This window comes from Hyperolius riggenbachi, chromosome 4 (assembly GCF_040937935.1).
Source record: "Hyperolius riggenbachi isolate aHypRig1 chromosome 4, aHypRig1.pri, whole genome shotgun sequence".
Taxonomy (NCBI): domain Eukaryota; kingdom Metazoa; phylum Chordata; class Amphibia; order Anura; family Hyperoliidae; genus Hyperolius; species Hyperolius riggenbachi.
In genome coordinates, this window is record NC_090649.1 from 124,041,722 (window position 1) to 124,185,900 (window position 144,179).

The 144,179-nt window shown below is 44.5% G+C and overlaps 3 protein-coding genes across 4 annotated transcripts; 2 read left to right on the forward strand and 1 right to left on the reverse strand.

Annotated features, from left to right (window-relative positions):
* The first annotated feature begins 6,783 nt into the window (after window positions 1–6,783).
* On the forward strand, window positions 6,784–16,563 carry LOC137570499 (retinol-binding protein 2-like). Its single transcript, XM_068279171.1, has 4 exons — window positions 6,784–6,939; window positions 14,671–14,849; window positions 14,931–15,032; window positions 16,476–16,563. Exons 1-4 carry the CDS (start codon window positions 6,867–6,869, stop codon window positions 16,527–16,529), a joined length of 408 nt encoding a protein of 135 aa, XP_068135272.1. The 5' UTR covers window positions 6,784–6,866; the 3' UTR covers window positions 16,530–16,563.
* A 17,516-nt stretch (window positions 16,564–34,079) lies between these two features.
* Window positions 34,080–66,593, forward strand: COPB2 (COPI coat complex subunit beta 2). The gene is made up of 22 exons (XM_068280536.1): window positions 34,080–34,232; window positions 43,420–43,557; window positions 45,861–45,947; window positions 49,503–49,629; window positions 49,739–49,887; window positions 49,969–50,115; window positions 51,566–51,665; window positions 52,096–52,238; window positions 53,012–53,211; window positions 53,315–53,425; window positions 54,225–54,313; window positions 54,695–54,801; window positions 54,978–55,121; window positions 56,113–56,243; window positions 57,025–57,232; window positions 57,376–57,486; window positions 58,251–58,465; window positions 58,617–58,709; window positions 61,217–61,397; window positions 61,578–61,643; window positions 62,853–63,014; window positions 66,256–66,593. Exons 1-22 carry the CDS (start codon window positions 34,230–34,232, stop codon window positions 66,349–66,351), a joined length of 2,808 nt encoding a protein of 935 aa, XP_068136637.1. The 5' UTR covers window positions 34,080–34,229; the 3' UTR covers window positions 66,352–66,593.
* Window positions 66,594–78,017: 11,424 nt separating this feature from the next.
* MRPS22 (mitochondrial ribosomal protein S22) lies at window positions 78,018–103,817 on the reverse strand. Of its 2 annotated transcripts, none has more exons than XM_068279174.1 (8): window positions 103,704–103,817; window positions 100,526–100,686; window positions 96,734–96,898; window positions 91,983–92,126; window positions 91,480–91,563; window positions 89,646–89,791; window positions 84,946–85,048; window positions 78,018–78,261 (listed from the first exon to the last, which is right to left on the reverse strand). In XM_068279174.1, exons 1-8 carry the CDS (start codon window positions 103,780–103,782, stop codon window positions 78,169–78,171), a joined length of 975 nt encoding a protein of 324 aa, XP_068135275.1. In that variant the 5' UTR covers window positions 103,783–103,817; the 3' UTR covers window positions 78,018–78,168. The 2 variants fall into 2 exon arrangements, with proteins under 2 accessions (XP_068135275.1, XP_068135273.1); XM_068279172.1 differs by having other exon boundaries at window positions 100,526–100,689.
* Window positions 103,818–144,179: the final 40,362 nt, after the last annotated feature.

The window sequence follows — 144,179 nt, forward strand, 5'->3', positions numbered from 1 at the left end:
TATATGGCCACCAAATGAGAAAGCCCCCCCCCCCCTCCTCAGGTCATGTTTGCACTCACCACACCTCCATATACTTTGGCAGTGGCTTGTTTCCTGTGTACAAGGGGGACACACCTGACCTCACATACAGGGTTCTCCTTAAAGCCCTCAAATTATTTGTGATCCATAATGTGTATGGGGGCACATTCTACCACAAGCTCAGGGGCAGCAATATGGGCACATCGTGTGCGCCGTCCTATGCCAACCTGTTCTTGGGCTGCTGGGAGGACACCCTGGGGTTCAACAAGAATTTAGCCTTCTACACATCTCACAGGATGTTTTGTGGCATTTTTCTGGATGATTTTTTGATCTTGTGGGATGGCCCAAAAAAACTGTTTAACCATTTACCGCCATCCTAACGTATTAAAACGTCATGCTTACCGCTATTAACAGCAACATGACGTTTTAATACGTCGCGCATTCCCGCCGCTGCTACCGCCGTGTGTCCGCCGCTACCGCCGCCATTACCGTCGGGATCCCGTGCTGGGCGATTGGGGAAGAGGACTGAACAGTCCTCTACCCAATCGCAGTGCCTGGAGTGAATGGACGTGACCGCGAACAGCGGCTACGTCCATTCACATAAACAGGAAATGTAACAGTTTAATAAAGTGTGTAAAAAAAAAAAAAAAAAGTGAACACGTCCTATGAGTGTTCACCAGCGCCATCTTGTGGCCAAAAAGTATATTACACTTACAAAATACATACATTTTCAAGTATATACACATCATTAATAAAATTACACTTCCAACCCTCCCCCCCAAAAAAAACACTTGTAAAAAAAAAAATCAGCTTAAAAAAAATAAATAAATAGTTACCTTAGGGACTCAGCTTTTTTTATTCTATATTTTATGGGGGAAAATTAATTTTAATTTATTACATAGGGGCTTGTAATTATGGCCAGAACAAACAGAAAAATAACCACTTATATTTCAAAATAATATACTGTCGCCATACATTGTGGTAGGGACATAATCTAAACGGTTTAATTATCGGGACCACTGGGCAAATAAAACGTGTTTGTTTTATCCACAGGAGAATGTTTAATTTTAAAACTATAAAGGCTGAACACTGAGAAATAATGATTTTTTTTCTTTTTTTTTCTGTTTTTCTCATTAAAATGCATTTAGAATAAAAAAATTCTTAGCAAAATGTACTATCCACAGAAAGCCTAATTGGTGGCGAAAAAAACGAGGTATAGATCATTTTCTTGTGATAAGTAGTAATAAAGTTATTAGGGAATAAAAGGGAGGAGCGCTGACAACTGAAAATTGCTCTGGTCCGTTAGGATAAAAACCCTTGGGGGTGAACTGGTTAAAGACTTTGTTACTCTGCTCAATAGAAAAGAGGCGGGCATGCATTTCACATATGAGTTGCAGACTCCATTACCTTTCTGGACATGACAATTAGAAAAGGTAAAGATGTGGCCCTAGAAACAGAGATCTTTTGCAAACCTAAAGTACCCATCCAACATCTTTGAGAGCTGGCATTCCAACGGGCCAGTTCCTCAGGGCACAAAGGAACTGCTCTATTGAGCAAGCCTTCAAAGAAGAAAGTATACACCTCATGCAAAGAAGAAGAAAGTACAGTATATTCCCATGCAAAGATGTCCCTGATTCAGTCCTTGAGAAAGCACACAGAAGGGCCAAACTCACGACACGAGCGGAAACCTTGTGTAATAAACCCAGGGCCATCTTTCCACAAAAGAGACCTCCCAGACTCAAAGGGACATACTCTAATCAATCTCACAACATTTTTTGGATAAGTGAACAACATTGGCCCATTTTACACCAAGACAAGGAATTGACTAAACATCTTCCCTTGAGACCAGCAGTCACACACAGAACTTGCAAGATATTAGAGATCTAGTGAACGGTTCGCCGGCGAACGGTTCCAGGCGAACTTTGGGGGTTCGCGTTCGCCTGGACCAAGCGAACTTTTGCGGAAGTTCGATTCGCCCCATAATGCACTATGAGGGTCAACTTTGACCCTCTGCATCACAGTCAGCAGGCACATTGTAGCCATTCAGGCTACACTAAGCCCTGGAGCCCCCCCCCCCCCTTATATAAGGCAGGTTTGCAGGCCATTACACCCACTCGTGTGCCTGCTAGAGACAGACTAGGGAGAGCTGCTGCAGACTTGTTCTCCTAGGGAAAGATTAATTAGGCTCTTGGCTTGCTCCTGGCTGATTGTTATTGCTAAAATAGCACCCCTCAATAGCTCTTTTGAGAGCTCTAATGTTTTCCTGATGTGTTTTTTTTGTGTGTGTTGCTCACTGAATTATACAGACCTATCTGTTGCAGCTGGACCTTGGTAATTGTTATTACTGTGCCAGCCAGGCCCTGCCTAACTATCTATACTGGGACACCTACCTATGCCTACCTAACTACTGGGGCACCTACTTACCTATACGGGGACACCTACCTACCTATACTAGGGGACCTACCTATGCCTACCTACCTATACTGGGTCTCCTACCTATGCCTAGCTAACTACTGGGTCTCCTACCTATGTCTAGCTAACTACTGAGGCACCTACCTACCTATACTGGGACTTCTACCTATGCCTACCTACCTATACTGGGACTTCTACCTATGCCTACCTACCTATACTGGGACTCCTACCTATGCCTAGCTAACTACTGGGTCTCCTACCTATGGCTAGCTTACTACTGAGGCACCTACCTATGCCTACCTACCTATACTGGGACTTCTACCTATGCCTACCTACCTATACTGGGACTCCTACCTATGCCTAGCTAACTACTAGGACACCTACCTATGCCTAGCTAACTACTGGGACACCTACCTATGCCTACCTACCTATACTGGGTCTCCTACCTATGCCTAGCTAACTACTGGGACACCTACCTATGCCTACCTACCTATACTGGGTCTCCTACCTATGCCTAGCTAATTACTGGGACACCTACCGATGCCTACCTACCTATACTGGGTCTCCTACCTATGCCTAGCTAACTACTGGGACACCTACCTATGCATACCTACCTATACTGAGTCTCCTATCTATGCCTAGCTAATTATTGGGACACCTACCTATGCCTACCTACCTATACTGGGTCTCCTACCTATGCCTAGCTAACTACTGGGACACCTACCTATGCCTACCTACCTATACTGGGACTCCTACCTATGCCTACCTACCTACACTGGGACTCCTACCTATGCCTAGCTAACTACTGGGACACCTACCTACATACAAGAAGATAATAAGGTTGTTGCTTCATTGTGGACAGACCAAATTTGATCAGCTGGACAGTCACTGTTGTTCTATCATTGAGCTATCACAGCCCGGCCACCATATGGGCTTGAAAACCGCCACTGCCTACACTCTCGCCACAGTGCGCACCAGTCCAGCATGGCCGTCACAATGCAAACAGCTATTTGCGGTGCGTTACACAGTGAGTTTGGTGTGTCAGTGTAAAGCAGAACTCTAATTACACTTCCTGATTGATGTATACACATGCAAGATGTTTGAAAGCACTTTAGGCCTGCAATTTAGCATTCAATGTGATTTCTGCCCTTAAAACGCTGCTTTGCGTCAAATCCAGATTTTTCCCCGGGACTTTGGGCGTGTATCCCACTCCGCTATGCCCCCCTCCAGGTGTTAGACCCCTTGAAACATCTTTTCCATCACTTTTGTGGCCAGCATAATTTTTTCTATTTTTCAAAGTTCGCATCCCCATTGAAGTCTATTGCGGTTCGCAAACTTTTCGGCGAACCGAACCTTCCGCGAAAGTTTGCACACCGAAAATCGGAGGTTCGCGACATCTCTACAAGATATACTGGTACACGGTACTTTCACCAAACAGGTACCACCCCAGTTGACCTGCTTGCCCCAAAAATCAACTGGCTCCTACAAATGTGGCCACTGTAAAGCATGCCTCTTCATGCAATGGATGTAATTTTGTCATCAGGTCCTTTTTAAACTGCAATACCCCAGGGGTGGTCTATGGTTGAAGATGTAAGTGCAACCTCATTTTGTCAGGAACTTACCTTTTAGATCTCGTGTCGCTGCAGGTCCCTCCGGGACTCGGCTGGGACCAGTGTCTGCCAGATCTCCCTACCCCGCTCTCTCTTCAAGGTTTGAGCCCAGCATGTCCAGCATCCCTGTGGCCAGAGATGCACGCACAAGACGCAGGGGCGGGTGTGCACAGCCAGGCGCCCATTCTATGTACTTAGGAGAAGACACTAGCTGGTTGCTGCAGCCAATCAAGGCTCAGCTGACCAGCACTATGGGAAAAGTTGTTGCTGGTTGCTGTAGCCAGGGCTCAGCTGATCAGCCACCTGGAAGCCACACCTCTCCCCAAGCAGTATTTAAGCCTTGCTCCTGCAGTATTTCCTTGCCCGTTATAGCATTAAGCTGCCTTGACTCTGCCATTTACGACTCTTGCCTGTGTTTTAAATTACATTTTGATCGCCACTTTGCCTGATAACTGGATTGCGTATTGCCTAGCCCTTTGGTACTGCGAACTCTGACTGTTTTGACCTTGCTTATTCTCTAGTGTGGTTTGGTGGTTTTTCTGCCTACATTCCCGTCAGCTCCAATACTTTGTGCACTTAAAGGATACCCGAAGTGACATGTGACTTGATGAGATAGACATGGGTATGTACAGTGCCCAGCACACTAATAACTATGTTGTGCTCCTTTTTTTCTTTCTCTGCCTGAAAGAGTTAAATATTAGGTATGTAAGTGGCTGACTCAGTCCTGACTCAGGCAGGAAGTGACTACAGTGTAACCCTCACTGATAACAAATTCCAACTATAAAACACTTTCCTAGCAGAAAATGGCTTCTGAGAGAAAGAAAGAGATAAAAATGGTCAATAGTTCATTGGAGCTGAACCATAGGTGGGAACTCTGCCAGGCCTCACACATTTATGCTGGGAAGACCATTTAAACAGAGGGTTTTGGAACATATTTGGGACATTGCGACCAAAATGAGATTCAAACTGTGCACCGTATTCATGTGTCGGTTGCCCGACACATGAATACATTGCACAGTTTGAATCCATTTGACATCATGCTTTGGGGCATACAACAGTGGCGACACCCCACTAAGGTCTAGGTGGGGGAATCAGCAAAGACCCCCACTTGTTATATAGAAGCTGACAGTCATTGTACACCTATACATCTATTGGGTGCTATTAGGTTTTGATGGATACTTATGTTTTTAATATTTACGAATACGTTATGACTTTTACTGACATGTGGTAGATATGAACCCCAACATTGTACAATTAGGTCCAGTTCTTATGGACCAAGTGTGACATCACTATACAGCAAAGCTGCTGGCAAATTAAATCTTTGTGGCCAGCACTGCAGCTACACTTCAGTCTCATAATTATAAGAGTCTGCTGAGCTGTAGTTCTGTATACAAAGACTACATTTGTCAGTAGCAGAGGAAGGAGCTAGATACCATACCTGCCTACCAGTTGGGCATGCCCACTCTGCTGCCAGGTCTGTGCTTGCTCGAGGGATATCTGAGTCAAGTGACTGACTTTTCCAAAGACAAATTCTAATTCAACATTGCTAACAATGAAAAATCGGGGGAGGGTGAACTAAAGCTTTATTGCATACTTGAGAGGCAGCTGGAAAGCTTTAATGGATCATTTGGTAACAATGAATAAGATAATTTCTGCGTAAGTATTAAGGGGCCCATACACCTAACGATTTTCCCGCCGATATACAGCCGAAACGGATCGAAATGATCACAGTGAAACGGCTGTGAAATCGCAGCGCATGCCGCTGACAGAACGATCAATTTCCGCCCGAAATCGATCGTTCCCGTCGATTCTCGTCGACCCATCCGTGCGGAAGATTTTTCTCGGTCGCCGGCGGGTCGGGAGTGCGTCGATAGCGGCGTTCGAATGCCCGACGACCGACGTAATACAGTGGGTATACATTACCTGTTCCGGCCGGCGCGAGTCCCCGCTGTCACTGCTGTCTTCTCCGCTCTGGTCTGGTCTCCGGCATGCTTCACTTCTTCCTGCCCGGCAGGAAGTTTAAATAGTAGAGGGCGCTCTACTGTTTAAACTTCCTGCTGGGCAGGAAGAAGTGAAGCATGCCGGAGACCAGACCAGAGCGGAGAAGACAGCAGAGACCTGGGCAGTCGCACCGGCGGAGCAGGTAATGTATGTGTGGGGAGCGGCGGCAGCAGCACCACCACCACCGCAGATTGTGAACGGTTTCGGGCTGAAATCGGTTCACAATCTGCTTGCAGTAAAGGTGGCCATACGATCCCTCTCTGATCAGATTCGATCAGAGAGGGATCTATCTGTTGGTCGAATCTGATGGCAAATCGACCAGTGTATGGCCACCTTTAGAGAGCACATAACTAGGTGCTAAATTATGCTTAATCTCATGGGCATGTCTATTAATTGTGTTTAGGGATATTACATAAAACAGGCATTAAATACACCAAAGAAGTTTTCAGAATGAACCCTTTTATATCCATTATTGAGCACAGGGAACAACTGGAAGGTCTCTTGCGAGTAACCATGCCTGTTCTGAAGGTCTCCCCCCATTATAATCACAGGTATTACAATTCTCTAATTGAGCAGAAGGACTATAAAAAGGTTAATATCTGGCTGGGCTTATCCATTTACAAGTTCAAAGTAAAGTTCCACACTTGCCCTATGGACCTATAACTATAAAGTCACTTGTCAGACAATCTGTGACTTTGGAACCCTTTTATCAGAATCCCGGGTATCCGTCTACCAGGGACCATATAAACTGCAGACAGAAATCATTTTCCTTGTAGTCCATCCACAGAGCTCCCAGGCAACACTCCATATCTGTCCTCTGTCACCATGCCTGCAGACTACAATGGCACCTGGGTCATGGAGAAGAATGACAACTTTGATGGATACATGAAGGCATTAGGTATGTTCATTTGAAACCTTATGGATTGTTGCAGTCTTCCAGTGAAACTACAATATTGGGATTCCTGACATAGTGTTTTAGTGGTTATTGCAGGTTAGAAACAGGGGCGGTTAATGTGAACGTTTTGGGACTATTATGGCCATGTTAGGCTCAGGTTATTTATTAGGCTAAAGGGTTGTTTAGCTGTCACATCCCTCCCAGTGCTGCCAAACAGCTGCTCCACTGCCTGGTAACTGGTAAGAAGCTTGTGTGTAAAGCCTGCTACACACTTTCAATTATGATTGGCCACTCAATAACCAATTTTACCACCTCTGTGTAGTATGACGGTCAACAGATACTGAATACTATGAGCAGATTGAGTAGGTAAGCTCTCATACTACATGGAGGTCGTAACATTGGTCAGTGATTGGCCAATCAAAAATGAAAGTGTGTACCAAGCTTAAAGTGTACCTGAGATGGATGATGAACCACTTAAAGAGGAACTCCAGTGAAAATAATGTAATAAAAAAAGTGCTTCATTTTTACCATAATTATGTATAAATGATTTCGTCAGTGTTTGCTCATTGTAAAATCTTTCCTCTCCCCGATTTAAATTGTGACATTTATCACATGGTGACATTTTTACTGTGGGCAGGTTATGTAGCTGCTGCTAGCTGTTTTGGCAGTTGGAGACAGCTGTAAACAGCTATTTCGTACAATGTAACAAGGTTCACAGACAGGAAACTGCCAACCGTACCTCGGTCCTCAGAGCTTCTTGTGGGAGGGCTTTCACCACAATATCAGCCATACAGCGCCCCCTGATGGTCTGTTTGTGAAAAGCAATAGATTTCTCATGTAAAAGGGGGTATCAGCTACTGATTGGGGTAAAGTTCAATTCTTGGTTGGAGTTTCTCTTTAAGGACCAGCCTATTTTCCTATGATCTGTGCTGCGTGGGCTCTCCAGCCCACAGCACATATCAGATTTCAGCCAGGGTGACCAGACTTCCCCCCTTTTTTCCCCACTAGGGGGATGTCCTGCTGGGGGGTCTAATCGCCGCTGGCTATTTTGGCCTAGCGGGGGGGCTCCTCAAAGCCCCCCTCCGCAGGGATTTCCGCCCTCCCTCTCCTTCCCTCCCTCTCCCTCTTGTTGTGGGCGGCACAGGACAGTGATCCGTCCTGCGCCACCTAGGATAGGCTTCAGCCTATCAGATGCCGGTGGTCCCCGGCCAATCGGAGGCCAGGGATCGCCGATCTGCTTTACGGCGCTGCTGCGCAGCAGCGCCGTATGATGTAAACAGCGGGGATTTCTTCCCCACGTGTTTACATTTCACCTGCGTGCCGCGATCGGAGGCTCGCAGGCTGTTCACGGAGACACTCTCCGTGAACTGACATGGAAAGGAGCGGCCGTTTCCATGGTAACACCACTTCGACCTGCCGACGCCTATCACCGTTAGGCGGTCGTTAAGTGGTTAAAAAGAAATATACATACTTGGGTCTTTCTCCAGCACCTCAAGGCTTATCACTCCCACGCCGTCCTCCTCCGCCTCCTCGTTGGTCCGCAACTGGCCCTGGTAAGTCGTCCAGTTGGTGCAGGCACAGTCCGGCCACACGCACTCCTCCGTCTCGCTCCCGTTGCCAAGAACATTCTGCAACTGCACAGTAGTACTGCGCAGGCGCAGAAAGCTCCTGGCGATGGAAGGGCAGAAGAATCGCGCATAGCCACGCATGCGCAGTTGGCCCCGCACCGGAGGACTTTCCGGGGCCAATTGCAAAATAACTTGTAGGCGGAGGAGGATGGCGTGGGAGCATTAAGTCTGGAGGGGGCTAGAGGAAGCCCCAGGTATGTATATTTTCTTTTTAATCCCCATCTCAGGTTCTGAACCACTTCAGGATCACAGGTTTTTTTCCCTTAAAGGGACACTTAAAGTGGACCCAAATTAAAAATACAAGATTTCAGAAATAAAATCTATTTTCTAAATTATAATAAATAGCAGCCTTTTTTCAACTGCATGATGACAAACATAAAATATTTTACATTTATTGGAGGAACCCCTCCCTTCCTTTCATATTGCCGGGACAAAATCCGGCAAAGTGGTGGAGTAGGTGGTGTCTAGCAAAGGAGGAATTGCTAATGGCTGCCACCTGTATAACCCTAGTTATTAAAAGAGAAGGGTGGAAAGCATGCACTGAAATGCTCATAGGCTTGAAGGAGTGTTTATTTATCTTTGTATGTGTCAGAGCAGTGCATCTAAATATTTTAAAATAAAAAAATGTTTGGTTTGAGTTCGCTTTAAGTCTGTGGAAAAAAAATGAGTTTTACTCACCTGGGGCTTCCAGCAGCCCCCTGCAGCTGTATTGTTCCCACGCCGACTTCATCAGATGCTCCTGGCCCCGCCGGCAGCCACTTCCGGTTTCGGTGACAGGAGCCGACAGGTGGTTGGGCGCTATTGTGATTGGGAACACGAAGAATCACTTGCGTTCCCTGCCTGTCGGCTCCTGTCGCCGAAACCGGAAGTGGCTGCCAGCGGGGCCAGGAGCATCTGATGGAGTCGGCGTGGGCACAATACAGCTGCAGGGGGCTGCTGGAAGCCCCAGGTGAGTAAAACTCATTTTTTTCCACAGACTTAAGTGTCCCTTTAAAAACCAAAACAACTTTCACATTTCAGCGATTCTCCCATTCATTCAGCGATAACTTTATTGTTACTTATCACACTGAAATGATCCATATATTGTTTTTTTTCGCCACAAATTAGGCTTTATTTGGGTGGTAGTTTTTGCTATGAATTATTTTATATGCATTGTAAATGGAATAAAAAGGAAAAAAAAGAAAAAAAATGATTATTTCTCAGTTTTAAGCATTTATAGTTTTAAAATAAAATGTGCTTCGATACATAAAACCCACACGTTTTATTTGCCCATTTGTCCCAGTTATTACAACGTTTAAATCGTGTCCCTAGTACAATGTATGGTGATAATATTTTGTCTGGAAATAAAGGAGCATTTTTCCATTTAGGGATTTTTTTATACTATTTCACTTATTACAAGGCTTTTTTTCTGCAAAATTAACAGTGATATACTCTCATGACATCCATATTAGAAAAGTCCCAAAGGTAACTATTTATGTAAAAAAATTAAATGATGTAATTTTTTTTAACAAGTGTTTTATTTCTGTAACTGTGGGGCAGGGTTGGATGGGGTTAAAACTAATAAAATAAAAAAAAATAATAATAAACTTTCTATGTAAAATAGTATACTGGTATAATTAGGTGTATTTTACTTTTTGACCACAAGATCGTGCTACTGAGACTATGTGTTTCTATTAATAGAACACGGAAGAACACAGAAGTGTCCTTCTGAGAGTTTGCATGACGTTTTCCAGCTCTCCGAAGACATGGGAACTAGATATGGGAAGTCCGGATCTTTTCAAAGATTCGGAGGATTCAAATTGGATCATTGAAAAGATGCGGATCTTTGAACCACAATCTTTGAATCATTTTACTAGGGAAGCAGACTGGGGGTGAAATGACTATCAGGACAGGACTTTCCTTGCACTGTACATTCTGTTCAAGCCTGGCTGCTAGTATAGCAAGCTATGTGTCAACTTCACTGATATATTTTAGTTTTAGTTCTGTTTTAAGACATGATATGTGGACTTGTGCAGGATGTGGACTCGTGCGGTGCACAGTGAGGGGTGCAGCAGAGTGAGGAGTGCTGGGTGCACAGTCAGGGGTGCAGCAGAGTGAGGGGTGTTGGGGTGCACAGTGAGGGGTGCAGCAGAGTAAGGTGCACAGTCAGGGGTGCATCAGAGTGAGAGGTGTTGGGGTGCACAGTTAGGGGTGCAGCAGAGTAAGAGGTTTTGGGGTGCACAGTGAGGGGTGCAGCAGAGTGAGGTGCACAGTCAGGGGTGCAGCAGAGTGAAGGGTGTTGGGGTGCACAGTGAGAGGTGCATCAGAGTGAGGAGTGCTGGGTGCACAGTCAGGGGTGCAGCAGAGTGAGGGGTGTTGGGGTGCACAGTGAGGGGTGCAGCAGAGTGAGGTGCACAGTCAGGGGTGCAGCAGAGTGAGGGGTGTTGGGGTGCACAGTGAGGGGTGCATCAGAGTGAGAGGCGTTGCGGTGCACAGTGAGGGGTGAATCAGAGTGAGAGGTGTTGCGGTGCACAGTGAGGGGTGCACAGTCAGGGGTGCAGCAGAGTGAGAGGTGTTGGGGTGCACAGTGAGGGGTGAATCAGAGTGAGAGGTGTTGGGGTGCATAGTGAGGGGTGCAGCAGAGTGAGAGGTGTTGGGGTGCATAGTGAGGGGTGCAGCAGAGTGAGAGGTGTTGGGGTGCACAGTGAGGGGTGAATCAGAGTGAGAGGTGTTGGGGTGCATAGTGAGGGGTGCAGCAGAGTGAGAGGTGTTGGGGTGCACATTGAGGGTGCTAATGGGGAAGGGAGAGATGCAGCAGGAAGATTGTGCTTGTGCACATACTGAGGATCTGGACAAAGGGTAGAAAGACAGCTTGCGCTGACAGTGAGGAGACAAGACAAATAACATTTATATTGCGCTTTTCTCCTGGCGGACTCAAAGCGCCGGAGCTGCAGCCACTAGGACGTGCTCTATAGGCAGTAGCAGTGTTAGGGAGACTTACATAAGGTCTCCTACCGAATAGGTGCTAGCTTACTGAACAGGCAGAGCCGAGATTGTGCTTGTGCACATATTGAGGACCTGCGGGAAGGGCAGGGAGACAGCGTGGACTGACAGTGAGAACAACGCAGTATATGATGCATTCTACCTCTGATTTCGCCCCCCACAGTTCCTGCCCTGGTGCAGAGAGGATGGTCACCTTTAGCTTTCTGTAGAAGCTTTCCAGAGGCGCCAATAGAATAAAAGTCACTTAAACGAGCTTAAAACCGATGGGGCAGTGGTGGGCCTATCCCATCCATGCGGACAAAGCAAACAAAGGAAGGACTGTGGCATCAACAGTCAAACAACAATTTATTTATACTCCACAGTAAAAATAGGCAACGCGTTTCACGGGCTCAATCCCGCTTCATCAGGCCAATGAAAAAGGAGCATACAGCTTAACAGCATCAAAACCACACTGAGCGCCTCTGAGGCGCTCAGTGTGGTTTTGATGCTGTTAAGCTGTATGCTCCTTTTTCATTGGCCTGATGAAGCGGGATTGAGCCCGTGAAACGCGTTGCCTATTTTTACTGTGGAGTATAAATAAATTGTTGTTTGACTGTTGATGCCACAGTCCTTCCTTTGTTTGCTTTGTCCGCATGGATGGGATAGGCCCACCACTGCCCCATCGGTTTTAAGCTCGTTTAAGTGACTTTTATTCTATTGGCGCCTCTGGAAAGCTTCTACATATTGCTAAGTCCACCCTTGGTGGAGGGTTGTACCCATCTTCTTCCCATCTACAGAGAGCGACTTTTAATCCTGAGTGGGGTCAGGTTAATCTCCCCACCTGCCTTCACAGTGGTTGCCTAATGGTAACCCTGGTTTGTGAGTATTAAATTGTTATATTACTCATTATTAATTATCATCTATACAATATCACACTATTGGGCTCTTGGTGTCCCCCCTCCCTTTACCTTTAGCTTTCTGCATTCACACACTCCCGCCTCACAAGTCTCGCTCTAGAGATAGTACATTTCCAGACAGTCTCTGTATTGTCTCCCCCTTGCCTCCCACTGTGCTGACAAACACTGTACAGGAGGCAGGGGAGGGGTTCACTCGCACACTGAACACAGGCACTCAGGCAGAAGCTGCAGTTCCTGTTTCTTCCAGACATCCACTGTGAACCAAATCGTTCATTGTGATGATCCGGATGATTCGACTCACAAAAAAGATCCGGATCAAAGATCCGAATCGTTCATGATCCGGACAACACTAATGGGAATGATGATCGTGATTGAGAATCAAAAGATTCTCACATCCTGATCACAGATGGAGGGGGCTGCGATGGTGGATCGACGTAAAACAGCGCGGGGATCGTGAAGACGACGATAACATAGCAGTACGCATATCTACCCCCCTGATCCACATGTGAAGTTTAAAGGGGCATAGATATGTGTACCAGAAATCCTAAAGTGGTTAAAGAGAGTCTGAAGCCTAAAATAAAATACAGATATGTACCTAACGAGGGAGAAGGCTCTGGGTCCTAATGAGCCTTCCTGTTCTCCTCCCGATGTCTGTGTTCCCCTGCAGGCTCCCCCATTAGCAGTCCAGGGCTAATTTGGTTGTGGCTGCTATCTTCCAGGTTGGCGAGACTTCTGGAGCCTTTGGAAGCACTGGGGCTTCCGAAGACGGACCGCTCCGTACTGCGCATACGCCCTCTCTCCTGCGCGCACAGTACAGAGCCACCGGTCTTCAGAAGCCTGAGTGCTTCCCAAGATTGCCGAAGTCTCCCCTGGTGGGAGATACAAACGGAAGAGCCTGCTGGAAACCAAGGACATCAGGAGGAAGGGGAAGGCTCATTAGGACTCAGAGCCTCCCCTCTCCTTAGGTAAGTGTCTGTTATTTATTTTATGTTAGGCTTCAGATTCCTTTTAGTAGTGGCTGGATGGTGTAATGGTTAAGGACTCTGCCTCTGACACAGGAGACCAGGTTTCGAATCTCGGCTCTGCCTGTTCAGTAAGCAAACACCTATTCAGTAGGAGACCTTAGGCAAGTCTCCCTAACACTGCAACTGCCTATAGAGCGCGTCCTAGTGGCTGCAGCTCTGGCGCTTTAAGTCCGTCAGGAGAAAAGCGCGATATAAATGTTATTTGCCTTGTCTTTTAGGTAGGAATTTAGCTCAACATGACAGATTCTCTTTAATGAATGGATGGACCAATTGTGTTTTGTAGGGGACCTGGCTGGATCAACACTGCTGGGGGGCCCGAGACCGCTAAGTACAACTCTGGTTGGGAACTAGATCTTTATAAAGGATCTATAGTCAAAATTATATATTAACAAAAAAGCTTCTTAATAAAAAAATATATATATTGTTTTATAAATGTATTTAGTTAGTGTTTGGCCATTGTAAAATCTTTCCTCCCACTGATTTAATACTGGCAGGTGATTCCTGCGGAATGTTCAGTTACTGAGAGTACTAAAGCCAGTAGAAAAGAACGTCTCCCAGAATGCTCGGGGATACTCACTTCCGGTGGCCAATGCAATCTCATGCGTGGAAATGTATTGTAAAAAAATGTCCTCACGTGCGCGGCTTGTAAAACCTGCGGCGGGTTTTCACACTGACACGCCTCGCCATTGACTTACATAACTTCCGGTCCGCTGCATGTTGACGCAGAACCGCACAGTAACGGAGATCTGTCCGAGCACCAGGGATGTGGCAAAAACGTCACTTCAGTTGCATCGCAAGGTACCGCGTCAGTATGCAAATCCCCATAGACTATAAAATGCACTAAAGAGTTATTCTATACTACCGTTATCAGTCAGAATTTGCTCCTCAGCTGTACTGCACTCAAAGATGATAATCACAAAATGCTGCAAATGTCTGTGTTCAGCAGGGAACTGTTGCACATTATGAGGTTGAGTCACTAAAAGTCGATTCACTTGGGGTGTGCAAATTACATTGTTGAATACAATGTTCATATCATATATTTTTCAGATACAGTACTGAGCTATACATGGCCATACTGAAAAGTGTATCTATCTGATATGTGACAAACATAGGAAAACGTTTTATGGCAAATGCTGTATATGCAAAGATAAAGTGGGCAACACTGAAAGTTGTATTTGTAACCCGAGTTTTCTTCTTCCATAGACATTGACTTTGCTACCCGTAAGATTGCTGCCTATTTGACGCAAACCAAAGAATTGGAACAGAATGGAGATAACTTCAAGACTAAGACCCTGAGCACATTCCGGAACTACTTTGTTGACTTCACTGTTGGAGTGGAATTTGAGGAACAAACCAAGGGCTTGGACAACAGAACTGTGAAGGTTTGTGGGCTCTTCTGCAAATACTACTTCTGGCTCTAGCAACATGTCCTGTGTATAATGCCTGTTTTATATATTCCACAGACCTTAGTGTCCTGGGATGGTGACAAGCTTGTTTGCGTTCAAAAAGGGGAAAAACAAAATCGTGGCTGGAAGCACTGGATTGAGGGTGACCTATTGTACCTGGTAAAAAGATTTTTTTTGTAACTTCAACAATGCCGATTAATTGCTACACTACCATAGTTTTGATAAAGCAGAACTATAAGGGCCCGTTTCCACTACTGAGGAAATCGGGCCAAATCTGCAGAGTTTCCCCGAAGGCAAATCGAGTGGGGAAACTCTGTCATAGGGGATAATGCTGCCACCGTCCGACTCGCTTGTCACAGCGATTCGGCCGACATTGCAGCATTTTTCAGTGAGAGTGGCAGCGAATCCTATAGCCATGCATGGCCTCCAGAATTCGGCTGCATACTCACTCAACAGGGAAGTGCGAGACGCGCGGCGGCTACTGGAAATGGGCCCTAAGCTAATATATTATGGATGTGGGTGTTGATTTGCTAAGGGTTAAAACACAAGTAATTAAAGAGGATCAGTAATGAAAAAAATGCCCCTGGGGGTACTTACCTCGGGAGGGGGAAGCCTATGGATCCTAATTAGGCTTCCCCTGCCCTCCTCACCCTTCGGGATGCAGCTCTGGCAGCCACAAAACATGGGCAATGTAAATATTTACCTACCGCGATCCAACGCCGGCACAGTAGGGTCTTTCCAATCGGGTTCAGGCAGAAATAGCTGAGCCAGGTCTGCTCTACTGCACGGGCGACTCGCGCCATCCTCCGCCACCAGGCCGCTTCAGCAATGAGACCAGCAAGGCTCACAGGCATAGCCACATTGCACCTGCACAGTAGCAAAGACCCACTCCGGCTACGGCTGAAAAAGCCAAGCTCGATCTGGTAGCTGTTACTGTGAATGCGTGAGTCATTGACAAACCCTTGTCAATGGTCTTTCGGGGGACACAGCACCAGAATGGCCTGATGCAGGACTGGGGGAAAGCCTCTGGGTTATGCAGAGGCTTCCCTCTATTAAGGTGAGCACCCCTTTGGGGCATTTTCTTTCTTACAGGTGCACTTGCTGGAGAAAATAAAGTCCAATGTCGTTTTATATCTTTTTTAACTGCTGATAGAAAGAAAAGTCCAGCATTAAAGACTGTGCAACTACTTACCAGACATGCTTGTGTCTAGGTCTATTAAAAAGCAATAGGTGCATTTTGAATGGCTTTTGTAGGCTCCACCTACTTTTCTGAATATTAATCCCAGTCACCCAGTGACCAATTGTACAAAGTTTGAGAACCCTGCCATTAATAGTGTAAGAATGGATGCAGTTTACATTTCAGTGAAATTTGTATTTGTCTATGCCCACTTTTTGGTTATGGGGATAAAAAGTATCCTATATGTTATTCCAGGTAATGTACTATATGTGTGCCATTGTTGCGTGATTGAGCAACAAACATCCCAACTATCGCATTTATAATATTTGTGAGATTATAGTACTGAGATTATAGTATATTTTTCTGTGGTGGTGGTGAGAGCTCAAATAATCCCATCTGATGTGTATATTACTATGTTATTTCAGGAATTAACTTGTGAAGATCAAGTCTGCCTCCAGACTTACAAGAAGAAGAAATGAAGACTTCTACATTTTTGATAGTTTTGAAAAAGTGGACACATCAATGATACATTTCTATGCATATTTCTCTCCATTAAAAAAACCTTTTTATGAAGTTACAACGTATTCACAAGTCATCATTTTCCAGGGTGGTCAGATAGGAGGAGGGATAAGCGGTTATTGGCAGTCTTGGGCATAAAATGTAATTGGCTAAAACAAAACTTCACGCAGCAAATAAAAGCTGATAATGATCATTAGCAAGTAATGCATTTTAGACTACATGTGTTTTAAGTTCTTTCTGCAATATTTACCTGAAAAAAAGAGATTCAGCGAACCTGGACGGGATAATTTAAAGAGAAACTCCGACCAAGAATTGAACTTTATTCCAATCAGTAGCTGATACCCCCTTTTACATGAGAAATCTATTCCTTTTCACAAACAGACCATCAGGGAGCGCTGTATGACTGATATTGTGGTGAAGCCCCTCCCACAAAGAAATTCTGAGTACTACTCTTGGCAGTTTCCTGTCTGTGAACCCTGTGCATTGTGGGAAATAGCTGTTTACAGCTGTTTCCAACTGCCAAAACGGCAAGCAGCAGCTACATCACTTGGCAGCAGTAAAAATGTCACCATGTGATAAATGTCAGAATATAAATCAGGGATTTAAAACATATCACAATTGGCAAACACTGACTAAATCATTTATACATAATTATTGTAAAAATGAAGCCCTTTTTTTAATTACATTATTTTCACTGGAGTTCCTCTTTAACAACTGCCAACTGAAAAGAAATATTAATGCATGCATAGGTGCCCAAATTCGGCTAGAAGAATCTCAGTAAAATGTATTGATATTCTGCGTTTTTAACCACTTGAGGACCACAGTGCTAAACAGTGCTAAAGACCTTTAGTAAAAGTTTGGCTTTAGGGCCAAGCTGCAGGGCCGCACAACACAGCACACTATTGATCCCCCTTTTTCTCCCCACCAACAGAGCTCTCTGTGTTTATTTATTTTTTAATAAATATTTATATCTTTATTTTTTTTGACCATTTCTTTATTTATTTATTTTTCCAAAACCCCTCCCTCCCCCCAGCCGGCCAATCCTGGTGATCGGCTGTCATAGGCTTCTGCCTATGAGCGAGCTGATCGTTCTCAAGTGCCCCAGGGGGACAACCGTGTCACAAGGCTGTCCCCAGTACAGCACTGCTGCAGAACGCAGCGCTGTACATGTAAATATACGGCTGTTACGCTATCTAACAGTCTCCCGGGCTGCGATCGCCGCTCGGAGACTGAAACTTTGCCCCCCAAGCAGGAGATGCGCACGCAGCCTGCGCACGATCTCCTGAAAAGTGCAGGACCAGTACTTGACACCAATTGGCGTTAGGCGGTCCTGGGGCTGCCGCCGCGGCCACGCCCATGAGCGTGGAGCAGTCGTAAGTGTAAATTACTGTAGTAAAGTATCTGTAAATACAGTAATAGCAATATTTTACTACAACTTAACCTAACACTATTCTCACACAGAACCCTCCCTTACTGATCCCTAAAAAACAAGTTTAGACCAAAGTCAATGTTCAAGTTATTCCACTAGGTTTAGACCAAAGTCAGTGTTCAAGTTATTCCACTAGGTTTGCAAAAGTACCTCTGAATGTAATTGCCGTATTTTTCGGACCATAAAACACACCTAGATTTAGGGGATAAAACCAGGGAAAAATTTACTAAATCTGGTGCGTCCATGCTGCAGGGGTGTCTTGTGAAGCTTCTCCACCCAATCTGCCGAGGTCAGTGATGTGACGCATGATGAGGCCATCTTATAAGACACTCCCACTGATGTCACAGCTGGAGGCGTGATTACCATTTACCGGCGTCCAATCAATACACTATAAACACTGTCGCTCTTTAGGCCAATCAGAGTGAAGCCCTCAGTATAAACTATACAAAAATATAGGTCGGCACAATAGGTTTCTTTTGCAGTGGGATGTTTAATTGCATGACACTGTGTGCTTAATGTAAAAATATACTGGTAAACATAACACACTGCAAATCATCAGAAACCATAATATTGCATCATTACCTTTGCTGTCACAGCCCAAGGATCTCTCGTATATTGGTGCCAATGCCTGTGTGCCAAACAGTTGTGTCAGATATGAGAGATCTACCAGAGAAGATACAGAGGTGTGCAAAGAGAAACCCCCTATGCATATGCACCATCCCTCTCTGTTCAAAAACCGTGCCAAATGCCATTAACTGCTGGGTCATGTGTCCATCATCCCTATCACACACATCAATAATGTGCTAGGGGAAAACTCATCCGTTGTGGCAGCCAATCAGCTGGCGGGGGTGCTGAGCCAAACCATCCTGGCCAAAGACACTATGAGTGGCTCCTATACTTCAGTGGGTGGGACATAGATGGTCTGCCTCAGCTAATCCCCAGTCATCAAGGCGTCGTCAGCCAATCAGGCAGGAAACGTTGCCGCTAGATCCACCAATCACGTCTGTTTGCTGCTCCATGTTGTAACTGGTGCTGAGGGTCCTACGTTGTTTAACGAACAATGCCCACTGACATCCGATAGGTCCCTGCTACTGAGCGAGTGCAGTGATTTACCTAAATGATGGTTCCACGGTCCAGCCTGTAAGACCATCAGCACCAGTCATGACACGGAGCAGCAGACAGATGTGATTGGTGGATCTGGAGAAAACATTTCCCCGATTGGCTGACAATGCTTTGATGACAGGGGATTGGCTGAGGCGGACCATCTATGGCCCACCCGTGGAGGCATTCTTAGTGTTTTTTCAGCCGAGAAAGTTTGGCTCAGCATTCCCAACACCGTGGTGATATGGGAAGCTGCGCGCTGATTGGCTGCCATAATGAATGGGTCTTTCCCTAGCAGACTAACGAGGTGGAAAGGAGCAGCAGGCGGATGTTATTGGTGGATTTGGCGGCACCAAACCTCTGCTATATGTGCTTGCGGCGGGATACCTGGTGCTGGTCCGAATTGTTTTATTCAGACCATAAGACACACTGACTTTTCCCTCCCACTTTTGGGGAGAAAAAGTGGTTCTTATGGTCCAAAAATAAGGTAAAACACACGTAGCCATTGCCTATATCAGCAGATATATACCATGGTGTACTTGCAAAGCTGGGGTGAAAATTTCCTCATTACTTACTTAAAAGTGTACCCAAGGCAATGCTTAATGGGCAGATGAGACACAGAGGCATGTTCCCTGCTGCATCACATGCCTCTGTGTACCCTATGCGCTGCTTTCTGCCCCTCCAGCACTGGCCTATCTGTATGTTTTTTAGTACCAGAGGTTCACCTTGTGTACAATTTAAGAGTTGCAGCCACTAAACGCATACACAGCATGCTACCCTGGAGCATTAGGGAGCCTTGCCCAAGGACCCCTTAGTGAACAGTCACTGGCTCTAGCACAGGACTTAAACTCTGGTCTTGGATGTCAAAGGCGGTGCCCTTAACTGGTAAACTATACAGCCATCTTTTGCAGCTCACCTCCTGATGAGGGCAGAAAGCCAAAACCTGGTCAGAATGTAACTAGAGAGTGGGCATCTCAACGTTTTACTTATCTTTGATGTTTTAGCACAATTGGTGCATTAAGGCTTTTTAGCTTTAATTGGGTCCCTGTTGTACTAGACTCACAATGTGAGTGCTTTGTCTGAGAAGTTTGTGAATGAACTGCTGTTCATGTATACCTCTGGATGCTAATTAGTGCTTTAATTGCATTTGGTGATGGTCTCCTTGTTCTACAAGCACTGGGTGTCTGCAGGAGGATGCTTAGCGGCCTGACATAATCTTCACTACAGAGGAGAGATTCTCCATTGCTAGCGCTGAAGGTTTATGGAATGTTGTCATATCTATGTATGGAATAATAGAGTACCTTGCCTGCTGCATTATCTCCTATTTGAAATTTGGGAAGCGCTCGTATTGATATACTTACAGATCAGAGTGGTAGCCTCTGTCATTTTCTCTAAAGTAATTACTGTATGTCTCCACTATGGGGAACATTTACTAACGTTCAGTGAGATTTGTGGGAATCATGTAAACTATAGTTTGTGTAATTGCTTTATACAGAAATAGTGTAACATGTGTTACACAAGCAACGCACACTTTTTGTATAAAGTGATTTACACACACACTACATTAAACTTTGATAGCTGTGTAGTAAAGAGTTGTGAATTGAAGCTGTGTTCAGACATCCAGTTTTTAAATCCATTGTTTTAAGCGAACATAGAGCTATATTCACTATCACAGCTACAATTACCGTATGCACATAGCATTCAACAGTGTTCAGTATTTATGCAACAGATGCTATGCACATTGCCCACATAGTGCAACATTCAGTACAGAGAAATGAAGAGGTGAAGACAGCGAAGTAACGGAGGATGGCAGATGGAGTAAAGGAAAAAAAGATTTGAGATAAAGGAAGTAGAATAAGGTGAGGATAAAAGGTGGAAGTATGAAAAATGAAAAAAGGGAGGGAAAAGAAGGAAAGCCTTGTGGGACTCTAGAAAACAGACTGAACATATCTTTATTTTTAACCGTTTGAGAGCTAAAAGATGGAATGCTGAGCTCAAGCAGTGTCGGACTGGGAGCTAGAAAAGCCGAGGAAATCCACCTGCTGGCCAGGAAGCAGTAATCAGGTGTTGCTGCTCGCAGTGAAGACTTGCTGCAAACTTCTATTGGGGGTGCGAACACAGGGTTTCTGCTGCTTGGCCAGCAGGTGGATTTCTCCAGCTTTTTCACCTCCCAGTCCGACTGCTGAGCTGCATATCAACTGTTCTATGAGTGATTTGGGTTTTGAACACAATATTCCTGTTTGCCCACTAGATGGTAGCAAAGCATTGCATAAATACAAAATGCATACATAGATTACGGATTCATCTCAGACTTTTGAGGTCGGAGCACCTGTTCCATAAATTATACAAAAGTAACCTCTCCCTAAAGGAGATTTGTAAAGAGAATGGTGCATAGGAGGGGTGACAGCAGGCATTACATACCTTTAGGGAGGCTGCTCCCTAGTCTCCTGACTGTATCCACTCCTCCATCTTGTCCATGCAGTCCCACAGCCACAGCAGTTTGAAGCGGCACCGTGATATTGGCCCACCTACAATCAGCACAAATAAAAATTATATCATGTGTGGTTAGTGCTGCAAAAATACAGGTTTGTGCTGCTTTTGTGTTAAAGAAAATTGCAATCATTTTTCTCCAGATAATGAAGTCACCCAGCCCGGTAGTGCTGTGTTTGTGCCCATTCACAAATTCATCTGGAGCACCGCCAGCGTGTACCGTCACTTTCTGGGAACAGTGTGAAGAACCCGCTTCTCAAGGTGAGGCGGCTGTTTCCGCGTCCAGCATGGTGACACAACGCGGAGAAACCGCCGCATGCCGCATAGGCAGAGCGGCGGAATCCGCATTGGAGGCAGCAGACTTGTCGCATGGTAGTGTCCCTGGCAATGGGGGTGAGCGTGGGGAAGCCGCCGCTGGTGTAGAGAGCGGTGCGGCGGCCCCCACGCTCGGTTCGCTGGATACATTGCAAAGTATGACTGGGGTGGCTGGGACTCATAGTCCACACTGGTTCAGAGTAACGCGCGCGCGCGCTGAGAGGCAAGGCTTATATGACAGCCAGAAGTTAGTCAGCTGACCAGGCCGGTCAGCTGACAATTGCAGCACCATTCATTGGTCCAGCACTTAGGGAGGTGCTGGGCAGCTTTTCTGTATATATAGTGCTGACTGTTCAGTTGCTGGTTGTCTGGCGTTGCGATCACAATGTGGTAGCACTCAGACCTGAGTCAGATCCTAAAGTGTGCCGGGACCAGCTGAAGCTGTAATCCTACACCTAGCTAGATTCTGTTGATAGCTTAAAGTACTAGTTTGTTTGTGATTATCTGTTATGACCTTGTGCCTGTCTGACTATTCTCCTGAACTCTGATCCTGTACCTTGCTATTCTGATACTCTGTTGCCGAACCCCGGCTCGTCCTAAGACTCTGCTTCAGCCTCCTGATTCTGTACCTCGATATTTCTGATACCCTGTTGCCGAACCCTGCTTGTTTATCTGACCCCGCATCTGCCTTCTGTATCTGTCCTGTATCTGTCTGTGTGGCCTTGACCTGGCTTGTCCGACCTCGAGAACCGACCTTACTGTTAGAGGCGGTTTCCAGTCCTGGTAGTGACACTTCCTCCTGAGTGTCACTCTCAGATCGCCCTTCCTACTTTCAGTCTGACTCCTCCCCCCCGGGAGAGTCCAGGCTTTTGGAAGGAATTTGTGCAGCACTCCTTACTGCCCTGAGGCCTCGTCCTCTAAGTGTTACAGTTGCTCCAAACACTCCTACGCTACTCAGGTGTCCAGAGGTTAGCTGGTATATCGGATTATCGGTGATACTGCAGATCATCTATAATCTGGTATATATTTGTATTCCCAGTGATACTGCAGATCACCGGTAATCAGACGCTCTCTGTGTTACGCCGATCGTTACAAACAGTAGGTGTAGTCAAGTTGAGGTAAAATACCAGCGTCAGAATTTTATAGTTAATTTTCTGTATTCTAGTTGAGATGGAGGTCTTATGCATTATTTCATCTTTGATCTTCCATAAAAGTTCTACTTAGGTTGGATCCACAAGCAGGGCCGGCGCTGCCAATGAGGCAATGGAGCAATTGCCTCAAGGCCCCGAACTCTCTAGGGGCCCACTGCATCACTGGACCCCCAGGCTGCCTCCCCAACTGCTCCCTGTGGCAGTCCGTAGTTCAGCTGCCTTAAAACATCTCACCTGTCCCGGCGGCAGCTAAGTCCCAATCTCTGTCTTCAGCCACGCTGCCTGCCTTTTGTCTATGCCTGGCGCATGTTACAGTGGGTTGCAAAAGTATTCAGCCCCCTTGAAATTTTCCACATTTTGTCACATTACTGCCACAAACATGCATCAATTTTATTGGAATTCCACGTGAAAGACCAATACAAAGTGGTGTACATGTGAGAAGTGGATCGAAAATCATACATCATTCCAAACATTTTTTACAAATGAATAACTGCAAAGTGGGGTGTGCGTAATTATTCGGCCCCCCTGAGTCAATACTTTGTAGAACCACCTTTTGCTGCAATTACAGCTGCCAGTCTTTTAGGGTATGTCTTTACCAGCTTTGCACATCCAGAGACTGAAATCCTTGCCCATTCTTCTTTGCAAAACAGCTCCAGCTCAGTCAGATTAGATGGACAGCATTTGTGAACAGCAGTTTTCAGATCTTGCCACAGATTCTCGATTGGATTTAGATCTGGACTTTGACTGGGCCATTCTAACACATAAATATGTTTTGTTTTAAACCATTCCATTGTTGCCCTGGCTTTATGTTTAGGGCCATTGTCCTGCTGGAAGGTGAACCTCCGCCCCAGTCTCAAGACTTTTGCAGTCTCCAAGAGGTTTTCTTCCAAGTTTGCCCTGTATTTTGGCTCCACCCATCTTCCCATCAACTCTGACCAGCTTCCCTGTCCCTGCTGAAGAGATGCTTGAAAAGAAGCATGATGCTGCCACCACCATATTTGACAGTAGGGATGGTGTGTTCAGAGTGATGTGCAGTGCTAGTTTTCTGCCACACATAGTGCATTTTGGCCACAAAGTTCCATTTTGGTCTCATCTGACCAGAGCACCTTCTTCCACATGCTTGCTGTGTCCCCCACATGGCTTGTGGCAAACTACAAACAGGACTTCATATGCTTTCTGTTAACAATGCCTTTCTTCTTGCCACTCTTCCATAAAGGCCAAATTTGTACAGTGCATGACTAATAGTTGTCCTATGGACAGAGTCTCCCACCTGAGCTGTAGATCTCTGCAGCTCGTCCAGAGTCACCATGGGCCTCTTGACTGCATTTCTGATCAGCGCTCTCCTTGTTCGGCCTGTGAGTTTAGGTGGACGGCCTTGTCTTGGTAGGTTTACAGTTGTGCCATACTCCTTCCATTTCTGAATGATCGCTTTAACAGTGCCCCGTGGGATGTTCAAGGCTTTGGAAATCTTTTTGTAGCCTAAGACTGCTTTACATTTCTCAATAACTTGATCCCTGACCTGTCTTGTACCTGTTTTGTACCTGTCTTGTGTGTTTGTTAGAGTTCACAGTGTTGTTGCTCCCAATATTCTCTTAGACAACCTCTGAGGCCCTCACAGAGCAGCTGTATTTGTACTGACATTAGATTACACACTGGTGCACTCTGTTTAGTCATTAGCACTCATCAGGCAATGTCTATAGGCAACTGACTGCACTCAGATCAAAGGGGGTTGAATAATTATGCACACACCACTTTGCAGTTATTTATTTGTAAAAAATGTTTGAAATCACGTATGATTTTCGTTCCACTTCTCATGTGTACACCACTTTGTGTTGGTCTTTCATGTGGAATTCCAATAAAATTGATTCATGTTTGTGGCAGTAAGGCCCGGTTCACACTTGCGGTTGTTTGCCAAACGGACCGGATGACCTGACCGGATCCGGACCGGATCCGGATCGGAACCGTACGGTTCTGATCCGGATCCGATCCGGATCCGGTCAGGTTGCATCAGGTGTTCATCAGGATGCGATCCGGATCCGTTTGGCAAAAGTAACGTAAAAAACAAAAAAATGTTGGGGTCTGGGAGGTCAGCAGAAGGGGGACCTGTGGAATCAGGCCCTCTGCTGTTTAGCACTCACCTCCACCTGCGACATGCTGCCAACATCTCCGGATCCGGATCCAGCTGTGCTGCTCCACTCCAAAATGCTTGCCCATGTGTCCCCATCCAATATCGCCGCAACAATCCGCATAGGAAGTGGGGTAGAACATCCGGATTTCTCAGCCAGTGTGTTGTGCGCTCTCCGGTTCCCATTGGTTTGTATTGGCCGGATGGTGCAGTCCGGCTCCGCCCCGGATACGGCTGCCGGAGGAGCCGGATCAAAAAATAGCGCATGTTGGAACGGAGGCCGGATCCGGCCCGGATCCGGTCCGGCTCCGGTCCGGCAGAACGGACGCATGTGAACGGACGCATAGGCTTTCATTGCTATGCCGTGCGTCCGTTCCGTCCGTTCTGCAAGCGGTGCGGCTCCGGCACGGCGATTCCGGACGGCCACCGCTAATGTGAACCGGGCCTAATATGACAAAATGTGGAAAACTTCAAGGGGGCTGAATACTTTTGCAACCCACTGTATTTACACGTAACATACACTAGATGGAGAAGACACAGGCAACTGGGCTAAAGGGCGACATCTATGTCATTTCCCATCAAAAAATTACTTGCTGGTTGAATAAAAGTAACTTTAAAGAGTAACTGTCAGGCTGCAGAAGCTAATTTAAACCTCTATTCTCCTGTGTTAAACAGTTTAGAAGGAAGCCAAAAAGGCATTACTGAAGATAAAAATCTCTCTTACCTTTGATGTGCTGTTAGACCCAAGCAGGACGCAAGCCGCATACTATACTGCAAAGCATTCTGGGGCCCTCCCCTCGGCTGCTAATGAGACGTTACAACAGCTTGTAATCAGTCCAGCGCGTAGCACAGATAAATCTCCGGGCAGAGTACACTGCAGGAGTCAGCTATTGTTCCTAGCCACATGGCTAATTAATATTCACTGCACACTGTGTTATTCAGTAGGAGCTTTTCTGTGATCAGGAAGCAGGCAGGACATGACGACACATTTGGCTTCATAGGAGACAGAAAAACATGGAACCTGCCATGAGCTGTCAGGAGCATCAATCTCTGCATATACTATATAAAAATTCTGTGAAGTACAAACGTGGACAGTGAAATGCATATGTAATGTAAGTACAGCCAATCTTTAGCTACTGATATATGTGTTTATTTTCTCTGAGACCTTATACCTAACAGCTCCTCTTTAAGTCAAAATTTGCCAGAGGTATGAATAATTATGGGCAGCACTGTACAGAAACAAAAAGATAAACAAAAAACAAAATAAAAAACCAAAACAAAATGACAAAAACTACCTCATCCAGTGGAAGAGTGTATGTGAAAACAGGGATACGCCAATCGTGTACCAAAGCAAAAGAGCTGCACCGTTAGCATATAGGTGAAACACTGAAGCTATTCCATGCATATCAACTGTAAAGACAGATAATACCACTAAAAGAGTATGTCACTGTATCAGTGTGCAACTGCCACTATGGGGAGAAGAATGTACCTGAAAAACAACCACATGTGGACCAGTACATGCTAACCAAAATGTGCCACTTGCTGTATAACGGTGTACAAAAATCTGAGGTAGCATTTGTAGTTTTGTTTTGTTGTTTATCTTTTTTTTTTTTTTTTGGTAGATGGTTGCCTATAAGCAAATTCTGCCTTGATAAAGGGGCCCTATGTGGCTCCGAAATGTTGTCCCTTCCTTTTATACGAAATTAATAAAGAACGATTTTGGATGTGCCAGCTCTTTGCCTACTATGTCTAATGACGCCTGGCTGGGCCCTTTGTGAGAAGCGTGAAGTGATGGCTCCAGAAGCGTTGTGAGGGAGGGGGAAAGTATTTGTACCGGAACATACACAGGCCCCATGAATCCAGCCACGGTCGCAACTGCTGGCCCTACACCACTGGTAAGGATTAATACATAACTAAGCAGAAGGATGGTTCTGGATACCACAGAGCCTTCATGGTCCTCAGTCTGTCCCATTCCTGCACCGTGCCTCTCCGAAGCTATTCAGCCTGCTAGGTCTCCAGTACTCCTCTGGCAGCCTTCAGAACTTCTCGCATTCCTGAGATGCTCTGACGCATCAAGTTCGGACACTAACGCTAATGTGTGCAGTACAGATACGTTTGTTTTTGGTAGTACTTCGGGACGCGACAAGTACCAAAGACTTCCAAAGAAGTTCAATCTGGGATGGTGCAGGAAAGACAGGATGGACTTAGGACTGGGAAGGGTCTCTGGTATCCAGAACCTTGCCTCCACTTAGGTATGTATCAAACTTGAAGTGAGTTTCCTCACTTCAGGTTCTCTTTCAGATCAGTAGTGAGGGCCTTCAACATTTATGTGTTGTGCCTGAACTTTTTCTGCTGGGCCTGAACTTCCGCCCTCTTGTCCGCATATCCTCAACTATTCGGCTGTGCTGTGCTCTGGGCTCTGCTGTGAACACTGTCCGTATCCACTGTTGCACTCAGTGCTACAGCCACTGTCTGGCATTGAATCTGTCTACCTTCGGTGCCGAACTGTATTGTGCAGAGCCCCTACTCTCCCACTCTCCCTATCTGACCTGCTAAGGGATCAGGGATCGATTCCCAATTGCTGTTCTGAACAGTCCTGTGGCTGGCGTCCCCGCGAAATGCCGTGCTCCTCCACTCCCCGCTGGAGCCCCACTCCGGCCAGCAGCCATGCCGCAACACGCATCACATACTCCAGAGAGCAACTTCTTTGGTGGGAACAACGTGGCCCATCACTCCCGGAGGCCAAGCTCCTGCCAAACTTGGTCCAGAACTACCTACAGCAAGTCCTGGATTCTGCTCCTTGGCCCAGAGCAGCCTGGCGGCGAAGGGGCTGTCGAGCTGAGACTCAAGAGGAAGGGCCTGAAGTCAGCCATCCCCTCGGTACTCTTGGCAAATGTCGGCTCCCTCCCTAACAAACTGGACGAACTACGCCTCCTCTGCGGCAGGTGGGAGCTCGGGAGGAACACCCCAGTACTCTGCTTCACGGAGACTTGGCTACACGAGAACGTCCCAGAGAACGCTCTACACCTTCCAGGCTTCGGCCTCATACGGGGGGATCGGGACCCGTCCCTCTCTGGGAAGAAAAGAGGTGGCGGCATCTGCTTTTATGTCAGCTCTGCATGGTGCCCCACCCCACCAATACTCGACAAGAGATGCTCCCCAGACCTAGAGCTTCTACTCGTGAATTGCAGGCCGGCATACTCACCAAGGGAATTCTCCTCCTATGTCCTGGTCAGAGTGTATATCCCCCCCAGACGCTGACGTCAGATCTGCCCTGAGCACCCTCAGCGACACCATCTCGCAGTGGGAAACGTCCCTCCCAGACTCACTGTTCATCGTCATGGGTGATTTCAACAGGGCAAACCTCCGACAAGAGCTGCCACGCTACCATCAGCATGTCGCTTGCCCTACTAGAGGCCTGAACACTCTCGATCATTGCTACACGCCACTGAAGGATGCCTACAAGGCTATCTCCGGGGCGGCGCTCGGTTCCTCCGACCACTGCCTTGTTCATCTCATCCCCACCTACAAGAGGCTCCTGGATTCAGCAAAACCAGTCATGAAGTCCTCCAAGGTATGGTCTAGTGAGGCCAAGCTCCACCTTCAAGCCTGTTTTGACTGTACGGACTGGAAGTCCCTGGAGGCCCCAGACCTGGACGAGTGGGTGGACAACGTCACCTCATACATCAGCTTCTGCGAGACCTCCTGCGTCCCAACCAAAACCTTCAAGGTCTACCCTAATAACAAACCGTGGTTCTCCAACAAGCTACGGCTATTGCGGAAACGCAAGGAGGTGGCGCACAAGGTGGGCAACCAGGAAGACTTTAGGAAGGCGAGGAATGCTCTAAAACGTGAGCTGAGAGCTGCAAAAAAGGAGTTCGCTGAGAGGATGAGGCAGAACCTGCGCTCGAACGACTCACGAGCCGTATGGCAAGGGCTTAAGGCTGCCACTAACTACAAGTCTCCCCCGCAACATGCATCACCCAGCCCTGAGTTAGCCGAAGAACTGAGCAAATTCTACTGCAGGTTTGAGAGACAGGCTGAGCCTGGGGGGCACCTTCCATCTCCAACTCCCCCCCCCAGCCTGTGAGACTAGTGACTCAAGTGATGACTCACTCTCCCTGGAGGTGAGTGAGGCAGACGTTCGGCGCCTCCTGTCCACGCTAAATGCCAGGAAAGCCCCAGGCCCCGACGGCGTGTCCCCAGCCTGCCTCAAAACCTGCTTGTGGCAACTCGCTCCCATCCTCTCTGCCATCTTCAGTAAGTCACTGACAGAGGGCAGAGTACCTGCATGCTTCAAGAGGTCCACCATCATACCTGTTCCCAAGAAGCAAGGCATCTCCGACCTCAACAACTTCAGGCCGGTGGCCCTGACGTCTGTCATCATGAAGTCCCTAGAGAGAGTGGTCCTATCCATCCTCAAGCGCTACACCCTGCCACTACTGGACCCACTCCAGTTCGCCTACAGGGCGAACAGGTCTACCGACGATGCCCTAAACATTTGCCTCGAATCCATCTACAACCATCTCGACAGACCAGATGCGTATGCCAGAGTACTGCTACTAGACTTCAGCTCAGCATTTAACACTATATGCCCACGCATCCTCCAGAATGTTCTAGCCACACTTGGGGTCCACCCCACTCTGTGTTTATGGATCACGGACTTCCTCTCTAACAGATCTCAAGTTGTCAAGCTGGGGGACATCTACTCACGAGAGATGACAACCAACGCAGGGGCACCCCAGGGCTGCGTCCTGTCCCCGCTGCTGTTCTCCCTCTATACAAACAACTGCAGATCCACAGCGGTCTCTGTCAAAGTCATAAAATTCGCTGATGACACCACCATTGTCGGCCTCGTCACCAAGAATAACATCCAGGAGTATCAGCAGCAGGTGGAGAGAATATGCCACTGGTGCAAGGAAAACAGTCTGGTGCTCAACACGGCCAAAACCGTTGAGCTAATATTTGATTTTAGGAAGTCTTCCCCCAACCCCCCTCCCATCTACATCAACGGCACCGAGGTGGCCAGAGTGCCCTGCGCTCGCCTTCTGGGCACTACCATCTCCAGCGATCTCAGCTGGAAGGCCAACATCACGGCAACCCAGCGGAAAGCCCAGCAGAGGATCTTCTTCCTCCGCCAACTAAGGAAGTTCGGCATGGAGCAGGAGATTCTAACTCGTTTCTACTCAGCCACCATCGAATCCATCCTCTGCTCCTCCATCTTGGTCTGGTATGCGGGAGCCACCACCAGCGACAGGCATAAACTACAGAGGATCATCAGGTCAGCGGAGAGGATCATTGGGAGACCTCTCCCCCCGCTTGACCTCCTGTATAACACAAGACTGCGTGCCAGGGCCCTGAAGATCGCAAGTGACCCCTCACATCCAGGCCACTGCTTCTTCACCCTTCTACCGCTGGGCCGGAGACTTCGGGTCATCCCCACCAAGACCACCAGACATAAGAACTCTTTCTTCCCTGCAGCCGTTGGCCTCCTGAACTCCCTAAACGTTATTCCACCCTCTATCAGTGCCCTACCGACTGCAAAGTAGCGGTCTGCAAAAGGAACACGTTTCTTGCTCAAACAATCCAGGCACCGGCCACCACATTTTAACTGACTGACTTTTCACCTGCACATTTTGGTAGACTTCAGCAGGGCGCCTGTAAAGTTGCACACTGTCGCTGAATGTATATTTGTGTACTCACATATTTGTGCATTTTTGTATTACTGTCATGTTCTTATTGTATTGCCTTTTGTCTATGTACCACTCGGTAGCTATGTATGTGCTGTGCCAAACCCAATTCCGGGCATGACCCAGTTATGCTTGGCGAAATAAACGAATCTGATTCTGATTCATTTGTGGAAAATGAAGTGTACCTCTTAATATACCATATATACTCAAGTAAAAGTCTAGAAATTTAGGTCTGACTCACTTAATAAAAGTATAGGGGTCGACTTATACACGAGTCACGAGCAACACTGAGCACACTATGTAACGTGTGTACTATTAACATTACAATTTGCAGCTATTTACCTGTAGTGGTAAGTGACACTTACTTGATAAAGGAATAGTCAAGAAAACAGGTATAAAAGTCCCGGTCACAATTAACAAGGAAAGGAGCAGGGGGGAAAATACTGGGCTGCAGAAAGTGGTGGGGGTGAATAATTGCAGCACTTGGGGGCCTTGAGGCGGTATTGGCTGCACTTAAAGGGACACTTAAGTCATACAAAAAAAATGAGTTTTACTCACCTAGGGCTTCCAATAGCCCCCCTGCAGCTGTCTGGTGCCCTCGCCGTCTCCCTCCGATCCTCCAGCAGCCACTTCCTGTTTTGGTGACAGGAGCTGACAGGCTGGGGACGCGAGTGATTCTTTGCGTTCCCAGACACATTAGCACCCTCTATGCTGCTATATGGTATATGATATATGCTATAGCAGCATAGATGGCGTTATTGTGGCCAGGAACGCGAAGAATCACTCACGTCCCCAGTCTGTCAGCTCCTGTCACCGAAACAGGAAGTGGCTGCTGGCGGGGCCAGGAGGATCAGAGGGAGACGGCGAGGGCACCGGACAGCTGCAGCGGGCTATTGGAAGCCCCAGGTGAGTAAAACTCATTTTTTTTTTACTTAAGTGTCCCTTTAAGGGACAGGATGGATTCATGGTTGCAATACTGTATGCAGTGCAGTCATTAACCTCTCCTGGGCCGCAAGTGCAGCCATTAACTTTACTGGGTAAACTTATACTTGAGTCAATAAAAAATTCCAGCTTAAGAGGGTCAAATATTGGAGTCGACCTATACACGGAGTCGACTTGTATTCAAGTATATATAGGTAGTCTGAATACCACTTAAAGGGATACTTAGAGGGAAGGTTCAGGGAGGGTGGGTAAAAAATAAAAATCAATTTCCACTTACCTGGGGCTTCCTCCAGCCCGTGGCAGGCAGGAGGTGCCCTCGCCGCCGCTCCGCAGGCTCCCGGTGGTCTCCGGTGGCCGACCCGACCTGGCCAGGCCGGCTGCCAGGTCGGGCTCTTCTGCACTCCAAGGCCTGGAACTTCTGCGTCCCACGCCGGCGCGCTGACGTCATCGGACGTCCTCCGGGCTCTACTGCGCAGGCGCAGAACTACTTTCCCAGCCACAATAGCACCCCCTATGTGACTATTGCGGCAAGAAGGCCGCAATAGTCGCATAGGGGGTGCTATTGTGGCTGGGAACGCGAACAATCACTCGCGTTCCCATGCCTGTCGGCCGGTGACGGCGAAACCGGAAGTTGTCGCCGGCGGGTCAAGGAGCATCGGAGCGGAGCTGCGAGAGCACCGATCAGCTGCAGGGGGCTGAGGGACGCCCCAGGTGAGTTAAACTCATTTTTTTGGCCAGACTTAAGTATCCCTTTAAACGGAAAGCATTGTTCAGCCTGTCTGAGTTCTCAACACAAGGCCTACTGCAAGCGCTTCACATTTTTCATAATTGTATGATTATCCTCCAAACCCATTAAACTCGGTTATAAAGTTTAGTCACTGCTGCGCTGTCTCATTCCAGATCACTAAGGCTACTTTCACACATGGGGCTTGATTCACTAAAACGTGATAACTCATAGCATGGGCTCGCTAGTGTTTTCACACGCAATCGTGTTTTTACGAACAAAAATTCACTACTGCATGCGTAAAGTCACGATTGCACGTGAAAATTTTCGAATATGCGCAAAAACGCTAGTGCGGCCGTGCTATGCGTTATCACGGTTTAGTGAATCAAGCCCATGGTGCGGTGCAATTTGCTTGCGGCAGAAGAGCCTACCACCATCATTGCATGCATAATTGTACCTACGGCAGATAGTGTTGACAGGGAAATCTGCATGCCCCCATCCCCCCGAACGCAAGTGACATCAGACGTCACATGAGCCTGTCACCTCAGTCACATGCAAACTTCCAGATTTCACCGCTATGCACATGTGTGCCGCTACCACACAACAATCTGTAAAGATTGTTGTGGTGCCATTGACTCCAGTCATCATGCGCCGAATCATGCAATGCACTGCAGATGCTGCATTGCCTCTGCGTTGATTGAAGCACTTTTGTTGCATTGCGCCGTACCATGGGTACTGTGACCAGTCTCAGAGACTAATGACCACTGCAAGGAACTGCAGCAGGGAAAAGTAGATGCGACACTCCACACCATGACCTATATGCAATTCACTTTTTCTCCTAGATGACATTCTCACATCTTGTAATAAAATGCCTTTAAAACCACCAGAAAGCAAGAAAATACTCAAAATAATTTTGATAGCACTTTTTCACTAACGTTTAGTTACTTTGTCAATGGTAAAATGCTTAAAAGCTATTTTAAAGAGAATATGAAGATTATCTCCTAAGAGATAACTCAGGAGAAAACATGAATTGCATATGGGCCATTGTGTGAAAGGAGCCTAAATGCTGTAACAGGAAGCAATTCTCTCTGGTCCCATGTGTTGCTGCCCAATGCCAGGCCACATGCATTAATATCAGTGCAATAGATTCCGACTGGCTGCAGGTGGTTTTATTCATTTTTAACAGTCATTTTATTACCTATTGTTTTAAACAACCGTCTCCATGAAATGTGCCCGTTTAATGCATGGAAGCATCTCGTTCTTTCTTTGCTAGTGGCTCCAACATCTTCCGAAACGTTATAGAAATATTCTAGTTTTCATGCTGACACTGTGACATTTTCTCTACTACCATTATTATGTCCCTGCTTCCTGTCACTGTTCTGCCACCTGGCTGGCGGCTGCACTCCGTCCACTGCAGAACAGCCAGGTAACGTGTGCACTGTGCAGCTGCGCACTCTCTCCTCCACGCCTCCCTTATCACACTGCCACACACGACATGGCGCTTCTTTTCTGCCTGGAACAGCCACGTCACGGGTTTCTGACATATGCCAACCACAAGATGGCAGACGCCTGTCACACTTCTGAGTCCTGACCCCCAGACGGAAGAAGGTAGGCTGGTGTCTCGCGAGATCTGCCCGCCTTCCCGGAAGCTCCACGTCAGTCAGAGGGAGAGAGAGCCGGAGGGACCGGAGACATGGTGAGTGTGCAGTGCTGGCAGCTCGGGAGGCTGGGATAATACGGGACGTGTGTTGTGCTGCTGCTGCGTTATGGAATTGGGCCTGTACATAGGGGGGCACGGAGGGATCTCTGCACACAGCAGTCACCAGCCATGGGAGCTGCCAGCTGAGGTGGCACTACAAATTCCAGCACAGGAAGGTGCCATCATACGCTGGGATCAGTCAGCATTAGTGCATGGGGCTCTTTTCCTTGATTCTAGAGCTTATAGCTTTGTGTCCTGCTGGTACTCTGATAACTGGAGCAAAAGTAGTAGTGATAGTAGTCTAGGGCAGCCATTCAGACTTGCTTTATTTTTGTTATAGCACAACTTTATGATTATTTATTCTTTATATATCTATTATCTATAATACAGTTTTCATTTGTTCCTACCATTGGGTTCTTTATTGAGCTTGAGGACTTTAATATAAAATACAACATCCCTGGGACAGGAAATGTAAAACATCAGTAAAAAAAACAAAAACTACAGTGGCTTGCAAAAGTATTCGGCCCCCTTGAGGTTTTCCATATTTTGTTATATTACTGCCACAAACATGAATCACGTGAAAGACCAATTCAAAGTGCTGTACATGTGAGAAGTGGAACGAAAATCATACATGATTCCAAACATTTTTTACAAATAACTGCAAAGTGGGGTGTGCGTAATTATTCAGCCCCCTTTGGTCTGAGTGCAGTCAGTTGGCCATAGACATTGCCTGATGAGTGCTAATGACTAAATAGAGTGCACCTGGGTGTAATCTAATGTCAGTACAAATACAATTGCTCTGTGACGCCCTCAGAGGATGTCTAAGAGAATATTGGGAGCAACACCACCATGAAGTCCAAAGAACACACCAGACAGGTCAGTGTTGAAGTTATTGAGAAATTTAAAGCAGGCTTAGGCTACAAAAAGATTTCCAAAGCCTTGAACATCCCACGGAGCACTGTTCAAGCGATCATTCAGAAATGGAAGGAGTATGGCACAGCTGTAAACCTACCAAGTCAAGGCCGTCCACCTAAACTCACAGGCCGAACAAGGAGAAAGCTGATCAGAAATGCAGTCAAGAGGCCCATGGTGACTCTGGACGAGCTGCAGAGATCTACAGCTCAGGTGGGGGAATCTGTCCATAGGACAACTATTAGTTGTGCACTGCACAAAGTTGGCCTTTATGGAAGAGTGGCTAGAAGAAAGACATTGTTAACGGAAAAGCATAAGAATTCACATTTGCAGTTTGCCACAAGCCATGTGGGGGACACAGCAAACATGTGGAAGAAGGTGCTCTGGTCAGATGAGACCAAAATGGAACTTTTTGGCCAAAATGCAAAACGCTGTGTGTGGCGGAAAACTAACACTGCACATCACCTTGAACACACCATCCCCACTGTCAAATATGGTGATGGCAGCATCAGGCTCTTGGGGTGCTTCTCTTCAGCAGGAACAGGGAAGCTGGTCAGAGTTGATGGGAAGATGGATGAAGCCAAATACAGGGCAATCTTGGAAGAAAACCTCTTGGAGTCTGCAAAAGACTTGAGACTGGGGAGGAGGTTCATCTTCCAGCAGGACAACAACCCTAAACATAAAGCCAGGGCAACAGTGGAATGGTTTAAAACGAAACCTATCCATTTGTTAGAATGGCCCAGTCAAAGTGCAGATCTAAATCCAATCGAGAATCTGTGGCAAGATCTGAAAACTGCTGTTCACAAACGCTGTCCATCTAATCTGACTGAGCTGGAGCTGTTTTGCAAAGAAGAATGGGGAAGGATTTCAGTCTCTAGATGTGCAAAGCTGGTAGAGACATACCCTAAAAGACTGTCAGCTGTAATTGCAACAAAAGGTGGTTCTACAAAGTATTGACTCAGGGGGCTGAATAATTACGCACACCCCACTTTGCAGTTATTTGTTTTTTTAAATGTTTGGAATCATGTATATTTTTTGTTCCACTTCTCACGTGTACACCACTTTGTATTGGTCTTTCACGTGGAATTCCAATAAAATTGATTGTTTGTGGCAGTAATATGACAAAATGTGTAAAACTTCAAGGGGGCCCGAATACTTTTGCAAACCACTGTATATAGTGTAGTTTGTCATCACCCAGTCACCTGGGTCTAAATGTACAAAGTCTGGCAACACTGCTTTAAAGTGTGAGAATTGAAGCAGTTTATATTTGCCCATTGAAATTGAGGGAATAAATCTGATTGGCTGTTGATAGTGTTGCTTACTTTTTGAAGCTTAACCTTCTGCCGCCCGCGTCACGCCAATAGGCGTGGCCGCGGCGGCAGCCCCAGGACCGCCTAACGCCAATTGGTGTAAAGTCCTGGGGCTGTAATTTGCATGAGATCGCGCACATCTCATGCTCGGAGGGCGGCGCTCCGCCCCGCCTTCAGTCTCCGAGCGGCTATTGCCGCTCGGGAGACTGTTAGACGGCGATCACGCCGTCTATTTACTAGGTGCAGCCCTGCGATGAACAGCAGCGCTGCACTGGGGACAAGTGACACGGCTGCACCCATGGGGGACAAGAGAGCGATCGGCTCTCATAGGCAGAAGCCTATGACAGCCGATCGCCATAATTGGCTGGCTGTGGGGAGGGAGGGAAGAAATAAATTTAAAGAAACAGGTTTTTTTAAAAAAAAACAAAAAAACCAAACAATAATATTTAAAAAAAAAAAAAATAAACATGGGGGGAGCGATCAGACTATACCAACAGAGAGCTCTGTTGGTGGGGAGAAAAGGGGGGGGGGGCATCACTTGTGTGCTGAGTTGTGCGGCCCTGCAGCTTGGCCTTAAAGCTGCTGTGGCCAATTTTGCTAAAAATGGCCTGGTCACTAGGGGGCTTTAGCCCTGCAGTCCTCAAGTGGTTAAAAGGCAGGTTACCCAGTGACTACCTACCTGTGCAAAGTTTAGGTAGCCTGGGGCATTTATAGTGTGAGTGAGGGCTGGTGCACACCAAGAGCACTTCTGAGCGCTTTTTAAAAATGCTTGCACTTTAAAAAGTGCTTGGCTAATGTATTTGCATGGGAGGGAGCACACCAGAGCGATGTGATTTATTTATTTTATTTATTTATTTTTTCTTGCTGATTTCTGAGGCGAGTCAGCCTCAATGTTAAGTATAGGAAAGGGGAAAATCGCTCTGAAAAGCACTAGATCAGATCGGTTTTCCAAGCGTTTTTGTTACAGAAGCTGTTCAGTTACAGCTCTATTGTAACAAAAATAAAAATCACTGCACCAAAATGTGCCAAAAATTGCTAGGCATGATTCGAAAATTGCTCTAAACATGCCTAGAATCGCCTAGGAAAATCACTTCAAAAAGTACTGAGCGTTTGCGATTACGCTAGCACTTTTTGGTGAGCATGGGCCCTGACACCAGTTTAGATTTCCTCCTACAAAGTCAGTGGGTTAAATGTAACTGTCTGTTGGTGGTTATGTCCACTTTTTCAAACCTTTAACCCCATTTACCTAGTGGCCAACCGTGCAACATTTAGAGACCCTGGCATAAAACAACACAGTGTAACTCCAAGTCAATAACACTTCTGTGACCTCAAACTATCCACTTAGGTAGCAACACTGATTGACAGTCAGTCTCACATTCTGTTGTGCAAATGGAATAGACAACATGTGGAAAATATAGGCAATTAGCTAGACATCCCCAATAAAGGAATGGTTTTGGCTGATGTTTTGGTCATTTTTGAATGCTGGTGGTGCTTTCACTCTAGTGGTAGTATGAGATAGAGTCTACAACCCACACAATTGGCTCAGGTAGTGTAGGTCATCCAAGATGGCACATCAATGCAAACTGTGGCAAGAAGGTTTGCTGTGTCTGTCAGCATGGTGTCCGGAGCATGGAGGCAGTAACAGGAGACAGGCCAGTACATCAGGAGACGTGGAGGAGGCTGTAGGTGGGCAACAACACAGCAGCAGGATCCCTGCCTCCACCTTAGTGCAATGAGGAACAGGAGGAGCACTGGCACACCCTTGCAAAATAACTTCCAGCGGGCCACAAATGTGCATGTGTCTGCTCAAACGGTCAGGAACAGACTCCATGAGGGTGGCATGAGGGCAAAATGCCCATAGGTGGGGGTTGTGCTTACAGCCCAACACCATGCAGGACGTTTGGCATCTGCTATAGAACATCAAGATTGGCAAATTTGCCACTGGCGCCCTGTGCTCTTCACAGATGAAAGCAGATTCACAGAGAGCACATGTGACAGTCTGTCGACACCGTGGAGAACTTTCTGCTGCCTGCAACATGGCATTGCTTTGGGGTAGCACAGCCTTCCATGTGCTCACCAGAGGTAACCTGACTGCCATTAGGTACCAAGTTGAGATCCTCAGACCCCTTGTGAGACCATATGCTCAGGGCTGTGGGTCGGAGCAATTATGGGTACCTGGAGTCTGTTGGTGGTTTCAGTAAACTGAGGAGTCGGATGATTTTTGTACTAAATCCGTAGCATTTGTAAAAATTAGATTAAGGAGTCGGAGAGTCAGAGCAATTTTGGATACCTGAAGTCGGTGGTTTCATAAACTGAGGAGGCGGATGATTTTTGTACCGACTCCACTGCCCTGCCTAATGCAAGACAGTGCTAGACCTCGTGGTTGGAGTGTGTCAGCAGTTCCTGCAAGACAAAGGCATGGACACCATGGACTGGCCCGCCCATTCCCCAGGTCTTTATCCAATTGAGCTCATCAGGGACATCATGTCTTGCTACATCCAACAACGTTGCACCACGGACTGTTGAGGAGTTGATGAATGCTTTAGACCAGGTCTGGGAGAGATCCCTCAGGAGACGATCCGCAACCTCATCAGGAGCATACCCAGGCATTGTAGGTAGGCCATACAGGCACGTGGAAGCCACACACTACTGAGCCTCATTTTGATTTGTGTTAAAGAGACTCTTAAACCATTAAAAAAAAATTATTTTTACCTGGTAGTTCGCTTCAGGAGTCTCAGTAGATGTAAATCGCTGCATCCCTGTGGCAAAACAAGGGGTTTATACCCCCCAAATCCCGGGGCAAACATCCACAACTTTCTTGGTCATGGAGTTTGCTGCCCGAGGAGGCAGAGCTTTTGAGCTGTACCTCTGCCTCTACTGACATCAATCGCCATGCGGATCACCGCCTCTCCCCGCCCCTCTCTGTGAAGGAAGATTCAGAGGGGTGGGGAGAGGCGGGGAACCACGGCGATTGACTTCAGTAGAGGCTTAGCTACAGCAGAAATTCTGCCTCTTTCAGGAAGGGCTCCCCAGATTTTCCGCTGGGGATTTGGGGGTGGTCTAAAGCCCTCGTTTTGCCACGGGGATGTAGCGGTTTACCTCTACTAAGACTACTGAAGTGAACTACGAGGTAAGAATAAAAAATTTTAGTCGCTTCAGACTCTCTTTAACCACCCTGGCGTTCTGATTAAATCGCCAGGGTGGCTGCGGGAGGGTTTTTTTTAAATAAAAAAAAAACTATTTCATGCAGCCAACTGAAAGTTGGCTGCATGAAAGCCCACTAGAGGGCGCTCCGGAGGCGATCTTCCGATCGCCTCCGGCGCCCAGAATAAACAAGGAAGGCCGCAATGAGCGGCCTTCCTTGTTTTGCTTACATCGTCGCCATAGCGACGAGCGGAGTGACGTCATCGACGTCAGCCGACGTCCTGACGTCAGCCGCCTCCGATCCAGCCCTTAGCGCTGGCCGGAACTTTTTGTTCCGGCTACGCTGGGCTCAGGCGGCTGGGGGGACCCTCTTTCGCCGCTGCTCGCGGCGGCGATCAGGCAGCACACGCGGCTGGCAAAGTGCCGGCTGCGTGTGCTGCTTTTTATTTCATTAAAATCGGCCCAGCAGGGCCTGAGCGGCAGCCGCTGGCGGTGTTGGACGAGCTGAGCTCGTCCATACCGCCAGGCTGGTTAAGGACATTACATCAAAGTTGGATAAGCCTGTGTTTTTTTTCACGTTAATTTTGAATGCGACTCCAAATCCAAACTTCCATGGATTGATACATTTGCTTTCCATTAATAATTTGTGTGATTTTTTTTTTTTTTTTTTTTTTTTTTTTGTCAGCACCAAACTATGTAAAGAACAAAGTGTTTAATATTTCATTCATTCGGATCTAGGATGTCTTATTTTTGTGTTCCCTTTATTTTTTGCAGCAGTTTACTTTGAGTAGATACTTTAGATAGCTCCTAATATTACATTCCTATTCCTAATATTACATAAAAGATTTTAGAATAGCCCACAAATCATAGAATCTTACCAAATATATATAGTAGAATGGTGAACTGAGTGAATATACTTTGAATGGATACTTTATATAGTCCGTAATGTTACAAAGAAGTGGTAAGATTGTGTACCTTTTAGAATGGCAGCAGTTTTAAGCCCCATCTACACGATACGATTCTTTGTGCGATTCGATTACGATTCAATTTACTATCCGATTAAATTCGACATGTCTGATCGGGATTCGATTTGATTTAATTTGATTTGCCATTGCAAAACAATGGCAAATCGAATCTCGATCGGACATGTCGGATTTAATCGGATCATAAATAGAATCGTAATCGAATCTCACAAAGAATCGTATCGTGTAGATGGGGCTTTATGCTAGGTACACACCATACAATTTTCTGTTAGTCTTCTGTTAGCTTTTTTCCATGTTGTAGGTAAATCTGGCTGGCAGGTAAATTTAAGAGAAAATCTAATAGAAAATTGTATGGTGTGTACCTAGCATTAGGGAGTTCACAAATGATACAATATTGCCAAATACATGTAGTAGAAGAGTAAATTGGATAAATACACTAACAGATACTTTACATAGTACCTTATATTGCATGAAGTTGGTAAGATTGTACAATAAAGATTGTATCCTTGATGGGCACCTACTTTCTCCATTGAAAGCCAATAGATGAAATAGAATCAATTGTTTGTGGCTCACCCCACTTTTTAACATCTCCCAAATTAGATTAAACTCATAATCATATAATTTACTGTAGATCACCGTAAATAAACTGACTTTTTTTGCACCCAAATTTTGGGTGTAAAGTGTGTGTATGTGTGGAAGTCGGCTTTTTTGCGGCTATACCAAGATTAGGACTTCCCTATGCGGAGTGCGCAGATGGAAGCATGTCTACATGTCCTTACGCCAGGTTGCACCCTCATATCTCTGCAGCAGCTTCTTAACTTGCCGCTAGAGGTCCAGGCCCACTGGAGTCACATGATTAAGCTCTAGTGGTCAGTTGAGAAGCTGCCGGGAAGATGAGACAAGACAAATAACATTTATATTGCGCTTTTCTCCTCAAAGCGCCAGAGCTGCAGCTAGTAGGACGCGCTCTATAGGCAGTAGCAGTGTTAGGGAGACTTGCCTAAGGTCTCCTACTGAATAGGTGCTGGCTTACTGAACAGGCAGAGCCGAGATTCAAACCCTGGTCTCCTGTGTCAGAGGCAGAGCCCTTAACCGTTACACCATCCAGCCACACTGGGGGGACCAGATCTGGAGCAAGGAGATATGCTTCTACCAGCATGCTTCAATTCGCACTCTGCATGGATTGCCACATTGGCGGGTTGGTTTATTGGTGGGTCAAGGATTTTCTCTTTTTTTTCTTTAGGACGAAAGTGGGATGGGGGTGGGCCTATATGCGGGGTATACAGGAAGTTTAGTCTAAGATGGACAGTGCTGGTAAGACAGATGGTGGGATTGCCTAAAGTGTACGGCGGGAAGGGGGGCTGGCAGCTTCATCGGGCTCCATACTGCTTCCAGCCTCTCCACTGTCTTGCCGCAGTATGCCCTGTTCCTAGCCTTGGCTGGGACCAGTTGGACGCTGGCGCGTTGCTTTGCACAGCAGACATAGCCAAGAGCATCCTGGGCATGCACAGTTTGGAAAAAAATCAGAACTGTGCATGCCCAGGTTGCTCCTGGTGACGGCTGCTACACACTGCTGTGTAGAAATTTCAGAGAAGGCCAGAGGATGCGCACCATCCAAAGCAGAGTTCCAAACGGGGGTTTAATCGGCAAGGCGGAGGGGAAGCTGGATGCAGTGAGGCGTGAAGGAAAATGATCAAAACTATCATCAGGAAGACATGGGTCAATTGCTGTAATCAGATTGAATCTGCTGGGGAACATTTGGCAAGTGTAGTTGGATGATTCCTGGGTTTCTATGGTTCTGCGTCTGTTCTGTGATCGAACTTTGTGATATCGGTTTCCCCGCACATGATTTTCCACGTTCATTCATGATATTTTTGAATGCAGCGGAATACATTATGAATGTGCGCACCATATGGAAAAAGCTGAAATCTGTCCAATTTTAAGATTGCGGAGCTGGACTCCTTGTGATTCCCCAGAGGGCCACTGGCTACAATGTCCTGTGTGTGGCAAAACGTGCTCAAATCCGATAAGTGTGCTCCCTGCCCTACACTTCTATTTGATGAAAAAATGTGCAAAGTTAACTTATTTTGCGCTAAAAACTATAAACGGAGAAACGTAGTGAAATAATAAGCTAAAATTGGAGGAGAAAATGTTGGCTTTTGCAATCTAGCATAACTAGACTGGGATAGGGATGGTCACTGAGCTGTAATGAGGATTGATGCAAATTATGTCCACTCAGTTAACCAGGCTGGTGTAAGGAGGAAAAGCATAGACTGCTCAGAGATATAGCGATGTAATAATTCAAACAGAAGACCCTTGTAGATAGTTGTGGGAAGGGCCTCCTTTGTGTTAGGTCGAGCTAAATTGGGAAAACTGGACATGGGCTTTAATTTTTTAACAACTTCAACTGCCCCGTAAGAAATTTTTAGTTGGAATATCTTCTCATTTGTTGTTCAGTATCAGAATACCAGACCTATTTTTTTTTTTTTTTTTTTTTTAATGTAGCCATTTTTATAACACAGGTACATAAGGTATACTGCAGAAGATGTTCTCATCAATGAATCACATTCTTTATAGATACAATCCTCAACAAATTCCAGAGAACATGTAGCCAATGCACCTAAACCATGACATCGGCTTTCTGTTTTTCTTCCCTTCCAGTTGCAACTGGATGTACAGGTCATTGGCTCTGTTACTTTCTATATGGCTACAGTTGGTTAATTCATTCTACCCGCAATGGAAATGTGTAGGGCACATATTTTGGAAAACCACTAATCTATGCATGATGAGATGATGATGATTTCTGATGATAAAGATTGTTTTCTTTGCATACAGCCTCTGCGACTTGACATCAAGAGGAAGCTGACCGCTCGGTCTGACCGAGTGAAGAGTGTCGACCTACACCCAACGGAGCCATGGATGTTGGCTAGCCTGTACAATGGCAGTGTCTGTGTATGGAACCATGAGACTCAGGTAATGTGTCATCTGCTGGTGCCTTCATGTTGTGAAACATGTTAATTTACATATGACAGTGAATATAATGGGGAAGGGGTATGCAGAGGCATTTAGCCTTTTGGAGAGCTCAGGTAAGCACCAGGACAACTGCACATACATTTGTAAGTATGGTTCTGCAGCCAATGAAATTGAGGTGCTTATGCTCATTTTCTATCATCTCTAGAAATCAGGACTCAATCCCTTGGGAGACTCTTTCAGTGTTGTACAGACATGTTGCTAGCCTGAAAACTAGTGATGCATTTTGTTGCAACCTTGCATGCCCAGGATGCTCCTGCTTGATGCTCCTGCGACCACAGGGATGCACATGAGTGGACATACCATGTGCCCTTCAGGCAAGAAAGGGAAAAGCACCAAGACAGAGGGGAGGCCAACAAACTGTAGGGCCACGGAGAATATTGGGCACTGAGGAAGCTCCAAGTATGACTAATTTGTATATTTTTCAGTTCAGGTCTGCTTTAACCACTTGTGTACCAGTAGTCTCTGGCCACTTAAAAGACAACTGTAGTGAAAGTGATATAGAGGCTGCCATATTTACTTCCTTTTAAGCAATACCAGTTGCATGGCTATCATGCTGATCCTGTCCTGTGCCTATAATACTTTTAGCCATAGATCTTGAACAAGCATGCAGCATATCAGGTGTTTCTGACATTGTCAGATCTCACAAGATTAACTGCATGGTTGTTTCTGGTCTGATTCAGATCCTCCTGCAGCCAAATAGACCAGTAGGGCTGCCAGGCAATTGGTATTGTTTAAAAGGAAATGGATAATGCAGCCTCCATATGCGAGACGAAACATTAAAAAAAAAAATCACACATACCAGGGGCTTCCTCCAGCCTGATCGCTCCCTCGGTGCTGTCCACCGCCTCCTGGATCTTCGGTAACGGGTCCTGGTATCTTCCGCCAGTCAGGCTAGTGCGGCTGTGCCAGGAGAGTTCTGTACCTGCACAGTAGTACTGCACAGTCGTAGAAAGCTCCCGGTGATGGGAGTGGGGCGAGCCAGGCTGTGCATGCGCAGAAAGCCCCGACTGGCCAAGATACTAGGACCCGTTACCTAAGATCCAGGAGGGGGAGAACGGCAACGAGGGAGCAATCATGCTGGAGGAAGCCCCGGATATGTATTATTTTTTATTTTTTTTATTTTTATGATTCATCTCTTTACTTTAAGGACCAGAGACCGCTGCCATAAAAAATCGGGGCCTACCGACATCATGCCGCATGGATCCACTGATTGTGCCGCTCTCTTGTCACTTAAGCTCACTCGCTCTGCCATCGCTATGACAGCAGAGCTCCGTTAGCCTGGTCAGGAACCAATTTCATTGGCTTCTGACCCTGTGATCAATGTGAGCTAATAAGATTCGCTAATTGAAATCTACGCCCTGACAGGGATAATGGGGTGTAGATTTGAATTAGTGTGGTCCAGAAGAGGTTAAAGAAGGGAATAAAGCTAAAGTTTTGAGAGTGGCTTCCAGCAGTGATAACTGTGCAATGACGCAGTGTTAATGCATTGTGGCAGATTGACTTGCATTGGTATCATAACATGCAGGATTGCAATATCAGTTTAGTCCAATTCAAGCAGTAACTTCGGTTTTCACTACAAAAGGCAATGTGCGCTGGAAACCGGCAAACCTTTTTCCTGTGCGCTTGCTATGCGATTTATGGTGCACTTGCAAAGTCACATTTGGTTGTACTGAATAGAGCAGAAACACAATTGCATCTGGAAACGGCTGCACATCACTGATAAATACTCACCTCCATAACCATTTTAAAGTGGATCTGAACAGGACAGAAGGAAAACACAGAGAAATGCACCCTGCATGTATTTAGAGAGTTTAGCATGTTTAATTTCCCCTCATTTTTGTCTAATCACAAGTTATTTGATCTCTCCCCTGTGTCCGCTGACTGCCACGGCAGATAAGCTCATTTGAAAGCACAGGTTGTTAACAATATGTCTGCTTCCATGAAAGCAGGAAGTAGACACAATGCAGATTTATTTTAGGATTTGTATCAGCTGTAACAAATGTTTTTCTTAAAAGGTTATTGTGCTGTTGCTTATCTTCTAGAGCAGCGAGGACGTTCTATGTTCAGGTCCGCTTTAAAGAGAGGGGATGTGATTAGTTTACATTTGGGAGCACATTGATTTGAATACATCCAGAACTTCATCATGTGTTTGCTTTAAGTATCCATTTGTAATGCTGTGGGAAAAAAAGAATTCATAAAACTAAAAATGAAATGTGTATTAAATACTTTTCTTTCTCTTCCAGACACTTGTAAAAACGTTTGAAGTTTGTGATCTGCCAGTCAGAGCAGCAAAATTCGTAGCCCGGAAGAACTGGGTTGTCACAGGAGCAGTAAGCTTTACAAATATTTTCTACACCTAATGCCAGATTTCTGCTGTCTGTGTTTTCATGCATGTAAGCTGCCATATTGCCAATGATGTTAGCACTATGCACGGAACAAGGAGAATTCTTAACGTTTTTAGGCTCAAGTACACAATTATCAAATTTGGTGTACTGTATATGGGAAATGGCTATAAATCCTAATATGCAAATAATATCTTCACACTTTGCCTAATTTCCATTGAGGCTTCTGTATTTTCAGTGTTTTAAACTCATTTCAGCAGTTTTTTTTTCTTCTGGAGCAAGGTCTGGGATCCAAGATTAACTTTTACTCGTTGCATAATTGTGTTCCTTTCCTATTGTTTATAGGGCATTCCTCAAGCCAAATACTTTTTTTGTTTTAATACTTGAATTCCTTATTAACTAAACAAGCCTCACCCACAGCTTTTCAGAGAGCCTTGGCATTTTCAGACAGTAGCAAGGGCTCATGGGAGCTCAGTCTGGGCAGGAGAAGGGGGAAGTATTACTAGCCAGAGATTGCAAAGGGGAGGAGGAGGATGAGAGGGGATTAGTTTTTTTCACAGGCGGAGTGCTGAAGATGCAGATAAGCTTGCCTCTGTGTAATGTTTACAAACATGGCTGCTGTCATTGTATCACAAGAAGAAATAATCATATTCTATTGAAGCTGTTTGCAGCTATATTTGCTGTGTAAACTGTCTAAACTTTAGATAAGATATATAGGCAAGTTACTTGTTCTAGTTCGTTTTTCATCTCGGATCCGCTTTAAAGCGGGTATGTCACCATAAAAATCAAATTTCAACAGCAACTGGTCTGTGTGTATTAAGTGATAAAGATGCTAATCCTGCCTTCAAAACTTTTTCTGCCGTTATGGTGTGGCGTTATCACATACCTTAGGAGCACTGGCCCTTTAATTCCCATTGCCATCGGCTGGCAAAACAGTTGCATGCTGGGGGGGGGGGGTCTTTTTTATCTATAATATATTCCTCCTCTTCCCTTCATTTCCCCCCTCCTTCTAATGACATAATACAGTGCACTTCCTAGTATAGACCTCAGTGGGAGTGTCTGAAGACTCTGGGAGGAGGGCGGGTAAAGAATACACAATTATCAAGAGGAGAAAAAAGTGAGGGAGGAAATGTCAGGACTAGCTTCATTCAAAGGTAACCAATATTGAAACTGTCTAGAACAGGATTCTCTGCTTTTCTTTTATAAAATTCAAAGGAATCATAACGTGGACAGTGCAATACATCTGTTATGCAAGTAAAACTAGTATTTATCTTATATGTGTGTTTTTTATTTCTAGGTTAGCATGGGTGTCACTTGTTCTTTAACCCAGGCCAGGTGTAACGATTGGTGTCAGCACACAGAGAGAATCTGATTATTGGTGATCTGCAGTATCACCAAAAATACAGATATATACCTGATTATGTGGTGATCTGCAGAATCACCAATAATACAAGTATAACTAACCTCTGGACACCTGATGAAGTGTAAGTGTTTGGTGCAACAGTATATGAGTCTGGATCACCTGAGGAGCAGGTGACCCTAGACTGTATAACGGGTATTTCCTAAGGGTTGGAGATAACCAGAGAGCCAGTGATTCCCTGAACTGCTGGGAGTCAGACTCTACCGCAGTCAAAGGACTCCTATGGGATAGAGTCCCTAACTGGATTGCAGAGAGTCCCTGCAATTACTGGACACCCCACCGGGGGGGGGGGGGGGGAGCCACAGGTAGAAGGGTCGGCCAGGCCGGGTCGGCAACACACGAGCAGATAAGGTACAGAGACAGAAGGCTTATTCGGTAACCAGGGACAGGCAGGGTTGGCAACAGGTAATCAGATATGCGAAAGTACCGAATCAGAGAGCAGGAGAAGGGTCAACAGAGCAATAGGTCATAACAGATATTTAGCAGAGGCCTAGTCTAGAGTGTGAGGTCCGTGGTCTCAACACTCAGGAACTGATCTATAGAATAACAGAGCAATGACACAGTATCCCTAATCTTGGGTGTGAGGTCCGTGGTCTCTACACCCTGGAACTGGTCTAAAGAATAACACAGCAATAACACAGTAATCTGGCTAAGTGTGAATTCCCAGGTCCACCTGGTTCTAACACACTGTGGGATCTGACTATGGTCTGAGTGCTAACACATAAGCATTCGCAACGGCAGACAACCAGCAACTGACAAGCAAGAAGTATATATAGTAGAGCGCTCCCCAGCGCCGCCCAGTCCCATTCAGCCAATCAGCTCCTGCGCTCTGATCCCTCTCCTATTGGCATAAAGGGCCTGCCTGTTAGCGCGCGCGTAGCTCTCCATCTGTGTGCACTACTAGGCTCAGACAAACCAGACGCATGCTACTGCAGAGAAACCGCCGGTCTGAACGCGGAAACAGCCGCCTCGCTGTCAGATCGCGCGGCGGTGTTTCCGCAATCCATTACACCAGGTTTGCAGAATCACTTACTATAGTTTACAATTTTCTCCTGCCCTGGAGAACCTTGGTAGATTGAGTTTTAACCCATTAGCAGTGTGTACTGTCCACTTCGATTTCATTTCAGTGATTTTTATATAGTAAATAGTTTGTTTTTTGTTTTCTTTTTTTATATATAGTAAATAAAGAGAGAACTGTAAACACGTGACGTGAGCACAACATAGATCATATTTTAGCAGCTTCTCCCTTCTCAGCCTCGTGTCACACTGAACTTCCCTCAGCCAATCAGTGGGATGCGGGAGGGGTGATGACGAGCTTCTTTCTTGTGGCTGACTGAGATAAGATTTATTACAGCAGAAACATTTCTGATAAGATTGGAGTGCTTGCAATGCAGAGTCAGGTTCCAGGCTGCAAAATAAACAGCGCAGTGGGTAAACGGAATTTGATTTTGTGCCTGACAATCCCGCTTTAATCTGGACTTGATTTGATTTGTATGTGGCTAGCCTGTTAATAAAGTGCTTCTAAAGTAATTTTTCATTTTGCACATCAGCCAGGTCATTCTATTCCACCTATCATTCCTCCTCTTTAGACTGAAAATAGAAGTTGGAGGAGCACTCATCCATAGGACGGAACTAATGTGTGCCCAAGCCTTGGGTTCCTGTATCCTCAGAATCCTCAAAAATTGTGAGCAAAAAAAGGCTGGCGCCACCCAAAGCAGAAAAGTAAAAATTAGCTCTTTATTAATCAGTCATTAAAATGACAGCATGGTCAAAAATAGGCTATAGCGGCGACAGCCCGCTGTTTCGAGCTGCTATAGCTCTTTTTCAAGCTGAACGGCTTGAAAAAGAGCTATAGCAGCTCGAAACAGTGGGCTGTCGCCGCTAGAGCCTATTTTTGACCATGCTGTCATTTTAATGACTGATTAATAAAGAGCTAATTTTTACTTTTCTACTTTGGGTGGTGTCAGCCTTTTTTACTCCTCTTTAGACTGAAAATAAGTGGTCATCTTATTCCTACAGACAAATGTCTTCAGTACTCATGAGCAAGTTATTTGTATAACAGTACATAGATTGTGTGTGAATGTGAGGACCTCAGTTCACTGCTGTGCCTTCTCTCTCTCCAGGATGACATGCAGATTAGAGTGTTCAACTACAACACACTGGAGCGTGTTCACTTGTTTGAGGCCCACTCTGACTACATCCGCTGCATTGCTGTACATCCCACACAGCCTTACATCCTGACCAGCAGTGGTAAGATAGGAGTAATGAAGTGAAATGACCTTTGTCTCTCCCAGTCTAGTATTGTTCATGTGACAGGATTGCAATATACAAGTGTGGTAATAGTTTGTGTCTCCTGCAGATGATATGATGATTAAACTTTGGGATTGGGATAAGAAATGGACCTGCTCCCAGGTGTTTGAAGGCCACACACACTACGTTATGCAGATTGTCATCAACCCTAAAGACAACAACCAGTTTGCAAGTGCCTCCCTTGACCGAACAATTAAGGTATGGCAAGTATCTGTGTGTTCTCATATAACTAACTTATATGTGCTGCTCATGCATCATTTTACAAATTCTTCTGTGTAGGTTTGGCAGCTTGGATCCTCCTCCCCCAACTTTACCTTGGAGGGGCATGAGAAAGGTGTGAATTGCATTGATTATTATAGTGGTGGTGACAAGCCTTACCTCATCTCTGGAGCTGACGACAGGCTTGTGAAGATTTGGGACTATCAGGTTAGTGAGAGTAATTATAGCTTGCTGTAAACTGCTAGTATGTTTATAATCCAGGTGCAGAGTATGGTTTCCAGTGCTCTCTGGTATTCTGGCGGCTATAGTATGACATCAAAAATAAAGCTACTGGATTGTGCTGAAAATAACCTGGTAGTGAACCATGCATATGAATGCATTATTTCCACAAACAAAAGTGTTTTATAACCGAGCAGATGCTGTTTCTTCTTACTTATTTTATCTAGCCATATTCAAGTTCAGATTACCAGTTAAGGAGTCACAGCTGAACCTGCTTACACACATGGGCTTCTGCTCTCCACCTATACTGCATGAGTCATCAGGAGGGAGGAGAGAGAGCTAGCAGACTTGCAAGACCTATGAGATTGTTTTCATATAGCTTTTTAGGCTAGAACAAAAGTGTTTTAGGTTAAGAAATTACATCTGTACTTTAATTACCTCTGTTTTAGGCTAAAATAGTGGATTTATATGTGTGGATCCACTAAAATCACTTAAAGGGTATCTGAAGCGATTTTTAGCCTTGCAGCTTTAGCCCTGCCAATGCCCTTGTCCCGCCATACATTGCTGCCCCCAGTGTCTGCTGTGCACCATTATTTACAGCTTGTGGATGCATTCCATCAGGAAGGGGAAGCTTCGGCTGCAGTGGGAACACCTAGTGCACGGGCAGTGCGCTCCCATTGCAGCTAAAGACACACACCCTTCCCCGCTTCCTGCAGCTAATGATGCATCTCCTGCAGCCCGAACACTGTTAATCCAGCGCCGGAGACTTGGGCGCAGCAGGCGCCACCATAGGCCGTAATAGGAATTACGGCTATAGCAGCGCACAGGGAGTAACTTCGGCGCCATCAGAAGACGGAACTGAAGTTCATTTTAAAACACAATAATTCGGCTTCCATCAATTGCTGGAAGCCAAATTATTTCATTCCCCACCATCCATGGCGGCCTGGAGGGGGGAATAGTATTTAATACGGCCAGGACTAGTTCAACAGCAGGATCAGCCATACCGGCTGTATCCTGCGCCCAAGTCTCCCACGCCGTTATCTCTCGTACGCCTGCAGCCAGGCTACACTCTGAAAAACTAAACAAAAAAAAAAACCTACTAGCTGAAACCAGATGTCTTCGGGACCCCCTCTGTCCCATGTTTGCCTCTCCCCACGTCTTCATTTAATTGAAAATCCATTTATAAAATTTGATTATATCTGGGAAGATGCCACGCCCATCTTGCCAGATAAAAACCAATTCTAGATTTTTAGATATTAAAAGTGGCAAAAATGGGGCAGAGGCGATCCTGAAGATATATGGATTTAGGCAAGTAATTTTTTTTTTTTCCTTTTTTAGCTTTTCAAAACTTACAGGCTTGCTTTATTGTTGCCGAATCATTCTTTGAAATCTTTCACCAGGTTGTTAATAATCTTTCATTTATTTTCTTTTTGTATAGAATAAAACGTGTGTGCAGACTCTGGAGGGACACGCACAGAATGTGTCCTGCGTTAGTTTCCATCCTGAGCTGCCCATTATCATCACAGGTTCTGAAGATGGTACGTACAGCCCACTATAGATTTCATAATTATTATACACCTTGGTAAGAAATGTTGTTTTGTAAGTTTTATGTGTAGAAGTAAACAGTAACCGGACAGCCAATCAGGCTACATAGCTGAATCCCCAGAGCCAGATCACTTACCCCCCTCCCCTCCCCCCCCCGCCAAAGCTGCCTTTTTCTCCGCTACAAAGCTTCAGGCTATCTCCCAGGCCCAAATTGTTTACTGGGCGACGCTCTAGCTGGATTTAACATTTAGGTCCCAATCACTGCTTTTGGCCAATTATGGTGATCAAAGGGATAGTTTTTTTGTTTGTTTTTTACTTTAGGAAACTTCCCTGTCTATTTTCGATGGTGGGAAAGGGTTAAAGCAGTGTGATGTTAGAGAATATCCCCATTCTTTAAATTTTTACTTTTTTTTTTCTCCTCAGGCACTGTTAGGATTTGGCATTCCAGCACTTACCGACTTGAGAGTACCTTGAACTATGGCATGGAGCGGGTCTGGTGTGTATGTGGACTCCGGGGATCCAACAATGTTGCCCTTGGTTATGATGAGGGCAGCATTATTGTTAAGGTAAGTTACTATTGCTATTCCACTAAAGCATACATGCACAGGCTCATTTGTGCACATCAGTCCATGGCGTGAAGTGGTTAAAGGAGACCTAAATTGTACATTCCAATTTAGAAATGATCCAGAATTATTTTTGCTCTGACTGATCCCTATTCTGTCTCACCCAAGCAGCTACAGTTGATTTGGGTATTTATCTATAGGTAAGCGCTGTGGCAGCTTTGGAAGGCCTTACTTCTATGAATAAAACTGTGAAAAGTGTGGTTGGCACCTCCATCCACCCTACTTCCGTTTCTGCACAGCACCTTACCTCTCAAGCCTTAACTAATAGGCTTCTTTAACAGACTACTCCCATCTACACATCCATTAAAGGGTACCCGAGGAGAGAACCTCATGGAGGCGGACATATTTATTTCCTTTTAAAGAATGCCAGTTTCCTGGCAGCCCTTTTGATCTTCTGGCATAAGTAGTGTCTGGCTCAGGTTTTACTGGATTAGCCAAATGCTCGTTCTAGGGTTTTGCCTGATATGCTGCATGCTTGTTCAGGGTCTATGGCTAAAAGTATTAGAAACACAAGATTAGGAGGACTGCTAGACAACTGGTTTTGTGTAAAAGGAAATAAATATGGCAGCCTCCATAACCCTCTCACCTTAGGTTCATCCTAGCAACCCTAGTAAGGCTGGAAACTTCCACGACACTTTTGCAAGAGGGGGAGATAACCAATTAACAAAACCTCTGTAGTGCTGGTGTAGAAACATGTGACTTTTCTCCTTTTCTAGCTGGGCCGTGAAGAGCCAGCAATGTCTATGGATGCAAATGGAAAGATCATTTGGGCCAAGCATTCTGAGGTGCAGCAGGCAAATCTGAAAGCCATGGGAGAAACAGAGATCAAGGACGGAGAAAGGCTTCCGCTGGCGGTGAAGGATATGGGCAGCTGTGAGATCTATCCCCAGACCATCCAACACAATCCCAATGGCAGGTGAGTCACATGATCTGTACACTGCAGTATACATGACTGACACGACACTGCATGTATTGCTGATAATTCTAGTGTGTTCTTAGCAGCTGCTGTTTTGTTTCAGGTTCGTGGTAGTGTGTGGAGATGGAGAATACATTATATATACAGCTATGGCACTGAGGAACAAGAGCTTCGGAACTGCACAGGAATTTGCATGGGCTCACGACTCTTCTGAGTAAGTCGCATGTTGTGTCCTCACTAAATCCTTGCCATGATGTTATGGTTGGCTGAATCAAGCTTTTATGTATTTTAAAACAACCGAAATAGAAGTAAGTAATTCATAGGCAAATATTAACACAGATTTGCAGAGCAGTAAAAAAAGAAATTGCAAAATTGTTAGTTTTCCCATTGAAGGTGACAGAGACCATGATATATATATTATGTGCACATACCTACCTACCTACCAATTCGGCAAAACTGGCTCAAGTCTCAGCGGGGCTCTGTCATTCCGTGTGTGCGTGTGTGCATGTCTCTGTAAGCTCTTATTGCAGCCTGTGTCGCTGGTATTTGGTATTGTAACACAGGCTGAAATGGCTACTTTGCATTTTGGCCAGCCAGGCCCTAAAGTGGCCAGAATTCGAGTTGTGGTAATAACATACACAAGCCAGTGTTCTCCCCAGGCTGTTTTAGCTGGGTGCTCCACCCGGCTACTTTTTCATGCCACCCAGCTGGAAGAAATTTCTGGGAAGAACACTGCAAGGGAATTTTGTTTGGCACTCTTCACACTTCTGTTTGAAGTAGCAAGTTCATATTGTTCTTAGGTTGTTCTAATAGTTTGCATTTCCTGGAGGCAATTTTTACCTCCTAAAGCTCTCAATAAATTATGTTGTACGTGTAAATTTTATATTATGTAATGGTATATTATTTGTTGACTGTATGTATGTCTACCTTTTCATACCACTAAAAGAAAACCAAACAAAAAAAAGGTTTGCATTGCTGGTCTGCTTTACAAGAGGCCTCTTGTCTCCTTGCAGATACGCAACACGTGAAAACCTTAGTATTGTGAAGATTTTCAAAAATTTCAAAGAGAAGAAATATTTCAAGCCAGACTTTGGAGCAGAAGGTTGGTGCTGTCAATATAAACATATTTCATTTACTAACTGCCAGTAAAATTTACACAGCCTGTATATTTTACCAGTATTTACACAATAAGTTACGAATGTTATACAAAAGTATCATGAGTGTTACAAAACTTCATCCATTAAGTACTTTCAGTAAAATTTACATGCACTCTCTGCGCAGATAAATTTTACTGGCAGTTGATAAATATGCCTCATTGTAAAAAGTGGTTGTAATGGTGGCATCTTATCTCCTGTGTAGAGCAGCATTTAGCAAGCGCTGGGCTCCCAGGAATGTATTTAGCTTTGGACTGACATGCAGATTTGCTTCAGTGATCTGTACTATACACAAGATCACTTTTTTCCCCTTCTTTCTCTCTCCTCAGGTATCTATGGCGGTTTTCTTCTGGGAGTTCGATCTGCAAACGGTTTGGCCTTCTATGACTGGGAGAATACAGAGCTTATACGTAGGATAGAAATCCAACCCAAACATGTAAGTTTACAGAATGAGAACAGAAGTACTAAACAGCTGTTAAGATGTGAAGCAGCAGTTCATAGTCCAGCAACTCCTGTAGTGAATTTGTCAGTAGAGGTCTGACAAACCTCAGCCTGTGTAGAATAGCCAGTAATAGTAAGTGTGTAATACTCTATGCTGTTCTTGTTTTGTAGATTTTCTGGTCAGATTCTGGAGAACTAGTCTGTATTGCCACAGAGGAATCATTCTTCATTCTTAAATACATGTCTGAAAAAGTAGCTGCAGCACAGGAGACCCATGAAGGAGTTTCTGAGGATGGCATAGAGGATGCATTTGAGGTATGAAGTGCCTGTAAACTGTATTTGTCATCATATGTATTAATAAAATAACATTTTTACCTTACAGCTTTGTTTTAAAGGCCTTCCCCCGGAACACTTCTATAGAGATGAATAGCTTCATGGTCAAAATGCAGAAATGTAATTTCATATGAAAGGGAACACTTCAGAAAATCTCTTAATTTTGATCAAATGTTCTGCAGCTGCAGGGCTGAGTCTTTGCTCTGTAACTGGAGCTGCTGCTTGGATTGCATCAGCTTTCCGGGGGAAGGCACAGAGCTGATCTTTCAGAGAAAACTGCAAGCTGTAGCACAGACAGATTATGCTCCAGGAAGTGGCCAGTGTCTTGGCTTTTTACTAGCTTCTACATAACCAAACATGTAATCTACAGCTGAGTGCTGAACCTTTCCAGAAGCATATTGGTCCTTTGAGTGGGGCTTTACATTGAACCTATGATAAGAAAATGTGGATCTTGCCATCCCTCATTTATGGCTGTGGAGATAATGTTTTTCTTGTTTTCTGATGGTAATGTCGATCCTCTGGCTGAAATAGTTTACCCCAGATTTGCTAAGGCATCGGCAGTGATGCCCAGTCAGGATAGCATAAAAGGTCCAGAAAACCTGGGCTAGATTCATTTAAGAATTTGCCTACTAGGAGGTTGGGATTTGCCACATGGGGGTCACATTAGATCATGATTTGGTTGATAAGAAGTCATCCATCCTTCAAGTTGCACCAGAAAAAATAGGTCACTGTCGGGCATTCACACATATCCCAGTTGTTCTAAAGGAAGGTGAAAAACACTTATCTAGGATTGGGACAATTAATTCTTAAAAGGGGAAAAATTCCTTTTTGACTCCACATGGCAGTCAGATAAACCCCTGGATTTATGCTAGGAATTAAATAGTGATTATAGCCGTGGATGTTCTTCAATGCAAGGAAATGTCTCATGTACAAAGCGGGGCACTGAATGTCTGATTCCTCCACTTTGTTACAGGTTCTTGGTGAAATTCAGGAAATAGTGAAGACCGGCCTGTGGGTTGGAGACTGTTTCATCTACACCAGCACAGTGAACAGACTCAACTACTATGTAGGAGGAGAGATTGTCACCATTGCACACTTGGACAGGTAAGAAGCTTTATTCTCCACATTTGCATGCAGTCCACTGCACTGCTGGAATGACATGGTCGGGATGGTGGCGTTGAGGATAGCACTCTCGCTTTGCAGCGCTGGGTCCCCACTTCGAATCTCATCCAGGCACTATCTGTATGTAGTTTGTGTGTTCTACTCGTCTGTGTGGGTTTCCTCCAGGCACTCCTGCTTCCTCCCACATCCCCAAAACATACAGATAAGTTGTTTAGCTACCCCCTATATTGGCACCAGACTATGATTGACATGTAGGGATTAGACTGTAAGCCCCTCTGAGGGACAGCTAATGACAAACCTGTACACTTTAGTGCGCTGCAGAGATATCAGTGCTTTATAAAACGCTAAATAATTATACAGAAGAGTTCTGAAGAGCCACAACACTGCTTTTAGCTATATCAGCTAGCAAAGCTTTGGGTAATTGCGTTGTTCAATGTTGTTTAGGTTCGATGTGTAAATACAAGCCAGTTTTATTTTTATTTTATAATTTTCTAAGTTTTAAATAGAACTGGGAGAGTTTAGGTGAAAGATTAGACTTTACTTCCAGTCCAAGCTAGAGAAAGGACTGGTTCACATGGGTGGTAAATGCAACGTTTTTCACCAGCCAACAAAAGTGTAATTTTAAAGGGATCCACCGTCATTCTATTCAAATGAGTGGAAGTGTTTTTAAACGACGTTGACAGCAGTGATCCTCGTTCGTGTAAACATTGTGGTTGATCCCGTTGTTTCATAACTCGTGAGTTCTCCATTTTTCCTTCCCCAGGACCATGTATTTGCTGGGTTACATTCCCAAAGATAATCGCTTGTACCTGGGAGACAAGGAGCTGAACATTGTCAGCTATTCTCTGCTGGTGTCCGTTTTGGAGTACCAGACGGCGGTGATGAGAAGAGACTTCAGCATGGCTGACAAAGTCATTCCAACCATACCCAAAGAACAGAGGACGCGTGTGGCCCACTTCCTGGAAAAGCAGGTAAACCAGTTTCCTCTGGTGGCTTATTTTATGTTTGGATTGCTGTCTCTGAGCAAGAAATCTGGTGCTTGTAATAAACTGACATCCATTTAAGATGTGAATTTCTGTCCCACTAGCCTTGATTCACTTTATATCCCTTCCAGGGCTTCAAGCAGCAAGCTCTGGCAGTGTCCACAGACCCCGAGCATCGCTTTGAGCTGGCACTGCAGCTGGGGGAGCTGAAGATTGCGTATCAGCTGGCAGTAGAGGCAGAGGTAACTTTTCTCTAAGTCCTTCACCTCAGTTTATCTGCAAAATATTGACTTTTTCCCAGGCCATTGTACAGATGTCTAATTCCCTCTAGTGTGTAAACCAGGCTTTAGTCTGCCATGGCAATGTGGACAGCAGGAGAAGAACCACATTGGAGTAATGCAGTGTGATTGACACTGCAATACTTGACAAAGACTTGACAAAGACATACTGGTGTGTTGAAACGCATCGTCCTAATCAAGCGACGCTTTGTGCTCGTCTGTACTTCAGACCCCCCACGCATTCTTGTCGATGTCCCCTGCTGGCCACAGTAGACGTAAGTAGAATATTGGGCATGTGAGATATATGCTTGTACATCATTACTATCTTGTACCTGCACTTCTTTTGCATATTGTAAATTAATTTAAAGGTATTGCACCGTAGAAGCCAGGGCTGTTGATTTAGGTACAAAATCATCCAACTCCGACTCCTCGGTTTATGAAACCTTCCACTCCAGGTACATAAAATTCCTCTAACTCCACAGCCCTTATAGAAGTCCACCAGACAAATCCCATTTCTGAAAGAGCTGCTGTGGACGATATTTCCCTTCCATCTATTGTCAGAAATTTGGCACTGGAGAGCTCTTTGAATTTGGATATTATATCCTTTATCATGGTTGTTACACAAAGCATGCATACATTTGTTGATGATGTTCCTCCCGTTAACCTAAGTAGGAATCCACTGTTTTCTGCTTCATACTTAAGATTTTATATTGTCTTCTCTTTTACAGTCTGAACAGAAGTGGAAACAGCTGGCCGAGTTGGCCATCAGCAAATGCCAGTTTGGGCTGGCTCAGGAGTGTCTACACAATGCACAGGACTATGGTGGTCTCCTACTTTTAGCCACATCTTCAGGAAACTCCACCATGGTGAAGAAGTTGGCAGAAGGTGCTGAAAGAGACGGAAAGAATAATGTGGCCTTCTTGAGCTACTTTATGTTGGGAAAGTAAGTACAAGCAGTTATTTATTTTTCACGTTCTCTAGAAAGGATTCCCTTTTTATTTGCAGATGGCATAGCATTTATGGCAACAGTGATTGCCCCAAATTACTTGAGCTGTGTCTGAGCATTAATGATGTGTTTGTAAACTTGATTTCAGACTGGACACTTGTCTGGAGCTTCTGATTTCCACCGGCCGCCTGCCTGAGGCTGCATTCCTGGCACGTACCTACCTTCCAAGCGAAGTATCCCGGTAAGCTGCATCACTTAGTTTGACAGAACTCAGAACACTTTACCTGCATATCGGATAGGGATATCATTTGTTAAATTAGATTTTGTTAGGTGAAACTTTAATTATTATCATTGCTACATTATATGCAATCATCGCTCAAAAATAAAGAACTTACATTTTTTTTTCTATAAGACAGGAATATATACCTGGGAAGAGGGCACTATTATATTATAGCGGAGACACAGAAATGAAGGGATAGTTTTTCCCTTGGAGTAGGTTGTGACACAGCACAACACCAAATGCACGTTATGTAACCTCATACATTACTAGAGACCATAATGTAAGTACATAGATTAAAGCGGACCTGAACTCAGAACTTCCTCTCTGCTCTAAAAGATATGCAACAGCAATGACCTTTAAAGAAAAACATTTTTTGTTACAACTGATTCAAATCCTGCAATAAATCTGCAGTGTCTACTACGTGATTTCATGGAAGCAGACATATTATTAACATCCTGTATTTACAAATGAGATCTCTGCTGTGGCAGTCAGCTGACACAGCTGGGGGATCAAATTACAATTTGTGCTTAGTCACAGATAAGGGGGAAATAGACAGGCTAAACTCTCTAAATACATACAGGGTGCATTTCTCTTTGTTTTTCTTCTGTCTTGTGCAAGAGTTGAGGTCCACTTTAAGCAGACCTACTTAACACATTATGAAAGCTGCTATTGCTGACTCCATTCTGAAAATGCTTACGACCTGGCCTAGCAGTTCAAGTCATGCTCCTGCGCCAATACTTTCCATAGTTTAGGCCCCCGAGGCACCATCCTGGAGCGGAGCTGGGGCCACATGGCCTTCCAGAGGCTAGAGGAAGCCGCAGGTAAGTAGATCTCATGTTCCTTAAAGGAAGCCAAAGAAGAACTTGATTAAAAGATTTATACATACCTATAGCTTCCTCTAGCCCCATCCGCATGGATCGATCCCAGGCCACTGTCCTCAGTCTTCTCCCTCTTCTGCAACGGGTCCCGTTAGTTCAGCAGTCGCGACACAAGTGCAGTGTGCTCTCCGGAGAATATTACTGTGCAGGCGCAGTACTATTTACCGCCAGAGGTAGACGGAGAGGAGCGCACTACTCTCGCTCAGACTGGCCACAACAGTGCAGAAGAGGAAGACTGAGGATGACAGCGTGGGAGCGATCTGTGCGGATGGGGCTGGAGGAAGCTCCAGGTATGTATAATTAAGTTCGTCTCTGGTACACTTTAAATTGCCTGATGTTTTCTGTAAAGGAGTCATCAGGGGGTTTAACCACCCTGGCGTTCTGATTAAATCGCCAGGGTGGCTGCGGGAGGGTTTTTTTTAAATAAAAAAAAAACTATTTCATGCAGCCAACTGAAAGTTGGCTGCATGAAAGCCCACTAGAGGGCGCTCCGGAGGCGATCTTCCGATCGCCTCCGGCGCCCAGAATAAACAAGGAAGGCCGCAATGAGCGGCCTTCCTTGTTTTGCTTATATCGTCGCCATAGCGACGAGCGGAGTGACGTCATCGACGTCAGCCGACGTCCTGACGTCAGCCGCCTCCGATCCAGCCCTTAGCGCTGGCCGGAACTTTTTGTTCCGGCTACGCTGGGCTCAGGCGGCTGGGGGGACCCTCTTTCGCCGCTACTCGCGGCGAATCGCCACAGAGCGGCGGCGATCAGGCAGCACACGCGGCTGGCAAAGTGCCGGCTGCGTGTGCTGCTTTTTATTTCATTCAAATCGGCCCAGCAGGGCCTGAGCGGCAGCCGCTGGCGGTGTTGGACGAGCTGAGCTCGTCCAGACCGCTCAGCTGGTTAAAGAACAATAAGTGCTACTTACCCGGGGCGTCGTCCAGCCCCAAGCTCCCAGCATGTCCCTTGCTGCAGCTCTGCAGTGAGCCGTTCGCCTGTGAAGCTTCCCGGTCCCCAGCGATGTCACGTCGACCTGGAGGTCGGCCTGCGCGAGCGGTGCTTTCAATCACCGCCACGTGGACCGGAGTGTACTGCGCAGTAGTTCTGCACCTGTGCAGTATGCTCCGGTCCACGTGGCGGTGATTGACTGCTGCTCTCGCAGGCGCAGTACAGGCCGACCTCCAGGTTGGCCTGACGTCGCCGGGGACCAAGAAGCTTCATAGGTGAACGGCTGCGGGCAGAGCTGCGGCGAGACATGCTGGGAGCTTGGGGCTGGACGAAGCCCCGGGTAAGTAGCACTTATTATTCTTTAAACCCCCTGATGACTCCTTTAAGGAAATACGTAGTGCAATTATCTTGATTGCTCCAATTAACCACATGCAAGGGATTTCAAAATACAACAAAACACAGGAACATGTCAGACTCTCTTCCCTCCCCTGATTCTCCGCTAGCTGAAGCTTTGATACTTGGGTGTGACTGACCCTGCATAACACTCATGCCTGGTGATTGGTTGCTAGGTTATCACATATCAGGCTTATGGGAGAAAGTGTTTGCACACTGTATTTTGTCTACTATATTCATTTCTTCAATATCTCTTGCCAGTGTGGTGAAATTATGGAAGGAAAGCCTATCCAAAATCAACCAGAAGGCGGCAGACTCCCTGGCTGACCCCACGGAGTATGAGAATCTCTTCCCTGGTTTACGAGAAGCCTTTGTGGGAGAACAGTTTTTACAGCATCAAAGCAGCGCTCTGCGCCCAGCAAGCGAATATCGTCATGTCACTGTGAGTATTTGTGTTTATAGATACTTCCTGTACATGGTCTCACATGAAGTCGCTGGTCCAATTAGAAGTTTGTAATACCAGTGTAACCTTGTTTGAATGGCATTAGCATGAATTTAGTGACAGGACAGTGTGGAAATGTTTTTAGTTTCATTGATGCTGACATATCTCGTGTAATTGCAGCCAAATGAAGAAAGAAACATCTTGGCCGAAGCTCAGGGGTTTGTGCCTTCTGACGCACCAGTGGAGGTGAGTTTTGTGATTGGGCCTGCAGGAGGGTCATGTGCTGAAATAGGGACATACTGCACTGAGTATGAAGGGGGCACTAAAACATTTATAGAACCAACTAAGAAGGGAATGACCTAGAGCCATTCTGCATATGCATCTCAAAGACGCATGGCACATCAGGCCCGATGCAATACAGAGTATAGTTACCATGTGCAGGGAGCATGCATTTTTCCATTATCGCTGGTGCTGCACCGGTGGTGATAAAATTGTGTGCGCTCCCTGCACACGGCAACTTTGCGCAGTTTGTTGCATCTGGGCTCTTTCTCATATTTGTGTTCGGGCTCATTTCAATTACATTCAGCTTTTCAAGATACAAAAACCCCTTACATCTGACAGCCCACATCAAATACATATATTTTGTTTTAAGTACAGATACATTTTTGTTTTTTGCTTGCTTTAGTGCAGAGATGTACAGATAGAGAATGAAACGCAGAGCACTATAGTGCCTATTAGTCATCAGTCACCAGATCTGGGGCCATTGCTTTGCTTTTTAATGCTAAACTGTGCAGAAACGTTACATACTCCTTTTCATATTATTTGAAACAATCACGCCCGATCTTCTCGGGTAACAATCGTACAAGAAAAAATGCGTACAGGTGCCCACTGATGTCACTGGCTTTCCTTCAGTAACTGAACAAATTGGATCTTGCTTGTCCACCATTGTTTTATCTTATAAGCCTCCCCATGGCATGCCACTAACTTGTCTGCTGCCCTCTACTCGCACTGTGTGTCACTCCTGTATGTGACATGAGAAGGGATTTTACCTTCTGTATAGCACAACCCTTTTATTTTTCTACCTTTCAGTAACTAGATGAACCTTAGTTTAGCAAGTTGGTAAACTTGTGCAGGGCCAAAAGAAGAGAGCTATTATATTATGAAGCATTTTATTTTATTTTCCTAATATTCAAACCTCCACTGACCCAAAAAAGGAAAAGAAAAAAAAATAGCCAATCAAGTCCAATAGCTGTTAAGTTGCTATCTACTGGCTTTGATTGTTTACATTTTTGTTTTATTGTAATTTAGTGGAGTACATATCAGGGGAAGTTCTGCTCATCACTACACAGGATATGTGCATATAAGTACATGTATGTTACTAGGTGGTTGATAGTTTTTTAGGTATTGTTCAAATTATCCACTGTTATTCAATTCTGGATCAACTTTATTAACCAGTTGCAGGAAGAGGAAAAAGAGAGGGAAGTAACTCCTCCAATTGTGGCACCTGCTCTCCCAGCTGCCTCTTCTGCCGCCTCCTCTGCCCCCTCAGCTGCCTCTTCTGCTCCAGCTCCAGTACCGGTTCTAGAGCAACCAGCTTCCAAGAGCACAGAGGACAAGGTGAGTGACAGCTACAGGCATGCTTGTTATCATTCAGAGAGATAACCATTCACCAGACTGGTTTATTCCTAAATACCCTCAGCCTTTCATGATTTCCCTCCTGATACCTTGCCATGTTTTATAACCTAGTTTAAAGAGAATCTAACAACATTTTCGGCCATTTTCTTCTATCCTATACGTTCCTATACCTTCTTTAAAAAATTCTTATGCGCTTAGGATCAAAAACAGGATTGCAAATGTGGTTCCCATTCCAATATTGCTGTGTTAAACAATAAAAAGTCAGTGATAGAAAAGTCTGCGCTCAAAAACAGACTAATAGTACAGAAAGTTCTCACGTCCCTTATTCAGGTCTTACACAGACAATCCAAAGCAAGGGTTAAACTGTATCAGTTGCTCCAATCCATACAAGCCAAGTTTCATGTTACATGCAAAAGAAAACACATATATAATGTATAACTGCGAGACTCAAGTTTTGGGGGGGGGGGGGTCGGGGTCCCAGCACTGATGGTGTAACGTGAGGTGACGGTCCAGGCACTGTGGAGAGGTGTTGGGATGTTTTGAGTCTCGCAGTTATACACTATATATGTATATGTGGGGGTTTTGTTGCATGTAACGTGAAACTTGGCTTGTACGGATTGGAGCAACTGATACAGTTTAACCCTTGCTTTGGATTGTCTGTGGAAGACCTGAATATGAATAAGGGACGTGAGAACTTTCTGTACTATTAGTCTGTTTTTGAGCATGTTCCTATACTTGTTCTAATGTGGTCTGGCTTACTGCAGCCTTTTCTAGTTGCACTGTCTCTGTATTATATCTACTCTTCTTTCCTTTGTCAGCCCAGAGAGGAATGTGCAGTGATGAGGAGAAGTTATGCACACCTCCCCCACGCCCCCTGCAGGCTCTGTGTGTGTGTGTGCTTTGTTTATTAGTCACAGCCAGTGTCTCTCCACTCACAGCTGTTCACAAGGTCACAGACAGGCTGGCTGGCTGTGAGCAGAAGGATCAGTTCAAAGCCCAGACAAGCAGCCAAGGCAACAAGTGGGAGAAATATTACAGCAGTGAAGTCACGTTTGAGAGGAGCCTCTGCAAACAGGCACCTGCTCTGATGATCTATTTCCTGTTTGGCTGCCATCTTCATGGTTTACAAAAACAATGAATAAAACAGTGCTGCTGCTGAGAGCTTTAAGCCCTATCTACACAATACGATTCTTTGTATGATTCGATTACGATTCTATTTACAATTCAATTAAATCCAGCATGTCCGATCGGGATTCGATTCAATTCGATTTGCCATTGTTTTGCAATGGCAAATTGAATTGAACTCTGATCTGACATGTCGTATTTAATCGAATCGTACAAAGAATCGTATCGTGTAGCTTGGGCTTAACCCTTTGTTGCTAGCACTGAAGCTACAACTCTGTTATTTTCCGGGTTCCTTCTTGCTCAGTGTGTAATAAAGCATTTAACCTGATAGACTAACTACACGCAGATTGGATGCAGAAAAACTGACTCCAATGAAGGTCTATGGACCTGTTTTCACAAAACGTGATTTTCCTGATGCAGATTTTCCCATAGCCATTCATTGAAGTCAGTTTTTTTGCATCCATTCTGCATCCAGTCTGCGTGTAGTGGAAACAGGCCCTAACTCCCCAGTGTCTCAATAAAAGGGTAAATCTAATACCAGTGAGTAGTGGTTTCATATTCTAGACAGAGTAGGGTGATGAGTTTCACATGGTGAGAATGTCTGAAGGGGTAGATGGTTTATTACATGCTAAGCAGGGAGAAACTGTACAAGTTGAGAGGACTTGCTGAGCCATAGCTTCAGTGAAGGCCACAGAGAGAAACAGAGGGTGCAGATAGAGGTCAGATAATGCTTAAAGAGGAACCGTCAGGAAAATCTTACATTTTAAAACGCATACAAACAAAAGTACCGTATATGCTCGAGTATAAGCAGAACCCCCTTCCCCCACTTTTCCCTTAAAAAAACTGGATAAAATGTTTGAGCCAAGCAATGGCGCAATCACCAACCAGCCGCCAAGTAACATTATAAGCATGTATGCAGTTTCAGTCTTCAGACACTAAAATAACCTCGGGAGGACAAGTATTCCACTCTTATGCAGGCTGGATCATCTCCCATTATAAGTACGCTGCCAAACATCTCTTATACTGTAATGCATAAAATCCATTTCAGCCATTTCATGTGACCCTAATGCCAGAAAAATCTCACTGCACGCAAACACAAATTCACATTAGTGTATAGTAAGTACTTACCGTATATGTCTCCGTATACTGGTATGTCCCATATATGCTCACCAGCATTAGCAGTACGACACCGCTTCTTTATGAATTAATGTTATCTGCGGTGCAGGTGATCTCCGAGTGCTCCCTGTTCCACATGCGGGTGCAGAATTGTGCAGAATGCTTGGTGTAATTGTGCGGTCACCTCTGAGTCTTTCTCCCCGCCACCTGACCTCTCACCAGAGGGGAGCGATGTATGCAGTTTTCGGCTTCCCTCGGGCCTTTCTACTTGCCACCGCTCACCGGAGGATGCAATCTATCTTGCTTTTGGCTTCTCCCCGCTTGTAATAACATAGTCCTAGATTTACCTTTACTAACAATGAAAAAATCAGAAGGGTGACCAATGTCTAAAGCTGGCCACACAACTAGTGATATTGCGGGCCAATCGAGCGTCCATTTTGATAACTGTATCAAATCTTGGTCCGACATGGTTGTTCAGGTGTCTAGCGTAAACGACTTGCGATAAGCGCCGCCAGGTGCATGTGTGACATCTCACATGTAATACGCGCCACCATGTGGCGGCTTCATGTTGCAACAGTGCAGAGGAGAGCAGGAGCTTCTGGACAGTCATCACAGTTAGAGCAGGTCAGATTACAATGCACTGGCACTGGAGGCAGCCAGGCAGGCACAAGGCCTATTCCTGAGAGATGTCATGCTGAAATTGATTGAGAATTGGCCTGCAGTGTATGGGCAGCCAACAGATCTCTATCCGATCAGAGATCGGTCTCTTAGTTGATTTGCCCATATATCACTAGATCTATGGGCACCTTAATGGAATATGCCCAAAACGGTTTATTGATGATCAGTAGATACTAAAGAAGATGTAGGTCTTTGATTTAACACCCCCCTTCCCTTGTTACAGATACTACACTGTTCCTATGCATACCTAATCACAGTATTAACTCTGTCACTATGTTTCTGCATTTCTGTTGCTTGTTCCTAGGCATTCCTGGACCTAGAGGATGACTTGGACAACATGGAGCTGGAGGATATTGATACAACAGACATAAACTTAGACGATGAGCTCTCCGATGACTAACGTGGCCTAGTCAGAATTTAATTTAAGTGACCAAACCAGCTTCCCTTTTTTTATTTGTCAGCCATACTGCACACAGAGCTTTGTCACCCAGCTGAAGAGATGTCCGGCCCCTCCGGTGCAGTGTGGGGGTGAAGCCTTTTGTATATTTCCTCTGTAGCTCTCCTCTCAATTACTTCTGTTTCTGTTTTAAGTGAAACATTTGATTTGTGTGCATTAACTGAATAAAGGTTATTGCTACCATTTATTTGTGTGCTTTATTTTACACTGCTATCAGATCTTCATAGCTTAGAAAAGATTGTTTGAAGTTTATATACTTTTTCTGACTGGTCTGAAAATGTACACCTTTTACATCTTTCATGATTCAGTATTAAACCATTGATGACCAAAGAGAATGGAAGCAACCTAGTTACTTGGTGACACTGAGGTTGATTTACTAAATCCCAGTACAATTGCTTAACCACTTCGCATCCAGACCTTGTTTTTCCCTAATGGACCAGAGCAGTTTTGACGCTTTAGCGGTGTCCCTTTTTTTAATCAGCAATAACTTCATCTGTACTCGTGCCACTTAACCACTTGAGGACCCACCCTTTACCCCCCCTTAAGGACCAGCGTTATTTTTTGTGATCTGTGCTGGGTGGGCTCTGCAGCCCCCAGCACAGATCAGGTTTCATGCAGAGCGATCAGATCGCCCCCCTTTTTTCCCCCCTATGGGGATGGTGTGCAGGGGGGGTCTGATCGCTCTGGTGGGCAGGCTTGTTGCGGGGGGGGCACCTCAAAGCCCCCCTCCGCGGCGAAATTCCCCCCTCCATCTCCTACCTGCTCATCCCCGGTGATCGGGGCTGCACAGGACGCTATCCGTCCTGTGCAGCCAGTGACAGGCTGTCACATGGCAGCGATCCCCGGCCGCTGATTGGCCGGGGATCGCCGATCTGCCTTTATTATTTCCGCTTGTGCCATCGGCGGCCCGCAGGCTATTCACGGAGCCCCCCGCCGTGAATTGACAGGAAGCAGCCGCTCGCGCGAGCGGCTGCTTCCTGATTAATCAGCCTGCAGCTGGCGACGCAGTACTGCGTCGCTGGTCCTGCAGCTGCCACTTTGCCGACGCACGGTATAAGCGTGCGGTCGGCAAGTGGTTAAATGATCTATATGTCATTTTTTTCAAGACCAACTAAGCTTTCATTGGGGGGTATTTGGTCCCAAATAAAATGTTCCTCTCTATGGATTTTAAAGGAAAAAAGTGGGAAAAATTAAAAAAAAAAAATTCATTATTTCTCAATTTGACCAATTTCTGTTTAAAAATAAAAAGGGCTATTGACATAAAAACTGTGCAACCAGTTAAAGTTGCCCCAGTAGATATCATCCCCCCCCCCCCCCCCAGCATAGCCAGATGTGTCCCCTGTGTTTGCCACCTCCAGAATAGATTGACAGATGCACCCCCAGGAATAGTGCCCCTCTTTATAGCCATATGTGTACCCGGGATCAGGATTACCCCCATTATAGCCAGATGTACCCCCAGGATTAGCTCTGCCCCCATTATAGCCAAACATGCGCCTAGTATTTAGTTATGCCCCCCCCCCAGGTGCCCAGATGTGCCAAATTATTAAATCCCCCCTCCCCTTATTTAACCAGATGCCCCCCAGTAAATATGTACCCCCCTTTACATACCCTACCCTCCATTATTGAATGCCAGATGTCCTCCCCCCCCCCCAACCCATCAGGCAGCCCCCTCCTTGCACAAATCGTTAAAAAAAAATCCAGCAAGCAGCCTCACTCACCTTACCTCGTTCCCCCGAGCCGGGACTCGGGTTACCAGCAATATGCGGCTGACTGCAGAATGGGAATCGGAGGCTTGGGCTTCAGGATAGTCGCAGGAACGCATTTTTTTAATGATTTCTGCACGGAGGGGGACAGATGAAGGATCGCTGCAGTTGACTACTGCAGCGATCGTTCATGGGAGGGGGGGGTGGACTAATTGGCTACAAGGGAACATGTTCCCTTTCACCAATTAGTAATGCAGCTGAAAGTGCTGGGGGGTGCTCTCTGAAGCGCACCCGATCGCGCACAGCAGGGCTGCAAACGTAGTCAGTATATCTACGTGGCTGTGGCTTGGAGGATGCCACAGATGACGTAGATATACTGTAGCAGTGGACAAAGTGGTTAAAATTGCTGTGCACAGACTGCACATGGCAAATTTACTGATAGTTATAAAAGTTACATTATGTGGATCACATTCTGTACACAATGTACACTTTTTCTCCTAAGTTTTCTCCTAGGAGATCATTTTCTATTAAAAATAATTGAAACGGTATCAAAGTACTGCCAAAATTACTGAGTATTTTCAGAATCATTTTATTGATAAGATATGAAATATCACATAGGAGAAAACTTAAAGCGGATCCGTGATAAAAAACTAACTATAACAAGTAACTTGTCTATATATCTTATTTAAAGTTTAGATAGTTTACACAGAAAATCTAGCTGCAAACAGCTTCAACAGTTTATGATTATTTATTCCTGTGATACAATGACAGCGGCTATGTTCTGTTTGTCACACTACACACAGGCAAGCTGATCTGTATCTCCAGCCCTCAGCCTGTGAAAACTTCACTCCCTTCTCCCTCTGAAATCTATGGCTAATAACACCTCCTTCTGCCCAGACTGAGCTCCCATAAGCCCTTGCTACTAAGGCTCAGAGTGGAGAAGCTGTGGGTGAGGCTTGTATAGTTTATAGGGAATTAGAGTATTAAAACAAAAGTATTTGGCTTGAGGAATGCCCTATAAACACTATATGAATGGAACACAATTCTGCAATGAGTAAAAGTTTCTCGGATCCACTTTGAAAGAAAAGTGAATTGTATTGGGCCCATTAAAGTGTGCATTACTAGTACAATGGTGCCCATAGATGGTACAATAAAAACATTAGATTTTCCTGTTTATTCGACCAAAATGATGGAATCGAATGAAAGTTGAAAAGAATGTTTTTTTTCAATCAAGAAAAATTAACGATTATCCAGTTGTTTTTTTTTCTATAAAAATCCGATCGGACATGTTGGAAAAATCTTTATATTGGATCTAACAGAATGATTGAATAAAATGATCTAATTAAAAAAACAATTAAATTATACCATATATGGGCATCTTTACGCACACTGCACTAATAGGTTTTAGAAGTAACGCACACATTGTATGCATAGCAGGAGTTGCGATATGTGCGCAACAAGTACTACATTACTACAAAGCAGCAGACAGTGCATGGCCATTCTCCTGTACATGAGTTATTCAGGACTAGCTATGGTCAATGAGATGCAAATTTATGCAGCTTGAACATGAGCCAATCAGATCCTGCTGAGGTATAATTTGATTGGTCCATTTTCAAACTGGATAAATATGCATACAAAATTTGCAAAATCCTGCATCAACTCGAAATTCTTTGCATGCGATTGACCATCCCTAATCGGGACCACAACCACTTAAAGGACCACTATCATGAAAATGGAAAGTTTAAAATGCAAGTGCACACATACATACAGTATACTGTAAAAGGTGCATTTGTGCCAGAGTAAAATGACTATTTTCCTGTGCAGCTGTCACTGAACAGCAAGAAGACTGTACAGCGTTTTGGGCACTAAATATCAATTTCATGCAAGAGACCGTCACCCATTCTATGAGAATAAAACTTAGCTTTGATTGAACACCCGAGGTGAAAAATAAACTAATGAAATAAACTATTGTATCTATCTTCTTTCTCCTAAAAATAACGTAAGATATTCCACAATTTTATTTGATGTTTAAATCAACATTTTAAGTTTTAACTGTTTTAGGCCCAGTGCACACCAAAAACCTCTAGCAGATCTGCAAAACGCTAAAGATGTTTGAAGCAGATTTCAGAGCGATTCTAGGCATGTTTAGAGACGTTTCTAAACATGCCTAGCGTTTTTGTGTAGCAGATTTCATATATTGTTACAGTAAAGCTGTTACTGAACAGCTTCTGTAATAAAAACGCCTGGAAAACCGCTCTGATCTAGCGTTTTTCAGAACAGTTTTCCACTTTCCTATACTTTAACATTAAGGCAGAAATGCCTCAAATCTAAAAAATGCTGCAGCCCACCGAGTTTGCGTTTGTGGAAAAAATGAACCTCTCTGGTGTGCACCAGCCCATTCCCTTTCATTAGCCAAGCGGTTTAAAAAAAAAACCGCTTCAGAACCGCTCTGGTGTGCGCCACCCCTTATTGTTTTGCTTAATGACACATTCATTGAAGTATGCCAGAGCTAAAATCTATGAACTATTGACCCTTTTTTTTTTTTTTACCTCTTTCCTGCTCTCAGAAGCCATTTTCTGCTAGGAGAGTGTTTTATAGTCAGATTTTCTTAACAGTGAGGGTCACACTGTAGTCACTTCCTGTCTAAATCAGCCACTTACATACCTGATTTGTAACTCTTTCAGGCAGAGAAAGAAAAAAGGAACAGCATAGTTATTTGTGTGCTCGGCACTGTACATACCCATGTCACCTCAGGCAGGGTCGGACTGGGCCACAGTAGTACAGTTTTTCCCCCTCGGTGGGCCCCCCCTCCAGGTCTCTGGTGGGTCTCCCACTCCTTACATAGTTACATAGTTATTTTGGCTGAAAAAAGACATACGTCCATCGAGTTCAACCAGTACAAACTTGTCTGACAGAGCTCCAACTGCTGCCTGCAGCACAAAAATTCTCTTCTCAGTGCTGTTATCAGTCATGCTGAGAGCAGTGGCGTAGCTAAGGAGCTGTAGGCCTCTGCAAATTTTACAATGGGGCCTCCCAAGCACTCTATACATAACAATTGATACGATGCACCAAAACCTGCCAATGGCAACTACAGTGTCAGAGGTGCAAGAAAGGGATGGGAAATAGCTTGTTTATGATTAGCACTGTTCAAAGTATCTATAGAAGTGATTATGAGCACAGGACCAATAGAGAGGTAATACTGTAGTTGAGGGAGGGCCCCTTTGGCCCAAGGGCCCCGATGCGCTTGCGAGCGTTGCGACCTCTGCAAAGTAAGACATTACTTTATATTGAAGGAGGGGACTCTATGCAAAGTTTTGCTGGGCAGCAGTGTATCTGAATTACAATGCTGCTAAGATCATGTACATTTGGCCCTGTCCATAATACATCATGACCACGCCCACCATCCGGTGCATGGTCACGCCCTTTTTTCACCGCAATCATGGGATGTGTGGGCCCCAGGTTGAAATTTCTTTGGTGGGCCCCTAGTGTCCCAGTCCGACCCTGACCTCAGGTATCCTTTAACCACTTCACCCCAAAGTGGTTTTTACGTTAACGGACGAGCGATTTTCACTTTTCAGTGCTCATGCCTTTCTTTTGCCTATAGCTTAATCACTACTAATCACAATGAAATGATCTATATCTTTTTTTTTTTTTTTTCACCACCAATTGGGCTTTTTGGGGTTGATATTTGTTTTCAGTAATTACTTTATTTTCTATGCATTTTAAAGGGAAAAACAAGGAAAATACTTTCTCCAATTTCATCCCCTATAGTTTTAATATAAACACTGCTACTGTGCATAAAACCTACACATTTTATCTGCCTATTTGTTCTGATTATCACAAGCCTTTAATTATGTCCCTAGTACAAAGTATGGTGACAATTTAGTTTTTGGAAATGAAGGTTTATTTTTTTTCTTTGGTGTTTTTTCTCCCCCACTATTTTCACATGCACCCGCTGGAGCAGCACTGTCTGACATAAAAACGTCCTGGAGCTATTAAGAGGCTCTAGCACAGTGATAGGGAACCTATGGCTCGGGAGCCAGATGTGGCTCTGATGGCTGCATCTGGCTCACAGACAAATCAGTAGGGGTTGATTCACTAAGCTACACTGCTCAAGCAGCGCAGCTTAATGTGGCATCGCAAGTAAAATTTTCGGACTTCCGGTTCCGGCGCCCGCATGGTGACAGCGCGAGGCTAGAGCTCCGGCAAGCCGTTCCACAGTCTGGCCCAATACACTGTCTGTAGCCCGTCACTAACCCTCGCAACACCAGCAGGACATCGGGGAGACTCTCCGCAGCAGTCTGGGATAGCGCATGGAGCGCTACCTCACACGCCTGGAGCAGAGACAGCGGAAGGAGACAGGCGGTTAAACTCCCAAGATGGCAGGCGGGAAGTCAGCGCGCAAGGCTAACAAACAGGCCACAGAGGAAGACACGCAGAGACACCAATCCAGCTGAGGGGGACTCGGACAAAGACTCACTTTGTGAAGGTTCGCAGAAATCACATCTACGCATTAACTATAAGAGACTGGCAGAGGAGGTGGGGAAAGCCTTGGCGCCAGACTTACAGACAATGATCCGAGAGACCATAAAAAAGTCCTTACAAGGGATTAAGCAAGATATACAAGGCCAGGCTAAGAGGCTAAAGGAGACTGAGACCGGAATTAGCACCTGCGAGGACGACTTGCGTAATGCCAATATAAAGATTGAGTCCCTGACTAAAGATAATGCAACTGCTCATGCCAGGATAGAAGACCTGGAAAATCGTTCCAGACGGAATAATGTCAGGGTGGTCGGCCTCCCGGAAGAGATTTCCGCTGAGGAACTTTTTGATATATGCACTAAAGAAATACCAGCGGCCTTGGGCCTTGACTCCCCTTTGAAGGTGGAACGAGCACACAGGGTAGGTCCGGTGCGTAGCAAACGTCTACGTGATACCCCCCGCATGGTACTAGTTAGGTACCTAGTATTCGCAGACAAAACACGCCTAATGGCGACGTACCGTGGCCAGCTACACCAACTTGAACTCTGCAACACCTCTAATACAGCTTTTTAATGATTATTCAGCTGAGGTCTCCAAGAAACGACAAGCCTTTGTACCAACGTGCAACACTCTGGCAAGTAGAGGCATCAAGTTCATGTTACTTTATCCAGCAATCTTGCGCCTCACGGATCATGACGGTAAACAGCAAACCTTCACCTCACCAGAGAGGAAGTCAAGCAATTTCTGTGGAAATTTCAAGATTCTTCAGGATCACCTAGATCCTCGCATTCTCCACGTACCTCTCCAAACAGAAGCCTGTCCCTTAACGGAGAGGACCCCGCGTGATTAACTGTCATGATGGCCATTTTCTCTGTTGTCTTTCCTCTTGTCTATTACCGAGGTTATGTACCAGACAAAGGCCTCAATTCACTAAACTTATCTCCTGTCTTTAATAACTCTTCTAGAGTTGTTACCATGGTGATAAGGCATGTAGTATTCAGGAAACATTTTACCTCAGGCAAGCCTAAATTTAACTCTTCTGTCTTTAAATTAACTCTTCAATCCTTAAAATAACTCTAGAGTTAAAGACAGGCTGTTAATTAGCTGCATGTGAAAATAACTACAGAGGAGGTAAATTAACTACAGAGGAGGTAAATTAACTATAGGAGAGGTAACTTAAAGAGGATCTGTAACCTCAAAAAATCCCCTGGGGGGTACTCACCTCGGGTGGGGGAAGCCTCCGGAGCCTAATGAGGCTTCCCACGCCGTCCTCTGTCCCACGGGGGTCTCGCTGCAGCCCTCCGTGCAGCCGTGACGTAATATTTACCTTCCTGGCTCCTGCGCAGGTGCTCTGACGGCTGTCGGCTCCGAACTACACGGAAATACCCGATCGCCGTCGGGTCTGCTCTACTGCGCAGGCGCAAGTTTCCGGCGCCTGCGCAGTAGAGCGGACCCGACTGAGATCGGGTATTTCCGTGTAGTTCGGAGAGGAAAGCAGCCACAGCGCCCCCGCTGGAGCCAGCAAAGGTAAATATTGAACTGACAGTCGGCACAGTCGCCGGCTGTTCGGAGGGCTGCAGCGAGACCCCCGTGGGACAGAGGACGGCGTGGGAAGCCTCATTAGGATCCGGAGGCTTCCCCCACCCGAGGTGAGTACCCCCCAGGGGATGTTTTTCATGTTACAGAGTCTCTTTAAGGAATGAAGAGGTAAGATAACTCTCTCACGTGTGGAGGTAAGTTTTCTCTTGCCTTATTATCTCTAGCATGATCTTAGTGAATTGAGGCCAAAGGCTGAACTGCAGAACATGCTGATGCGGAGCGGCTTGGGAGAGCACCATCGGGGAAGAAGAGAAGCGCCTTTACGGGAAAGTTTTTTTTTATTCTCCCCTAGATACATGTTAACATTTATGTTTTTGGTTTTCCTTGAGTTTGAGGAATATGTTTCGGGATGGGGGGGGGGGAATTAGGGGTGGGTTCACACTGTGCCATTTAACTCAGGTATACTATCTTGTGCTTATACAAAAATTGAATCCTGTTTCCCACTGCCATTTAGGTCACCTTCTATTATGCGTATAGTCTCCTGGAATGTCAAGGGCCTGCAATCTGCAGGCAAAAGATCATGAATGATAAACCATCTAAAGAAATTGTCCCCCGATATATGTCTCCTTCAGGAGACACATCTAGAATCACATCAATTTAATTATATGAAAAATAAATGGATTGGGTAAGTATATGGGGCTCCCGCAGTCCACAAAAAGGCGGGCGTTTTAATTCTTATTAACAAAAACGCGCAAGTTACAGTTCTCTCACATGAGGCAGACCCGAATGGCAGATGGGTGAATATAGCTGTGAAACTAGCCACAGAAACCTTCATCATTTGGAATGTGTATGGCCCTAATGAAAATAACCAATCCTTTTTTGACTCACTGCTTTCCAGGCTCTCCAAAATAGCAACACCTAACCTAATAGTGGGGGGAGATATGAACTCGGTAGCTTTCCCACAGGAAGATAGGTCTAAGGTAGATACTCAAATAAGATCTCAGGATAGGAGACTTGTTGCACTTATGGAAGCCACCAATCTGATAGACTCTTGGCGGTTCCTAAATCCTCTTCAAGGGAATATACCCATTATTCACATAGGCATAAATCACATTCTCGTATAGACGTGCTCCTCCTCAAGAATACACTTATGGGGAGACTCCTACAATTCACGACATGGTCATTTCCGATCATGCCCTAATCTCACTCGATATACTGTATTCTATCCCCAGAGGGGATAAATTCATATGGCGTTCTCCGTCGCAGCTATATGGGGACGAGAACTTTGCTGGTAAACTACAATATTGGTGGCTTGAATATTCATGCGACAACTCTTCTCATGCTGAGAATCCTATTCTATTTTGGAAAGCATCAAAAGCTGTTCTAAGGTGGAAAATCATGGGATATCTAAAAAAGAAAAAAGCAGATGCAAATAAAGAATATGAATCAGCAGTATAAGTAGTCAAGGAAGCATATAACCGATACCAAACTAATCCAACGGATACTACCAGAAGAGAGTGGATTAAAAGCAAGTAAAATTTTCAAAGTAGGCAAGCTACTGCTGTAGCATGCACAACTAACTTACTCGCACTACCCCCAAAACGAACAGCTGCTTCAATTGTTTCACTCTGGACCCTGAAAAGATATCACACTACCGAATAAATTGTACAGGTAACTAAGCAATAAAACACTTTGCCTTCAGAGGCCTGACCGTTTATGTACACAAACACAGGGGATAAAATTAGCCCTTTCCCCCTGTATTACTCCATATACAAGCTATCTGCTTGCTCTGTTAACAGGAGGGGTTTACTTCACAATACATGTAGACAAATGCAACAGTCATTTGGTTTGGATAAATATGCATATTTATGCAAACCAAATGACTGTTGCATTTGTCTACATGTATTGTGAAGTAAACCCCTCCTGTTGATAACAGAGCAAGCAGATAGCTTGTATATGGAGTAATACAGGGGGAAAAGGGCTAATTTTATCCCCTTTGTGTACATAAACTGTCAGGCCTCTGAAGGCAAAGTGTTTTATCACTCTGGACCCTGTCAGGTCCACTGACTTTGTAGGACGAGATCCCCGCACTTTGATTGGCCCAATTGGCTGCCTGTCACTTGACAGACAGCCTATTGGGCCAAAGTGCGGGGATCTCATCCTACAAAGTAAATCAACCTCCAAGTTAGCTAGCTAATTGTACAAGCTGTTAGTCGGTATTTCACCTGTCTGGCTCTCGGGGAAATTGCTGATGTTGCTGAAACCCAAGAGAAGCCAAAGACGTGTCTGACACTTCCGCTGCCCGGTGGATCAACTGTATACACATCACCATGACAACAGGGACAGCCCTCTGCTGCGCATGCGCACTGTCCCTGTTTGAAACATATTGTATGGCTCTCACGGAAATACATTTTAAAATGTGGTGTTTATGGCTCTCCCAGCCAAAAAAGGTTCCTGACCCCCTGCTCTAGCAGGACATTTTTATAAGTCAGCTTGTCATTAAGTGGTTAAAAGGCATTAGGGCAAACCATGTGATAGTGTGCAACAATGTACTAAAATCACACATCCATATAAGCAGTGGTCAAAATGGGGACTCATTCGTAGGTCTGGGAAGTGTCACAGAATTCCACTAGTAAGTTGCTGACTCACATGAACTAGCGTATGTTTAGGATCTCCGTTGTATCGCTGCCCTATAAAAGACCCAGGGGCGTAACAATAGACCCTGCAAGGGATGCAGCCACAGGGGGCCCTGTGGGTGGGGTTTATTTTCCCTTTACTAAGAGACTGACAACTAAGGGCACAGAAAGAAAAAAAACTTTCTGCTCTCTGCACAATTGTTCTAATGATTACATCTACTCAGCCACTGATGAGAAATCATACAAAGTTTTGTAGACAGTCCCTATTCAGTGTGCAGCAGGCTTTTGTGTACAGTGACCTACCCCCAGCATCTCTAACTCCTTCCCAAGTGCTGTGTACTGTAGTGATGCTGGAGGAGTCTGCAGAGCCAGTTCTGCTCCATCGGAGATGGACAGTGAGTTTTCTGCACACCAGGTGTGTCTATGTGTAAAACCATGCACGTTTTATCACAGAAACTAATGTAATTAATAGATCATTTGTATCTGCATGGGGAAAACATTCATATGTGCACTAGCCAATTGAATAACATTGGTTCTCAGTTTACCTGCGCAGAAAGCGAGGGGGCATCCAACGTTTTACAAAGGGGGACCAGCGAATTCTAGTTACGCCCGACTGAATATCTGCCTTTTCTTGAATCATAGTGTATGGTACTACATGCGAGTGTGCTGAAGGATAGGCCCATTGCTTGGCCAAGACACTAGCACTCTGACATGCTGACAATAATCGTAACCATGTACACTGTGCAGACTTTCCTTGTTTAACAACCTTTTCACTTGCAGACAATTGCTGCTTTTAGATGCTATAAGTCTAAAAGGGCCAGCTACACCCAAGCCATGTCTTGTACACATACAGCTCAGTTGTGTTTTGGGAGGATCAGCAAAGGCACCCACTTTAGCATCACTTGCACCCACAGTCCATTTCCCTTTTCTCGATTATTCTCAAACATTTTGTCTTTTATATGTGTGTGGCATATATGACCACTATCTGTACTAAAGGGTCTCGGTCCTTCATGACTTACGGGTTGCATGAATTAATTCCCTGTACACTTTTACGGCATTGTTATATCAAATCCAGACTGAAAAGCCACTGGTTTAACCTGGCATTTGTGAGCTTGTAGAATTCTTCCTCTGTACCACAAATTACCAATCAATCAATCAATCACTGTACTGAGCCAAGTCCTGCTGGAGAAAAGCACTTTACAAATGTTGCTTGTTGTTGAGTATCTTAGTGAATGACAAAATAAATGTATAAAATGTTTGAATACATTTTTTATTTAGAAATGATTTAATTAGGGAAGGAATGACAGCAATACACTTGCAATCGCATGGGGAAAGACAATATCTGGCATAGAGGAGGTGGCTTCATGAAACTGAAGTATAGAGAAAATCCAGCAGTAATGTCACGAGGAGGCTACACCGCTAGCAGACTGTGGGTACACCTGAAGAGCCAGTTCTATATATCCTGGCTTCTTAGCCTCCAGCTTCACAAAAATCTGCAAGGAAAAAAAAGCAGAGAAATATAGTTATTTGCGAATTTTGCTTTCAAATACAAACACACACTTTTTTTTTTTACTTTGGCAGCAAATGGACAGCCCAGTTGCCTGGCAGGCCTGCTGATCTGTTTGGCTGCAGTAGTGGTGCATTACACCGGAAACAAGCATGCAGCTAATCTGGTCAGATTTGACAATATTGCCATAAACACCTGATCTGTTGCTTGCTTGTTTAGGGTCTATGGCTAAAGGTATCAGAGGCAGAGCATCAGCAAGACAGCCTGGCAACTGGTATTGCTTAAAAGGAAATAAATATGGCAGCCTCCATTTAACTCTCACCTCAGGTTCACTTAAACCAGTTCTCAATCCATTTTTTGAGGTGAAACTCGAAAAATTAGAATATCGAGCAAAAGTCCATTTATTTCAGTAATTCAACTAAAAAGGTGAAAGGAATATATGAAATAGATTCACTACATGCAAAGTGATAGATTTCAAGCCTTTGTTATAATTTTGATGATTATGGCTTACAGGTTATGAAAAACCAAGAAACAAAACCTTAAGGGGCCCAATACACTTAACGATTTTCCTGCTGATAAACAGCAGATTCGATCACTGTGATCGAATCTGCTGTGAAATCGTTGCGCAAACACTGACCGAATGATTGATTTCCATCCAAAATCGATCGTTCCCGTCGATCCGTCCGTGCGGAAGATTTTGCTCGATCGCCGGCGGCACTGCATAGTAAGTGCACAGTTCAGACGTCCATGTGAGAGGCGCCTGAAGATGGATCTCATCAGCACTGCAGACACCTATATTACTTACAGCCTTACCTGTCATTGTGCTATGCTTGTTTTCTAAAACACTCCTCACTTAGGCCAGGTTCACACTAGGTCCGGAAACGTATTTGTGGCTCCGTTTTGGGGCCCAGACCAAAACCGGAGCCAAGGATACTAATGTTAAAAATAGCAACAGTCTTCACTCACTTTCAAAACGAATCCGTGTGCGCAGGGCCCAGATTTGTCGGGACTTCACGGACCCGGATCGATCCCTGATACACGGAGGGGTAGTGGCAGGCAATGCAAAAACGGATCTCCCTCTACACTGAGAACTTTGCACACAAAATGGAGGGAGTTCCGCACTGCCTGCTCCTTCCCCCTATAGGTGTCCCCTCAGGTAAACAGAGGGGGTAGTAGCCAGGACGGGTGGCTGCGGGCACAGCGGCGGGAGGGGTCGCCCCCCTCATGGTGGTCCGCCCGTCCCCACTCCCCCTCCAGCTATGTGCCACAAAAGTATCCGAGCGAGTGGGGAAGCAATTACCTTATACTTCCTCTGCTCGTCCTCTAGTGGGCGGCATTGCAGGAAGTCACATCGAGCAGAGGAAGTAAGGTAAACTTCCCCTCTCGCTCGTTCGCTACACTTTTGCCACAAATAGCTGGAATGGGAGCGGGGACCCAAGTGAGGGGGGGGGGGGGGGGACTCCCCTCCCCACTATCCCCCGTCCTGGCTGCTACCCCCTCAGGCTACCTGGGGGACACCTATTGCATCCATCCATTTTTGGGGGGAGGGAAAACAAAACAAAACAGGCAAATGGAATAAAAAACGTTTTCTGCAAAAGGGCAGCACAGATCCGTTTGCGTTCAGGCTTAGCAGCGTCACGGACCGCAGGCTCCATCCTGCACCCTTGCCTAGTGATGTGATCGGGCACACTATGTCCAGGAGATCACCGGGAGTGAGGACACAGAGGACTTTAGATCTGTGTATAGGCAAACTCACGCCCATGCTCACTGTGCAGGCGTGGCTGTGATTTCAGGCTTTTGCTTCTGGGGCAAGGTTGCTGGCCTAGGGGTCGGTTGGGGCCCGGTCTGGACAGTTTAGCAAGCACTTGGAGAAAACAGAAGGAAAGGAATACGCAGACCGTTTCCCAGGAGGTTTATGCAGCTAAAAAGGTTATTATTATTTTTTTTTTTTTAAATCACTCGCCTCGCATATCCTTTAACCACTTGAGGACCACAGTCTTTTTGCCCCTTAAAAACCAGAGCCTTTTTCTCCATTCAGACCACTGCAGATTTCACGGTTTATTGCTCGTCATACAACTTACCACCTAAAGGAATTTTCCCTCCTTTTCTTGTCACTAAAACAGCTTTCTTTTGGTGCTATTTGATTGCTGCTGCGAGTTTTAGTTTTTATTATATTCATCAAAAAAGACATGAATTTTGTCAAAAAAATGACTAACTTTCTGTGCTGACATTTTTCAAATAAAGTAAAATTTCCTATACATTTGAGCACGAAAGTTATTCTGCTACGTGTCTTTGATTAAAAAAAAAACATTCAGTGTATATTTATTGGATTGGGTAAAAGTTATAACTTTTACAAACTATGGTGCCAAAAGTGAATTTTCCCATTTTGAAGCATCTCTGACTTTTCTGACCACCTGTCATGTTTCATGAGGTGCTAAATTTCCAGGATAGTATAAATACCCCCCCCCCCCCCCCAAATGACCCCATTTTGGAAAGAAGACATTCACTGAGAGGCATGGTGAGTTCATAGAAGAATTTTTTTTGTCACAAGTTAGCGGAAAATGACACTGTGACAAAAAAAAAAAAGTTTCCATTTCTTCTAACTTGCGCCAAAAAAATGAAATCTGCCACGGACTCACTATGCTCCTCTCTGAATACCTTGAAGTGTCTACTTTCCAAAATGGGGTCATTTGTGGGGTGTGTTCACTGTCCTGGCATTTTGGGGGGTGCCTAATTGTAAGCACCCCTGTAAAGCCTAAAGATGCTCATTGGACTTTGGGCCCCTTAGCGCAGTAAGGCTACAAATGCAAAAAAGTGCCACACATGTGGTATTATCGTACTCAGGAGAAGCAGTATAATGTGTTTTGGGGTGTATTTTTACACATACCCATGCTGGGTGGGAGAAATCTCTCTGTAAATGACAAATTTTTTGATTTTTTTTTTTTTTTTTTTTACACACAATTGTCTATTTACAGAGATATTTCTCCAACTCAGCATGGGTATGTGTAAAAATACACCCCAAAACACATTATACTACTTCTCCTGAGTACAGCGATACCACATGTGTGGCACTTTTTTGCACCCTAACTGCGCTAAGGGGCCCAAAGTCCAATGAGTACCTTTAGGATTTCACAGGTCATTTTGCGACATTTGGTTTCAAGACTACTCCTCATGGTTTAGGGCCCCTAAAATGCCAGGGCAGTATAGGAACCCCACAAGTAACCCCATTTTAGAAAGAAGACACCCCAAGGTATTCCGTTAGGTGTATGGTGAGTCCATAGAAGATTTTATTTTTTGTCACAAGTTAGTGAAAAATGACACTGTGAAAAAAAACAATAAAAATCAATTTCCACTAACTTTTGACAAAAAAATAAAATCTTCTATGAACTTGTCATACACCTAACAGAATACCTTGGGGTGTCTTTTTTCTAAAATGGGGTCACTTGTGGGGTTCCTATACTGCCCTGGCATTTTTACAGGTCCAAAACCGTGAGTAGTCTGGAAACCAAATGTCTCAAAATGACTGTTCAGGGGTATAAGCATCTGCAAATTTTGATGACAGGTGGACTATGAGGGGGCAAATTTTGTGGAACCGGTCATAAGCAGGGTAGCCTCTTAGATGACAGTTTGTATTGGGCCTGATCTGACGGATAGGAGTGCTAGGGGGGTGACAGGAGGTGATTGATGGGTGTCTCAGGGGGTGATTAGAGGGGAAAATAGATGCAATCAATGCACTGGGAAGGTGATCGGAAGGGGGTCTGAGGGGGATCTGAGGGTTTGGCCGAGTGATCAGGAGCCCACACGGGGCAAATTAGGGCCTGACCTGATGGGTAGGTGTGCTGGGGGGGTGACAGGTGGTGACAGGAGGCGATTGATGGGTGTCTCAAGGTGTGATTAGAGGGGGGAAATAGATGCAAGCAATGCACTGGCGAGGTGATCAGGGCTGGGGCCTGAGGGCATTCTGAGGGTGTGGGCGGGTGATTGGGTGCCCTAGGGGCAGATAGGGGTCTAATCTGATGGGTAGCAGTGACAGGGGCTGATTGATGGGTGATCAGTGGGTGATTAGACGGCAGAACAGATGTAAACAATGCACTTTGGAGGTGATCTGAGGGTAGGTCTGGGGCAATCTGATGGTGTGGGAGGGTGATCAGATGCCCGTAAGAGGCAGGTTAGGGTCTGATCTGATAAGTGGCAGTGACAGGTGGTGAGTGACGGGCGAGTGACGGGTGAGTGACGGGTGATTACAGGGGAGAATAGATGTATACAGTACACGGGGGGGGGGGGGGGGGGGAGGTTATTACAGGGAAGAACAGATGTAAATAATGCACTGGCGAATTGATAAGGGGGGGTCTGAGGGCAATCTGAGTGTGTGGGTGGGTGATTGGGTGCCCAAGGGGCAGATATGGGTCTAATCTGATGGGTAGCAGTGACAGGGGGTAATTGATGGGTAATTAGTGGGTGTTTAGAGGAGAGAATAGATGTAAACAATGCACTTGGGAGGTGAACTGACGTCGGATCTGCGGGTGATCTGATGGTGTGGGTGGGTGATCAGATTGCCCGCAAGGGGCAGGTTAGGGGCTGATTGATGGGTGGCAGTGACAGGGGGTGATTGACAGGCGATCAGTGGGTTATTACAGGGGGGAGAGAGGCATACAGTACACAGGGGGGGAGGGGTCTGGGAAGAATCTGAGGGGGGGGGGGGTGATCAGGAGGGAGCAGGGGGCAGTTTAGGGTTAAAAAAAAATTGATGGGTGATTAGAGGGGTGATTGGGTGTAAACAGTGGTCTGGGGGGTGGGCAGGGGGGGTCTGAGGGGTGCTGTGGGTGATCAGGGGGCAGGTGGTGGTGGTGGTGGGGGGATCAGTGTGCTTGGGTGCAGACTAGGGTGGCTGCAGCCTGCCCTGGTGGTCCCTCGGACACTGGGACCACCAGGGCAGGAGGCAGCCTGTATAATAGGCTTTGTATACATTACAAAGCCTATTATACCTATTACATGCGGCGATCCGGGTGCTAGTAACCCACCGGCGCTTCCGAACGGCCGGCGGGTTACAGCGCGAGGGGGGCGGAGCCTGTCGCCGGCAGCTGATCGCGTCACGAATGGCGCGATCGCCGCATAACCACGCCCGCCGCCGCCGATGGGCGTATTGCGGTAGTTTGGGCCCAGCCCTTGCCGCCACCTATCGGCTTAAGGCGGTCGGCAAGTGGTTAAATGTTTTCTGCCCCACTCAACCTTCCTATGTGACAATTGGGTGCTAGTCTAGTTTAGGGGACCCAGCAAAAAACTTCATAGGGATATTCTGCTAACATTATTAGGGGGACAGCGCCCTCCCAAACTGCCAGGTTTCTGACAGCTTGTAGTAAACTACACCCACACTATTCGGCCAATCACACCTTTCGTGCTGTAGGGGGTACAGTGATTGAAAAACTGTTCCCTATGAGCTTTTCTGCTGGGTCCCATAAACTAGATAACGACTGGAATTGATTTCACCAAGAATTCACAGCTGTAATGCCCTAATTCAGCCTCACTTATAATGGATAGACCAGGACGTGAATTGCTTTCTCAGCACATTACATGACACCACACACCTGATCCCTGTATAGAGATGCCTGACTCCACTTGTCAGGTTTTCTGTGCATTTTCTGTCACCCGTCACCAAATGACGTTCACGTAATTGTGCACCTGTACCTACATCAAGAGATTACAGAAACAATTGCGTGTCGCTCAAAAAAACAAACAAAAAAAAACCCAAAAACTGGTTGTTGGAAATATAGTGTAGTAAGTACTGGTCATTAGCTGCAGTACTGGCCACAGAGTTATTCTCTCAACACAGTGGGGTGTTGTCCTGGGTCAGGTGATATGTGCTCAATGCAAAGTCTGGCTCTTGGCCCCTCCCACTTCCTTCCTGGCTATTTCAAGTGGATGATAAAAGGATAAGAGAGGAGTCTAGACAGCTAACAGTGCTATAAATTTGCACTGTCATCTCCATAGGAAGCTACTAAGCCCAACCAATTAGGTATTTAAAATACAGTTACTGCAAGATGTACAGGCATGCAATGCAATTTACAATGTTTTGCATTGCAAAAATGGACAGATGACCTAGGGCTTTAACTACCTAAGGACCACGCCACGCCAAATAGCGTGGACGCGGCGGCAGCCTCAGGACCGTCTAACGCCAATTGGCGTGCAGTCCTGGGGGCGTGTTTTGTAGGAGACTGTTAGACGGCGAAACCATTGTCTATTTACATAGTACAGCGTAGCAATCTACGGCAGCGCTGTACTGGGGACAGCCTTGTGACACGGTTGTCCCCCTGGGTGGCAGGGAAGATCGCGCTGAGGGGAGGGAGGGATTAAAAAAAAATATGCAAATTTATTGTAAAATAAAAGAAATATTAAAAAAAATCCTGGGAGTGATCATAGGCCACCAACAGAAAGCTCTGTTGGTGGGCAGAAAAGGGTGGGAGACTTTGTGTGCTGAGTTGTGCAACCCTGCAGCGAGCCCTTAAAGCTGCAGTGGCCTTAATTGTAAAAAATAGCCTGGTCACTAGGGGGGTTTAACTGTGGTCCTTAAGTGGTTAATGCCCTGTCAGTTGAACCCATGACCCCTATGTTCTCCTACATGCCATGAAAAATTACGACAAATACACAACCTGTCTCATTAAAAAAGTCATACCTTAATAAGTTCTCTACCATCACCTCCTTGGGACTCTCTTGCACATTCAGTATCTGGATGAACCATGTTGAAAAGCTGCACCAAATTCACAGCATCTTCCAATCTAAACAGAACACAAAAATAAGTAAAAGACCTCTGAGATCCATTATTCACTATTCTAACACATACTTAGAATGTATGCTAGCCTGAAACAATGACAGGTAATGGGACACTGTGATCGCAGCACTAAAAAATGAGGCAGGCACATATCGACTAAGATTTGCTACTGCAAATATATGGCCCAGTCTTCAACTAACTGCTATGACCTCCTATGTCCCCCTTATGACCTCTTCTATCCCCCGTGGTGTCCTTCTATGCCCCCCTGTGCTGTCTACTATGTCCCTCTTATGACCTCTTCTGTCCCCCTGTGGTGTCCTCCTATTCTCCCATGTCTTCTCTGTCCCCCGGTGGTGTCCTTCCATGTCCCCAAGTCTCCTCGTCCCATGGCCCCTCTGTCCTCCTCTCTCTGTCCCCATGTGTTGCATCTGTCTCCCTGGCAAATGATATTGTTGCCAAATGATGTGGCAGGAGTTTATTCGGATATCCAAGAAGCCAGCTCACTCCGTGTCACCGCGACTCGTGTCATCTTCCAGATGCTGTGTAGCCTATCAGTGCGGAAGCGCTGCAACGTCACAAGCCAATCCCTGCTGCCTGCTCTTTTGACTGGAGCCGATAGTCTCGGAGGCGGGACCATGGCCTATGGCTCAGTCATTGGGCCCAATCACTGCACTCGCTCAGTAGCATGGAGGGAGCTGGCTTCTTGGATGTCCGGATAAACTCCTGCATCATAATTTGGATTTACCCGATCGGTGGCAAGTATCTCATTTGCAGCAGGACAAATGCAGCACAGGGGTCAGATGCAACATAGAGGGACAGAGAAAGGAGGACACAGGGGGGCAGAGGAGGACAGAAGGGGTACTTGTGGCGGGACACCATCGGACCATAAAATGCACTGACTTCTCCCCCCCACACACACTTTTGGGGGAGAAAAGTGTGTCTTATGGTCCCAAAAATATGGTATGTGAAATCCCCCAATTCTTGAGCATTCTGGGAGACTAGGTATATTTGTACTGGTTTCAGAACTCTCAGTAAACAAACATTCCGCAGAGATCCCCTGACAGGACTAAAGACATAGCCACCTGCGACAAAATTCAAAATGTAAATCATGGAGAGGGAAGATTTTACAATGGGCAAATACTGCCTAAATGTATAAATGAACATTGTAAAAAATAAGCAATTTTAGTACGTTATCTTCACAACTGTTCATCTTTAACGCTAACTGATAATGCTGTTGTCGTCCACAATGATCGGATTGTGATGAGGTGTGCTAAGCTGTGTAAGCAATGCAGAAACATTTCTGCTGTACCCAGGGGGAGGGAGTCGAGGGGATTTGATTTTTTTTCCCTATACATACAAAATTATTATTAATTACTGCAGTGTTTTCTACTTATCGTTTTGTAAAGATCCGCAACACCCCAAAGTGTTAATCTTCGTTTAAAGTTAAAGTTCGTTTAAAGTTAAGGTTAAAGGGAAGGTCCAAGAAAAATAAAAAAATGATTTTCACTTACCTGGGGCTTCTACCAGCCCCATGCAGCCATCCTGTGCCCTCGTAGTCACTCCCGCTAGTGCAGGAAAATTTACGCATGGCACCACTAACGCGTAAAAATGTATGTGTTAATGTTCATGCACTAGCAGGAATGCGTAAAAATGTATGCAATGCAGCCCGCTGACCCCCGAGGTCGGCAAGCTGCCAGCGGGGGACTGGAGCAGCAGTGAGTGACTACAAGGGCACAGGATGGCTGCATGGGGCTGGTAGAAGCCCCAGGTAAGTGAAACTCATTTTTTTATTTTGCTTGGACCTTCCCTTTAAAGTGACTCTGTAACAAAAATTACAACGTTTTTTCTACCATCCTATAAATTTCTAAATCTATTCTAATGTGTTCTGGCTCACTGCAGCACTTTGTACTATTACAGTCTCTGTAATAAATCAATGTATCTTTCCCCTGTCAGACTTGTCGGCCTGTGTCTGGAAGGCTGCCAACTCTTCCCTGCTGGTCTGTTCCTCTATGCACACTCCAGTGTGTGTTTTATTTACATAAGCCAGCAGCTTCTCTGCTATCTTATCAGTGATAGAAGAGAGCTGGATAAAAATCCTCCTCTGTTAGGCTGTGAAAATAGCTGGCTGACACATACTGAGGGATTACAAACACAGGCAGAGCTGTCTGCAGGAAGCCTGTAATGTTCAGTGCATGAGAGAAGAAGGGGACAGAAGGTAAACACACAAATGATCTTTTAAGATTCAAAAGGAAAGCTGTATACAGCCTGCTTGTGTATGGATGTATTTTCTATGTGTGGACATACTGTACATCAACCTACTTCCTGTTTTGGTGGCCATTTTGTTTGTTTATAAACAAACTTTTTAAAACTGTTTTTGACTACTTTTAATGCGGCGGGGAGTGGCGAAATTGTGTCAGAGGGTAATAGGAGATGTCCCCTAACGCACTGGTATGTTTACTTTTGTGTGATTTTAACAATACAGATTCTCTTTAAAGTTAAAAATGACATAATTAAAAAGAACTGTTCTGGGCAACTTGAAGATGGGCAAGAGGAGCCCAAAACAGTGGACTGTCTTGCCCTACAGTTCTTTTTAATTGTATGTCTTTTTAACTTTAATTTATAAAGAATAACACTTTGTTAGGTGGTGCGGATCTCTACAAAACGATTTTGATGAAAATCCTGTGGTGCCTGGGAATTGTTTTCTGCACGCCTCACCCCCTTTCCTGGGTGGTTAAAGTGGATCCATGATAAACGTTTACTCAATTCATAATTGTGTTCCTTACATATAGTTTATAGGGCATTCCTCAAGCCAAATACTTTTTTTGTAGAAAAGGTGGTCACTGTGGGGATACCAAGGTCACCTGTATGACAAGGGGAGACCAGGAGCCAAATGGTGCAGTATTGTGGACAAGCATGGACGCCAAAAAGAACTTTTTCCCTGCTGGCCACAGTTATAAATAGATCTCCTTTATAACTGTGGGCAGCAGGGAAAAAGTTATTTCTGGCGTCCATGCTTTTGACCATATTGTAAAGGCACTTGTAGTGACCTGAAGAAGCCGGCTGAGACCCGGGAAATGCATTGTCCTTTTAATCGTGTTGAATTATTTAATCTTTTTACATTAATCCTGTGGTTTGGATTCTTCCATCTTGAGTGGTAAAGACACCCTCCCTCCACCATATTTTTGTTTCATTACATTACCTATTTTTGGGCGCCTCCACCCCCAATAAAATACTTTTTTTGGTTTGTTTTAATACCCTAATTCCTTATAAACTAAACAAGATTTTTGCACAGCTCCTCCAGCACCTAAGCACTCTGAGACCCATGTAGCAAGGCCTTATGGGAGCTCAGTCTGGGCAGGAGAAGGTGTTACTAGCCAGAGATTTCAGAGGCAGAGGGGGGGGGAGGAAAAAAGAGGAGTGACGTTTTCACAGGCTGATGCTGGAGATGCAGAGCAGCTTGCCTGTGTAATGATCACAAGCAGAACATGGCTGCTCTCATTGTATCACAGGAAATAATCATATACTATTGAAGCTGTTTGCAGATAGATATACTGTGTAAACTATCTAAACTTTAGATAAGATATATATACAAGTTACTTCTAGTTTTTACTAGAAGTTCTACTTTTTACTACTACTACTACTAGTTTTTCATCTCGGATACGCTTTAACCAGAGTGCTGCCTCATACAAAAAAGCTACGTATTTTCTACTTATGACAAACTTGTCCTAGTCATACAACAAGCACTGTGCATAAGAAATAGGTCAAGATGTCTTCCTATACCTAAAACAGGTTTGTGCGTATAACAAAGAACGTGCTCTAACATATTCAATAACATATTTTAAAATAACCTTGGCTATTTGAGGGTGGCTGAAGTGCTTGCTGTGGCATTACTGACAAAGCCAGCAATTTGACTCTTTTACAATGGCATTTTTTATATCTATTGTATTTTCACACTATAGCCGTTGTGCTGTGCATCCTGAAAATGCAATGGTGATGAAAAGTTGAATTGCACATTGCCGATGTAATGAGCTGCATACATACTTATGCTTGTGCCTCAACAGTTACTGCGCCTGTTGGCCCGTAACACACAGAAAATTTTTGCACCGCATTACAGGCATGGGCGCAAATTCGGCTTCGGGTGAGTCCGGATAGTTCTATCCGGATCTCACCCAGTAATGTTGTGCGGTGTGGGCGGGGAGGTCAAGCTTACCTGTCTGACGTCTTCTTAGGTATGTCCCTCGGCGCCTCCCACGATGTGCTCCAAGTGGCGGTCACGTGAGTACAAACACTTCCTCCTTCGGAGGAAGTGTTTGTAATCACGTGACGCGTGTGGACCGCATCGTGGGAGGCGCTGAGGGACGACCGAAGAAGACGTCAGATAGGTAAGCTTGACCTCCCCCCGCCCACACCGCACAGCATTACTGGGTGAGATCCGGATAGAACTATCCGGACTCACCCGAAGCCGAATTTGCGCCCATGCCTGCACCGCAAATACATCAGTGTGGTAGCGTCATTGGAATATTATTACTTTGTGTTGTAGTGCGAATCCATTTTTTTCTGTAGCGCCACTAGAGACAAGGACCCGAATCTTTTTAGTAACTTACAGATCTCTTTGCAGCATGTCTATCAGGAGTCCATCAATGTTCTTCAGAGAGCACAGGTACCACACCATGCCTCCAAAGTGCCGCGTTGACCGCAACAGGTCATACTTTCCTTGTTTGTCAATGTCTTCAAATACTTCATTCCGAATCTGCAACAAGTAAGTGTAAAAGGTGGCACCAATATTCCAGAGGAAAGCCTTTATTTCAGGATGGCTATAGGCACAGATCACTCACTGTCATAGTAACATTTAATAATAATGATGTAAGTGAACCAGCAGTCATGGGAGCATGATTAACTTCACACATTATCTATCGTGAGGGGGGGGGGGGGGGGGGTGTTGTCTTTTGCATGATCTTGTTTTGTCGTGAGATTCTTGTATGTTCTACCTTGTATGTTAGCCCATTTATCTATTGTGCAGCGCTTGCGTAATATGTTGGCATTTTAAAATACATTAATAAATACAACAAATAATATTACTTTAACCACTTCAGTCTACAGTGTCGATCTTATGCATCCGAGCAACTTTTCACCTCCCATTCATTCTCCAATAACTTTATCACAATTAAATTATCTATATCTTGTTTTTTTCCACCACCATTTAGGCTTTCTTTGGGTCGTACATTTTGCTAAGAATTATTTTATTATAAATCCATTTTAACAGGAAGATTAAGGGGAAAAAAATAAAAATCATTTCTCAGTTTTCTGCCATTATATTTGTAAAATTTTTGGCGCTGGAGAAGTTGCAGTAGTTTGGTACAAAATGTTCCTTAACTGCCGATATTAACGTGGGTGCCCAAACCTCTGTGGCACCAGGTGTGTGTGTATTAACATTAGGCACCAGCGGGGGGATGTTGGTGCTGGTTAAGGTTAAGCCTCTGGTGTTGGTTAGTGTTAAGCCTCGGGGCGGGTGATAGATGTTGTAGGTAAGGGATGGGGGGCAATGTCAGTTAGGGTTAGGCATCGATAGGGGGAAGGCTTGTGTGGGAACAGGATTTGGTTCTGCGATAGTAGAATACATTTTACCAACATTTTACTATCGGAATTAACACTGCCCAGTAGTAGAATATGGGGAATTTTAACGATATTCTACTAGGAACTATTTCTAGCGCCCATTTTGCATGTATGTGCACTGGACACCGGCAGACAGAAAGACAGCTACAGCCAGAGGTAAGCTCCATTAGATGATTTGGAAGATGGCTGTCCTTTCCTCCAAGAAAGCGAAAATGTCCTGTAAGGGGAACATTTGGACACAGCTTCGCTCTGTGGGAAGGGGCGTAGCAATAGGGGTTGGAGGTTGCGACCGCATTGGGGCCCTTGGGCCAGAGGGGCCCCGAAGGGCCCTCCCTCAACTACAGTATTAGCTCTTTATTCCTGTGTTCATAATAACCACTTCTATAGATACTTTGAATAGTGATAACCATTAACAAACTATTCCCCATCCCCTTCTTGCACCTCTGACACAGTAGTTGCCATTGGCAGGTTTTGGTGCACCGTCTCAATTGCTATGTATAGAGTGATTGGGGGGGCCCATTGTAAAACTTGAATCGAAGCCCACAGCTCCTTAGCTACGTCACTGTCTGTGGGTGCAGCCAGTGTGTATACAATTATCTGTAGTTACACTGTAGAGAATGCAGACCAGTCATATATGCAAGTCAGATGGTAGAGTATGTGCTGTGATCTCTTCCACATCATCTACTGTACAATAGGTTTCCAGGTAGTGTGTGGCAGATCTGCACCATGTATATGTACCTACTGAAGGTTCGTCTACTGTACTGCCTAATTAGTGCAATACCTCCTGTAGAGATCTACTATAGGCAGTTTTCACTGAGCACCTACCTTGATATAGTCTGCAGAATCAGCTTCAAATTGGATAATACAGCGATTCAGGAGTTCTTCGTGTCTATCATTTTGAAACATATGCTGGAAGGAAACAAACCCAGACAATGAGAACGGATTTCTGAGGGCCCTTTCACACTGGCGTGGTGCAGTGTATCAAATTGTTGCACTGCTACCGCGCTCCAATGTAAACCTATGGGTGACATTTCACTACTTGCGTCACGGTGCGCCAGAAGTCCTCAATCTGACGCGCTTCCAAAACTACGTTCCCGCACGTACTTGCGACGCTCTGCGTCTAGTCTATGGCGACGAGTGTAAGTGTAAACACACGCCGCAGGTTTTACGCGTTGAGCATGCAATACACTTCCACACAGTCATCGCTTGGCTAGCAGGAAGTGAGTGTCACTTCCTGCTTGGCCGGATGCCACACAGCGGAATACCGCTTAGTAACACTGTATTCCCTGAAGGCATATTTCTGTCGTATTTTTAGTGTTATTCTTTACCTGCATGTTCTCCTTTTTGAAAACAGGTGGCGGGATCAGCTTCCGGCCCTGGCGGGGAAAGAAAACTTGAAGCATCCGGTCTCTCTCCTCCCATGTCGCCTTCCGCAACACACCACTTGGCTCCCTGACTACAATAAACCTTTCCTAGGAACAAGAACACGCATAACATGACAATAACATGAAAGCAACACTCAAAATCTGTATTGTAACCCAAAAAATATTAAATGCAGTCCTCATGCCCACCTCTCCACCCGTTCTCCTCCGTCCCCCTCCTTTATACCAAAATCCTTGGCCGCGGCTCAGCACAGGCAGAAGTGTGCAGGCACGCTGCCAGGAGCGCTCCGCACGTGTGCACGAAGGTATGATGACGACACTGTGATGATGACATGTGCACGCGCAGAACGTTCATGGCCAAGTGTGCCTGGGCACTGCTGCCCGTGGTGAAGGATTTCGGTATAGAGGAGGGGGCTGAGAAGAAAGGAGAAATGGTAAGCATGAGGACTGCACCTAACACATGCCTGCCCCCCTTCTTCAGTATATTCTTCGGCTCTAGTATCCTTTAAGACATAAGGTGCCCAATAAGGTGTCTTTTAAGAAGTATGAATCAGTGGATCACTATATACAAAGTACCATAATTTCTGGGGGGGGAGGGGGGGGGGGGAATTACAGCATTTTCCTGCTGACCTGCACATTTATAAAGGTGGTAAATGGATGCTCCCTGATCAGCACCTCTACTTTCCACATTCTCTCTTTATTAGCTTCTGCAAATAAACCATTTATAAAGTCACGATAGTGTGTGGCGACCCACAGCTGTAATACAAGGGAGGCTCCTTTTTTTCGACTATCAAGCCGCTCGCCATTTTTGATCTGAGGCTCAATTCAAGTGAATGGAGGTTCAGATCTCCACTTTAAAAAATGTACCTGAAACAGAATATAATTAAAAATGTCCATGTCCTCCTGGAGAGCACTGTTGTGCATGGACCTCCTGGAACATAACATCAAAAGCTTATTGGATATGTCCTCATGAGCGCGCTCCCGCCATGTACGAGTGTGGCCGTACTGCACCTACGCAACTATGGCCTCATCTGCGGAGTAAGCCGGGCCGCTAGCAGCTCAATGCTACTGTTCAGGCATGTCCGTAGTTGCCCAGCCACACTATGGCCGTGCTCATGCAAGAAGAGGAGCCTCCATGACATGGGAAGCCTCTGCAGGATCTTCTTAGGTAAGTATCTTTATTTTATTCCGCCTCGGGTTTGCTTTAAAGCAATTATGGTAATCAATCAAAGCCATAATAAGACAGTAAATGCCCCTTTAAAAGTATGGCAAACTACAGAAGCACAAAGCGGTGGTCTGCAACGGCCTCTTTCTTATAAACAGTTTCCAAAGACCTATAAAGTATGTCTGCAAAATGTAGCTGTGCCTGGACAGATGGATGTAACTCCTTATTGGTATCAAACTTCTAGGAACTTCAATACCTTTACTGATTATATTATAGGTACTCAGCAGGTAAGCCTTAATGCTAGGTGAACCTCCCTAGCGTTAACCCCAACCTGAGCTCGGGGTAGAAAAAAGTAGCTGCGAGCGGTAAGCCCGAGCTCAGGTCAGGGTAGAGAATTCCCTGGATTTCAATGTGTTCTGGAGTCCCGCGCACGATCGGCGCTGCGCAGGGGGATTTCAGGGTCCCTTCCTGGCTATCTAAGGGGGAATATATTTTTTGCAGTGGGGGGGAAAAAAAAGTGAAATGCGTCGTGTGTGTGTGTTTGTGTGTGTGTGTGTGTGTGTGTGTGTGTGTGTGTGTGGTGTGTGTGTGGTGTGTGTGTGGTGTGTGTGTGGTGTGTGTGTGGTGTGTGTGTGGTGTGTGTGTGGTGTGTGTGTGTGTGGTGTGGTGGGTATGTGGTGTGGTGGGTATGTGTGTGGTGGGTATGTGTGTGGTGGGTATGTGTGTGGTGGGTATGTGTGTGGTGGGTATGTGTGTGGTGGGTATGTGTGTGTGTGTGGTGGGTATGTGTGTGTGTGTGGTGGGTATGTGTGGTTTAGCCTGCCTGATTCCCCCCCCCCCTCCATCATCTGAACTGGACAGAAGGAAAACAGAGAGAAATGCGCCCTGTGTATATATATATATATATATATATATATATATATATATATATATATATATATATAGATAGATAGATAGATAGATAGATAGATAGATAGATAGATAGATAGATAGATAGATAGATAGATAGATAGAGAGAGAGAGAGAGAGAGTTAGAGTTTAGCATGTCCAATTTCTCCTCATTTGTCTATAATCACGAGTTGTAATTTGATCTCCCCCCGTGTCACCTGACTACCATGGCTGATGAGCTCATTTGAAAGCACAGGATGGCAACAATGTAGCCATTTAGTTCCCAACTGCTTCTGAGCTAAGTGCTTCTGCCGTAGGGCCCATTCACACTACAACCGCTTTTCTGAGCGTTTGCGATTGATTAGCGGTTTTTAAAATCGCTTCTATTCACTTTCATTAAAATCGCTGTAAAAATCGTGTCAATTTTCGCTTACGGGATCGTGAAATCGCAGCAATTTTTCTGCGATTTTAATGAAAGTGATTGAGAGCGATTTTAATAAACGATAATCAACCGCAAAACGCTCAGAAAAGCGCTTCTAGTGTGAATGGGCCCTTACTGTTACCGAATTTTGCCTGGATTTTGACTACTCTCTGCCTGCCGCCTGCACCGACCTCTGCCTGGATTTTGACTACTCTCTGCCTGCCGCCTGCACCGACCTCTGCCTGGATTTTGACTACTCTCTGCCTGCCGCCTGCACCGACCTCTGCCTGGATTTTGACTACTCTCTGCCTGCCGCCTGCACCGACCTCTGCCTGGATTTTGACTACTCTCTGCCTGCCGCCTGCACCGACCTCTGCCTGGATTTTGACTACTCTCTGCCTTCCTTATTTGTATAGTTTCACAATTTTGTAATTAATTCAACAAATGTGTTCTAGCTTTTATATGCAGAATGCCTACCAGGCTTTTATTATGACATATTTTGGTGAGTTATGACTTAAGAATTGGAGGCCTAAAATTATTGGGGGAAAAAAATGTATCGCTTTTGACTCATAATTCAAGACAGAAATGCACCGGCAGGGAGGTTAACAGTAAATGTGCTGCGTCGGCCCATCAGTTGCCAGCCAGATATAATGGCGATTCAAGGCAATACCTCTATTGCAGCACACAACACACTGCTTCATGTAGCGGATTCACTGCCAATACAATGAGGAAGGCACGGAAACTGCTCAGCAACTGATCCCACCCACTGTAAACTGCTCCCTCACACAACCGGTAGCCTGGGGAGCTTACTATGGCGAGCACTTCTAATCCTCAACCAGCACATACAATTGCCAAGATTTGCATAAATTCAACTATAACCAAGTCCAAAACATTAACCTAGCAAGTTGTAACCAGAAGAGAAAAAAAAAAAAAATCAGGAAGTAATCAATCACCTTTACCCACCAAATTAGCCAAAATCGACTGAACCGCTGCTCAAACAGCTTGATCATTGCTGTATACCAGAAGTGTCAAACTCAATCATGTAAGGGGCCCAAAATCTAAAACATTAATTTAAGTCATGGGACAAATTTTTTTATCAAGGTTTAACACTTATTGAACAGTATAAAACTAAGGGCTTGATTCACAAAGCAGTGCTAACTGTTTAGCACGGGTGTGCTAGCTAAACAGTTAGCACGTGAAGTGCCGTTCACGGACTTTTGCGCGCGCAATCTTTTAATAAGCTGAGGTAGTGGTGGTGGTGGTGGGAGTGGAAAGGGGTGTTTTACTAGCTACAAAAGAGGGTTAAGATCCCAAGAAGTTGCTGTTGCAATCCACCTCAAACTGAATGTTTACTCCATAAACACCGTCACCGATGTGCTTCTCTGGATGGGAAGGCATTGTGCAGCTGTTCTTTTACGGATTACAATGATGCACATTGAAAGCTCTGGGAGCAGGGGGGTGCGGGGCTGAGGGCACATACAAATGGCAAGGAGGGCAGAATTGTTTGGACAACAGTGCTGTACACAGTTCTGCTGCCATTGATCCTCCAACTGTTACTCTTCCCTCCTCACCTGAAGCAGTGCCCACTTACGCTTTTAATTAAAATATTATCCAAAATCAATCATAACTTTATTGATCCGCTTCAGAGGGAGTAAAAGTGAACAGGCACTCACTAAGCATCTCCCACAGCCCAACTCCCACCATCTCTACTTAAGTCACATTGACGGCAGCATTAGTGGGCACCACTCTAATGACCAGGGCTGTGGAGTCGGTAGAAAATCTTCCGACTCCTCAGTTTATGAAACCACTGATTCAGACTCCAACTCCAGGTACCCAAAACTGCTCTGACTCCTTAGTCTAATTTTCACAAAAGCTGTAGATTTGGTTCAAAAATCATCTGAGGAGTGGGTACAAAATCTTCCGACTCCTCACTTTATTGAAACCACTGACTCAAACTCCAGGTACCTAAAATTGCTCCGACTCCACAGCCCTGCTAATGACAGTTGAGAAGTTGGAGCAGTTTAGTGAAGCAGGAAAGGTACAATTTAGAACTAGATAGATACCAGTAGGTACTAACGTAATGGGTTGACAATGTCACTAACGCAAATGAGGAGGAATTTTTAAATAAAGTCCTGTCCAAAAATTACCCTGCTTGAGTCCCCATTCAGAAGACATCTTGTAACATTTCCAGGCTGCATACATTCAGAGGTGTATTATACTCACTTGATGCGGTGTGCTGTAAGTGATGTCAGTGAACACATAATTGTAAGTATCCAAGCCGGCAATGACTGTATCATTAGCAAGAACTTCGTTTATTTGTTCCCGTTCCTTGAGCATTGGAGGCATCTCTAAGTGCTGTTCTGCAACCTCAATGGCTTTCTGAACAGCCTGAAAGAAAAAAAAAAAAAAAAAGTTCATCAAGGACTAAATGCGGCGGCACACAACAAAACTCCTGTAAACCACTGTAATAGCATACAGATTCTATACATTTTAAACGTTTTCTTTCAGCTCTAGGACATGGCGGACAGGTGAGTGGTTAGGGAGGGACCCCTGTAGGAGGGATGCCTGCACGGGGCGGTCCTGCTAGCGACGCAATCTTGCGATGGCGTCCAACTGAAGCCTCCCACCTGAATGCTAATGGCTGCTAGATGTGGTATGGCAGGTAAAGGGTGTATGACAGTGCATCCTGATTGGCTGACGAGCACCTGCTGACCACTTTTAAATGTAGCTGGATGCATGTACTGCTGTGTTCTATTGCTTGTGTGTGTTAGATTCTATACATCCCAGAATTCACTCTGTTTACCCAAAAGAATTTGCAGCATGTCAGTGTGGCCAGGCTTATTGTACTGAGACACACTCAATACACAGGAAAACAGAATCATCGGTGGAATTGCAAGGACACATTGTTAAAGAGGAACTTCAGCCTAAACAAACATACTGTCATTAAGTTACATTAGTTTTGTTAACCACCCTGGCGTTCTGATTAAATCGCCAGGGTGGCTGCGGGAGGGTTTTTTTTAAATTAAAAAAAAACTATTTCATGCAGCCAACTGAAAGTTGGCTGCATGAAAGCCCACTAGAGGGCGCTCCGGAGGCGATCTTCCGATCGCCTCCGGCGCCCAGAATAAACAAGGAAGGCCGCAATGAGCGGCCTTCCTTGTTTCGCTTATATCGTCGCCATAGCGACGAGCGGAGTGACGTCATCGACGTCAGCCGACGTCCTGACGTCAGCCGCCTCCGATCCAGCCCTTAGCGCTGGCCGGAACTTTTTGTTCCGGCTACGCTGGGCTCAGGCGGCTAGGGGGGCCCTCTTTCGCCGCTGCTCGCGGCGAATCGCCGCAGAGCGGCGGCGATCAGGCAGCACACGCGGCTGGCAAAGTGCCGGCTGCGTGTGCTGCTTTTTATTTCATCAAAATCGGCCCAGCAGGGCCTGAGCGGCAGCCGCTGGCGGTGTTGGACGAGCTGAGCTCGTCCAGACCGCTCAGCTGGTTAATTAACCACTTCAGCCTACAGCTTCGAAAATCTTATGCATCCGAGCAATGTTCACCTACCATTCATTCGCTAATAACTTTATCGCTACTTATCAAAATTAATTGATCTATATCTCGTTTTTTCCGCCACTAATTAGGCTTTCTTTAAGTAGTACATTTTGCTAAGAGCCACTTTACTGTAAATACATTTTAACAGGAAGATTAAGATAGAAATGGAAAAAAATCATTATTTCTCAGTTTTTGGCCATTATAGTTTAAAATTAATACATGCTACAGTAATTAAAACCCATGCATTTTATGTGCCCATTTGTCCCGCTTATTACACCATTTAAATTACATCCCTATCACAATTTATGGCGCCGATATTTTATTTAGAAATAAAGGTGCATTTTTTCAATTTGCGTCCATCACTATTTACAAGCTTATAATTTTAAAAAATTTAATAAGATACTCTCTTGACATGTATATTTAAAAAGTTCAGACCCTTAGGTAACTATTTATGTAGTTTTTTTTTTTTATTATTGTAATTTTTTTAATTTTTTTTTAATACAAAACTGTATTTGGGTAATTTTAGTTTGGGAGGTAAATAGCCAATTTTAGATGTAATGTAATGTATTTTTTTATTCAGTACAGGTATGTGGGTGCAGTTTACTATTTGGCCACAAGATGGCCACATTCAAAAAATTCCTAGATGCGAACGATGTCGCATCTAGAAACTAAAAAGAAGAGAAGAAGTTTCCTGGGGGCAGAAATACCACGCTCTCTGATGAGAAAGTGTCGGTATTTCTGCCAGGGATTTAGATCGGTGAATGGGAATTATATTCCCATTCACTGATCGGGGGGGCAGCGGGAGCGCGCGCCCGATCGCGCGCACCACACGTCTGCAGCACCACTGCCTATCTGGACGGATATATGCGTCCAGATATGGCGAAGTGGTTAAAATAGGTAATATAATCTCTTACCCACACTGTTTTAAAAGAGCAGGCAAATGTTTGTTTTCATGGTGGCAGACATCTTTTTGGTTGAAAGGAGGTGACAGGGAGCATGAGACACAGTTCCAACTGTCCTGTGTGCTGATCACCCCTCCCAGTTGCTAGGCAACGTGAATACCATGGGAAATCCCATCATGCTTTGCACAGCATCAGGGGAAAAAAAGCCCGGGCAGTTTTCTTTGATGGATGGAGCTTAGCTAAAAATGCAGCTAAAAATGATGCTTTGGTAAGAAAAACAAAGTTCTGATGCTGTGAAACTGTTAAAGAAACACCAGGCCTTTTCAGTTCTGCTGAGTAGATTTTTAGTACGGAGGCCCAATTACTCTGTACACGCTAGTCACTCTCACCTATCACTTTCTGCCAAGATGCTGTTCGGCTTTGTTCTCAAATAAAATCGCAATCGCTGAGGCCAACGATTTTGTGTGGGTTTTTTACCTGCATGCTACGATTTTTTGTAAAGCGCTTTTCTAAGCGCTTTTGTAGAGCGACTTAATAGTTCACTTCCTGACGCAAGTCAGGAAGTGAACTCTGACTCAGAAAAGAATAAATGCAACGTATTTATTCTTAAAAGTACTGGGCAAATGGCTAAACAAAGCGATTTTTCCAGCGTTTTGCGATTTCCCTATACCTTCCATTGAGGCAAATCGTCCCAAAAATGGTACAGGCAGCGCTTGGGTGAGCGGATCAGAATCGAACCGCTCAGATGTGAACACTCACATAGGGAATCATTGCACGAGCACTTTTAGGGAGATTTTGAAAATCGCCGGCGCTTAAAAAAGATGAAACCGCCCTAGGTGTGAACAAGCCCTTCCAGTGCATTGATGATCAGATACAGACCATAGCATGTAAGCCAGTGTAATGCCTAGTGCACACCATGCAATTTCCAGTCAGATAGACAGGTCGAATTGATCATTTCCCATAGGTCCGATCTGATTTCCGATAATTTTTCGGATCTATTTTTTCTGATAATTTCAGCACAAAATCGATCTGAAAATCAGTTGGAAATCTGATTGGACCTGATGGAAATTATTGATTTGACAAGTTGTTGTGATGGGAAATGTCATGGTGTGTACCAGACATAACACACGATGTACCTACTTGCTGTGTACATACAGTAATATCCCATTATAATAATCTTTAAGGGACTATATCAGAATAGGTCATCCATTGTAAATTCCTACAGGCGCAAGGCCTGGACCTGGGGACTGAGTTCACTATAGCCAGAGGTTTACTTTATCAGTGTTTACTATAACAAGATTTTCCTGTAGCTTATTTGAAAAGTATTGTTTTACTGTATCTGTATAAAGAGCAGGGACGGATCTAGGGGGGGGGGGGGCAAGCAGGCATCTTGCCCTAGGCGCAGTTTGTTGAATTCTTAGAAAGGCGACAAAATGAGTGGCAGTTTAGGCGCCAAAACCTGACCTTTAGGCGCCAAAAGCTGACCTTGCCCCAGGCGCAACTTGGTCTTGATCCGTCCCTGATAAAGAGGAGTCACATCTTAACTCAATGGTTCTTTCTTTCATTTGGGATACCTGCTGGTACTGTTCATCGGTCATAAGCTTGTAAGTGGGTGGTTGGGTTTCGTGCTGCACTGGTCGAAAAACTTTCGCCAAATCTAGGCCTGTAATCCTCTTCAGTATGCTCTGGACTTCTGGGTCTGTGAAGCTGGGAGTTTTGGTCACTGGACTACTGCCTGCTAAATGAGAAAATACACTTTATGTCACAGCACTGAAGAAACTGCATTTGTTTACAATCTCTGCATTCTTCACAACACAAACATTCTCCCAGGGTGCAAGGAAAATGAACTTGGTTACGAAAAGCAGCAGAAAATGCTTACAGTATATACTCAAGTATAAGCCTAATTTTTGGGCAAAAAAATGTGGCCCAAAAGTGGGTGTCTCGGCTTATACTCGAGTCACTACTCTTTGAGTAACCCCCACAGTGTCCCCACTATATGCACAGTGATGCATCATCTGAGGGACACCACACACTTGACATTTCTATGGGAGGTCCCATCTAACCTCATCTCGAGTTGTAGCCTTGGAAGACATACTGGGACAGTGTCTACTGAGTGGTGTGAATCCTTGCATTCCTATATCAAGTTTTAGATACATGACTATGTGGCTCTGCATTCCTTGCTTTATCTTTATGCCAGCTTAACCTTAGCAAAAATAGTTCTTTACATATCCATTTCCATTGTAGGCCTATGTTCTGGCTTGTTATTGCAATCTACTGAATTTATGCTGCTTTTCTAATATATGGTTGCGGCCGGCCATGGCTGTGAGTGGTGTTGTGGCTTTTGCCACCTCCGGCTTACACTCGGGTCAAACATTTTTGGTACTCAAATATAAACATAGATTTTGACTCCAAAGCAACGTCTTAAATTTATATACCGGTAAAAAGGCAGCGTGACAAGAAGCATGTGGTGGTTCCTTGCAACCCTTAACCTCAGAGAGAAATTCTGCATACATCATTGGGTGGATAGCACCCTCTCAAACTTCTAGGTTTTAAATAGATTGTAGTAAACTATAGCTACACTATTCAGCTAATCACGCTTCATGCTGTACAGGGTGCTGTGATCAGAGAACTGTTCCCAATGAGGTTTCATGCAGGGTCCCCTAACCGAGACTAGCACCGAATTGGTAAAGCAACCACTCTTTATTGTAGCTGCTGGGTCTCCTCTGTTCAGCAGCTGTCCACATAGCTGACATCCACACCCCCTCACCACCATCATTTAGTCTCATAGGCTTTACTGAGGCATGCTCCTTACACTGCTTCGAGACGTGGTGGACACACCAGCTGTACAGAAGAGACCAGACAGTGGTATTAAGGATAGACATCTATACTCATGGCCTCCACCATGCTCTGTATGTGCATTCTGCATTTAGGAAGGCTCAGTGGGCAATGGGGAAGTAAAGGCCCCCTCAGTTTATAGCTGGATCAACTTCCCTGATTTGGGGCTGGAGCACACCGAGCGGGTTTTCTGGTGTTTTTACAGCCGCTTGCGGCTGTGGATACGCTTGGTCAATGTATCTCAATGGGGTGGTTCACACCAGAGCGGGAGGCGTTTTGCAGAAACGCATACTCCCGGGCTGAGGCATTTTTTGGATTGCGGAGGCGTTTCTGCCTCCAATGTAACGTATAGGAAAAATGCAAACCGCTCTGAAAAACGCCTGTTCAGAGCGGTTTTGCAGGCGTTTTTGTTACAGAAGCTGTTCAGTAACAGCTTTACTGTAACAATATATGAAATGTAATACACCAAAAACGCTACCCAAAACTGCAAAACGCTAGCTGAAACGCTCCATAAAAATAAGAAATAGTGTTTCAAAAACCGCTAGCGTTTTGCGGATCTACTAGCGGTTTTTGGTGTGCCCCAGGCCTCGGTGAGTGAGTTACAGATTTCAGACAGGATTGCCCAAAATTGCCCCTTTGGAACACAACAAAGGGGTAAGGAAGAACGGGATTTGGCCGGCGATGAGATGATTTGCATTCTATATGCTTTGGGGTTGGGGGAAGGTGAATATTGGGGACAGCCATACAAGTTAGAGTCTTAGCAGGGCTTGATCCTGTCTCTAAAAATTCGTAGACATACTAGATCAGCGCTGCTCTGATTATTATTGCTCACTGCAGGGAAATAGCACTGTGCAAACAAAATAAGGGAGGAGGTGCAATGCAAGAGTGCTTTTGACACCCAGGTCAAGCACAATGCGCAAGCTAGCTCATCATTTAGCTATCCGGAGGGACAGACCGCTAATTAAAATCAGAAGGCAGCTGTACAAAAACTAGATTCACGACTGTGGCTACACCAAATGACTCAGCCAAAGATTACCTACCATATATGAGGCTTGACACTGAATCTTCTCAGTGGAAATAGTGATATGACCTGCAATTCCACTGGACAGTCTCACATTATTTTCAGTGCCAGGAAGATCAGAAACTTTGCAAGGACTAATCAGATTTGGAAGCCTGACATATGATACCTGCCATCTTGTACACTGTCTACCTCCAGCCACCCTGACATCTCATTTACCGGTAAACATGATATCCAAACCCAGTCTTCTATTCTATTCTCGCACCCTACTCTCAACAGAACCAACATTTGCCAGTACTTGTTAGTTTTAGGGGACCCAGTAGGAAATCTCATAGGGAAATTCAGCTTACGTGATTGGGTGGCCAGCACCTTCTGGAATTGCTAAGTTTTCAATAGGTTGAAGTAACTATTTGGTCAATCACAATGCTTTGTGCTGTAAGAGGGTGTTGTGATTGGAGAACTGTATGTGGTTTTCTGCTGGGTCCCCTAGTAAACTATCGCTAATTGTTCTACTTTATTTAAAGTTACGGGTAAAATACCAAAAAAAGTTCAGATTTTTCACTATGCACACCCGCTAATACAGACTACAGGAGTCTTGAAAATGACTTATCTGCTGCAACAAGGGAGTGGCAAATACATCAGAGAGCTGCTTGATATATTTCAAGGTCAAAAATATTTTCGGGGGGGTTCTTGATATTGGCAGTAGTGTGTCACTCATTAGTGACACTTGTCCCGTGTGAGTGACTGAGAGACACATGGAGATCTGTGTAGGACACAGGCATGTTCTGCTGATTGCAGCTATCCGGATCAGATGACCGTTCTTATGAATGAGCCTCGCGATCACTAGCAGGAAGATATTGCACAGTTGTGATTAACACGTTAAATGGGAAGAAGCTCACCCGCCGCACACAGCCGCCTTCGGACGGTCACCCTATCCGGGCGCAACCTCCTAACCATCCATGCTATGCGGGCAGCCATGTTTCCTTCTCTGACACAGGCTACGCCCACATTAAGGTCAGGCGGCGCACAGTATGCCGGGACTTGGAGTTTACTGCTTAGCGATGGAGTTCTGCGCCTGCGCACGGGACATGGAGGGAGGGGTGGAGGAGGGACGGAGTGGTGTATCCCGTCAAGAATTCTTTAGTTTAGGTTGCTGATCTGATCTACCTAAACTCAGCAAATTCGTAATTGCACGTTTGCAATTGCGTGAGTAGCTAAATGTAAGGTAGAAGCACAGTCTCTTCTTAGATGGGGTAGAGGAGACAGGGCTGTACACCAGACTGACTAATTATAAACATGGATTCATGGCCATGCTGCTCGAAACATGTTAAACAAGGCACCTTTCATAATTTATTTAATGGATAAAGACACAGGTGTAAAGGCTCGCTTTGTGCAACTTTTTCGGCCAACTATTGACCAACTTCTGTTGGATGATAGTTGGGCGTGTGAGCTTGTTCGAATGATAACGGGCGGTTTGCTCGATCCAAGTTGGATCATCCAACAGGCGACTAGACTACTCGACTGGATATCATTTAGTTGGCTGAGTGTGTACAAGTCGTCTGAACAACAGTTGTATTGAATGCGGCCATATCGTGCAGTCAGAGGCGTAGCAATAGGGGTGCAGAGGTTGTGACCGCATCGCTTGTGTGCACAGTATGAAATTAGTTGGTCATTTGGTTAGTGTGCAGAAAATACAAGTCGTGTAAATATTCTGCAAACATACTCCTAACATTCACCCACCCCTACCCATGTCTAAAGCCCCGTCTACACTATAAGATGTTGCAGCGATCCGGCGGCTCGATTAGCCGCCGGATCGCCTCTTCCGCGTGCCCGCCGCGTCCCCGCTCACTGCGCGTGCACCGCATTCGATTCCCAGCTCGTCCTCGCCGGCGCCGCTTACCTTCCGCTCGATTCCCTGCCATTGTCCCCTCGTGGGAAGCGAGCAGGAAATCGGCAGTGCGGAGATCCGTCCTGTCGGATCTTATCAATCGAGCCGCATCAGCGGCTCGATTGATAAGGAGCATCGCGGCCGCATCTACTCGTGTAGATGCGGCTTTAGAGCAGAGAGGAGTTCTGAGTTCAGGTCCCCTTTAAATTGAACAGATATTTGAAAAATTGTATGGTGTGTGCAGGGGCATAGCAATAGGGGGTGCAGAGGTAGTGAACGCATCGGGGCCCTTGGGCTAGAGGGGCCCCGTGGGGCCCACCCTCAACCACAGTATTAGCTCTTTGTTAGTCCTGTGCTGATGAAATTCACTTCTATTTATGGTTTGAATGATAATAATCATTAACGAGTTGTTCCCCATCCCCTTCCTGCACCTCTAATACTGTGGTTGTCCATTATTGGTTTTGGTGAACTGTGTAAATTGTTATGGATAGCGTGCTTGGGGGCCCCAATGCAAATCTTGCACCGGGGCCCATAGCTCCTTAGCTACGCCACTGGGTGTGTGGCCACCTTAACACTAATCCTCCTCCTACCTAGGCCTAACAGTGTTAAAGCATACCTGAATTTTTTTTAAAAAGGGCTGGAGGGATTTTTACTTATCTGGGGTTTCTTCCAGCCCCCATAATCTGTCAGGCCCCTTGGCATCCTCTGGAACACCTCTGTTGCGCCCCTGCCCACCTTGAAAGATCTGCAACTGCATGAAAATATTCCATTATGTTGGGATGCAATGCTATTGTCCGTTGGGGTGGAATGCAGCGGATTCAGTGTAAAGGGACCTTTAGCAGAGAGTGTTATAATCCCCTGTGCACGCTATACAGCCATAGCGTGCGCAGTTAAATTACGCTCGGATCAGATAGTGTAAAGTGCGCTTCATTACACTCAAGTGACAGACAGGCTACTAGGCCAATCAAAGTGCAGGAATATCGTACTTTGAAGCTACTGGACCCACCAGGCTCTGGGCAGGTTCAGTGGAGCGCTCGTTAAGTGTAACGAAGCGCACTTTACACTATCTGAGCCCAGCGTAATTTAACTGCGAACGCTATGGCTGCACAGCGTGCGCAGGGAATTATAACACTCTCTGCTGTCATTAAGCTGTGCTGCTGTAGCAGCCCTATGTATGGGGAAACCACCATACAAGGAAATGCAGCATGCACAGACAAACCCAAGGCCTATCTAACTAAATGTAGACTCTGGGCTCTATTCATAAAAAAGTTGTTGCGAGAAAACTCCTGGAGGGAAAATACCGCAGCGGTATTTTACACTTCTGGGTGGTCATTCAAAGAAATCTTGAAAGCTGCGATGCAAGAGCGGAGATCTCCCGCTGAAAGCTGGCGGTAAGCTGTCGGAAGGCATGCGGAAACACTTCAGCCGGCAGAGTCCCTCCGTGCACTGCTCTCTCTGGGAGGTCTGTCCCATTCACTTGTATGTAATCCGCAAAATCAGAGGAAGCGATATTTCCCATCCACATACCGCTTCCTCTAATCTTTATGAATGGCCATTTTGTTACTTTTTTCTAGATAAATCTAGAAAAACACTGGAGAAGGCGGAAATTTCTCGCTCTGCTGGGGGATTGTAGATTTTCATGCGGGAACAGCTTTTATGAATGCCCACTTTGCTAAATGGACGGGAAAATCCGCTGTTTTAAGCGGAAAACTTGCGGTAAGGTTTTATGAATAGAGCCCTCTGTCATATTTATTTCCTTTTAAACAAAACCAGTTGCCTGGCAGTCCTTCTGATCTCTTAGGTTGCAGTAGTGTCTGAATCACACACCTGAAACAAGCATGCAGCTAATCCAGTAAGACTTCAGTGAGAAACATCTGATCTGCATGCTTGCTCAAGGTCTGTCTATGGCTAAAATAATTGACAGATGATCAGCAGAATAGCCAGGCAATTTTGCATTGTTTAAAAGAATCAAATATGTCAGCCTCCATATCCCTCTCAGTTCAGGTGTGCTTTCAATTTTTATATGCTGTACAGTATTTACTGGATAAAATATCACACAGCAATATCCATATTAGCCACTAGATGTCACTGTTTAATCATCAATGTTCCTCCCTTGTCTGCTTATAGGCTAACTCTCCATGCTGACATAAAGTTTATGACTATATCTTCACAGCTCCTGAAATAAGCATGCTAACAAAACTTAGGTTAGTTATTTAGACCAAATAGAAATTAATTCTGCATAAGTCTTTTAAAAGAAACTGAGGTTGATTTTTATTTGCTAAACTCTGGTAGAATGAGCTACATCCTTTGTTTCCAGTTTAGCTCTGATAATGGAATGCCCAGCGCACATTCTGATGCATGTGTTACTGGTGTGCATTTTGCACAGCTATGTGTTATGTGCCTTGCCAAAAATAGGATATCCAAAATTTAAGCTTGATATTATCTTAAAGCAAACCTGAAGCGAAAATAAACATATCCTACCTAATAAAAGGCAAGTGTCCCTGCGTCCCATGTCTGTGTGTCAGTGCTTTTTCGTTGTGCGCATGTGCAGGGACGCAGAGACACTGCCGAGAGCTGGGGGAATAATGCGTAGCAGAGGATGATGGGTCCAGAAGGAGGCGGGCCTGTGTGCGTGCGGCGTGCATGGGCGGGTACATGCGTGACATGTGTGTGTGGGTAATTAAAGGGGGAGAGAGAGAGAGAGCAGTGCGGGGTGGGGAGGGATTGGGGAGGCACAGCCTAGCACCCGTCTTTAAACAGGCCTTCGGCCTAGTGATATAATACATTTTATGTGTAGTACAGCTAATTCCTATTAATACCATGCAATTTCCTGTCAGATAGATGGGCCAAATAGATAATTTCCAACAGGTCCAATCTGATGTCCAATAGTTTTTCGATTTTGTATAGAAGTTATTGGAAAATTGATCAGAAAAAAATCGGAACGATCATAAATCAGATTGGACCTGTTGGAAATGATCTTTTTGACCCATTTATCTGATGGGAAATTGCATGGTGTGTACCATACATAAGAAATAGAACATTAGTAGCAAAGAAAATAGTCTCATATTGTTTTCTAATACAGGGAGAGTTAAAAAAACTTCAGTTGTTATCTATGCAAAAGGGCTTCTCTGAGCCCCTCGACCCACTGTCATACAGTCTGAAGCACTTAAACAGCAGAGAAACAGTGAGAGACAGTTTGTGAAAAGGTTTTACTTTAGGAAAGTTCAAAGTATCACTATTTATTTTTTGTTTTACAGTTTAAAAGACAGAGTGTGCTTTTAAAACTGCAGCTGTGACAGAATGATGCAATGTTATTAACAAAAAAGGCTATATAGCTGAAAATAAAAATATAAGACTTTTCTTTGCTACTAATGTTCCACACATACAATTCATTTTTTTCGCTTCAGGTTTACTTGTCTACCATTTAGTAGTTTCTCACTTGCTAGGTGCTGGTAACTAATTTTGTAGAGATGATGAGAAAACTCGGGAGAAAATCGAATTGAATGGGGGTCTCTTTCTGTTGTTTTCTGTGTCACATAATAACATTAATTAGTAAGTATTACATTTGCGTGGGCTGAACCCATATTTTGCATTGAGATAATCCCAAAAAATCAACCAAAATTTGTAATTTCATCAGACTTTATGATAATCACTACTTACCATCAGACACACTTATCTGAGACAGAAAACAACAGAAAAAGGCCCCGAGGGCTTGTTCACACTATCAGCAGTTTGCTGATTTTTTTAAAGTGCTGGCGATTTTGAAAATCGCTCTAAAAGCGCTTGTGTAATGAATTACTATGACAGTGTTCACATGTGAGTGTTTCGATTTTATTAAAATCGCAAATGCGCTACATGTACCATTTTCCGAGCGTTTTGGCTCAATGGAAGCTATAGGGAAATGACAAATCGCTTGAATGAATAAATACATTGTGTTTATTTATTTCAGGGTTAAAGAGTTAAAGAGTTCACTTCCTGACTGACGCCAGGAAGTGAAAAATCAATCGCTCTGCAAAAGCGCTTAGAAAAGTGCTATTCTAATCTGAACGCGCTTGCAAAAGCATTTATTAAAATCACCCCATAAATTGCCAGTCCTTGCGATACTGCTGGCGATTTATAATGGGAACAAGGCCTGATTCAATTCTTTCCGAGTCTTCTAACAGATGTTTTCTCATCTTTACAAAATTAGTTGTAGCACCAAGCAAGTGGTACACAGGGCCAGGTCAGAGGCGAGAGAGGCTCCAGCCTCGGGGCGCAGTGTAGGAGGGGCGCACAAGTCACTCAGCTATCATTCCCCTATTGTGTTTGATGCAGAGAGAAATAAGGAAAGGGGATACAGGGCAGTGACTGCAAGCCAGGTAACTAGAGATTTAGGTGTTGGAAGGTTGGGGGCCCTGGGGCGGCTCTTAAGGTGGCCACACACCATACAATTTTTTAAAATATCTGTTCAATTCATGAATTGCAATCAATTTTTCTGGCTGTAACATTTCAAAAATATGACCAATGTACCAGACACTTATGTTTAATTTTTCCCTAATTAGGATAAAAATGATTGGAAACTCTGATAAAATTGCTAGGGTGTGTCTATTAATAAAATAACAATCAAACACACACCATACAATCTTTAGAAAAATTGGAGAAAAATTTCCAGCATTCCGGATAGATAAAAATCTAAAAAAAAAACGGGAAATCCGATCTGATTTTTCAGTCGAATGAAAAAAAAGCCTTTTGATTTTTTTTGGGAGATCCGATCATATTTATTGAATTGCTGTAAAATTGGATCATTTTATTGTATGGTGTGTGGCCACCTTTATTCTAATAGCAATCAGAGTGTGATGGCTGGGGTGGAAGGGATGGGGGGTGCACTTTGGTGACTCCGCCTTGGGTGCTGGAGGACCTTGTCCCGGCTCTGGTGGTACAACATGTTGTTTTGTTTATTTTTTAATGGTCATCACTATAAAGGTGGCCACACACCATACAATTTTCTAAATATCTGTTCAATTTAAGAATTGCAATCAATTTTTCTGACTGATTGTAACATTTTCAAAATATGATCAATGTATCACACACATATGTTCAATTTTTCCCCAATTATGAAAAAAATGATTGGACAAAATTGCTAGGATGTGTATATTAATAAATTGGCAATCTAACACACACCATACAATCTTTAGAAAGATTAAAGAAATATATCTGGCATTCCGGATCGATAAAAATAGAAGAAAACTGGAAATCCGATCAGATTTTTCAGTTGAATGAAAAAAAGCTTTCGATTCTTTCAGGAGATCCGATCGTTTTTATCGAATTACCGTAAAATAGGATCATTTTATTGTATCGTGTGTGGCCACCTTTAGTGAATAAACTTAATAATTGGCATGTTTATTCAGATTCAAACCGAGGCATTTTTCATTCATATACTGCCTTCCACACTACACTGCCTGTAAATATCATCAGCAGAAAAATGAGAAGTGAGCCTTCTGCTCATCCAATGACGTTGCCATAGTTTCAGGTAACCATACTTTTATTCAGCTGAAATGTCTGGAAAATCATATCTAGCTGTAGACTGAATTAGAAAGGTAACAATTTAGCTTTTGTTAAAAATAACTTTTCAGCACTCAGCAATTGAAAAAAGTTCCCAACGTAGGTAAAAAAGTATTTTCTTGCTTGCTGGTGGCCTAAAAGGCATTTTGTTGATACAATGTGAAAAAATCACCCAGGAGAAATCTTAGGAGAAAAAGTCAATTGAATAGAGCATGTGCAAAGCAAAATGCCCACGGTAGCTAAATTAAATATTTTTTTCAAAATATTTGCTTGACTATCATCTTGAGAAATTGGATCTGATGGCTTCACTTTATTATTTTCTTAAATAAAAGCAATGCAATTTACAATGTATTCTGTGCCCTCCTAGTGTTATAGCCCTAGTAGTACATAAGTATAGAATGTCTCTCCCTATACTATACCGTTGCTTTAACAAAGATGCTTCATTAAGTGTTTTCAAAACCCCTTTTTGGTCCTTTCTAAAATGTTAACATGAACTTTATTTCTTCATAATGTGCATTTCAGTGTCCTAAATAGAAATAAAAATACTCACTTTTGTTTAATTTTGTGTGAACATGAGTCTTATTTGCCAATCGAGTGTTTTATAGATCTTATCTTATTATACTTAATTACCACTGACATGATTGTCTGCCACCTTTCTTGTGTAATGAGTAGTAGCTTGGGCATGATTACACAACACGCACAATGCCAGTGATCACATGCTTCCGTGTGCACATCAACAGACAGACAATCAAGTTTTTGCACTTACATGCATGCATGTTCCACTGTAGAAGCCTGGTATTTCTTTATATTATAATGGCTCTGCTGCACTAAATTCACAACCATGATTTTTTATTTATTTTTATTTTAGAATTAGTATTTATACAACTTCTGCAGCGCTGTACAAAGTATTTTGCATTGTCACTAACTCTCCCTTAGAGGAGGGGGGGGGGGGGGGGGTTGTACCCAGAATTGGTTTTGGCTCATACAGGTTCTGGAAGGATGGGGGGATAATGTCCAATAATCTAATCCCTACCATAGTCATATGTCTATGTATGTATTTTGTAGTTTATGTATTGTAGTCTAGGGCCAATTTAGGGGGAAGCCAATTAAATTATTTGTATGCTTTTGGGCTGTGGGAGGAAATCGGAGTGTCTGGAGGAAACCCACACAGACATGGTGAAAACGTACAAACTCCATGCAGATAGTGCCCTGGCTGGGTTTCACACCAGGGACCCAGCGCTGCAAGGTGAGACCGCTAACCACTACACTGTGCTGGCCAATAATTTATCTTTTTAATTTTTTTTCCATTTCATTTGCGTATTTCCCAGGCTTTAAATTCAAACAAATACTATGTAAGAAATTACTAAATAGTAAGGTTACTTTCACACTAGAGAGTTGCAATATGTTACCTATAAAAACAGGATCGCAATAGAGGGAGAAAATGCATACAGTAAATAAAAGTATCCAACACTGCAACTGTAAACGTACTACCCAGAATGCACCATGTATGCCAACAGATCCGTGACACTGCACTAAGGCGCCAATGTGGATGTACCGTTACAATATATTTAAATTGTGTCAGCAATGCAATTATATTGCCCGACACAACTCACCACAGGGCCCGGTGTAAAAGTAGAATAAAAAAAGTGGTGAATTAAGAGTCACTGATATATTTTTTTAAATAAAAATGTGGTAATTTTTTTCATTTAAAAATGAATGCGTTAGAATCTTTTAAACAAAAATATATTTAAATACTGCTGTTAAAAAATAGCACATTTGCAGCAAATGGCAGAAGAGTTTAATCACTTTATAATGGTGTAATTATTACTTCTTAAACGTTAAGATCCCACAGTGACATGTAAAGAAAAAGTTTCCAAATAATACATATGGCAATATAACAGCATCGTCTTCCGCTTGCTGGCAATCACTGCATCACCTGCGTCATAAAAGGATGTAGCAGTGGTTATTTAGATATGGCGTGTGTGAACACATGGCCACGCACACAAGTGTGTGTGTGTGTGTGTTTGATCACATGGCCACGCATAGTGTTTGTGTGTGTGTGTGTCTGACTGTGTGTTGCGTGTGTGTGTGTGTGTGTGTGTGTGTGTGTTTGATCACATGGCCACGCATAGTGTTTGTGTGTGTGTTAGTGTCTGACTGTGTGTTGTGTCTGACTGTGTGTTGTTTGTGTGTGTGTGTGTGTGTGTGTGTGTTTGATCACATGGCCACGCATAGTGTTTGTGTGTGTGTGTTAATGTCTGACTGTGTGTTGTGTCCGACTGTGTGTTGTTTGTGTGTGTGTGTGTGTGTGTGTGTGTGTGTGTGTGTGTGTGTGTGTGTGTGTGTGAGTGTGTGTGTGTGTGTCTGACTGTGTGTTGTTTGTGTGTGTGTGTGTGTGTGTGTATACACTGAACAGTCTGAATTTTTCTTGCATTAGCATTGGATCACACAGGACCACTGCTAACTACAGCTTTAGTAAATAAGGGCCACCACATTACTGATCAGGAGGAACCAGTCCTTATTGTTTAGATTGTAAGCTCACAAGGGAAGGGCTCTCTCACTTTTTGTCACTGTAATTACTAATTCTGTATTTTGTTACCAATTCTGTATTTTGTATATTGGTGTACACCATTGTCTGTATTACTATGTACCATGTTCGTTTCTTACTTTGTACAGTGCCACGGAATATGTTTGCGCTTTCTTAAACAATAATAATAATTGTCTTTTTAACTTTGTGTGAGTTCTAAAAGATGTTGTTTTTCTTACAAAAAGAAAAGTAAAAAAAAAGTTTTCAAAGTGACTGCCTGCCCTCGCCCTTACCGCCATGCTTCACATTCTTAGCCTGACTGCAGAGTAACACATTGTATTGGCAAACTCTATAACCCGTCATCGTAACGTAGATTTTTGCATACCTACAAAGAAGATGAGCAGCTTTGATATGGAAAATGACCCTGGAAGCGAGTAAGAATGTAGATCGGCACTGCGCTGCGCAGATGGTTATAATATAGCATGGAAATGAATGTGTTGCAACGTTTTCCTTTTCAGTAATGCTGTAAAAATAGAGAGTCTGCAGATAAGATTGGCCATAGAGCATTTCATTATTCAATAGAATTGTCCATCTATTGCCAGGATCCCAGATCATTATCTGCAGGGAGTTTGCCCGTTCTCCCCATGTGTGAATGGGTTTCCTTCGGGCGCACTGGTTTCATCCTACATCTCAAAAACGTACAGATTAGTTAATTGGTTGTCCTAAAATTGACCTTAGTCTAGAACATACATGTTATACTCCGGCCCGCGGGCCAAATCTGGCCCTCAGAGCAATCATTTTTGGCCCCCAAGTGGTTTCCCCACTTTGCATCATGTTTGGCCTACCAGGTTAAGGTGAAGCTTTAGATCCCGAGAAAAGCCATATGGGGAGGGAGAGGTAAAGCAGTAAATACTAGGAAACTGTATAGGGGAGGGGGCTACTAGACACCAGGCAACTGTATAGGGGAGGGAGAACCACTAGACACCAGGGATCTGAATAGAAAAGGAACGGGGGCCACTAGACACCATTAACTGTACAGGGGAGGGATGGGGGCTTTTAGACACCAGGGAGATTTATAAGGGAGGGAGGCGGGCACTAGATATTGCGTTTGGCCCATGACTTGGTCTCAGTGCTCAATGTCGGCCCACTTTGTATTTGAGTTTGACACCCCTGCTCTAGAATAAGGACATACAGCTATGACTAGGGATTGGATTGTAAGCTCCTTTGAGGGTGAGTTAGTGACATGACCTTGGATGATATCAATGCCATATAATAATCTGTCTGTATGCAGCATTGTGGGACCAGTACACAGTCACAGCTGCTAGCATCAGAAGCAGTCCTCCTCTAGCTGTCACTAGAGTCAATGCTTAGATAAGAGCTCTGTCACATTCACACGTGTTTCCCATTTGCGTTTCATTCAGAGGTTGTTAACCTTTATTGGCCAGAGACCTGGATTAAGCCTGGCATTTTGCTCTGGGACTTATGGTTTGGTCTTGAATTAATAATACGCTTTATGTTAAATACTGTTCGCTGCATATTATCTTTAGTATTTTCTTAAAGAGAATCTGTATTGTTAAAATCGCACAAAAGTAAACATACCAGTGCGTTAGGGGACATCTCCTATTACCCTCTGTCACAATTTCGCCGCTCCCCGCCGCATTAAAAGTGGTTAAAAACCGTTTTAAAAAGTTTGTTTATAAACAAACAAAATGGCCACCAAAACAGGAAGTAGGTTGATGTACAGTATGTCCACACATAGAAAATACATCCATACACAAGCAGGCTGTATACACCCTTCCTTTTTAATCTCAAGAGATCATTTGTGTGCTTCTTTCCCCCTGCAGCTATCTTCCACTGAAGTGTCAGGCTGTTTCTTCCTGCAGAGTGCAGACAGCTGTGCCTGTATGTAATTCCTCAGTATGTGAAAGCCCAGCCAGCTCAGAGGACGATTTATCCAGCTTGTAAAAGATAATAGAGCAGAGAGAAGCTGCACTAATCTAAATAATACACAGGCAGTGTGCAGAGAGGGGCCTGGAGGTGGGAGATGCATCACAGAACCACAACACTGAAGAACTTGGCAGCCTTCCAGACACAGCCTGACAAGTCTGACAAGAGAGAGATACGTTGATTTATTATAGAGATGGTGATAGTAGAACATGCTGCAGTAAGCCAGAACACATTAGAATAGATTTTGGAACTTGTAGGATGATAAAAAACAGGATGCAATTTTTGTTACGGAGTCTCTTTAAGCGTGAGGAAACCAGATAATCTTACAGCTCTGGAGTGGAGGCTGTACACGTGGATGATTTTCATGCATAATCTCATCTCACAGAATGGATGTAATTCAGGCATGTACTGTGATGATTCTAGCGAAGTGTGGTAAATACTCATTTAAAGTATATACAGTGGTTTGCAAAAGTATTCGGGCCCCCTTGAAGTTTTCTACATTTTGTCATATTACTGCCACAAACATGAATCGATTTTATTGGAATTCCACGTGAAAGACCAATACAAAGTGGTGTACATGTGAGAAGTGAAACAAAAGTCATACATGATTCCAAACATTAAAAAAAAATAACTGCAAAGTGGGGTGTGCATAATTATTCAGGCCCCTGAGTCAATACTTTGTAGAACCACCTTTTGCTGCAATTACAGCTGCCAGTCTTTTAGGGTATGTCTCTACCAGCTTTGCACATCTAGAGACTGAAATCCTTGCCCATTCTTCTTTGCAAAACAGCTCCAGCTCAGTCAGATTAGATGGACAGCATTTGTGAACAGCAGTTTTCAGATCTTGCCACAGACTCTCAATTGGATTTAGATCTGGACTTTGAGTGGGCCATTCTAACACATGGATATGTTTTGTTTTAAACCATTCCATTGTTGCCCTGGCTTTATGTTTAGGGTCATTGTCCTGCTGGAAGGTGAACCTCCGCCCCAGTCTCAAGTCTTTTGCAGACTCCAAGAGGTTTTCTTCCAAGATTGCCCTGTATTTGGCTCCATCCATCTTCCCATCAACTCTGACCAGCTTCCATGTCCCTGCTGAAGAGAAGCACCCCCAGAGCACGAAGCTGCCACCACCATATTTGACAGTGGGGATGGTGTATTCAGAGTGATGTGCAGTGTTAGTTTTCCACCACACATAGCGTTTTGTATGTTGTCCAAAAAGTTCCATTTTGGTCTCATCTGACCAGAGCACCTTCTTCCACATGTTTGCTGTGTCCCCCACATGGTTTGTGGCAAACTGCAAATGGGACTTATTATGCTTTTCTGTTAACAATGGCTTTCTTCTTGCCACTCTTCTATAAAGGCCAACTTTGTGCAGTGCACGACTAATAGTTGTCCTATGGACAAAACCACTTCCTGTACCTATAATGCCTAATGGAATGCACTAATGAAAATCACAATTGCTATACAAATCGCTAACCACTAGATTCAAAAACACTTGAAAATTGCCTGGTCATTGGTGCCTAACTGCAGTTCTGCTTATCCATGTTTCTGCTCTCTGATATCATAAATCTGTACAGCATTCCACAGTCTAACGTGGTTTAAATCATATGATGAGATATCACATAATGCTTAATGTGATGGTTTAGCCGACAAGCAGGCAGGTTGAGCATGAAAGAGTAGAAGAAGAATGCAGCGGGCTCTGTATTGAATTCACATTCTTTTCTGTCACAAACCAGCAGCCTCACACACATCTGAGAAAACGTAGAGAATGCCATGAATGGAGACTGAAATCTATTATGAGTTCAATGTTGTGCAGAAAAGGAAATAAAAACGATAAAAGGAGGATATTACAACTTTCCTGCAGACAGTTAAGTTTTATGTCCTAGATAAGATGTTGCAAATGGTGCAGATTTCAACAGGCTGTATCCAGAACAGGTTAAAAATTGTGCAAAACATTTTCTACACATCTCTTGAACGGCCATTAGTAAGTCGGAATGCATGCATGCACAATCAGTGGAGCCACAGTTTGATGGACGCCCCCTCCAATAGCCCACTTTTGTTAGGACAACCGAGGTGACATATGACATGATGAGATTTAGACATGTGTATGTACATTGCCAAGCACACAAATGACTATGCTGTGTTTCTGTTTTTTTTTCTCTGCCTAAAAGAGTTAATCAGGTATGCAAATGGCAGTTTCTGTCCAGGCTGGGACTGGGTTGGACTATAGCATAACCCTTACTGATAAGTAATTACAGCCATAAAACACTTTTTGTCAGCAAATGACTTCTGAGAGCAGGAAAGAGATAAGAAGGGTCAATAGTTCATAGATTTGAGCTCTGGTATACTTCAATGAAGGTGTCATTGAGCAGAGACAATGAAACAGTTAAAACTTAAAAACTATATTTAAATATAAAATAAAACTGTGGGATATCTAAAAAAAAGTCATTTTTAGGGGACGGAGGATAGATACAATTGTTTAACTCATCAGTTTATTTTCACCTCGGATGTCCTTTGAATTTGCTGGTTTTGGGAAGATCGTTGTCAACCATTAGTATGTTTTTATATGGTAGAACTGGAAAGTTAAGTCCATCAGTTTGTGCCATGCAATAAATATTTGTTATAATTCAGGCTTTAAAGAGGAACTCCAGTGAAAATAATGTAGTAAAAAAGGTGCTTCATTTTTTACCATAATTATGTATAAATGATTTAGTCAGTGTTTGCTCATTGTAAAATCTTTCCTTTCCCCGATTTACATTCTGACATTTAATACATGGTGACATTTTTACTGTGGGCAGGTTATGTAGCTGCTCCTAGCTGTTTTGGCTGTTAGAGACAGCTGTAAACAGCTAATTCCTGTCTGTGAACATTGTTACATTGTGGCAGTTTGCCCAGAGTACCGCGGTACTCAGAGCTTCTTGTGGGAGGGGTTTCAGCACAAAATCAGTCATACAGCGCCCCCCGATGATCTGTTTGTGAAAATCATTATATTTCTCATGTAAAAGGGGATATCAGCTACTTATTGGGATAAAGTTCAATTCTAGGTTGGAGTTTCTCTTTAAAGTTAGGCCCAGTTCACATTAGAGTTAAAAAAAAAAGTTCCGTTCCTGGATCGGAAGGTAACAGATCGGAATGGATCTGATGTTAACCTATGGATCTGTTCACATCCGTCCATTCAAACAGATCACTTCCACACAATCCACTGAACAGACCACAAGTTTCCGGCAGCACAAATTTTTCCGGACCACTGAGCCCAGCGGAATGGAAACAGAAGCTGAAGCGCTGCATTGGGGGCAATGAGAAAACAGAACGTCTCTTCACACTAGCGAAGAAACGGACCGTTCTAAATAGAAAAATACACTGTGGGGGTGGGAGTCAGAAGGGATGTGGTGAAACGGAACGGAAGCAGCGGAACAGAAATGAAGTGGCAACGGAATGAAAACGGATCCGATCGACCGGCGATCAGATCCGTTTTCATGGATCTGTTTGCCACTTCAACACAAGTGTGAACCGGCCCTAAATCTTAGGCTAAAAAAACAAAACCAGGTACTCACCTAAGGAGAGGAAAGGCTCTGAGTCCTATAGAGCCTTCCCACTCCTCTCACAGTCCCCGCGTTCCAGCGCTGGCTCCCCTGGTAGCAGTATTCGACCGATCGGTCAAATACTGCTCTCGGCCACTGCAGAAGGCTTCGGAAGTCTTCAGGAGCTCACACACGCGCAGTACAGAGCTGCCTGTCTTCAGGAGCACTTGGGCTTCTGAACCCTTCCGCAGTGGGGGGGATTCAAACAGGGGATCCAGTGCTGGAACGAGGATAGTGTTAGGTGTAGGTGTGGGGAAGGTTAGTGTTTGTTGTAGGTATGGGGGAGAATAGTGTTAGGTGAAAGGGGGGGGGGGGGGGGGGGTTAGTGTGCAAGGCAAGTACTTTTACAGATGTAATGTCAACATCAATGTTTACAGTATTAATCATGGTGCCCCTGAGATGTACCTAAAGTCGGAGACAGTGGCGTAGCTAGAGATCATGGGGCTCCATAGCAACATTTTTATGGGGCCATGAGATGTAGGCACTCTTGAGCAATGCCACCTGCCCCTACCCTATGGCTATGAGTTATTGGGCAATCAACATTCTCATGCAATCAACACTGCACATAGTTCATGGGCACAAAGTCAGAGGGTGGAGGAACACAAGGAAGTTAAAGCGGAATGAAACCCGCATTTCTTCTTCGCTCTAATAGATTATTTACAGCATATTATACACAACCAGCATTTTTTTTTTACTAGAACAACATTCAAAGGGTTAAACACAGGCCTTAGAAGCTCCCCTGCAGGGAAAGCTGGACATCTGAACTAGAGATAATGTTATCTTGTGTTTAATTGTTTCAAGTGAGAAATGTTGTAAACAAACTCTTCTCTGACACTGCAAACTCTCTTGAAGACAGTGAGACAATTAGAAAGCATCAGAAAGCATTTCTGCTTACGTTAGAAGATGAATAAAGCAGATATGAATAAAATGCAAAGTCAGCTTTCAGAGCAAAAAAGTGTACTTTGGGAACGTATAATTTCTAAACGAATAATACTTACGCACAAAAGCAATTATGATAACCGTATCCTATACAATAAAATGCAAGTGTCCCTGCGTCATCAACTGAATGGTTGTGTGCCCCTGGCTTTTTTGTACTAAGCATGTGCGCAGCCAGGGCAATTAGGGCCGGTTTTCACTACAAAGTGATGCAAATGCGGCTACGTAGCCGCATCGCATCACTTCCGCCGCCGGCCGCATCACTTCCGCATCTCCCGATGCTGAAGTCAATGGAGGAGATGGGACGCGGCTGCGGGCGGATGCGGCTGTGCGAGAATATACAGCATGCTGCAGATTCTCGAATCGTTCCGCACCTCTCTGCACAACATGCACGCAGTGGAAATCCCTTCCATTGCCATGCATGTGTTTCAGCACACCTGTGGTGCGATGTGGCTATATAGCCGCATCGCACCGCTCCTAGTGGAAACGGGCCCTTAGGACACAGGGCCGAATCTGACAGTTTGCTGTGTGGTTCACAGAGGTTCTCATTGCATTGTGTGAAATAACAGCTTTTTCCAACTGCCAAGCAAGCAGCTCCCTGTGTGCATACACTTCAGACAGTGGTGGGGAACGAGCAAGCAGGACGCGTATGTGCGTGCATTGCGGGGGGTAGCGGCTGTGACCTAGCACCCATTTTTTTAACGGGCGGGCCTTTTTACTAGTGGCATATAAAAAGTAAGAAAACATGTTTTTATTGAATATTATGTCAGGGTTTTATACCTCTTTAATGGTGAATACTGAAAGTACCTCCTGGGCCCCCTATGCTCCAGGGCCCCACAGCAGCTGCTATGGCTATTGCTAGACCCCTGGTCGGGGAAAGTGCGTGCGCTCTGATTTTTGGATCAGAATGCACCTCGTGGAAAAGGGCTGTGAGGGGACATTGAGAAAATTATTTGATTTTAGTAAAATAATACAAGCAAACAAATTGACTTGGATAAATGATGACAAATTTTAGGCCTGTCTGATTACTTTGTCTACCGATTGGACGGCTTGGTAGCCTGTCCCATTGCTTACTGCATGGAACAATGAGCTGAAACAGACTTGTATATCTTTTGCGTCTGCTTTAAGCCCATGTGGAGATTTTTTTATTGTGTAATTGTGTACTAGAAACAATCTAGCAATCGGATTTACCTTATCTGGAGAATCTTCGTCTTGTGTGGGCTGACCAGAGGAATCCTCTCTCCAGAGCCAGCATTACCACCCCATTCCAATGCACTGTATCTAATAGATGAGAATAGCAGCGGGATCACATTGCCAATACACAATAAAAGTTTTATGGCATATTCCCTCAGCAGCACTAATGGGAAGGTTAAGCTGTAGCGAGCTATGTTTACTTTCCTGCTATGATAGGTAGACATGCAGTTAAAGGGGAATGCCACTCCACAGTGCATTCAGTTCTGGTCTATTTATTGCATGAATGTATAGCAATAATCGGGCCAGGATTCTATCTGTGCGGAGTTTCCTCCATGTGTGTGTGGGTTTTCTCCATGCACTCCACAGTCTTCCCACATCCTAAAAACATACTGATAAGTTTATTGGTTCTCATCAAGAAAGGCTTTAGGCTATAATAGGGACATTCGTTTGTGATTCTGGCAGCGATGAGATTGTGAGCTCCTCTGCACACAGTCTGACATGACTATGTAGTCTGTAAAGTGGTGCAGACTGCAGAGGATCTCAGCACTATATAAATGCAAAACCTTAATAATGTCAGCTTGTTTTTACTGCTTCGATTTAAAGCACACCTGAACTAGTATAAAAAAATGATTTTTACTTACCTGTGGCCTTTTCCAGACCTGTAGCCTTTGAGGCCGCTCAGTGTCCTCTGGGTCCCCCCGTCATGCCTAGAGTCCACCTGGAACTTTTGGTCCCAGAGCCTTCTGTCATGCCACTCCTACATTATGGAACTCCTTACCTCAGCAGATCAGGACAGCTCCATCTCTGGACGTGTATAAATCTAGACTGAAAACCCACCTGTTCAATTTGGCATTTGCAGAAGTATAATTTTTGTTGTGTGAATACTTCATCCTACTATCAGGCTCTCTCAGATTCAGAAATGAAGTGCTTTTAGTCCTATTGGAGAAAAGCACTATAGAAATATTATTGTTATTGTTGTGCTGCTGTCACCCTTCCCCTAAGGTGGTCACAAAATGAATCATGCATGAGCAGAATGCTCCTGACAGTGGGAGCAGCATGATCGAGGAAGCACTTGGCTGGAACAGCGCATGCACCGTGGCTGTGACTCAGCCAGGTTGGAGCCTTTAATTAGGGGTGACAACAGCACATCGGAGGGGACACTGAGGGGCCTCAAGGACTACGGGGTTTGGAAGAAGACCCAGGTAAGTAAAAAACTTCTAAATATTGATGGTTTAGGTGTGTTTTAATGGGTATAAAATACAGTGATCCCACCTTTTTACCAACAGTAATTGTTGGATAAGAGTGTCAAACTACACCGCCAATCAATGGGTTAGAGTAGGTTTGGAAAATAAGTACCAATTCTTACGGCAGTATTCAGCTTATTACTCATGTAGCAAGGTGGAAGTTTATGGATAGTATTATTTGGGTTAAAGAGGCACTCTGGTGTGTGATAAAAACATTTAAGAACAGTTTAAAAACGACAAGGAAATGAGGTAGCTTACCTCAATGACGAAAAAATCTTTGTAGTAACAATTTTTTTTTATTATTCGTGATAGCACAGGCAACGTGTTTCGCGAGTCTGAGCCTCTTCCTCAGGCCAATAACAGTGCCAAACGAAATGAACAGTCCAGCATAGGGAGGCTTACTCCAACGCGTTATGAATAGTATGTACTCCAGAGTAATGTTTCCATGCAGGGGCGTCTCACCCACCAGGCAAGTATAGGCGGTTGCCTGGGGCGCCATGAGGTGGTGAGGCGCCATGAGGTGGTGAGGCGCATTCCCCCGCCGCTGCTACCGTGACCATGTTTTTTTTCTTTTATTTTATATTACCTCCCGACTTAGTCCACGATGCTCGGCACGCTACCATGTGCTCAGCAGTGCCTCCACCTCCACTTCTCCCCAGCCAATAGAGCAAACAATACTGCTCTTCTCTGCCAGGCTCCTTCTTTAAAGCCGTGCCCTTTCTTCTCAGTAGCCACACAGGTAAAGTGTTTACCTCGTGTGGCCCAGCCTTTAACTCCGCCCCACGCCAGTCAAACCAGGAGCCAGCGGCCAGCCAGCTTATGCCCCCGACAGTCTGACCCCCCACCTGTGTCACTGGCTGCACACAGACACTGGAGGGAGACAGCCAGGGGACAGATGCAGTCACAGAGAGAAGAATGTGATGTGTCCGTGTTGGAGCCCCGCCCCCGCACAAGACAGCAACACAGCCCGGGAGAAGGGAAGTTTCTGCTCCAGTCCAGAGATGATAAGCTGCATGCACAGGCAGAAGAGAAGGTATGCAGGCAGGCTGCTAAGAACACTTCCTGTCCTGTGTGCAGACTCCCAGTACTGTTATAACTGCTAGAATGTTCCCTGCTCTTTTGATACTAGAGTTTTCTTTGAAAGCTGGTTAGGCTGTAGGCTGGTAAAACTGTAAACCTGTGCTTTAGTGCTGTGCTGTCTCTCCCTCTCCCCTCTCTGTTCCTCTGCACTCTCTTCCATCTTATGCTGTCTCTCCCTCTCCCCTCTGTTTCTCTGCACCCTCTTCCATCTTATGCTGTCTATCCCTCCCCCTCTCTGTTCCTCTACCCCCCTCCTACATCTTATGCTGCCTCTCCCTCTCTACTCTTTCCCTCTGCTCGGATTACGTGTATTTTCTGGTGAAACGCTTCCACATTACGATTATTTTCTGACAACGCTGCCCCATTACGATTATTTTCTGGTGAAACGCTGCTGCCCTATGATTAATTTCTGGTGAAATGCTGCTGCAATAAGTGTATTTTCTGGTGAAACACTGCCACATTACGATTATTTTCTGGTGAATTACGATTCTAAATTACGATAATTACTATTATTTTCTGATGAAACACTGCCGCATTATGATTATTTTCTGGTGAAACGATGCTGCATTATGATTATTTTCCTGGGGGGAGGGGCTTGGGGGGGGCGCCACAGGTTTTCTCGCCTGGAGTGACAAAATGACTAGAGGCACCCCTGTTGCCATGGTAGCTGAGAATTGCAGTTTGTGCTTACTGGTTATATTGGAAATGAATAGCTGACTGCAAACTAAAATGTAAAGAAAATGCCAGTAGTTTCATTTTACAACAAGACTTGCAGAACCAATTTGTGTTTATGTTAGTTTGGGCCAGATGCAATAATCTGCGTAAAGTTTTACCATTTTACTGTTACTGCCTCCAGTAGGGCACTGCCCATCAACCCGATTACGCCACAGGCGTTACCGCAGCATTGGTAATTGCGTGTAACCATAGCAACTTGCACATTACGTCGATAACGTCCGTGCTGGTAATGGAAGTGCTTTGACGGCAATAGCAGCAGTAAAATTGCCGTGCGCACCCTGTACAGGCGCTTGATGATGAAAAGGCGTCTCACTCCTCTAGTGCCTCCCTTCCTCCTTCCCTATGCAGAGTCCCGAGCAGAGTGTAAATAAGAGGTTACTCACCAAGCTCTCAGAACTCCGCTGAGTATACTGATCTCCCTTAAGTTGGGGGCACCACTAACTAATTAATACTAGCTAGCTGCTTATGATGGGCAAGGGAAGTTAGGGAGAAGGGGCAGCTGGGACAGCTAGCACACTTGTGGTGCGGTTCGATGGGGGGTTGTGGATTCATGGAGGGGGTGAAGTCTAGGATGCTAGCCTAGAACGTCTGTGCCTATAGGCTCCTGTCATGTAATTCCGGGCCTGCCCACTGTGAGCCCAGCCTTAGAGGCAAAGGATCAGCAGGACAACTAGACAATCTGAATTCCTTAAAAGGAAATATGTTGGCCTCCATATCCTTCTCACTTCAAGTGTGCTTTAAAGGACAACTATAGCGAGAAGTATGTGGAGGCTGCCATATTTATTTCCTTTTAAGCAATACTAGTTACCTGGCTATCCTGTTGATCCTCTGCCTCTAATAAGTTTAGTAATAGACCCTGAACAAGCATGCAGCAGACCTTTTCAGATCTGACAATAATGTCTGAAACAACTGATCTGCTGCATGCTTGTTTCTGGTGTGCTATTCAGACGCTACTCTAGCCAAATAGATCAACAGGGCTGCCAGGAAATTGGTATTGTTTAAAAGTAACTAAACACGGCAGCCTCCACATACCTCTCGCTACAGTTGTCCTTTAAAGAGACACTGAAGCGGAAAAAAAATTATGATATGATTTGTATGTGTAGCACAGCTAAGAAATAAAACTTTAAGATCAGATAAATCAGTGTAATTGTTTCCAGTACAGGAAGAGTTGAGAAACTCCAGTTGTTATCTCTATGCAAACAAGCCATTAAGCTCTCCGACTAAGTTAGTCGTGGAGAGGGCTGTTATCTGACTTTTATTATCTCAACTGTTCCTGGACTATTTACGTTCTCTCTGCTAGAGGAGAGGTCATTACTTCACAGACTGCTCTGAAAGACTCATTTTGAATGCTGAGTGTTGTGTAATCTGCACATATTACAGAATGATGCAATGTTAGAAAAAACACTATATACCTGAAAATAAAAGTATGAGAATATTTTCTTTGCTGCTAATCTTCTAGTAATTATTCCTAGTACACAACCAATTCACTATATCATATTTTTTTTTTCGCTTCAGTGTCTCTTTAAGTTGTTTGGCTACACAGCTCTCATTGATGGGCATCAACACCTACATTTAACCAAACCTAGCATCCATCATAGTCTGTGCCAGCCTGCCACAATTATATTAAAACTAAGTACGCAAGCAGTCTCCTATGCCTGTGACGAGAGCGGGCGTGTGCACCGCCACACATCTTATCTAGAACAGTAGGGGTTACCGTTACTCCAAACAATCATTCCAATTAGAAACATTTTTCCCATTTTCTCACAGATGAAAAGAGATGGGATCGTATCTTTCTGCACGCTTATTATTTAGATCTGTATGAGGTGCAGACTAGAATGTTTCTTTTTACAAGTGAAATCTTGAAAAACCCGGACTTGTTGATAAAGATTAGTGCTAATGAGGTCAGGATCCATTATCTCCTCTCCCTGAAACACTAACAACCTGAGCCGCTCTCTGACGCGCCTCAATTTGCAGCCATGTGTTTCTTCTTTAGATAAAATCTGCAAGAAAAATACTGAGTAAATCTGGATCAGCTGACATTAAACCCCGAGGCTTTCACCTTACAAATCCCACCGTGCATTTATCTGTCAGGAAATCCCAGATACACTTAATATGCTGCAGCGGTTACAGGGTTAGTCCTTCCTAGAATATGAGAGTATCAATAGATCCAAGATGGTGAGAAAGTGTTGCCCTGCATTGTAGGCATAACTCAGGGTGTTGGAGGATGCCAGAGCTGGGAAAGCAATGTGATTATTATTATTGATTTATAAAGTGCCAACATATTCTGTGGCGCTGTATAAAGTAAGAAACAAACATGGGGTACATAACAAGTACAGAGTTGGTACAAAATACTGAATCGGTCAAAAATATAGGATTGGTAGTTACAATGACAAAATTAATATACGTAACTATGTAACAAATTCCAAGACACACAAGGGTAAGAGAGCCCTGCCCTTATGAGCTTACAATCTAAAGGAATATGGGGGGGAGGGGACAAGAGATGGGGTAGTATACAATATTCATACTTAGAGGCAGTGTGGTTTAGGTTATTTAGTAGGAGTACAACTTGGCCAGAGGTCAAAAGGGGAAATGGCCTAAGGTAGAGCGTATGTCTGATGGAAAAAGTGAGTTTTCAGGGCACGTTTAAAGATATCAAAAGTTGGAGAGTGACAGATGTGTTGTGGCAGGGGATTCCAGAGGGTGGGTGAAGCGTGTGAGAAATCTTTTGTATACATGAATGCGAGGAGGTGATTCTAGAGGAGGACAAAAGGTCATGTGCAGACCATTGCCAATATGAAGCCATTAAAGAGTAGTGATTTCTGTGACCATCAACCAGATATAACAAAGTTATCAAAACAGTGAATAAATTATTATTATTATTTAGTATTTATATAGCGCCGGCATCTTCAACAGTGCTGTACAGAGTATATTGTCATGTCACTAACTGTCTCTTGGAGGATCTCACAATCTAGTCCTTATCGTAGTCATATGTCTGTTGTAGTCTACGGACAATTTTAGAGGGAAGCCAATTAACTTGTCTGTATGGTTTTGGGATGTGGGAGGAAACCGGAGTGCCCAGAGGAAACCCATGCAGACACTGGGAGAACATTCAAACTCCTTGCAAATGAGGTTGCAAGGAGAAATTGACCTGGCTGGGATTCAAACCAGGGACCCAACAAAGCAAGGCGAGAGTGCTATCCAATAAGCCACCGTGCAAATGACTGGTGGTATCTATGGGTTCATTTGTTATCACTGCTATAATGGGCTAGCTTGTAATTAAGCAGAGATAAGACAAAAGGAAAACCCTCATCACACTTATCTTCACTTATCTTCTTACATAAAAATGAGGACAGTCTGGTTTTGCAAGTTGGGAAAAATCATTGCAAAAATTGGACCTCTAGGGCATACATGCAAAAGGGGCACCAGGGAAATGTGGGTGCTGGAAATGACCACTCAGGCCCAGTGCACACCAATCGGTTTTAGCAGCGATCCGCCAACCGCATCCGCCTGTGAAAACGCTTGGCTAAGGCCTGGTTCACATTAGCGTTCGCTATCCGGATTTTCCGGATCTGATCCGGACCGCATACTGTACAAACGGAACATACGTTCCGCAAAGCAATGTAAAGTCTATGCGGACGTTCACGCGTGTCCGTTCCGTACAGTACAGAGCCGGATCGGATCCGGACTCCGGGCTCTTTTCCAACATGCGCTATTTTTTGGGTCCGGATCTCCGGCCTACGCACCCGGACCGGAGCCAGACCTGAGCCTGACAGCACCATCAGGAACACAGAAACCAATGGGAAACGGAAGGCACAGAACACACTGCCTACAAAAACCTGACGTTCTACCCCACTTCCTATGCGTATGCAAGCGGCCATTTCGGATGGGGACACACGGGCCAAGCATGTCTGGAGTGGAGCAGCAGTGACAGACGTGCTGGAGCTGTTTGGCAGAATGTCGGAGGTGGAGGTGAGGCCTACAGCGGAGGAACCTGATTCGACACGTGCACCAGGTGCACCTTCTGCTGACCCCAACATTTTTTTTTTCAAATTTCGCTATTTTTTACCCACGGATCCGGATGGCAGCCTGATGCATGCCTGATACAAACGGACCGGATCCGGATCGGAACCGTACGGTTCTGATCAGGATCAGGTCAGGATCCGATCAGGATCCGATCAGGATCCGGTCCGTTTATTTGCCAAAACGCAGGTGTGAACGGGGCCTTATGTATTTCAATGGGATGGTGCACACCAGCGGTTTGAGGTTTTTAGCAAACCGTAAACGTGCCTCCTGCTGCACATTTGCGGTTTGCAGAAGCGTTTCTGCCTAAATGTAAAGTATAGGAAAATGCAAACCGCTCTGGAAAACGCTAGATAAGAGCGGTTTTCCAGGCGTTTTTGTTACAGAAGCTGTTCAGTAACAGCTTTACTGTAACAATATACAGTAGCTTGAAAAAGTATTCAGCCCCCTTGAAGTTTTCCACATTTTGTCATATTACTGCCACAAACATGAATCAATTTTATTGGAATTCCACGTGATAGACCAACACAAAGTGCTGTACACGTGAGAAGTGGAACGAAAATCATACATGATTCCAAACATTTTTTAGAAATCAATAACTGCAAAGTGAAGTGTGCGTAATTATTCAGCCCCCTTTGGTCTGAGTGCAGTCAGTTGCCCATAGAAATTGCCTGATGAGTGCTAATGACTAAATAGAGTGCACCTGTGTGTAATCTAATGTCAGTACAAATGCAGCTGCTCTGTGATGGCCTCAGAGGTTGTCTAAGAGAATATTGGGAGCAACAACACCATGAAGTCCAAAGAACACACCAGTCAGGTCAGGGATAAAGTTATTGAGAAATTTTAAAGCAGGCTTAGGCAACAAAAATATTTCCAAAGCCTTGAACATCCCACGGAGCACTATTCAAGCGATCATTCACAACTGTAAACCTGATCAGAAATGCAGTCAAGAGGCCCATGGTGACTCTGGACGAGCTGCAGAGATCTACAGCTCAGGTGGGGGAACAAAGCTGTTCTTTATGGAAGAGTAGCAAGAAGAAAGCCATTGTTAACAGAAAAGCATAAGAAGTTCCGTTTGCAGTTTGCCACAAGCCATGTGGGGGACACAGCAAACATGTGGAAGAAGGCGCTCTGGTCAGATGAGACCAAAATTGAACTTTTTGGCCAAAATGCAAAACGCTTTGTGTGCATCCCCACTGTCAAATATGGTGGTGGCAGCATCATGCTCTGGGGGTGCTTCTCTTCAGCAGGGACAGGGAAGCTTTTCAGAGTTGATGGGAAGATGGATGGAGCCAAATACAGGGCAATCTTGGAAGAAAACCTCTTGGAGTCTGCAAAAAACTTGAGACTGGGGCGGAGGTTCACCTTCCAGCAGGACAACGACCCTAAACATAAAGCCAGGGCAACAATGGAATGGTTTAAGAGCTAGTCCACACTAGGTCCGGAAACGTATCCGTGGCTGCGTTTTTCAAACCGGATGAAAAACGGAGTCCCGGATACTAATGTTGATAATAGCAGCCAGCCTCACCCAAGTAAAAAACGGATCCGTCTGCGTTTGCGGGGATCCGTTTTCAAAACCTGAACGGAAGGTCCGGATCTGCTGCATTTTCACGCAACGAATCAGGACCACGGATACACGCAGGGGGTAGTGAAAGCAATGAATAAACGCATCTCCAGCACCACAGGCAAAAAACGGATGTTAAAACGGATAGCCTGACCTTTATGATTGGCCCAAAAAAATCCTCCCACTCCTTCCTAATGATGGAGACGTTTTCTGTCAGGGAAAAACCTGAACGGAAACTGATGCAAAACTGATGCACTTTCATCAGTTTGCAGTACGGTGGGTACTTACCCTGATCCGGACTGCAGTGTCCGTCCTGCAACTGTGTCTAGTGTGGACCAGCTCTAAAACAAAACATATCCATGTGTTAGAATGACCCAGTCAAAGTCCAGATCTAAATCCAATCGAGAATCTGTGGCAAGATCTGAAAACTGCTGTTCACAAACGCTGTCTAGCTAATCTGACTGAGCTGGAGCTGTTTTGCAAAGAAGAATGGGCAAGGATTTCAGTCTCTAGATGTGCAAAGCTGGTAGAGACATACCGTAAAAGACTGGCAGCTATAATTCCAGCAAAAGGTGGTTCTATAAAGTATTGACTCAGGTGGCTGAATAATTATGCACACCCCACTTTGCAGTTATTTATTTGTAAAAAATGTTTGAAATCATGTATGATTTTTGTTCCACTTCTCACGTGTACACCACTTTGTATTGGTCTTTCACGTGGAATTCCAATAAGATTGATTCATGTTTGTGGCAGTAATGTGACAAAATGTGGAAAACTTCAAGGGGGCCGAATACTTTTGCAAGCCACTGTAAGAAATCTGCTACACAAAAACACTCCCAAAAACACTAGGCATGTTTAGAAAACGTCTCTAAACGTGCCTAGAATTGCTCTGAAATCTGCTCCAAAAACCACTAGCATTTTGAGGATCTGCTAGCGGTTTTGGTGTGCACTGGGCCTAATAGAATATCTGTAAAATTACTGATATTCTACTATTGGGCATTGGTAATTCCGATAGTTAGAAATATTTTGCTCACGATAAACCTAACCCTATTCTCACACGAGCCCTCCCTTTACCAAGGCCTAACTTTAACCAACCCCCCACCAATGCTTAACTGACCCCCCCCCCCCCCATGCCTAACCCTAACCAGCCTTCTCTCTGATGCACAACCGAAGGAGAACTCATGGAGTAGCAATGGTCGCGCTACTCAAGTACTGCAGGATGTGCTAATAATAGAAGTAAGGGTAATATTGCCATGCGCTGTATTACTGCAAGTTATTGCATCAGGCCCATAAGGCCTGATCCAATTCACTTTTTCTCCTAAATCTTCTCCTAGGAGATAATTTTTCAACTTCTGTTTAAAGGTGCATTATGGTGAAATATTGTAAAATTTAAAATATGTGTAAACATACACAAATAAGTATATTTTTTCCATAGTAAAATGAGCCATAAATTACTTTTCTCCTATGTTGCTGTCACTCACAGTAGGTAGTAGAAATCTGACAGAAGCCCCAGGTTTTGGACTAGTCCATCTCTTCATAGGGGATTCTCAGAAAGGCTTTTATTCTTTATAAAGATAGTCCCTATAAAGGATTTAAACAATGATGCTGGCCAGCTTCCCTGCTCCCTACACAGTTTTTTGGCAGTTGGACAGAGCAACTGCCATTCACTAAGTGCTTTTTAAAATAAATAAATCCCTGAGAATCCCCTCATGAAAAGATGGACTAGTCCAAAACCTGTCACTTCTGTCGGATTTCTACTACTATTTCTAATAAGTGACAGCAACATAGGAGAAAAGTAATTTATGGCTCATTTTATTCTGGAAAAAACGTACTTCTTCTTTGTTTATGTTTGCGCATACAGTATTTTAAATTTTACAATTTTTCGCCATAGTGCCAAATGATTTTTAAACACCCTGTAATTGAAAAAGTACCAAAAAGCAGGAGAAAAAGTACTGTCAAAACTGTTCTGAGTATGTTTTGGTTGCTGGTGACTTAAAAGACATTTTATTGATTAGGTGGGAAAATATTACCTAGGAGAAAAAGTGAATTGGATATGGGCATTGGGTCCACACTTGTTATGGGTGGAATGGATCGTCATACCTCCCAACTTTTGGAGCCCATAAAAAGGGACAAAAGTGGGCGTAGTGTGTAATGTACCTGAACCTAATAGCGGGTGATTATCCTTACACCCCATCCCTAAAATTGCAATGGGTCAATTTATTCACTAATTTAAAAAAATATTCTGTAACTTTATACACATAGGGAAAAAAAAAGTTACAGTTAAACAGAATGTCATACTACAGTATTTAGACTGTAAGCCTTCTGCAGGGTCCCCCTCCTTATGTCTCCTACCTGTTTATGCACCTTCATCACTGTACACCCATCCTATGGATCTGAGTGAACTCACTTTGCATAATCTCCATGCTCCCATCCAGTGACTGACTAAGCATTACCTTGTACTCCTACTGTGCTGCGTGATCTGGTTTGCATGTATTCTATTCCTGTATTCAGGGCAGTTTCTAGGCTAAATTTCACCCAGGGCGAGGGTGTAAAAATCGCCCACCCCCCTCCCCCCCATGGAGCCAGGCATAGGTGCCCGCAGTATAGGTTAGCTACGTAGGTGCCTCCAGTATAGGGTAGCCTGTATAGTTGTATAGTTGTCCCCATTATAGGTTAGATAGGTAGTTGCCCCCAGTATAGGTTAGATAGGTAGGTGCCTGCAGTATAGGGTAGCCTGTATAGTTGTCCCCATTATAGGTTAGATAGGTAGTTGCCCCCAGTATAGGTTAGCTACATAGGTGCCTCCAGTTTAGGGAAGCCCATATAGTTGTCCCCAGTATGGGTAAGATAGGTAGGTGCCCGCAGTATAGGTTAGATAGGTAGGTTCCCGCAGTATAGGTTAGATAGGTAGGTTCCCCCAGTATGGGTTAGATAGGTAGGTTCCCCCAGTATGGGTTAGATAGGTAGGTTCCTGCAGTTTAGGTTAGATACGTAGGTTCCCGCAGTATAGGTTAGTTAGGTAGGTTTTCCGCAGTATAGGTTAGTTAGGTAGGTTGCCGCAGTATAGGTTAGTTAGGTAGGTTCCCCCAGTATAGGTTAGTTAGGTAGGTTCCTGCAGTATGGGTTAGATAGGCAGGATCCCGCAATATAGGTTAGTTAGGTAGGTTCCCGCAGTTTAGGTTAGTTAGGTAGGTTCCCGCAGTTTAGGTTAGTTAGGTAGGTTCCCGCAGTTTAGGTCAGTTAAGTAGGTGCCCGTAGTTTAGGTTAGTTAGGTAGGTGCCCGCAGTTTAGGTCAGTTAGGTAGGTTCCCGCAGTTTAGGTTAGTTAGGTAAGTTTCCCGCAGTATAGGTTAGTTAGGTAGGTTGCCGCAGTATAGGTTAGTTAGGTAGGTTCCCCCAGTATAGGTTAGTGAGGTAGGTTCCTGCAGTATGGGTTAGATAGGCAGGATCCCGCAATATAGGTTAGTTAGGTAGTTTCCCGCAGTTCAGGTTAGTTAGGTAGGCTCCCGCAGTTCAGGTTAGTTAGGTAGGTTCCCGCAGTTTAGGTTAGTTAGGTAGGTTCCCGCAGTTTAGGTCAGTTAGGTAGGTGCCCGTAGTTTAGGTTAGTTAGGTAGGTGCCCGCAGTTTAGGTCAGTTAGGTAGGTGCCAGCAGTTTAGGTCAGTTAGGTAGGTGCCCGTAGTTTAGGTTAGTTAGGTAGGTGCCCGCAGTTTAGGTCAGTTAGGTAGGTGCCAGCAGTTTAGGTCAGTTAGGTAGGTGCCCGCAGTTGTGTGGCAGGCTGGGGGAGCGGACATAATAGTTACAACTCACCTCCTTCCGCCGAACCCGCGCTGCTTCAATGTCCTTCCTTTCCTGGCATCTGTTTCAGTAACAGCGCTCCCTGTGATGACACGCGATACGTCATCACAGGGGGTGCTGTTACCAGGCGACGGACGCCGGGAGAGGAAAGACATTGAAGCTGCGGGGGAACAGCTGGAGAAGGTAAGTTGTCTGTTCCCCCGGCGCCCCCCTCCTGCTGCAAAATATAGCGCCCCGGGCGATGGCACGTGTCGCACGCCCATAGAAACGGGGCTGCCTGTATTCCCTTATTGCTGTATGTCACCCCTAATGCTAGGTACACACCATACAATTTTCTGTTAGATTTACCTGCCAGATCGATTTTTCCAACATGTCCGATCTGAATTTCGATTGATTTTTTGATTTTCCAATCAATTTTTAAAATCTTTTTTCTAGCTTTTTTTTTTTTTGATTGATTTTCTTAGAACTGAACGGCAATCCATAAAAAAACAATAAAAAAATGATTGAAAACGATCGGAAAATCGAAAAATCTATCCAAATTCAGATCAGACATGTTGGAAAAAATCGATCTGGCAAGTAAATCTAACAGAAAATTGTATGGTATGTACCTAGCATAAATATAGGTCACGGATCCGAGATGAAAAACTAACTATAACAAGTAACTTGTCTATATGTCTTAGCTAAAGTTTAGATAGTTTACACAGCATATCAATCTGGAAACAGCTTCAACATTTCATTATTTATTCCTGTGATACAATGAGGGCAGCCATGTTCTGTTTGTCACATTGTCACAGGCTGAGGTCTTAAGATGCTATCAGCTTGCCTGTGTGTAAATTCAGTCCCCTCTCCTCCTCCCTCCTCCCCTCTGCCTCTGAATTCTCTGGCTATTAACCTCCTCCTCCTCCTGCCCAGACTGAGCTCCCATAAGCCCTTGCTACAGTACCAAGGCACTGTGAAACGCTGTGGGCGAGGCTTGTTTAGTTTATAGGGAATTAGAGTATTAAAACAAAACAAAAAAAGTATTTGGCTTGAGGAATGCCCTATAAACTATATGAAAGGAACACAATTATGCAATGAGTAAAAGTTTATCTCGGATCCACTTTAACTAATTTCCAGCGATGCATAATATGTTGGCACTTTATAAACACAATAAATAAAATATAATTGTAATACATATCTTCTTTCAGTCCATCCTGTGATAATTAGTTTGTTTTTTAGTGGTTTCTCCTAATAAACCCTTTAGTGCTCAGTGCTGTGAAACAGGTTTTAGCACATATAAATCACAGAAATATTTACACTTAATTACAGTGAAGGAGGATTGGGCAAACATTCTTTTTCACTGCATTTATTTGATTTTTTTCTTTATCTGAGCTGCTTTCTTTTGATGAGAATAGCTGCCCACACTGAGCGGTGGCGGTGTTGGATAATGATTTTGGCGGCAGGGGAGTCTTATGAAGAGTGCAGGTCATGAAGGGTGCAGGGTGAGATTCTGATGGGTCATTCTGCCCTGGATCTCCCTGAGGTCTGGCACAGCATCAGCCCTGTCTCTGTACATCTGCTGTACTCACAGCTGTGCATTGTGCAAATGCTCCGACCCTCAACTAGTAACACCGCTCAGCCTCCATCTCACAGGCAGTCCTGCGTGTTTTATTTCTTCTAAGAAACTTTGTGTAGGAGCTTGGCAATGGGTTCACAAGTGTCGTTTTAATGAAGGTCATGATACAAACAAGAAAGAACATCACGGCGTACTTAAATGCTTCTTTTTCTTTGAGGATATGGCCATCCAAACAAGTTATGTAACAGAAATGTTACAATGAAATGTCCAGTTTAACGTCCAACCCAGTTTTTGACTGGAAACTGAATCCCAGGAATTTCACTGATCTGTACCTGCTTTTACCCACTATTCCACAAGCCCATCTAGCAAACACCGCATAAACCATTGTTGCATATTTTCAAAAAATAAAAATAAAAAAATCTTTATGCCCAAAGACTATGTACTACTTGACCATAGGTCTGACTGTCCCATTCAGTAGACTGCTAAAGTGAACCCGAGGTGACATGTTACATGATGAGATAGAAAAAGGTCAATAGTTCATGTATTTTTATTTAGGAATACTTAATTAGAGATGGCCCGAACTGTTCGCAGCGAACAGGCCAGAGGAATGACCTCGGGGCCATTTCTGCATTCGTCATATTACGCCTTACCGTGCAGATGCTTTTTCGGTGGCCACGCGTCCTTGATTGCGCGCTTGCAGCCGGGAGTGCTCTGCGTGACGTCATGCACAGGGCGCTCCCGGCTGCAGGCGCGCAATCATAGACGCGCGGCCACTGGGAAAGTCTGCGCAGTAAGGTGTAATATGAAGAATCATATCAATATTTAACAAACCCTTATATACACTATTAATTACGTACTGTAAAGCTTTGGCATCTAGTGATCTCATAGAATTTTTCACCTTTCAGCTCTCCTCCCATTCATTTGCCAATAATGTTATCACTACCTATCACACCTAAATGATCTATTTCCATTGAATCGTACCTTTGGTTTATGTGGATTGCATTATATGTATGTACTAGCCCTTTTTTGTATTTTTTCTATAAATGTTTGTTTAAAGAGGAGCTGTTAGGTATAAGGTCTCAGAGAAAATAAACACATATATCAGTAGCTAAAGATTGGCTGTACTTACATTACATATGCATTTCACTGTCCACGTTTGGATTTCACAGAATTTGTATATAGTATATGCAGAGATAGATGCTCCTGACAGCTCATGGCAGGCTCCATGTTTTTCTGTCAAATGTGTCGTCATGTCCTGCCTGCTTCCTGATCACAGATAAGCTCCTACTTGAACAACACAGTGTGCAGTGAATATTAATGAGCCATGTGGCTAGGAACAATAGCTGACTCCTGCAGAGTACTCTGCCCCGAGATTTATCAGTGCTACACGCTGGACTGATTACAAGCTTCTGTAACGTCTCATTAGCAGCCGAGGGGAGGGCCCCAGAATGCTTTGCAGTTTAGTATGCGGCTTGCGTCCTTATGGGTCTATAACAGACTTGCTGATAAGCACACATCAAAGGTAACTGAGATTTTTATCTTCACTAATGGCTTTTGGGCTTCCTTCTAAACTGTTTAACACAGGAGAATAGAGGTTTAAATTAGCTTCTGCAGCCTGACAGTTACTCTTTAAGATAAAAACAAACAAATGTATGGCGACAATATATAATTTGAAATTAAAGGTGTATTTATCTGTTTTGTGATTTTGTTTTCTCACTGTACCCTATCAATAATTACTAGCCCTTCTTTGCTTAAAAAAAACAAAACAGTAATATACCCTCATGACATACATATTAAAAAATCCCTAAGGTAGCAATGTATGTATTTTTTTAATGCTGTTACTTTGTTTCTTTTTTATTATTTCAGTAACTATGGGGTCCGAGGACGGGGCAGAAGGGTACTGCATCTTTTAATGTAATTTTTGTAGTGTAAATTGTGTATTTTTACTGTAATTTTATTTTTTATCTCTAGATGTCAGAATCGAGCAACATATTAAAACGTCCTGTTTGCGATAAACAGAGTCAATCAAGACGTGTGTCCTGATTGCAGCAACTGGTTAATTCTAAAAATAACATTTGTGTAGTGCTTTTCTTCTGTCTAACTCAAAGCACTTGAGAGCTGCAGCCACTAAGAGTGCTCTCAGTAGGCCACCCTGCAGTTTTAGGTAGTCTTGCCCAAGGATTCCTTACTGATGAGGTGGCTGACGCCAGCCAGGGTTTAAACCTTGGTTATCTAATTTAAAGGTGGTGCCTTTAACCAGTACACTACCCATCTTCCCTTTCACAATTGTACATGAGAAATATCTATACATTCTATGGTATAAATGCATGTAGCGGATTTGCAACCTCTGGAACAACAATCTGAAAACTAAAGTAATTCTCAAACATTCAGTCATTAATTAGAGTAGATTATAAAACTGAGCAAAGCTCTATAATGTGTTATCAAAATAGAAAATGGGACTCCCTGATTTCTTGCCAGCTTCGGAGTATGCTGTACTGACAGAGACAGTGTGAGGGAACAGCAGTGTGTACAGTGTAAAAAATACATTGTTATACACGGCTAATAGGAACCACGTGTCTAAGTTAGCCTTCAATCATTAATACCACAATATCACAAACCAGATTATTAAATTATCCAAAAAGCTCAATCAGCATGCACCATGCCAACAATAATCAAAGCAAACCCATATCAGAAAGAATTGGCTCTTGAATGCATGCTAATTTTAAATACCATACACTCTATTTATCAAAAAATCTCTAAAACACATATTTTTACATAAAGCACCAAAAATATCCCCCTAAAATGGCCACAGAGTTGCCCCCATAATAATCACAGAGGCTGCAGTCCTCTGTGGTATTCTATGCCCTGTCAAAAAAAAAGAGTTCATTAGAACCCAACAGAAATAGGAATATCCAAACAAAAATAGTAATATCCAGTGCAATGATGTAATAGGAGCTTGCATGAGTGATGTCCTCTTCTAATAACACAAGGAAAGTGGGAATGGTATTGGTATCCACTTGACAAATAAGCTTTGTAGGATGCAATGAGCCACAGACTATACGCAGATTCTATGTATGCAGCCTCTGTGATTGCTATGGGAAGCAACTTTATGGCCGTTGTATTGTGGGGGGAGGGAGGAATGCGGTATTTGGGTGACTTGTGTGAAAATATGTGTATTGTAGAGATTTTTTTTGAGAAATAAAGCACCTAAGAGCCAATTCTTTCTGATATGGGTTTGCAGTGTAAAAAATAGCTGACCAGAGGTAACAATGCCAGTGTACAGACTCAGTGATTGGCATCTAATAATGGTGGGTTGGAGCTAATCTTGTTATCCAGGAGTTTTTAACTTTGTATGGCTGGACTTCCCTTCAAATCCATTAATTATTCTTGATGCACAAAAGTGTGGTAATATTACTCACAGCAATATTACCATAACTACCGGTAGCGTCTACCATGAGTTACGCTATTAGCACATTCCGGGGTACTCAAGTAGCACGAGCATTGCTATGGTAACGTACTTTACCAACAATACCGTTGGTAAAGCTTGTAGCCATAGCAATGCCTGCTCTAATCGTCTACTGCGGATTGTGCTAATACTGAAACTCTATTATTATATATATTATTATAACTTTTATTGATTTTATTGATTTTGAGACCAACCTGTTTGCACTGCTCAATGCAGTTTTTTTTTTTTTGTGTGTAAAAGTTCTTATGGTACATTGAGTTGATTCTATGCTATTTTATTTTATTCAAGAAAATGTAATGAAAAAGAGATTGAAAACAAATCTGATGTCCCTACTATATTCATAATCTAATGCCACTATGCCATATATAGGGCCATTAGACAGTGAGGCTAGTTTCACATATGGTGCATTGCGGCAGGAGAGCCCAGGGCAGGACAATCTTACCGCACCATGTCCTATTTCCCACACCCCACAGCAGACAACACCAACAGGGTGATTCACATAGCTCCTCCCCCGCTCCCTGCTGGACAGGAAGTAACTCACTGAAGTTTTGGCGCTCTACACCTGTGCGTCCCACTGCAACCGCGACTGTGCATTCATACTTCGCAGTGGCTGGATAGTGTGCTGGTTAAGGGTACCACTTTGACATGGGAGATCATGGTTCAAATCCTGGGTAGGGTCAGTACCTATTCAGTAAGGAGTTCAAGGCAAGACTTCCTAACACTGCAGGGTGGCCTCTTGAGCGCGCTCTTAGTGGCTGCAGCTCTTGAGCGCTTTGAGTTCAACAGGAGAAAAGCGCTATACAAATGTTTGGATTATAATTCGGATTATTAATTTATTTGCATTGCTGAATAATTTGTGCGGTAGGCATGGATCATGCAGCAACCCACTGCAGAGTTTGCAGCGGCCTTGCATCGATTTTGCTACTTCCGATGATGCTATAGTGTGCAGACGAGGCAGGGCAGAGTACCGCGACGCAAGAAAAGGAGGAAAGTGTGTATTGGAATACAGGAGGAAACCATATCACCATACGCAAACACTGGCAATGTATAGGAAAGTGTGCAGGTGGTGTCATAGCTGAGAGTCAGACCTGAGCCCATATGCAAAGAACTTTTTCACTTTTTCAGAGTTATCTCCTGAGATAATTTTCATCTTCGGTTTAAACAAACTTTTAAGCATTTTACAATTATAAAAAGTACTGAAAAGTTGGTAAAAAGTACGTTCAAATTATTTTGAGTATTTTCTTGCTTGCTGGTTGCTTAAAATGCATTTTATGACAATTTGTGAAAATATCCCCTAGGAGAAAACTCAGGAGAATAAGCTAATTGCATATGGGCCCTGGACTCTGGTACTGCAAGACAGTTGTATTATAACATATATTTTTTATGTGTCATCCTAGAATACAATTATATTTCCCTCATTATATCCAATTGCCATTTTAAAAGAATTGCTTATTAATACATTCTTTAGAATTACTTTGCAGAAGGTGAGAAAAATTCCCATAGAAAAGTCCCTGTGTTGACTTAACATACAAGATAAGCCATGTTGGGAAAACAGTTTATTTCACACCTAATTTGCTTTGTAGATGAATTACCCCGCGTATGATAATATCCTCCTTAAGCAAAACACAGCTGCAGAAAGAGATTTCAGCTAACGGGTCCTGTAAGCAAAATGCAGAGACAATTACATGGTACAGAGCGTAGCAGAATCAGAATATTACAGTTCCAAACTCCATCATTGGGACCCAGTTATTACAGTAGAATCTCGTTATAGTAACGTGAGAAACCTCGGAGAAGCCGCCGCGCAGACTGGCGGTAAGGCGGCGGATTCCGCGTCCAGCGCGGCGGTTTGCACGCGGCAGCGTGTGGCTGGTGTGGCTGGGTCTAGTAGTGCACACAGTTTGAGAAATACGCGCGCGCTGAGAGGCAGAACCTTTATGACAAATGAGGAAGGATCAGCTGACCAGGCTGGTCAGCTGATCTCTGTGCGAGCGGTGATTGGTTGATCAGCGGTGGGTGGCGCTGCTGAGCCACTCGCTATATATTATTACTGCTTGCCAGTCTCTGGTTGTCTGCCGTTGCGAACACTTACGTGGAAGCACTCAGACCTTAGTCAGATCCTAGAGTGTGTTTGAACCAGGAGGACCTGGGAATTCACACTGAGCCAGATTACTTCTGTTTTCATTCTGTTATACTTCAGACTAGTTCCAGGGTGTCGAGACCACGGACCTCACACCCAAGATTAGGGACTTTGTGTTATCATTCTGTTATACTTTAGACTAGTTCCAGGGTGTCGAGACCACGGACCTCACACCCAAGATTAGGGACTTTGTGTTATCATTCTGTTATACTTTAGACTAGTTCCAGGGTGTCAAGACCACGGACCTCACACCCAAGATTAGGGACTTTGTGTTATCATTTTGTTATACTTCAGACTAGTTCCAGGGTGTCGAGACCACGGACCTCACACCCAAGACTAGGGATATTGTTTACCATCATATTATACTTCAGACTAGTTTCAGGGTGTAGAGACCACGGACCTCACACCCAAGACTACGCATTGTTTGATATCTGTTATGACCTACTGCTTTTCTGACTATCCCTCTGCTTTCTCATTCGGTACCTTCGCATATCTGATTATCTGTTGCCAAACCATGCCTGCCTTTGGATACCGAATCAGCCTTCTGTCTCTGTACCTGTGATACATACCTCCAGTGGAAGCCGGAAGTCCGGCGAAACCGGTCGAGGACGCATGTGCTGCGTCTCGGCCTCCATCACCCTCCTGCACAAGGACCCAGCCTCGCCCTGCATGGTCTCCAGCGACACTTTGGCATACCAGCGCTCTGGCCAGGACACAACAAGTAATCAGCTGCTGCTCTGTCCGGATGGTACTTGGAAACACGTAAGCTTGCCTGCCACTTGGTCATTGCTGACCTTTCCTTATGGACAAGGAACTGTTTGAATCCATACACATTGGAATTGTGTTTATGCCAACTGCTTGCATCTGCATTGCTTGCTTCTGAACTTGCTTTATGTGGCTGCTGCTATCCACTGCCTTTCAACAGCAAAGCAAAGTAAGGCGTCTGTTTCCATTAAAGCTGGAGCTGGAGCTATGTTTGTTTGCAACTGAGTGCCTGCTTACTAACTCTGCTATATCTGGTCAATGTGCTGGTGTGCCTTTAAGAACTGAATTTTGTTGGGCAATTCAACTGGGCTGCATCATAATCCTATCCTACATGGTTATATTGCCTTTATGCTGACTTGTTGGCAAAATGGACCAATTGAACTAAGATGGATGCTCTGCTCCTGGTCATTTGATATATAATATACGATTGCCTGGGGACTCTATGATACAAGCGCTTAGATCTCATTCATGCGGAGGGATTAGTGGCCTCAGTGGCTCAATTGATGCATGCACCCCAACCATTCATATCCTTATTGGGGTATTGGTGTTCCTGATTTATCGGTGGGGATATTGTGGGGTTTGGGGGAGTTGGGCTGTGTAGGTGGGTTTTTTTGGGGGTGCGGGCGGGCACATTTTTAACTGTGTGTTTTAAAATATACATTTTCTACGATTAATAAAGTATTTTTTGAAAGAATTTATCTTGTGATTTGTGCATAGTCGGACCATACCCACTTTTCTTTCCATCTCATATTTTTTGATGTCTCTGTACCTTGCCTGTCCGTGTGTTGCCGACCTGGCTTGCCCGACCTTGAGGGCTATCTCTCCCCTTAAAGTGTACCTGAGGTGACATGTGACATGATGAAATAAACATGTGTATGTACAGTACTAAACATATTAATAACCAGGGTGTTTTACTTGTTTTATTTTGCTGCCTGAAATAGTTCATTTTTAAGGCTGGAAATGACAACTTCTGTCTTGTCAGAACCTAGTCAGGAATATTGTAAACATCACTGATAAGCAAATTACAACCATAAAAGTTTTTTGTGGCAAAATACATTTTCTACATATTTCTGAAAGCAGATGGAGAGAGAAGGGGCCAATATAGTTCATGTATTTTCATTTAGGGACACTTAATAGACTGCAACTGAGCAGAGACAACAAAACATTCAATCTACTTTCTAAATGTTTAAATATAAAATAAAATCCTGGGATGTCATACAAAGTCATTTTTAGGAGTAGGAGGATCAATATAATTGTTTATCTCATCAGTTTATTTTCACCTCGGGTTCACTTTAAGAGATAGTCTCCAGACCTGCTAGTGACATCCACCTTCCAGGTGTCAGTCACTCACAGGTCCTTCCTACCTTCAGCCAGGGACTCCACCCCTTTGGAGGTCTCAGGCTGCTCAGAAGGCAACATTGCCCCTACTGCCAAAGACCACCTGCTCCTCGGGTGGTCTCACTCAAAGTCATTACTGTTGCACCTAAACACTCACACTATTGAGGTGTCCAGAGGTTAGACATACTTGTATTATTGGTGATTCTGCAGGTCATCAATAATCAGGTATATATCTGTATTCTTGGTGATTCTGCAGATCACCAATAATCAGATTCTCTCTGTGTGCTGACACCGATCGTTACAAATAAACTCTGATATAGTAATCCTCTGGATAAAGTAAACTCAGTCCTTAGGTCCCAGCAAATGCATCTGTATTAATATACAATGTATGACCAATTCTGATATAGTAAACTACTTTTCATGGTCTCTTGGAGTTTACTATAAATGGATTCCACTGTATAATTGTTATTATTATTTTTATGCATTTATATAGTACCATCATCTCTGACACTGTGCAAAGTATGAAACAAACATGGATGTAAGGCCTGGTGCACACCAAAACCCGCTAGCAGATCCACAAAATGCTAGCAGATTTTGAAACGCTTTTTCTTATTTTTCTGTAGCGTTTCAGCTTGCATTTTGCGGTTTTGGGAAGCGTTTTTGGTGTAGTAGATTTCATATATTGTTACAGTAAAGCTGTTACTTAACAGCTTCTGTAACAAAAACGCCTGCAAAACCGCTCTGAACTGCCGTTTTTCAGAGCGGTTTGCGTTTTTCCTATACTTTACATTGGAGGCAGAAACGCCTCTGCAATCTGCAGCAGCCCGGGAGTATGCGTTTCTGCAAAACGCCTCCCGCTCTGGTGTGCACCACTCCATTGAAATACATTACCCTAGCATTTCCACATCCGCAATCGGATCTGAAAACGCTGCCGAACCGCTCTGGTGTGCACTAGGCCTCAGTGTGGGAAATAATTATGTGATCCCATGCTGCTGTCATTTTGTAGTTTTCACCATTTACAAAGAAATTAACAAGATCTGATTCCATTGCTGCATAGGGCCAGATTCAATTCACTTTTTCTCCTAATGCTTCTCTTGGGAGATAATTTTTCATCTTCAGTTTGAAATAATTTTTGTTAGCACTTTGCAATTCAAAAGTACCAAAAAGTAGATGAGAAAATACTACCAAAATGATTCTGCATATTTTCTTGCTTGCTGGTAGCTTAACCACTTAAGCCTATCTGGACGAATATTCTTGCCCAAATATGGGCCGCTGAAGGCTAACTGGACGAGTATTGTTATCCATTGTGTAAGCGGCGGGTATGCGCGCATGACCGCGGTATTTCCGTGTCGGCGGTTGGGGAAGGTAAGTAAGGCTTCCCTGAACCAATCGCAGTGCCTGTATTGAATGGGCATGACCCCGATCAGGGGCCATGTCCATTCATAAGAAAGAACATGAATGAATGTTAAAAAAAAAATAGAAACACTTCCTGAAAAAACAGTTAAATTACACACACCACAGATTTTTTTTTATTAAAAAAAATAATTTAATTAATCCGTTCCAAAGCCCCTCTCCCACTTCAGTTACCAAGCAAACAGATGGGGGGGAAAAGAAAACAGTAGAAAAAAATATCCATCAATAATTGCCTTAGGGACTCAGATTTTTTTGTTTAATATGACTGTCACAAGACGCTTGATTCTTCTACTGATCCTGGGCTTGATTCACTAACCAGTGCTAAAGTGCTAACTCAATTAGCACATGTTAAGGCATTGCACGTGCAAACTAGGGTGCTAAGTAGTTTGCACGGGCAAAGCTGTTACTGTTCGCATGCTATTTTAGCACACGCACCGCCGTTCGTGTGCAAAACAGCCGCTTCGCGTGCACAGTATGCTTTTCACGCTACTTAGCACACTAAGTGGCTGATTTTGCACGTGAAGCGCTGCGCGCAAAACTTTACTCGCGCAGCGCTAAACTTTACGCGCGCAAACTCTTACGCGCATATTAGTGCGTGAAGAGACAGTTTGCACGTGCTAAGGGGCTTTTCACTTCGCTTTTGTGAATC

What these genes read in the sequence shown, in the direction of transcription:
- COPB2 (XM_068280536.1), top strand. An exon ending in CAACACAATCCCAATGGCAG is followed by an intron (nt 53,212 to 53,314) that starts GTGAGTCACATG and finishes GTTTTGTTTCAG; the next exon opens with GTTCGTGGTAGTGTGTGGAG. An exon ending in CCAAGAGCACAGAGGACAAG is followed by an intron (nt 63,015 to 66,255) that starts GTGAGTGACAGC and finishes GCTTGTTCCTAG; the next exon opens with GCATTCCTGGACCTAGAGGA.
- MRPS22 (XM_068279172.1), bottom strand. Translation starts at nt 103,782, where the DNA reads ATGGCTGCCCGCATAGCATGGATGGTTAGGAGGTTGCGCCCGGATAGG. An exon ending in AAGGCGGCTGTGTGCGGCGG is followed by an intron (nt 100,690 to 103,703) that starts GTGAGCTTCTTC and finishes TTTCTCATTTAG; the next exon opens with CAGGCAGTAGTCCAGTGACC. An exon ending in GACATGCTGCAAAGAGATCT is followed by an intron (nt 85,049 to 89,645) that starts GTAAGTTACTAA and finishes TGTTCTGTTTAG; the next exon opens with ATTGGAAGATGCTGTGAATT.
- LOC137570499 (XM_068279171.1), top strand. Translation starts at nt 6,867, where the DNA reads ATGCCTGCAGACTACAATGGCACCTGGGTCATGGAGAAGAATGACAAC. An exon ending in TGGACAACAGAACTGTGAAG is followed by an intron (nt 14,850 to 14,930) that starts GTTTGTGGGCTC and finishes TATATTCCACAG; the next exon opens with ACCTTAGTGTCCTGGGATGG. An exon ending in AGGGTGACCTATTGTACCTG is followed by an intron (nt 15,033 to 16,475) that starts GTAAAAAGATTT and finishes ATGTTATTTCAG; the next exon opens with GAATTAACTTGTGAAGATCA.